Source organism: Vitis riparia, chromosome 10, assembly GCF_004353265.1.
Source record: "Vitis riparia cultivar Riparia Gloire de Montpellier isolate 1030 chromosome 10, EGFV_Vit.rip_1.0, whole genome shotgun sequence".
Lineage (NCBI taxonomy): Eukaryota > Viridiplantae > Streptophyta > Magnoliopsida > Vitales > Vitaceae > Vitis > Vitis riparia.
In genome coordinates this window covers 15,988,359-16,126,686 of record NC_048440.1, presented here as the reverse complement: position 1 = coordinate 16,126,686, position 138,328 = coordinate 15,988,359, and the positions used below count along the sequence as shown (strand labels likewise).

The window sequence follows — 138,328 nt, the reverse complement described above, 5'->3', positions numbered from 1 at the left end:
TCATTTGAGATTAGGTCTTAGGTGATGGGCACTAACTAGACGCCTTAAAATTGCCGCCCCCCTCCCTCTCTCTCTCTCTCTCTCTCTCATTTGAGTTTAGGTCTCTTTCTCGAATTTGAGATTAGGTCATAGGTGATGGGCATTAACTAGAGGCCTTAAAATCCCCCTCTCCCCCACCTATTTACATATGAAAAATAGAAATAGGTCATTTATAGAAGCAAATAGAATAATATGCAACAAAATTAGTCAACTTATGGCCAAGGTTAATGGGAATGCCTAACCCAATGAAGATGCTCAGAATATCACTGTTGGCATGAAATCCCAAATAATAACCTCCTCCTTGTTACCCATACCTTGTCTCTTCTCTTCTTGGCAGCCGAATTGTGAGCATCCCACCCACACCATAGCTCTAGGTAAACCAATCTTGAATACTTCCCACCAGCATTTGTTTGCTGCCATTTCTATCTTTGGGTCATGCTGAGTTGAAGGAGACTCGTCGCAGTCTTTGCCATAACGCCCACAAAGTCACCATCACTGGGCTAGGAGGGCCTCTTCTTAGTCACTTCCCTTTCTGGAATTTGTTTTCAGCACTTTCTTGTTGTTTTCTTACTTATAAGTTATAACCCTCCTTCAGTTTTTAATATTAAAAATTCTGCCTTCACCATTTCAGCTCATAAATTTGCTTCCACTACATACAATTTCAAAATAGGTGATCACGCAATCAAAATTATTGTATTCATCTCAAGAGAGCTTTCTATCTCATCAGATGATCAATTGTGAAAGTTGGTGAGGGGAAGGAATAACATTAATAGAGGAATTGATGTATCAGAAGCCCCCATTCCTAAAAAAATGAGAAAAAGAAAAAATATACAAAGATATTTAAAAACTTACTCCTTTTGAGGACCATCAAGGCCTTTTTCCCTATCACTTGTACGAAGAAACACTTGACCCAACTTAGAAGCTTTCTTGGGTATTTTCACAAACAATCTCCAAGGAAAACTCTTAACTATTTGTCGTTGAGATACATTTATTATGAGTCCAAGGACCACACCTTGATTCTAAGCCTACCCAATCGTTAGAGGGCATGCGAGTTGGAACAAGGCCATCAAATTCAACCAAATTAGCAGCCGTGTTCGACACTAACTAGACTTCGACTAAAAGAGAGGGTCACATTCTAACACCCAAATAAATAAAGCAAAAGCAAAAGAAGGGACTTATCTCATTTTATTTACAAAAGGAAAAAAAGACCCGAAAAGGGAGTACAAGGCCAAAGGTCCTCCCTAGAGGCCTACAGACCCAATACCCCATTCCAATTTCAAGCCTCGAAGCTATGTGAAATGACTGAATGAGTCAAATTTCCACAAAAAAGAAAAAAGAAAGAAAGAAAAGTGAAGTGGGACAGCGGCAAAGGGGACCACTTTGCTTGGGAGTCTCATAAACTAGGTTGTTACTGTGCCTAAAGGGGCTGTAGGGACCCCACTTGCAGCACCTCTTCAACACACTGCAAAGCAAGGAAAAACGAAAAGTGGGTAAAGTGGTCACAGGATCTAAGGGCGGGCCTTTCTTTTGAAAACAATGCCACAAGCCCAATATGAAACCCACGTTCCTATTAACAGCCTAACCGTCCCTCTAACTGCTACTTCCCCTCTACTATTCAATTCTCTTCTTATCACCTCTTCCCCTTTTATCTCCTATCTCTGCTTTCTTCAAACCTTAAACCAGATAATTCTTACCCAGAGAATTATCAAACGATGAAGTGGGGAAGAAAGAAACCTTCTTCTCCTTCCTCCTCGTCCCGGGCTTCTTCCATGTCTCGTGTCTTTCCTGTTTCCTGGTTTTCTAAGTTTAAGCTAATGGGGGGCAGTTCTAGGCCTCAACCCGAAAGAGCGAAGCCAAAAGGGAGGAAGAATTCGCCTTCTAGGAGTTCATGGCAGCATGCTAGTTGTGGAGACGGTAGATTCTATGGCGGAGGAGATGATGGCTTTTGGAGATTATCGTTTGGAGAGGAGGATGATGTCATGAAAAGGAGAGATAGATGTATTTTGAGGTCTGTTCTGTATGAGTCGGATGATGAGGTTGAACTTCCATTGTCAAGTTGCAGAAGCTGCAGATCCAGTTCTACAAAAGTGGGGGAAAGAGGGGAGTCCCAGAAGTTCAGTGACATGGTGTCCGATGAAAGAAAGATGAGAGAATTGCATGGAGACGTAGAGATTTCGCTGGGGAATGGTGCACGTAAAGGAGAAAAAGGAAGGCAGGAAACAAAATTCAAGACACCCAGGCAGGAAACTGTGAAAGAGCGGAGATCACGAAAAGCTAACGGAAGGGTTTTGAAAGAGAAGTGGTCAGAATTTGAGAATGAATTAGATGCAGCAAAGAAATCAACAAAATCAGTAGAAAAGCATAGCTTGAAACCAGAACCAGTAAGTAGAATTCAAACTAAAGGAGACCATAGCAAGTTAACAACCTCTCATCCAAGGAAACATCGCCATGCCACTTCCATGAATTTAAGAAGTTCGAATCTAGGAACAATTGAAGAAGATTGTACATTTGCTTCTCTTAATTTGGAAGAACCTGATGCACCTAGTAAAGAAGAAAAAAGAAAATTGAAAGAAATGGACATCAAGGAACTAATGTCAAAGAGTGAGAACCAGAGAAAATCCATTCATCTAAGCAGGGAATTGCAGAGCAGAACAAAACAGAGGAGCAAAATCAGAGTTCACTCACCAAGAACACCTTCCAAGGTGGAAATTTGCAAAATAAAAGCCCTGGAAGACATGAAGGCCAAAATGAAGATGAAGAAGAAGATTGAGGAGAGAATTCTTGGAGGAAGAACACAAATAGAAAGCTTTGCTGTTGTAAAAAGCTCCCTTGACCCACAGAAGGACTTCAGAGATTCGATGATTGAAATGATCATGGAGAAAGGGATTAGCCAGCCAGAAGAACTCGAGGAACTCTTGGCTTGTTATCTGACATTGAACTCAGATGAATACCATGACCTCATAATCAAGGTCTTCCGGCAGGTATGGTTTGGCTTGAACCGAGCTTATTTTGATCCTGAATTACAGAATGAACATTGCTATGAATGACCAACTTGTAAACATATTGCAAATCCTAACTCTCAATTTTCTTGTATTATGCCACTAATTTTCATTAATCTGAAGGACTTATTGCCAAAGAAGAATCAAAATAGGTTCTCTTATTTAAGAGAAGATTTCTGTTGTTCTAATTTCATGCAAAATAGAGTGTATGCTTAGATGATGATGTTCTACCAATGTACCGATTAAGCGATTCCTAAAACAATGAAGTCATAAAACCTATTTCACAAGGGCAGTTAATTTGATCATTTTGGAAATTGAAATATGAGTAATCCAGGTCAAGTTGAGGGCTTATCTATTGTATTTGAGAGAGGCAATGAGGAGGATTTTATTTGGTTTACCTTCGTGGAGGGAGAATTTTCAAGGTAGTTTGGGATGAGGCCCACAAACTCTCTTCTCCCTTTAATTTTCCTCTCACCTGTAGAAGGATTCCTTTTCACAATGCCTTTAAAGGTTAGTAAAAAATGCAAAAGGAAAAGTCACAAAATTGTTTATTCTTTTCCTGTTTTATGTTTTAAAGACTCCTAACTTCTGCAGAAATTATATTTATGGTTAATTGAAGCACCGGATTCCCATTGTTTTACTTTCCAAATAATTGGTTTTTTAAATACCACGCTTTTTTAACAAGCCTTCTTCCAAACTGCAACTCTCCAAGGAACATAAACAACAGTAAAGGGCTACCACCTACAGTCTCTGGTTATGACGATCATTTTCTACTTGGAAAGTGTAGCTCTTAGTGTAACTGATATCATGCAGCAGAAGTAACTTTTTTCTTGCTTCTCCTAAGCAAAACAGTTAGTACGCGCGCGACCCTCTAAAGTCTTGATCATCTCCTTGATTATACCACAATGAATCCTTCACGTAAAGTCCTTTCCAGAAACCAATCCTTCACCAGCTAAGAACTCATAGACAGTTCCATCCACTTCAATCATGCTACAACCTGGATCCTTTCTTACTCCTTGTGCCCTCATCTTCTGCCTCACCTCCATAACATCTTTCCATCTTCCCATAGACGCATACATATTTGACAACTGAACAAAACTAGAACTTTCTTGAGGACTCAACTCTAAGAGCTTCTGTGCAACTCGCTCTGCCAATTCCACATTACCATGGTTTCTGCAAGCTCCCAGAAGAGATTCCCATACTACAGAAGCTTCTTTTTGTGGCATTTTTTGTACAAGTTCTTCAGCCTCTTCTAACAGTCCAACCCGGCCAAGTAAATCCACCATACAGCCATAGTGCTCAATGGTTGGTTGGATTCCATGAACATGAACCATGAGGTTAAACATCTCACGCCCCTCATCCAGCAGGCCTGCACGACTGCAAGCAGATAGAACACATACAAAGGTAACCTCATTGGGTTTAAAACCCTCCACAAGCATCTCAGAGAAAATCTCTAAAGCATGTTGTCCAGATCCATGGATGCTTAATCCTGAAATTATTGAATTCCATGTACTAATATCCTTCCTCAAACAACTATTAAAAACTTCCAAAGCCTTCTCAATGCTCCCACATTTGGAATACATATCCACAAGAGCAGTAGCAACAAAACCATCAATACTGATCCCATTCTTGTCAATATATGCATGAACCCATTCCCCTTGGCTCAAAGCACCAACATGGGCACAAGCAGATAACACACTTACAAGCGTACAATTATCAGGCTTCACCCCTGCGTGTTGCATGTCTTCAAAAAGCACCAAAACTTCACTGAAACGACCGGCATGAGCATAACCAGTAATCATGGCATTCCAAGAAACCACATTCTTCACCGGCGTCTCAGCAAAAACCCTCCGCGCTTCTTCAAGCAATCCTACACCCACATACCCAGAAATCATAAAATTCCAAGACTCCACATTTCTTTCAGTCATTTCATCAAATAAATGACACGCCAACTCCATCAAACCCCTTTCTGCATAAGCACTCAACAAAGCGTTCCAAGAAACAACATCCCTTTCCAGCATTCTATCAAGCAACTGGCGCGCATCTTCAATACACCCACAACTCGCATACAAATGAATTAAAGTATTTTGAATAAATAAATCATCCCCAAGCCCAGTCTTGAGAACATGACCGTGAATCTGTCGCCCTTCCTCAACCCCAGAAAAACTTCCACACGACTTCAACGCAAACGTAAAGGTGTACTTATCAGGAAGAACAGAAGCATGGAGCATTTGATGAAAGATGGTGAGAGCAGCTTCTGGAGTGGGGCTATTGGCATAAGCTCGGATAATGGTATTCCACATGTAGGAGTTGGGATTGGGAATGCGAGAGAAAATGGAATGAGCGTAAGGAATGGCTTGAGCGTGGGAGTTGGTGGAGACGGAGGCAATGAGTCGACTTGCGGCGAAGGTGCTGTGGATGAGGCCGGACTTGAGAATGTGGGCATGGGCTTGGTGGAGTTCAGAGATGGAAGTGGCCATCTCTGCGAATGACAGTATCGGAGGGGGAGGGAAGCTACTAGACATTATAACTAAAGTGAACGGTCTCAATACAGCATCTACTTATTATTAGTTATTTAACTTATTTCCATAGGCTCAGGGTGTCAAACGGGCTGCGCGGCAAGGTTTCACATTTTGATGAATACTTTTATAATCCGTAACCATAACACAATGGCAAACAACATGATTATGCATATGCTTCTGATGAATGGAAATTGACTAGATTCTTTATCAGGATGGTATAAGGTAAAGTACGCTTATTTCCCAATCTGAACTCAAGACTTTGCAGTCCCAGTGAAGGCATATGTATATATAAAATAACCAGTAGGGTCCCCTGATAACTCAAGCTCATTTAAGATCTACCTCTGCCAAAACATATGCACGCAATTTTTCCTCAATCAAAAGGATTGAAAATGAAAGACTCTCTGAGCTGTAGCCAAGGCCCTATTGGAAAGAAGAAGACGAAGAACAACAACAAGCCCCAACCAAAACAATTTTCTCTTCTTTGTGCAGCTTCTACTAGTCTGAAATTGCATTTGCTTAGCTAGTTTCATACATCAGGAAAGCTTAAGCAACAGTTCTAGAAAAGTGAAAATTTTTTATGGCTTGAAGAGATCACCATGAACTAACAACACATTGAACAAACAGATACTACACCTGAGAACCTTCATCCATTTGTTGTATTAGGTAGAGCATTTTCTTAGGCTTGAAAGGAAACATTAGCAAAGAAGAAACGGATATTATTGCATGGAATGAAAGAGAAGATAGTATTACATGCACCTCGGAAGGAGGCAGCTTTGAAAGGGCCATGATCATATAGTAAAGGTGCTGGTCTGGAATGGTAGATGTGAGTCATGTGACCAGGATTTAGATGCACCAGTCATAACAAGATCAGAATGTCATCTCTATATTTTGTCCTCATTTAAGAGACAAAGAAAAGCACATAATCTTATCCAGATTATTTAAATTATGGTTTTCATTTGAGCTATTTGGATTGTCTGTGCATGTCCTAGTACCTTTTTGGGGTGCCAAAATGAACCACGAAAATTGAATGGATCCCTACACATTAGGCAATTAAATGAGCTTTCCAATGCTTATCTCCTAAGATTTCAAAGACAAGCTCATGTTCCTATTTATCATGATTATTGTACTAGCTCCATATTATACTTCAAAAATGAGTAGAAGTTCCATGCGAAACACAATACTTTAAATTTGTTCTCATTGAGCATCTGAAGAATAAATAGAAATAATTAATAGCTTGGAGTCAACAAGCCAACGTTGGCAACTGAGGTTCACTAGTGGAAGCAAAGCAAATAACGGAAATAGGATAAGTAAATAGAACTCCTTGAGAGAATAGCTGTTAGGGACAAGCATTCACAAAGCCTACAATGAAAAAAGTAACAAGAAATGCTGAGCAACAAATTTGTATAAAAGCTTAAGCTATTAGGATTTAGGCCCACAAGGTATATTATGCTTTCTAACACCCTCCCTCACTTGCAGAAGTAAATTATGATATCCTCCTTTAGGCTTGTATATGTGTTGAGGTTTGAACTCATGACCTCCTTCTAAACGAGGTTCTGATGTTGGACATCAATCATAGAAAATTTGTTGTTTAACATAATATAAGAGCTTTGGTTAACTGGAGGATCCTAAGTTCAAGTCCTCCTCCCATTATTTTTCTAACTATCTATGATCACAAAAAAATGTTAGGATTAAACTTTCAAAAACATAATATGTTGTAATAGATTTGATATTTGTTATTAATTTAATGATATTCCAGTTTCACTTTTATCTATCATTATTCTATGCATTATACTTTATGGACATTCTTACCTAACATCTCTTGCATTGTATATGACTTGAATGGATTACGAGTTATACGAAAGATCCAAGTTATAGACTTCTTACAATTAGATGATTTGTTCATAGTCAGTTTGTGAACTTAGGCAATCCATTTGAGGTCGTAATGTACCACCTCCTAATTTGAGGAATGACTGATCTAGGCTATTAAAATGAGGTTCCAATGGTGAGTGCACAAGTATGTACAGTTACACATCGAGCAAACCTACGATGAGTCATAATGTAAGACTATCAGATAGTCATGACTTCACCAAGTTCTTATACTGTATTGTTTCTTAACCTTGAGAAAATATTGAACTTATGCCTAAGTTTGTAGTGACTTTGACTTACAGATTAGATCCTAAAATGATCATATATTCCCTATGGATTAAGTCACTATTGATGGAAGTTGGTAGCAACGGGTATTCTTAATAAAGGCATTATGATATCTCATGGACTTTGAGACAATGTGTTCCTTTAGATGATCTTAAGAACATGTAATCATGAAATTTGTGGCGTCGCAGTAACTCATTTAGTGGAATTCAACATATGCTCTTAGTGAGTTAAAATATACCATTTGATCACATAATAGAAGGATTTGTAACTCAATAATAGTAGAGATAATTTTGAGAGGTTGATAGCTTTTATCTTGTTAGATTTTGGACACCAATTTATGAAAAGACCATATATAGTGGATAACATGTCACAAATCCAGACGCTTAGTATCTCATTACAATATACATAAGATATTGGAATGTAGTTGACTCTCTATAGTGGGATGTTGAATCGATTTCAGAATTGGATTCTGAGGGAGCCAATACTGTACTATGAGTCCCAATGGTCCTCACTTGAACTCATATACCTTGATGACATGGTTTATGAGGATTGAATTGGTTCTTGGCTCACTTATGTGCAAAAGGGTGTTTTGGTAAACACATAAGATTGCACAAGAGTTAGTGAATGATATCTCCGAACTAGGCTAATTGATTAATTGGAACCTTGTAGCATTAATTAATCAATTATGACCTTTATTGGGCTAGATTAAGTGACCGATGCCTAAGGTGGACTCAAGTCATTTAAGTTCAATGGGAAGCCTATAAATAACCCTTTAGGGGTTAGGACTTCATACTTTTGTTACTCTCTCCTTTAAGTCCAAAGAGATAGAACCCTAACCTCCACTTTAGAAATTTCCAACATCTCAATTCCTAAACCCATGGAGGAGTCATCAAAAGGAAGATTAGTGGTTTGCAAGATCTCTAGCGACTATCACAACATTCGATTATGCTCTTCACTATAAGGAATCGATATGAGAACATCTAGATCTCAAATATATCTCTAGATCTAAGTTCTAATATGGTTTTATAGTCATTGTTTTTTGCTATGTTAGATCTAAAGAATATAGGAATAGATAGCATGCACCCTACAAGATTCAAGGTAAGGGAACAGAGTAATCTAGGTTCCTTACAAAAGAAAAAAAAAAAAAAAAAAAGTGATTTATTTGCCACACGAGGATGTTAGAACACAACATGCATTGTGAGCTCAAATCCTAACAACTTAAGCTTTTAATAAATAGGTTGTCCAACAAGAAACAAAGACGGAACAAAGGAAACAAAGCTCAAAGATTAACTTATCAATAAAAATAGACACACAAAATAATAATAATAATAATAAATAAATAAATCATCCATCCAGAGCATACAGTAGGACTAGGACTGATTTCAACTTTAATGAAAAAAGAGAGGGCTCAATATAGACATAGGGAAAAGAAGTTCAAACACTTGCTACACATAAAAATGTAGAGTTACAAAAAAATTAAAATAAAATAAAAAGGCAATATGGGAAGAGAAAAATAGAATAATCAAGCGGCTGAACTCTTCTAATGCTCAGTTATTCCCCAATGGGATGTCATAGGTTTAATTTGTAAGCATCCAAACCATGTTAAAATATATTGCACAATTCATCATGGGGCTTCAAGGAGAAAAACAATTATGAATAACTTTTCAAAAGAAACTAAAACTTCCCCAAAAATAGCGTACTTACACAATGCAACTCTTATAATGGATATATTTAAACCTCAGAACCCTCTTCGCTGAAAGTTAATCCAATTTCTCCATCAATTCTATTTGTATCTACTAATTATCAATTTTCAAAGAAAAAAAGAAAAATAGTCCAAACTTCTCAAAATAAAAAACAAACCTCATGATATTGCCACCATTTCTTCTCTCAAAAAAGGGGAGCAGGACCCTCCAGACTCTAATAGCAAAGAGCAGCTGAGCCTCAAAAGCATTGGTTTCAGTAAGGCACTGCCTGGACAATATCCTAACATACCAAAAGCAAACAGCATGAAAGTTCTCCACAATTGCCTCTTGGAAACCAGTTTTCATTATTGCATCCAGGTTTGAGCACAATTCAGAGACAGGACATAAGCCAACAATACCCAAAATCTTTTCAGTAAAAAATACAATAAAATAAAAATAAAAATTCCAGTAATCATTTAACTCAACAAATGAAGAGAAAAATAGACACTTTAAAGTGCCATAATTAATTTATCACAGGGTTAAAAACTTAAAACTCAATGAATACCTTTACCAGTCTCAAGATACCTTAAAACTAACATTTCCCTCCCAGTATCTAAAAAGCCTCACACTCCTGAGCAAAAGCTGATGTCAATGTACAACTGATGCCATAATTAAAGCCCAAACTACATATGGTGCATAAAATAAGAAAATGTAATCAAGAAACTTAAAACAGCTAGCTTGATGCATTAGTAATTGCAAGGAACCTGTCAGTAATGAAGAGATGTCTGGGTAAGTTCATTTAGCAACTCTACAGTTTCAGTTCAACCGTATCAGTCTTTTTTTCTTTTCTTTTTTTCCTTTTTTTTTTTTTTTTTTAATTATGTTGAGGAAGGGGACATACATAGATTTATTTAGGGATTGAGTGGGGTGATGAGGAGACATTTTTGCAAGAGCAATGCCAGATAAGGGAGTAACTGTAAAATATAAGAGTGGAATTTTGGATTGAACACATTACAGGAAGGGAACAGGTGGGTGAAATTAAGGTTAGAACTCTGTATAGTGTGAGAATTAGTTGATGCTTCTAGTTTCACAATGCCAATGTTTTGTGTAGGCCTGCATGTGCTATATTATAGTGTGAACATGCTATGGAAATAGGAAAGAAGTCATGAAAAGAATTTGAGCATATATTAATGTTACAGTAAAATGCTACTGTTATGATATCTGATCAAGAATTCAATTGAAGGAGCCTGAAAAAGCCATATAAGATAGTTGAAATCATGAAAGAGCCAAAAAGTTGATAAATGATGGAGACACCATCCTACATAAGATCATGTGTACAGAAAAGATAACTCAAATAACATGTCTATTCACTGCCAGATCAAAAATCAAATGTGCCTAATTTATTACACCAAACTATTGATGCATCAAAACTTGAAAAAGAATTGACTAACATCAAGTTCTCTCTGCTGGGGTAAGCTGTCCCATTTGATCTGCAAGCTTATTTGCACTCCTTGCATTCCACCAAAACCTGCCATGATCACCAGGCTTCCCTTCATTCTTCCTGCTTTCATCATCCTTTCTTTCTAACTGAACTTCCTCTGCTGATGAACCAGGATTCTCAGTGAAGAACTGTTCCCAGAATACGTCGTTGACCCCAGTTGGAACAGGAGATGCAGCTCCAACTACTTGTTCTTTTAAGGTAGTAACCTCAGGAGCAGTAGCAGCGGGCTTGCAATTCATGTCAATCCCAGTAGATTTAGACCTAGTATCAATATTAAGTTGAATATAAGATATACCTGGACTTTCTGCACAACTCATAGATTCATCCAACTCCACGGATGAATTAACGTCCCTTGAACAATTAGAAGACAGATTTAACCTAGGTGATTGCTGTTGCAAATTTATGTCTGCATCCCCAGATGATGCATCAATTTCAGTAAGAACAACTGCAAAAGGCTGTGCAGGCACCCCAACACCATATATTACCTCTTCACCAGAAGTCGGACGAAATTCATCGAGAATATCCTCCCAAGAAGTTAGGGATGACTCCAAAAACTCCACCAGCTCCAAAACATAAGTAGCATCAAGCTTTTCTGTGTTCACTGTATGGGAAGTTGCTATGCGATTCTCTTCAACATCAGATTCATCATAGAAACAATTACTTGTCAGCAACCTTCTCTTTCTGTTATGGGTTTCCATTGACGGTAGGAAAGATAAGGCAAGCCCTGGTTTCTGCAACATTTGAGACAAGTAAGATATCACAGTTTGCTGACGTTGTTCCATATGTTGTAAGCGATCCTTTAGATGCTGCATTTGCAACTCAAGTCCTTGCCTGTCTTCTTTATGCCTCTGTAACTCCAAAAGAAGTGCCCCTTTATCATGTTTCAGCCTTTCAATGTCAGCCCGATAACCCTCTCTGTCAGATTCAGATAATGGACAAGAAGTTCCTTGTCCTTTTTGATTCTGTATGGAATGGCTATGAACTGGCTTGCGTCTATGGATGTTCCTCAGAAGGTGTGGCTGACCTCTGATAAAATCCTCATTTGCAAATGCCCACTGCTCAGAATCAATTTTTCTAAAGCCCTGGTTAAGGAAGCAGAAACAAATATATACAAATGTTAGAATTCAGCAGCAAAGACATACAGTGGGGTTCATTTGATTCAGTGGAAGACAAAATTGGGAAAGAAATGTCTCTATGCACTATAGATGATGGCTCATCATTGAGATAGTAAGATTAGTAAGCTATATTATTGAACAATTTTCACTACATGAGCTCAATCAAGCTGGATGTTTTACCCCCATTTCCTGGAAAATCACATCCCAAAATTGAAAAGGAAGCAATTTTCTATCACCACCAAGAACAGGAAATGGGGATTTCCCAATATAATTTCAGAATCTACTCTTCCGAAATGCAATATAGAGCCACAAAATAAACAATAACGTAAAATTCCCAATAAAAAATAATCTGTGGCCTTACATATGTATTGAGCTGCCTGATAAAGCTGGAGAAGTTATTGTGCTTGAAGAACCGCGGCAGCAAATCCCTTGAAAAATCTTCTGGATTCCACACGATGAAGCTTTTATTAGTCTGACTCCAAGAGACAATTGAATCTGTAGTAGGATCATCCACCATTTCATATGTTTTAGTAAGAAATGGAGGTGGTGAATTTGAACTGCCTGGAGATTCATCCATCTTTAATTTAAACCCGTAAAACAAAGCCCCCAAAATTCAAAACCCAGAACTTAACCATCAACCCAACAATGAAATCTGAAGCCCTCCCAGAGCACCAAAATCTCCAAGCTCCCTATATATTTAGAGTACACTGATTAATTACCAAACCCTTCAACCTGCACATCCGTCCTTCAAATCCAATTAACACATTGACTATCAGATTGCACCACAAGATTTCTCGTGAAGTTCCAAATTCCAGGCCTGAAACAAAATTGAACACTCTAGTTCCTTATATTTCAAAGTGCAAGACTATAACCCACCAGGAATCAAAATTTCAACTCCTCGAACTCCGTCTAGCATCAAAAATCAAAATATATACAGGGATCCGATAATAAAAAATTGTCTAAACCCGATAGAACTCAACCCCTCGTACGATCCCAGAAAACCCAAATTCCAAACTCCCTACAAGTTCAAAATAAACCACAAAAAAACAAAAAAAAAAAAATCCTATTAGATACCCGCAAATTCTCACCCTCAATTCTTCCAAATCCAAATAAAAGCAAACCCTTTTACCATCGGATCATAACCAATCACCTTACCTTATTCTATTAACTTGTTAACATTACCAAATTTCTCAGAAACCATTCCAAATCAAAATCCAGAACCTCGGGCACCTCCAATTTCACTCTAAACAAACAGAACCCACCTGAAAAAGGCAGTCCCAAACCCAATCAGTCAGCTCTGCCCCTCAACAATTCTTGCATTCAAAATCCAGAACCTCAGGAACCCCTCCAAATTTCACTCTAAACAAACAGAACCCACCTGAAAAAGGCAGTCCCAAACCCAATGAGTCAGCTCTGCTCCGCAACAATTCTTGCATTTATTCTAATTTCTAACACAAACACTTCAATTTTTCTATTCGATCAGTTGAAATTTCCAATCATTTTTTTAAAGACAACATCTCGGAAAAGTCGGCATAAAAGATACGGTGAAATGGTGTAATACTTGCAGCACAAGGAACGATGTGGTAAGAGAAGTTGAGCTTTTACCTCAGAGAGACAGTGAAGTTTCAGACAAGCGCGTATTGGTTTGTCTGGTTTTTCAATTTTCGGCAGTTAATTCTTGGATCGTGTGAAGGGTTTTCTTGGGTTTTATGCTGAGAGAAATCAGTATAATATTCTATGACCCTGCATCGTCATCCCATATGTTTATCATCGACTCAATGATTTAGCTCCCTCCATTGACCGCAACGGCACCGTTTTGCTGACTCTGTCTGAATTTTTGGCCAAGCAACTGCCCTTGTCCACAATTTCATGAATTTAATTATTCAAATTTCTCCAATTTTTTTTAAATATAATAATGACCGTCATTTAATTAGAAATTTTAAAAATAAATTATTTTTAATTTCTACGCATCATTGTGTTCCTTCTAAGTTAAATCTAACATAAAACTGAGTTGGAGATTTTTAACTTTGCATCAAACTCGTAAATAATTTTATTCTTATAAATTATAATAAGTTGTTATAAGTTATGAAACAAAATAATAATTTAACATACTATAAAAAAATCATCATATTAAAACACAATTTATTGATTTGGCATCGAATCTCTGCATTTATTGATGCGATAATAATAACATTAAATTGAAAAACTCATGTTTTCTCGCATTCATAAATCTTCTTTTTTCTTGCTTTCATAACTCTTCTTTTTTCTTACATTCGCAACTTTTCTTTTTAAGTATATTGATTCCGCACTTACATGTTTTTTAGTACACATTAAAATCCATCCTAAAATCGGAAGTACTAAATACACAATTTATTGATTTGACATCGAATCTTCGCATTGATTGATGCGATAATAATAACATTCAATTGAAAACTCATTTTTTTCTCGCATTCACAACTCTTCTTTTTTCTTGCTTTCACAACTCTTCTTTTTTCCGGCATGCACAACTTTTCTTTTTAAATACATTGATTCCGCACTTACATGTTTTTTAGTACACACTAAAATCCATCCTAAGATCGAAAGTACTAAATTCATATCATTTACTCATTATGAAGGAACAAACTTAAAGTGTACACACTAAAATTGAAAGTACTAAATTCATTTATCATCTACTCATTATGAAGGAATAAACTTAAAGTCAATTATACACTTAAAAGATTATGAATGTCTATTGGAACTTGACGATTCAAGTGTAAAATGGTTGAAGACTTTGATCTTTAAAGTCTTGGTGATAATAAAACTCTGTATGGGAACTTAAAGAAAGTGAACATAAACGGGTTTAAAGATAACAAAATAAGTTTGATACCCAACTCAAACAACAAATTAAATGGGGTTGGGTATAGAAAATTCTCATACTCGCCCCACTTTAAAATGATATTTAAAATGAATATAATATAAATTAATAAATATTATAAATATTTATAATTTCTTTTTATAAAAGGTAATATTTTATATATGTTAAAAAAAAGTTGAAAATGAAAAAAAAAATCAACTAAAACTATTTTTTTTATTTAATATTATATATAATAAAAAATGGGATGGGATAAATTCAAACCCAAATTAATTCCAGATTTAAAAAGAAATTATCAATCTTGTTATATTTTTCCTAAACTCATCCTATTAGGGATAAGAGATGGTAAGTTCTCCAAAATATCCCCTCTAATATCATCCCTAGGTGAATTGCCCAACCATAATAAAAGAGTTTGCATATTTTCTCTCTTTATTCTTTCCTTAATTGTTATTTGACTTATTATTTTTTGTTCTTTTTTTTTTTTTTTCGTTTATTGTTTTTAAAAAGGTTTTAAGATTCAACACCCCTGATTTACCTAATCTAGTTGGCCATTTTGGCAAGCCCTAATATTTTTTTAACTCAAGTTGATCCTACTTCTTTCAAACATTGCTCATACCAACACAAACACCCGTTTTGTGGATTCAATCTACCCAAGTTACAAACATACCTTAAACTTATTTTTTAACCAAATTTTATAAAACAATTTTGAGAAAAAATTATCAAAATGTTTTTAAAGCTAGAAAATTATTTTTCATTTTAAATAATAGATAAATATTTTCAAAAATAATATCTAAATAAACCATAAGTTTTAAACCCTAGAAAATTCACTATTTTTTTTCATATCATCATCTTTATGGAAAGAAAAAAACTACTAATTTTTTTTTTTATCATATTTGGTCTTACTAGAAAAAAAATATAATAATTAAAAACGTGTTGAAAACTTATGTTTTATTAAGGAAAAATTGGAACGATTTGAAAAACTATAATATTTAATTCTAAAATTTCACCAAACATAATAAACAATCCATTATCACAATATCTTTAAATTATATTCCATTTCAGAAAAACATTAAAAATAGAAAGAATCGTTTGAATAAAATAATTTTCTCATATTTAATTTTTGGGATTTTTATAACCAAATGTAATAAATAATAGTACGATTAATTGTCACAAGATGATGAATTTTTAATTGATTAAAAAGGGGGAATTGATATGATAATATAATATTAATAAAAGAAGAGGGAAAACATCAAGAATCCTTATCCACCATATTAAATAATAATAACTATCACTTTACTTGTTCATTGTGTGCGAATAAAAATAATAATAATAATAAAATAAAAGAGACAAATAAAATTAGAGGAAGAAATGTAGAAGTGGTGGTGGGTGACGTGTGCGCTTCGGTGGTATCTGGTTTGTGCTTCGGTGGTATCTGGCATGTCTAAAATTTGGTCTCTCCGCATGCTTGACTTTGCATTGCATGTCTTTATTCGCGGAGGGGACGGCTCCCCGCCTTAAATACGTTGCATCGCATCCGCGCAACCTACGCCCTACACGTGTTCTCATCCTGCTCTGCCACCTCCTCCACAACACATTTATAGTAAATGTTGATATTTTATTTTTCCAAGAAAGTAGATAATAAATAATTATTAATTAATAAAATTATTAAAGATGGATTCAAGGATTAAATTAAATTTAGGATTAGTAAAGTAGTCCAAGCCAAAATGTACGTAACAAAGGAATTTGGGCCTTCGGGACAATAAGCCCAGACAAAGGCCCATTTTCATGGTTTTGGAAATATTAGCGCTGTTAAGAATTAAAAAATAATAAAATAAAGAGGAATGATAAGTTCCTAAAAATCAATGGAAGCGAAGCGTGGGTGGCCGGCATATCGGGCATCACGTGACCCCACCAAGGTTTGAACGGATATTGGATTTCCATGGGGAGGTTTGAGGAGGATGGGGTCCACAACCGAGTAGAAGTCAAAAGTCACCGCAATTAGTGCCCAACTCCAAGATGGAAGCCACCCCATCAAACTCCAGAATCCACATTGTCTTGCAAGAATAAATTAATTACTTTATATTTTCATGCAACCCAAAATCGGACGCCACTCTTCCTTTTTCTAATTTCATTCATTTCCAGCCTGGCGTCCGCGTCGCACGGTCCATTCGTTTCGCTTCCACTTCTTCGGGCGTGGACGATCACGGGAACCTGCCCCACTCTTATCTCCTAGGATGGCAACAGGTGGATCAGGATCGAACTCTCTTCCTCGTTCTATTTGATCAAAATAATTCTTATTTTTGTTCATTTAATTTTATTAAAAAATACTTTATTATATCTATATATATATATATATATATATATATATATATTTAAAATAAAAAATAAATTATATTAATTTTTTATATAATAAAGGAAGAACGAAAAGGTAAAACTTAAACCATTTTCAAGTCTGTCAAATTCGTCATCAATTTATTTAAATTTCAAACTCGTTCGTTAAAGATGAGAGGATGAATACCCAAAAAATCTACATAAAAATTTATATTTCAAATATAATAAAATATATATATATATCCCATATTTTGAGCAGTCTGGGAAAATGTTAGAACACTATATGAAGACAGTTTCATCCACTTGTCGTAAAAAATTTTCTTTCCTATTGGAGAAGGGATCGTAGAGAGATGCTGGGCAACTAGGCGAGCAGGAGGAAATGTAATTGTGCAGCTTTAAGAGGGGCTTTTAAGTAATTCTATATTAGTTCTAAGGGCTTATAAAAATTACAGGTGGCAAAGAGGAAATGAGGAATCAAGGTGGTCCTTGGTGACGTATAGAAAGACGACTTTCATCACGGAGAAAGTGAGCTACTATGATTTGTTCATACCTTTTGGATTAAAAAACCATGGAAGTATGGTGTTAGTGTCTTGAATCTTGCTTCGCTCAAAACTACTTGAAAGGATCATGGATACATATATAGATGACACGTTAAAAGAACTAAAGAAGGCTCTCGCTGTGTGGACTTTGGGGAAAGTTTTGATGTAACGTTGAGGTATATGGGATGAAGTTGAATAGCGATATAAGTGCGTTTGGAGTTGAAAATGGAAAGCTCCTTGGGCTTATTGTAAACCAAATTCAGGTGACTTTGAAAGAGGTCCAAAGGCTTACTAGACAAATTGTAGCTTTGGGAAGGTTCATCTCTAAGAGTTCAAATTGTTTATGCTTATTTACGAGTTTTTGGTGGGGGAGACAAGTGGAGTGGACGAAAAAATGCGATTCCTTCTAACAACTAAAAAGTTACTTATCCTCTCCACCTATACTATTATTTTCTAAAGTAAGGGAAAAAATTATAGAGGAAATTATGTTAGAGTGGCATATGAATCTAATAATTATTGGTAAGAATATGAAATATGAGGAACATAAATATCCTTATTTGATGCCATGTGGATGACACTATCTCTTACTTATTCAACCCATGTTCTCTATAATTTCCTTTTTGAAACCCTTTCTCTCATCTTTCTTAATGACTTCCACTATCTCATACTTCAATCCTTACAAAATTCAAGCCTCCACCATCTCTGTCCCTTACAAGCTTGATTAGAATTACTGCAAATTATCTCAACCCACCTAGTGGTCTTTGATTTTGACTAGTCTTCAAATTTAGACTACATTAGTGCAAGAGCAAGAGAAGGAATTTTCTTATTTGTTCTATTCATTGTTTTTTGTTTTGTTTGGGTGTTGATAAACAAAGGAAAGGAATTTTAAAATCACAACAATCCATAGCATTAGATTTTTCTATCAATTGTATGATTTATTATCCTGATGATACTAGTCACCGTTGCAATCTCATCTTTGTCATCAACCCAATAGGAACTTGAATTTTGAACAATTGTGTACAAGACAATTGCATTAATTGTACAAGGCCATTGAGCTAATACTATAAGAGGTCCATGAGACAACCTATTTTGAAAGTATTTTAGTAATTTCTATCAACTTCCCTACTTCTTTCCCTTGCCTAATGGTTGCTCACTTCTAAGAAACACATAGACACCTCACACACTCCTCTCAGATTCTCATGCATGTTTGTCTACCCGCATATTCGAGTATTGAATCCCTACCCCCATTAAATGTACAAGGTTTCCTTTTCAAAAGCAACCATTCTATGAATTCCTTCTACCAAACCACTAAAAACATGATTAAATACTTGTCTTGATTTCCAAGAACACAAATGTGAATTTTAAACAATTGTTCAAGGCAATTGCATTAATGGTACAAAGCCAATGAACTAACTATATAAGAGGTGTACACAAATAACTCATTTAAAAAAATTGTGAAAGAATTGAATGTTTTTCTATAACTTACTTATTTTTCTCTCTAGAGCACTTGAAACATTTTAATAAATGACAATAAAAAATGAAAGTGTTAATTTTGTTTTCAATTTTTTTTTAAAATTAAATAAATATAAAAATAGTATATTGGTTTTGTTTTTAACATAAAGTTAAAAATGAAAAAAAATGAACATTTGAAATAAAATTGATTTTTTTTTTATCTTTAATGTGATTATTAAATATAAAAAAATTAAATTTTTTATTGAATTTTAAGATAAAACTTGAAAACAGAAAATAATAACTTTCATATATAGTACAAAAACTTTTAAAGATTACATGTAATGGTCTTAAAAAAACTATTTAAAAGCATTGCGGTGTAAAAAAATTTTGCTATCTCAAATTTTAAAAATCTTGAAAGTAAATTTTAAGCATATGCAACATGTCTATATTTTTTATATAAGAATTTTTATTTTTTAAGTTCTACAAATTATTATTTTCTATTTTTTTTAAATAATTAACAAGAAAATGTATTTAAAAGAAACCATAGATTCAAAAATTTTAAAATATATAGTAGTAAAAAAAATTTAATTTGAAGGTAATTTAAGATATTTGGAGATTTTAGGGATTTTGAGTTTTAAAATTATAGATCATATTTGAGAATTTGACATGTTTTGGACGGCTTCTCATTTTTAATATTGTCATCTCAACCATTCACACATCACACTAAAGTCTCTACATTTTATTTTTTAAAAAAACCATATTAAGGGTATGTTGCACATTTTTTGTGGACAAATTGTCCACATATCCTTGATAGTAATTTTAAAACCTTACTCTTTTAACACAATTATGCAAAATATATACCTTCAAGTCCTTATGAGATCGAGCTACCTCATAAACATAATTGTCTCAAAACTACATTTGTCTATGTTAGTATCACGATTTTCCATGATTTCAACTTGTGAGCAAGTCCCGATTCATAGTTTAGTTTCATTATGTAAGTAGGGTGTTCACAAAGTTTGAATCTAGTAAGTTGCCATCGAAGCAACTAATTGCAACATTGATTATGGTAGTTAGGAAGTTGAGGACTCACTTTTTGGTCAATGTTATTGTAGTGTTAATGGAATAACCAATTTGTTTGGTGCTTTAGAACTTGGATCTATCTAAGAAGACGGTTTGATGATTTGTTGAATTGATAAATTTTGATATTGAGGTTTAAAACATAAGTGCGCTTTGTAGATTTTGCACTCGAGATTGGTAAGGTAAACAATGTGAACCAAGATGACAAATTTTGGTAATTATTAGTTGACGTATCATCTATAAAGAGGGAAGTTGGAGTAAACATGGTTTTGATGAACTTAGAGGGAATCACTTTAGAACATACTAAAATTGATTACGTGATATCCATGTTGTGTAAGGAAGATAAGTAGATGCAGGAGTGACAATGAGTCATGTCATGTTATGTTGATGTAAGAAATATTTAGGGCATAGTTGACAACTATTTTCAAGAACAACTTTATGTTCTTTAGAACAAAAAAAAAAGAAAAAAAAGAAATACATTTACTAAACAACTGTTTTATGTTTTATGTTCTTAAAAATAAAAAATAGAGTGTTTTCGAAAAACATTTTTTAATTGTTTTTACTCATTTTTTTGAGAATTGTTTTAAAAAATAATTATACAAACATGTAAAATAATTAAAAACAAAACACTAAGTATAAAAATTATTTTTATAGCATATTAAAAAAATATTAAAAACAAGTTAAAAATATTACAGGTTCCCAAATAAATTTTTATTCTACAAAATATTAGAGAACATATTTCAAAAATTGTTTTAAAAAATAATTACCAAATAAGGTCTTAATATTTATTCAATCAAAACATGATCCATTTAATAATCATGTTAGAATAACTTAACACAAACACCACATGTTTATTACATGTATAAGTTTAACCCATTTAATAAATACATTAAACAAATTATGTACCAATTGATATGGACAACTTGTTAACACGATTTTAACCCATTAAACACGTTAATTTGATTATAACATTATTAACCCCTTTATGGTTGTAAATTTACAAGTACTTTTTTATTTGTTTTAAAGTTTTGATTTAATTTTTTCTAAATATTATTTTTTCATTTATTTAATTCTAATATATTTATAAGAGATAAGATAAATTAAACTTTTACTTTTACTGTTGTTTAAAATATTAGTTAATTTTTAAAGTTTTTGAAATTATAGAAATTTATTTTATTTGATAATTTATTTTTTAACTATATCATATTTATAATTTAAAAATAATTTTATTTTTAAAATTTTAAATATATAGAATTAATAAATCTGTTTAAGTTAAACTTTGGTCATAAGTAGATCATTTAAATGGGTTTGAAGAGTTGAGCAATTAAATTTGAATATAACTCATTTATTAAATGAGTTATATGGATAGACATGTTTATGACATGAGCATGATTATGTCTAACCCACATTTGCCAATGCTCATGTCCTCAAATTGTGTTGTTGGGTTGTGTCAAAATTGTCACCCCTAAGAATTTTATAGGCATATCATAGTCTAGTTAGGAAATCAATAGCGAAAACATCATTGACTTTGTCTTATGGGATGGAAGCTACCATACCAATAAATGCCTACTTCCTTACTTTGAGAACAGAGTTGGCAAATTAGATCTATTCAATACTCTCATGGGATCCAAATTTGAATGAGATAGAAGAAAGGAGGAAGAATGCTTATCTTACAATGATAGCTTACTGATAGATGATAATAAGGAAATATGACAAAAAAATTGAATAGAGGGTTTATCAATTGGGGATCTAGTTTTGAACCCAAAGCTCAATGATGGTAAATTAGACCCAAATTGGGAAGAACCATATCAAGTTTATGAAAAAAGTTGGATTAAGGGTATATAACTTGCAAACTTTGGTTGGCTTAAAGAGGCAATAGAACATCATGAATTTAAAGAAATATAATTTTTGATGGTTTATTTTTATTAACTTTATCCTTTATTAAAACATGTTCAAACTATTTTATTGAGAGAGTATCTTGATTTTTTATTCTCAGTGTGGCTAAGAAAGACACTTTATGGATGTGATGACAAGTTTGCTTACACTATTTAGGTATGCCCACTTGATGGAATCAAACATAGGCTAAAAAGAATTAAAAAAAAGGGGTATGGTATGATAGTAAAGGCCATCAACCTCTTAATGGTCTGAAAGTATAGGTTTGATGGGCATGCTACCAATAAGCTACAAGTAAAAAATTTTGAACTTTGTAGCATAGTTAATGGACAAGTTTATAATCAACAAATAAAGTTGCCTAGCATAGCAGCTCATGGCATTGAAAAGTTTTCAAAATAGTAATCAAATTATTGATAACATGTGCAACTTTAATTGTATCATATAACTTTTCAAAAAAACTTGGGACTACATAATGACAAAATTAAAGCACACAAGCAGCACGCTTATGAGAAAGATGTTTTGACTACTATAGTTACATCAATATAAAAAAGTTAATTCCACTTAGGGAAGACAAGTTTTCATATCTTTGCCTATCAATAGGTTCTTAATTTCATGGATAACCCTATTTCCCACAGTTAATTTTAGTGCTCTCCTCGACATCAACAATTGGTTCCTCACTTCTTTTTTACTCAAAGTCTGTGGATGGTGAAACGTCTCAATCTACATTCTTCATGGATTATATCATAATCTAATTCGTTAGATTTAGAAACTTATTTTTGAAGTTGTTGGATGACTAATCCATTATCTTTAGGATTTCTTCTTCTTTTTATTTTTCATACTCAATGGATAAATTTGCTAACTCCTATTTCAGTTTCTCATTCAACTTAGAGCACTTCTCTCTAGCCATGTTATCAATCCCCTACATCTTTGCAAAAAGACTTTTCCTTTCAAATTCAGATTTTATCCTTGTTGGATTGGGGCATAGTGGATCCTAATCCACCGAATTTTGAGACCATCGTGGCAAAGATGCCTAGGATCTACACATTAAAAAATTTAGCCAATCTTAACATTTTAGATATGTTAGTGGCTTCTTTTAGTCCAATTGTTTGTGTTTAGAGAGGGACCCTTCACCTTTCTCTTCGTTTATCAAGGATCAAAATATCTTAAAGTGTAAAAATATTGGTGGTTGAATTTTACGAAAGTATATATATATATATATATATATATTAATGAGATAGAAATTGATCAATTTTTTTTAAAAAAAAATGTTGAAAAAATTCTCCAAAAAAAAATAATAATAAAAAAAATAATATACATATTAAAATCATTTTATTGGAGAAAACAATATATATGATAAAATTTATGACATCATATAATAGTAAAACATGTGCTGATAAAAAAATGTTAATTTTGAAAGTACACATTTGATATTAATATAAAGCAAATATTTTATTTTACTAAATGTTAATAGTTTATATAATATTGGTACCAAAATTTACATAATATTGTAAGTATAAATATATTAGACATGATCTTTTAAGAAAAATAAAATATATATTATAATATCAGCAATATTAATCAGTAATAGAATATGAGTTGATAATAAATAAAATGAATATTGAATATTAATATAGAGACAAAATATTGTTTCATTGCATTTTAATATTTTTAAACACATTAAGTTGCATTTAATGCTAAAAAAAATTAAGTATGTTTTTTTTTCTTTTATGTAAAGTAGTCATTACAAAGTATATTGTCATTTTCCTCTGGAAAATGTCCAGAAATCCATGAAAAGCTGAATTTTTGCAAAATACCCAAAAATTGTCCAAAAACTAAAGAAAAAAATCATGGAAAATGGGTGTGCCTAATTTCCATATCAAATTTTGTATTGACATTTGACACCATCCAATATGCAAAATACCATATGTTATTTTACCAAAATATTTTGAAACTTACATTTATCTTGTGTATTCACTTAGGCTATGTTTGATTACCGAAAAGTTTGAGAGAAAATGTAGGAAAAAGAAATAGAAAAAAAAATAAAAATGGAAGGAAAATATAAAAGAAAATTTATTTAATTTTTTTTTAATTTTATTTTGACTTTCCTTTTTATTTTATAATCTTTATATTTTTCCTCAGAATTTTGAGGCAATCAAACTATAATACGAAAGGGGCTTTATTTATTGGATATAAAGCACATGTTAACACCACATTAAAGATTCAAAATTTTTTCCTCAATTTCTCTGGAACCAAATGAAGAATTAGTCTAAGTCAAATGAATTAAATAAGAGCTATTTCAGACACTTCAAAAAAAAAAAAAAAATCATATAAATAAAACAAGATCAGAGAATAGAAACTTACATTTTTCTCAAAATTTGACAAGAAAATTGCCCAAAATAACTGTAAAAATACACACAAAAAATGATTTTTTTTTTCCGAGAAAGTCTTCATTATAAGTCCAACAATGAAAAAGTTCAAAGTACAAATCATGGAAAATATTGAATACCCCACCCACAACAAAGGAAACAAAAACAAAACAACCTTAATATTTTCTCGGAAAATAAAAGATGGGGCGTGTGGATATCGATGCAAAGGAGAAGAGAAGAGAGGAAACCAAAACCTCCAAAGTCGGCAAATGTCACCTAAGATGGAGGAACATCGGCTTACACATGAGTAGAGTAATTAAAATGTCTATTTTACTCTCTAACTATTGATACCACATGAGTTGAAATGATTTTGCCATGAATGACTGGCTAACGACATTATCATTACAGGGGGGAGGGGGGAGGAGGAGGGGGTTAAGTGGGATAAAAACAAATTTAGGGGCCAAATTCGTAGTTCAAGCCTATTCATTGTATTTAGCCCCTATCATCGATCTACCGTCACTTTTGGTTCGTTATCATCTATATATGCTACGAGAGGGACCTAAAAAGCCTACATAATATTATTAAAAATTAAATAAAAAAACATTGACTAATAGACAAGCCAGGTCCATGACAAGCAATCAAGCATAACGTTGGAATTGGTCCTCCCTCCTTCCGAATCCATGTGTACAACAAAAACTAAAAAGACAAAACAAAAGCGAGAAGAGGGATGAGGCAGAGAAGGTGATGGGCGGTGGGCCCACCAGAGAAAACATACCTGGGAGGTGTTAGTACGATGCAGTCTCGTAAGAGTCACGCAAAGCGTGGGGCAGAGAGTGCCGTCACGTGAAGAGCCCCTGCGACAAAGGGTGCTTGCGCACCAACCACCCCACACCCACAGGCCCCCGCCGCATCCGTGCCCCACCCCCCTGCCCCCCCTCATCCTCTTCTTCTTTCCTGAAGATCAAAAGATTTATATCCTTTGCGCCCATGAAATGGAGGCTCGTGTTTGCTTTATGATTCTAGTGATTCGATTTTCGCTTGTTTAAAATTATTTCCAAGTATTTTCTCGGATTGCAAAAATTAAGAATATATGATTGGATGCACTTCACCTGAGACTTATGACTCCTGGATTCAGGCAACCCATGCAATTCTGAGGCCAGGTCCAAAACTGGACTTACAGCTTTAATCCAAGCTGTTACTGGAAATTTTTTTTTTTTTTTTTCTGGAGGATCCAACGTATCTGCAATAATGATAAAAGGTTAAAGGAAAGAAAAGTGTAAAAATTAGGGTAGTGAAAAGCACGATTTAGCTTTAGTAAAGGCATGATAATTGATTCCAGAATTTGACAAGGCAATGAATGGTTATTTTTATAATTTTACAATAAAGAATTTTCGCTTTTGTATTTCCACATTTTGGAGCTCATCATAGCTGCATACCTGTTGGTTGTTGAGTTAGTTTCCCATACTACCCCCAAACACGGTGCCACCCGGAATGGAAAACCATACGACGTCGTTTTTGTTGACTGAGTCTGCAACGCCCACCCTTCCCTTCTCCCGCCTTTTTCTTAATAAATAACTGAACACGTGTAAAGCCCAAAAATTCGGGAATAAAGATGAAGTGGCCTTGTCGTAATTTTTGTCCTCCAACACGGGCAATTATCACTCTTCACTGTATTTAGCTTCCCTCCCCACAGACCCTCGCTCCATTTATTTGATCGCTGGTTTATTTTTTTAAAACCCGGCCAATCCGGTTCACTGGCCGGTCTTCTTCGGCCTTGATTCTTTCTCCGACCGGTTCATACCACAAAATCTCGACTCCCTAGCCAAGCCCAGTTTTCTGCTCCCGGAATCGCTGTCAGATCTTATCATCCGAGAGAATTTTTTATTCCAGGGCTTGTGAAAAGCGTTTTTCGAATCGAACGACGTCGTACTGGTTCAATTTTTTTTGGGCGGTGGATTGTCTGCGAAGCATGACAGGAACGAGGCTCCCAACATGGAAGGAGAGGGAGAACAACAAGCGGAGAGAGAGGAGACGGCGGGCGATCGCCGCGAAGATCTACTCCGGTTTGCGTATGTACGGTAACTATAAACTGCCTAAGCACTGCGACAACAACGAGGTCTTGAAAGCTCTCTGCAACGAGGCCGGTTGGACGGTTGAAGAAGACGGCACCACTTACAGAAAGGTAACGGTCGTTTTTTCTCTGTTCCGTTCCCCTGTCTGTGTTAGCAATGTGCCCCGCCATTGGATATCCAATGCGCCCGTAATTTTTACACCGATTTTCAGATCCGAAACTCTGCTTCATTTTTCAATTTTCGATATAATTTTTTATTGATTAAAAGAATTTTCGGTTCTTGTTCTTGCTAACTTGCGCCGGATGCATTCTATCAAAAGGCCATTCACTGATTGTTCTCCATTCGCTGATGGACGGCTCAGATTGTTTTGATTGCTTGCATTTTGTACCGCGGCACCATAGATCACACCTCGACTGTTTTTTTATTTTTTTTATTTTCTTCTTCTTTCTCTCCGACGCACGAAACACAAGGTTTCAAAGATTCTCTGCTTTCACAGAGCACATAAGGTTGTTAAAAAGACTGAAATGGCCTTCTGTAGAGCCATAAAATCGGGGGTATTTTTGTCATTTCAGTAACTATCCATCTCCTTGATCGAAGCTTCACTTTGCGCTTTATCGCAACTGATGTTCTCTTTATGTCTTCCTTTTAGTACAGAAAAAACTGTGTTTTGTTCCTCTTATGGAGATTCCCATTTTCGAGCACTTGAATTTATTGCGAAAACCTTTTCCTTCGTTGAATTCCCTTCCCCAAACTGCTGCTGATAAATCACAATGCTTCGCGCATGAGGTCATTTTGGTAATTTTACTGTGCAAATTGTCTCGCGGACCAATGAGATGGGATTTCTTTTTCCGAGAATCTCGGGATGATAATAATACTTTTGGGTTCTGCATCGCTGCATTTTCTCCTGTTAATCATCTTTGAAGCATGACCGCTCATACTTTTTGAAATTTATAGCTATTAGGTAACTCTCATTGTGATTGGGTGTTTCTAGGAATTTTAATTAATCTTCATATTGTGAAGATGACCGAAGCAATTGTAAGTTTATTTAATTTAGCTGATTTAGCGTTGTAGAAATAGATTTGCTTAGTTGATAAATTTGGTTTTCTTTAATGATAACATGACTGAAATTAAAGGATCACCGAGGATTGCTTTAAAGGAGTGAGCTGGGGTTGTTTGTTATTTCTGTAATTGGAGAGAGAAAGATTAGATTAAATCATTAGAATAGGGAGGAAAAAGGGATTTCATATCCTTGGATTCCTTGGTTAATTGAATATTTTTAAGGCAGTGGAGCATGAGGCGATTTTGATTCAGGAACATGTTGGGAGATAGCGTGTCGTGGGGGCCATGATATAAAGCATAAGCATAGTTGACATTAATTACTATCCCTTTTAAAAGTTCTGGTCTGGGTACAGTTCCAATTTTGCCACCATGACTTTGATTGGTTTATTTGACGGGGGAAATTTCCGTAGATAAACTTTTCTTGGCAGCATGAATAGTTTGGGTTTGGAGTAACTAGTTCAAGAACAGCATCATGCTCTTTTGTTTTGACAGAAAGTGATTTAAGGGGATGTAGAACTGGGAATAGGGCAAGCATGAGCTTGAGGCGGACTAAGAATGGCTTTTGACTCATTTGGTTGGGGGCCTTTGGCGGCTTTTATGTGGACTGGCTATAGTTGGACATTTTGATGGGAAAAGTAGGAAACATAGGTTTGGTCTAATGAGTTTTTCCACTACTTGGATATTGGTGGGGACACCTCAAAAGTTGCCAGTAGGTTGGTCACTCATGATTTCACTCACAGGCTTCCTGTTGCCACATTGCTGACCATTCTGTGCCAATGGGGGAGAAAAACAAAAGAGGTCATTATTGATTATTGCTGAATTTTGCCTTTCTTGTTTGACTGGGTTCCAAATCAATGTTCTTGAAAAATGTCTTTTGTTTCAAAAAAAGTATAAACAGTGAGTTACTCTTAGGGATATCTTGCTCTTTGTTTTTTCATGTTTTGACATGGTAATGGAAATGGAAACAATTAAAGTATCTTCTTGCTGTTTGTAGAAAATGGACCACCTCTGTCTATTTGGCAAACCGGGTTTCCTGAAACATACTACAAAATTTGTTATCTATGTCTGTTTCGTTGTTATTTATTTTGGTTATATGACAATAACTTTGTTGTCGACTCAAAATTATCTCATTAGATTTTATACATATTTTACCTCACTCTTTTGATATAAGCAAGGTACAAATATCCTTATATGCCATTTAGCTAATTGGCAAGCAGTTGCATGAAATTTAACCCACTCACAGTATATTTACATCTCACTTCGGACTTAGCTCTATAGGACATGGGGATTAGTTATTGTATAGTTTAGGCTTGCACCCCAATCAAATGTGTGTGCAGCTGATCAAATCTTCTGTTTCATTTACTGTTTAGCATTTTGACTTTTTCTAGGGATGCAAACCTGTGGAACGCATGGATATTATGGGTGGCTCAGCATCAGCAAGTCCATGCTCATCATACCAGCCAAGCCCATGTGCCTCCTACAATCCAAGCCCATGTGCCTCCTATAATCCAAGCCCATGTGCCTCCTACAATCCAAGCCCTGCCTCTTCATCTTTCCCAAGCCCTGTCTCATCCCGTTATGCTGCCAATGCGAATGTTAGTGCTGATGCCAATGCCCTCATTCCATGGCTCAAAAACCTCTCATCTGGTTCATCATCAACTTCATCCAAGTTCCCCCACCATCTCTACATCCATGGAGGTTCTATAAGTGCTCCAGTTACCCCTCCATTGAGCTCTCCAACTGCCCGAACTCCACGACTCAAGAATGACTGGGATGATACAACTGGTGGGCCAGGCTGGGCCGGGCAGCGCTACTTCCTGCCTTCTTCCACCCCTCCAAGCCCTGGCCGTCAGGTTCATCCTGATTCAGGATGGTTTGCCGGTATGCAAATTCCCCAAGGTGGGCCAGCATCTCCCACATTCAGCCTTGTCTCAGCAAACCCATTTGGTTTTAAAGAGGAGGTTTTAGCAGGTGGAGGATCTCGAATGTGGACTCCTGGGCAAAGTGGGACATGCTCTCCTGCAGTTGCTGCGGGATCTGATCATACAGCTGATGTTCCAATGGCAGATGGGATTGCAGCTGAGTTTGCATTTGGCAGCAATACAACAGGGTTGGTGAAGCCATGGGAAGGAGAGAGGATCCATGAAGAATGTGGATCCGATGAACTTGAGCTCACCCTTGGGAGCTCTAGAACCAGGTAAATTAAGAGGAACTATTGGCTGCAGGGATGCATCTGTAATGAATTCCCTTTATGTTTTTGTTCATTAATTACATGTTCTTGATAATATGCAGATAAGAGGACAGAAGGAAAATTGACCTTGGGTCTCATGGTTTGGCTTTAAGCTTCTCGTTGTGCAAAATGCAACTAGTTCTTACCATGTTGATGATTTCAAATTTGCAATGTTTCAGTTGGGAAGGCAGATCGAGTTTGAAATACAGTGAGTAGGATCAGCTGTTCTTTAAAGAAAAATTTTTACTGAAATTAAATTATAAATAGTCAATGGTGGTGATTTTGCCCCTTCTCTTAAGGTCATTACTTTTTCCAACCTAGTAGTTTTCTTTACAGCATTCTACACCAATATTGATTGTTTGTGTGACTTGGGGTTTGTGATTGAAAAGGATTTTGGATGTGAAGATCAACCGATTGATTATGGAGTTCTCACCATACTGGCACATCTCTATTATTGTTCTCTAGATCTGGTGATGTGTTGCATTTTCTCCAACTGAATTATTTGCTTGGGATGGACATCTTCATTTGTCTCATTACAATCACCATTAATGCATATTATTAATTGAAGTTAAAGAAGGGCAATGAGGAAAAAGTTCAAGTATGTTCAGCATTAGAGTGGGATCCAATCATTCCTATGAATTATGGAATAGATATTGGAGTGGTCAAAAAGTTGTGATGGAGGTTTTCATTTAATCATATTTTAGGGCATCTTAAGAATTCAGGGAATATGGGACAAACTTGCTGCAGTGGATTCTGCGTAGACCAGCGACACACAGTTGTGTTTTGTCTTAAAAGGATGATGAAGAACTAGCATCATACTGTTGGATGAGGCCGCAAGCGATCGCAATAGCATTATCCATGGGAGAGTTGCATAACATGAAATGGGTTGTGAGAAACTTCCATGTAGGGGCTTGGCAAAACTAAGAATCCGTGATTTCAATAAATGTTTTTTTATCCTTTTAGCATTTGAAAATTTTTATTGAAAGAATTGTTTTGAAGTGTTAGCAAGATTAAAATTACTTCCTAAAATCCAGTCAAACAAGTTCTAAGTGATGTTGCTTCTGCAGTAAGGCGTTCCTCAGCTACTTCTGAGTTCAAGATCGAGCGGATGATAGCTCGAACAACTCACAATTTCTGAAGCTGGAGAAAATTACTGAGGTAAAGAATGATGAAAGAAAATGCATAAAAGCTCTCCAACTCAACATTAAGGTGGTGTTTTTTTTTTACTCATAAAAAGTTAAAATATTTGATTTTTTCTATTAAGATAAAAGTAACTTGTTAACAATTAAAGTGAACGTGTTATCGTTTAGTTATGTTGGATGATGATGACAATAGTTTAATTGTGTTGGATGATGTTAACAGTTTACTTTTAACTAAATAAATATTTAATTTTTTATTAAAAAAAACACCACCTTTAGTTTAGATGATTTTAACACAAAAGAGAAAGAGGAATTTATTAAAGGAGATACGTTGAAGATGTGACATGGTACACAAGGAATATATAGTCAGAAGCCTAATTTATAATTTTTGAAAACTATTTTATAATGTTTTATAAAATAAAAATTTACTTAAAAATTTAAAATACTTTTAATTTATTTATCATATTTTTAAATATGTTTTAAAAAATAATTTTTATATTTGTATAATTATTTATTAAAATAACCATTAAAAACAAATGAAAAAAAAAATTAAAATATGTTTTCTAAAACAATTAAAATAACCCTTAAGAACAAAAAATAGTTTTTGCTTTTCCTAACTTCCTATTTTGAAGAACAAAAAATTATTTTCGAAAATAGTTGTCACAAACTCTAAACCTCTATTATTATTAATATAACTCATTAACAAAATTTACCAGACATAGAAGCCGCCATTATATCATGCCTAACACATTACACCAAATTATACATATAAAACAAAAAAAATAAAAATAAAAAGGATTTGAGTGCTTGCTACCATAAGATCGTCATTCGCACTCTTCCACATAAAACCCATTTCAACTTGATAACATCGCCCGATTGAGATGTGCATCACTCACTCCATAACAAGCCTGAATAAGATCAATTGCCACAACAATCTTGTAAAGCTACAATATAAGAAAATGTGATCAAGAGACTTTCTTCTCTTTTATACCTGTAAAATCCATTCCCTAAAGACAACCACCTCTCACAACTAGTCCAAAATCAAAATCTTTCCTCGTGTAGCTTCCCATACAAAAACAAAAAAGCGAGTTCCATCAGAATCCATAGTTTCCAAATAGCTACAATTGGAAATGGGTTTTATTCCTCCTAACACCAAAAAGGAACAGAAAGATTGAACAGGGAACTTTCCACTCTTTGAATCCACCATACCATCCCATTCTCTACGTCCACCTGACTACTTGCTTTAGAATTTTGCACAAAGAGACCTCCACTGTCCCCAGCTCCCAATTATGAAACGGTATACAAAAGCATGGACTCTAGTATCCCCTTTCACCAAACTGCTCCAAACATCCACTCCCCAATTATCTTTCGAACTGGATATGACAAGTAAGATGAGGAAAGAGTCTCAAAAGTAAGTCTTCACGCCACCACTCTTCCATAAAATAACCCACTTCCACAAAATGAAATTACAATAATAGGCCCATTCTTTTTATTCTAAAAATCATCATTAGAAATTGCAATAATAACCCCATTCATTTTATCCTAAAAATCATCATTAGGTCTACAAAAAATCTAACTCAACGATAAGAGAGAACTCCAAAGATTTGAGGGGAAAAAAATTAGCGTTCTTAATTGACAAAAACATTAAAACAACTTGTTTCTTTTATTCCTTGGCAATGAATTTGCATCTGTTCATCTTACAAGTTTTTATATACAAATGAGAGGAATATGAGTTTAACCCGTGTGTTCATTGAATTTATACACAAACCACCAGCCTTGGGCAGATGGTCTAAATGGTGACATGCTGTACATCATTTGAGCATCCTTACCAAAGAGATGCTGCATGTGAATGCCCAAATCATATGGATCATCCATCAAGCTTTTGATATAGATCAGTCAACGCACGATAGAGGATGGCGGCCGCTGGTGGCTGAGGCAATGAACCCAGAAGAATGTCAGATGCACTGATTGACTGGCTACCATAAAATCGAGAATTCTCTTGTTTGCGGGTGGTGAAGATGCTTCCCTCAATCGAACATCCCAAGAATGCGCCTGCGTGGTCAACAGTCATCACATTACATGGTATGAAGGCAGAAATGTACAGTTTTGGAATTTGGGAATGCATGCAAAATAAACAAGCATGGAACTAATGGATTTAGAGGTTTCCGCGTGGTTTTTGAAGGCAGATCAGAGGCCCCTGATTAGCTTCAAGGGATTTCTGCAAAAACATTTCAACAAAGCTATTGGCAAAAACAACAAAATCACTTACAAGAACGAGTAAAATTCAATGGATAAGGATGCATGGAAAAAAAATGATTTTCTTTTTTTCAAAATTCAAATGCAAATAATTATGATACTACCAAAAGTTCAATTTGGGTAATCAATATTTAGGCAAAAAATTTCCATCTTGGGCAATAAATATTCAGGCAAAACTTTCCATCTGCACATACCAATACCATCAGTTCAATTTGGGGCACCAAAAGCCCAATCTGAGTGGCTTCAATGACTTCAGAGACAATTATAATAGAACCATCATATAAACCTTTAGTAGGGTGGGATGGGGGGGAGAAGATCATGGTTTGGGTTGTACACACTTGCAAGAGTGGCATTCACACTCATGAAATGCAAATGAAAATGGAAGGGGATCTTCAAAGGTCAAGCCATTCCACTGAACATCCTCGAATTGGATATTAGCTTAGGGCTTAGTATCAGACCCAATACAAGGATTTTAGAATTAACAAGGGAAGACAGGTTGATAAACTTCCAGTTATGCTGGTGGGTCACACCAAACACCAACCTACCCACCACCAGCCCTACCCAATACTCCACCTCCCACTGAAGGTCCATGGATTCCTCCACATTTTTCAATATCCTTAAAAATTTCAACCAGCATTATAGACACCAACCAGAAATAAAATGGAATAGCTTCTGATGTAGATGGCAATAGGTTATTCATGTCAAAAGATGATTAGCTATATTTTCCACCATCAGTTGTTACCTACACTCATTGTTTGTGGGATTACCACTAAACAGAAGCTTTTAGTTTATAGTATGGAATACAAATTTTTTGGCCTTTCGGGTATTCCTTGTTAGCAAAATTTTTTGCTTAGTTGATACTCGGTAATTGATATAGTGCTATATACTAACTGAAATAATCTCTATCTTCTTCCTAATGCAGTTGTTTCTTTGCACCATTCCTAAAGGGGTGTACCTGTTAATGGTTATTTCACTAAAAAGGCATGCAGTTCACACCAAACATATGAAAGAGAAAATTTGTACAGCAAACTATAAAAGGGAGAGGTGGAGGAGACCTGCCCCAAATTGAATCTTTCCCTAGTTGCTGGATTTGAAGGCTAGACTCTATATGATTTATTTATACAGTAGTTGGGATTTTCAGCCTTCTCACAACCAAGGTGATATATTTAAAAAAGAAAAAGAAAAAAGGAGGAACTGTTATCATTTAATTAAAGAATGATTAAACAAATGAATTCCTGAGGTGGCTCACTTTCTCCTGAAATGATGGTAGGATCCTTCAATATCATGATGTGGCTTGATGTGATTGGTGAAAGGTCAACAATGATCTAGGAACTGCACCACCTAACTTGACATATCAAATTATCACTTTAGTTACACATTACCTCCTTTGACTGGTGTAAATCGAAGAATCTGTCATAAGATGAACTTGGGAGTCAAATGCAGCCCTTTCAAGGCCACACAGATACACTTCCCTTGAAGTGATTGGTGAAAGATCAACAATGATCTAGGAACTGCACCACCTAACTTGACATATCAAATTATCACTTCAGTTACACATTACCTCTTTTGACTGGTGTAGATCGAAGAATCTTTCATAAGATGAACTTGGGAGTCAAATGCAGCCCTTTCAAGGCCACACAGATACACTTCCCCCTCCCCCAAATTTGATAGGTTTCTAGAACATGCAGAGTTTGAATAACATGATACAGAATTAACCGAGGAAGAAGTACCTTTACTACAGCTATATGTATAACAAGCAGCAAACCCGCCATCACCAGCTCGTACATCCGCTTCGACTGCTCGTCCAACAATGCCAACAGCTGCACTCAAGCCTCCTCCAACTGACAGATGTGCATTACCACTAAATGTCTTGACAGCATCATTTGTTCTCAAGACAATTATGAAGTCTGTCAATTCTCCTCCAACCTATAAACAAGTAAACCCAGATAAGGGAAACAACAGCTCGATTTGGAAATGCATGATTAGCTTTTAGAAACCTTTTACAAATACATTAGACCAAAAATTCTATGAATAAATAAATAAACAATGACTTTGTAAGTACAATCCATGGAGTAATGTGAAGATGGACACATACAATTGAAAATTTTAATACTACCAATTGGTTGGAAAATCGAGATCTTAAGAAACAATAAATTTTAGTTATATTTTAGCATTTAGTTATGTATTGCCTCTTTGGTTAGAATTTAGGGGTAGCATATCCTAGTAATTTCTTTTGGAGAGTGGCGGTACATTATCTTAATGCCATCGGAGACAAACTTCAGACAGAACAAACAAACAGAAGAAATTACTTCACCTGAGCTCCCCAACCAGCACCAAAAGAGGAAATGGCAGAAGGAGGGGACCATGAACCATCTTCTTTGCGAGCAACTACTAGTCCTGTTCCAATTTTGTAGGTAACCATCATGCCTACTTTTACTATGGTAAGTATTGCAAGGCCTTTCGCTTGCCGTAGAATGGCATCTGGAATTAACTTCTCTGGTTTCAGAGAACCTACCTGGCCAATGACATTCTGTTCAGTAATGCATAAGATGAAATTTCAGGAAACTTTAGCAAAACATTTTTACTAGAATATTTCTTGATATAAAAGACTGAATTGGTTTTATGATAATAGGATCTACAAATTTTCCTCCCTTGTATTGGTTAAAATCTGAGCAGGACACATTCCATGCACCCTTTTTCAAATGGGGCAAGAAGAATTTTCAAGTCCACTAACATAGTTACCAGGAAAGCAGTTATCCATGACTGAATTCCAATTCTAAACCTCAATTCCTTTGCCTATTTGGATTTCTCACTTTCATGGAAAGGGTTAAGCATCAACATAAATCATCAATAATATAACCATATTGTTACCTTATTATAACCCTGAATAGTGTTTGTTGCCTTATAAATCTCATACTCCATGGATTGTCCCCATGGAAAATTTACCCAGGATCTCAAAGTACTGAGGTCTGTCAGATCGTGGGTTGGCAACTGAGCAGCATGACTTACTTGGTCCATCAAGTATGATTGAACAGAATCAAGCCGCACGAAACATACATCACAGACTCTTTGAGGATCCCCAGTGCGGAACTTTGCAGGCAACAAGCTCCTTCCTTTAGAACACTCATTGCAGAATATTCCTCCACAAAACCTGCAATGATGCCTTGAGCACATTATTGGGTGAAACCGCACGCTGCAGAGCATGCAAGCAGCAGCAGAGCTGTCCGCCAACCATCTTGGTGGCTCTGCTTCCAGAATTTCCCTTGTTTTACCAAAATTGGCTGCTGTGAGAGTTTGAGCCATCTCATTCCAAGCTTGCTCAAGTAAATGGCTTGATACCCACGGAATTATACAACCATTAGTACCACCAGAAGCAAAAGCACTCACTTTTCCTTGGGCCAAAACTAGCATTTCAACTACTACATCCCACATGGTCAACTCCTTATCTTCCCTGATGAACTGACTCCACCCCATGTCTCCTTCAGGTAAGTGGCCCCCATTCGAACAAAAACCTTTGGTCCACTCTTCATGCTCGCTCTCTGACATTGGTGGGACTGAAACGGGTATCCAAACCCCAGATTCTTCATAGTGCGGTGATCCATAATAGAAGTATTTACCTTGCATGCTATGGTCAGCATTGGATTCAAGCTGCTCAGCATTCACCAGCCTGGACCCTCGGGGAAATTCTGTATCATAATCTCCAGGTTTAGACATGTTCTGAAAAACTGAATCAACAATGAGTGGAGAATTACTCTGTTCTCTTTGGTTATTGAGTTCTTCACAATCCTGTCATGAGTATCCAACAACAAATTTTGACATTCTCCAAATAATAAATCAAATACATGATACTAGAGAACAATGGACAACTAAAAGAACAAGAAAAACATGACTAATAGTTGTTATTGCTCAGAATTTGCTTCATATTCCTACTCCTGCCGACATTCATTTTTTTGGAGTTACTCTTTTAGAGCAAAACTTCACTTAGCTTATTTTGTTTCTATGATAGAACATGGGAATTTATTAAAAAGAAAGAGCGAAGAAAACAAAGGACCTATAATGCTTCATAAAAGAATTACAGGGGATTACAAGTGAAACATGAAGAACAAAGAAGCACCAAAAACAAAAAGAAAAGAAAGAAAGAAAGCCACACCTGATATTACTTTCTATTCATTTTTAAACTACTCTTTGGTTTAAAACTCCATAAGAAGGTAAGCATGAGTTTAAAGTCACTCCTGATATTACTTTCCATACCCTTTTCAACTGCTCTTTGGTTTAAAACTCCATAAGAAGGTATGCATGAGTTTGTTTCCTCCTTTTTAAGCTATGCTCAAAGTGAGGGCTGGAGTTTCTCTCCCTTCTAGGCAGCAAGTTTTAGAGAGAGTTGGAAGTATCTCCAGTGAGTGTGATCTTGAGAATACGGGAGTGAATCTTGATGCAAGTCTTGTTTTAGTGGGAACCTGAGAAATCAGGAGTGGCTCCTATTGGGTTTTACTTCGTCCATTTTTTCGTATTTACATTGATTCAGTGAAATTACGATCTGGATTGCTTTCGCTTCCAGTTGCTGACTGAACCATCTAAAATTCTTGTCTCAGAGTGCATTATTTTGCATTACTTGGTTTGCATGTACCAAAACCCAGAACAATGCCTCCAAATTATGAAATTCCACGAAAATTGGTATAAGAGCCGAAGGATTAAAGTGGGATATATTTGCTTTTATCCAGAATATTAGAGAAAAAATTTAGGTTCTCTAAGAATTTGGGGTGCTGTTCTTGGAGCAGAATCCAAGAAATTGAAGATTCTCTAAAAGGCAGGTCTTCTGAGTTTTATGACAATTCATGCTGTTAACGCAACTCTATTTCAAAAATCCACGGCAATTACTTACAAAAAGAATTAAACCAAAAAGAAAAAAAGAAAGAGAAAGTGCTAAAATTACCAAATGCGAACTAGAAACCCTAGACTTCAAAGGCTCAACTTCTGGATCTTGGATTTCAGAAAAGACCCTTTCCCCGTCCATTAAGGACCAAGTTTGTGCTTTGATCTTCAAATATTTGCAGAGAAATAGGTGGGTCAATCGTCGAGGAAATGATAGAGAAGAGAGCAAAGGCTGGGTATGAGGAAAGGCAATGTTGGAGTATATATGCGGACATTGAGGAGAATTAAGAGAAACGAACGGAAGATTACGTACTCCTCACGGCTGTCGTTCTATTAGTTTTCTCAGCAACCAAACAGAGATTTATTAATTTTGGAATAAAGTAAACATAATTACAGAAGAAAAAAAAAAAAAGAAACAAATATTTGGATTTTAATGATATCACCTCTCATCTGTACTCAAGACTTCAGTCTTCGTGGTAAAGAATTCCCTTCGACATTCGGTTACTTTCTCGATAGAAATTTTCCATGAAGTGATGGAAAGTGGGGAGAAAATGCAATAGTGGATGTCGAGGACGAATAAACGGTGTCGTTTTGGGTGCAGAGAAGATGAAACGGAGAGGGATGAGAGGTGTTGTGCGGCGGTTAGGAGAAACGGAGGATGTAGGCGTCCAACTCCAACGGAGAAACGAAGAGGGGAAGAGAGGGAGGAACTCAAACGGTGTCGTTTTATGCTGCAGCCAAAAATATTCAAACCTGTAATAATGGTTCCACCTGTAGGACCACGTTTTGAGCCTGTAAAGCGACACCATGAGAACTGGACCAAAAACGGCGCCGTTCAGGGGATAACGAACAGAAACCTTCATCTATGGCAACTAGGGTTAGGGTTTCGATCTTCGTCCCAGTTTTTATCGTCCTCCTCCTCGCAGCTCTCTACGAATCGTCCCATGGGGACGATCAAGTAATCTCCCACAGCGTTGGTGCGATTCGCAGTCTGTCAGGCGCGCGGAAAAACAGCCAGATCCCAGATTGCAACGAAATGGCTTCGAAATCGCAGTGCTCGCAGAACTCTAAGTGCCGGTGGTGCAGAAGCGATGCCCTTGACGACATGTGTTTTAGCAAGGCCGAAGCGTGGCGGCTTCCCCAACAGGTCTTCTCTTGCGATTCATAGTGAACAAGATGAGGATTTTTTTATTTTGGTGTTACTGAACCATATTCATGATTTGAATGTATGGGTTGTGATGAATTGCAATGATTTTGAATTCCACAGAATTAAGAGTTTCAAATCAAATCCAATTCTCCCCACCTAAACAGATCTTTGAAGTTAATGTTTTGGGTTGATGTGTGATGATGAAGAAAGATTAATTTCAGGAACAAATCTTTTTGCATCAGATGTTGTGTAAAATCTTATTGGGTGTATCCATTCACTTTGTTCGTCATTTAGCATTGATCTGCTTTATACATTTTTCTGGTCTGTCTTTTCTCTTTTAACCACAACAGAGAAACCATAATCCACCACACACTATTCACTTTCCCAGTCTTTCAGAAATGGAATGTTTTGATTTCCATTCTTTTGCTTGGTCAATGGCATCTTTGGAGACAGATAGTAGCCCTTGCACAGGAAACCTCAGGAATAAGCAGTGCCATCTTTTCTACTTGCGTTTCCAATCCAAAAGAGGAAGGCTCCGTTCACTTTAATGAAGCCCAAAATGAAAAATCACATTAGTGGCAGAGACTGTGATCAGAGATGGTTAATGCAGTATAATAACAGAACTCCATTCCCTCCCCATTCATCTAATGGCAAAGCCAGGCAAGTTTGGCAATGGCCACCAGAGGTTAAGAATAACTGTACCATCTTTAGGATGCTTTTCTATTTTTGGGCTGACTAAACACTTCTCTGCAACTGATCCCTTTTCACAAACTGTATGCTGTAATGATCTGCTCTAGCTAAAAGCTTTGTCAGCAAAGATTTCCCCTGCTGCTTTTACAGTTTACACCCAACCCAAATACACCAAACTCCACTTTAAAAAGTAAAGGACCCAGAAATTTATCCTAAACAAAGTTTCATTCTAGGTGCCCTACCAAGAGCTTAGGCCCATTTCTTCCAAATAACAGTAAACTTGCAAAACACAATCATTATTTTCTTTTGCTAGATTCAGGATACCATGAATTTATAAATTCCGATCATAGATTCCATGTAATTGTTTAATCATTGGTACACTTGAATCGGATTGGAAATAAGCAAATCGTACATTATTTCCTAACCTGTTCTTTCCCCTTTAGAATTGAACACTGATGTTCAATTCAATTAATTGCCAGGACAAGGAAATAAATTTTTAAAAAAGGAAAACAACTTCTTCATCTCATCAAATATCCGACTGCTTGTATGATCCCTTTGCTTGATAGTGCTTGACTGCATCCCTCATATCTTTAAAGGAATCACATCCTTCAAAAAACTCGATCAAATTTTCCAGCTCTCCATCAGCAAGATCATCGATAAAGGGAGGCATAGGAATGGCGTTTTCGGGTTGAAGAAAGTAGGCATTGGGGTTATCATCCACAATCACCACCCGCTTCAAATCCCTACCCAAATCAGACAAGTCCTTCACAAACTTCCCATCAATTTCCTTGCATGAATCACGGTACAATCGGTGAGAAATCATCCCCTTCTTGTCAAGCCTATCCAGCACAAGCGAAGCATACTCTCTCAATCCTGCGGTGAACACCACGATCTCGAACTTCTCTCCCAGTTTTTCCAACAACTCGTCGACCCCCGGCCGCTTCAAAACGTAAAAGTTCATTACTTCCCCGTCGATGGTCGGCCGTACAATGAAGTCGTACTTCTTGGGGGGCAAACCCGACTGGGAGTGCACCAGGGTCTCATCCAGATCGAGAAAGATCGTCCGCTTCTCTGGCAACTCCAGCGGCGGGAGGTGGTTGCCGAAGACGAGGGTCTTCCGGGGGCCGTCGCTGGCGTCTTCTTCTGCCTTCTTCTTCAAGATTTGGTATCCCTTTCTCCGGTTGGGGGTGTTGCTGATTCGGGTTAGTTTGGAGAAGATTTTGATAAGGCGTCGATGGCAGGTGAAGATCGATTTGTTTATGGACGCAATGACAAGAGAAGAGGCGGCGGCGACATTGTTCTTGAGGGGCGACCTCTTCCGGCGACGGCTCCGGCAGTCTTTGATAGATTTTGTTGGGGTTTTCTTGATGATTCTGGACACCATTTTTGTGTTTCTTCTTCTCCCTTCAGACGACAGAGGGGGGAGAGGAATGTCTAAAGAGAATGGGTTAGAATGGAAGGCGGAGATGGGTGGGAAGGGGGTTTGAACGGTAAGAAGAGGTTTGGGAATTTGAAATATGGTTCGGAGCAACGGTAAGAAGTGAGGTTCGGAGACGAAGCTAGAGGGAGTACTTATTTAAAAGGGAAAGGTGGGTAGTGGTTAGTTTTGTTATTGTACGGTTGGATTTTGGCTTAAAATAGAGTGGAAATGGATAGTGAAAGGCAACAGACTGTCACCCTTTGGATAAACTAAGGCTGTGTTTGGTTACAATTGATTTCAATTTTCTATTCTACAAAAACCAAAAATAAATAAATAAATAAAATTATAGATTATACTCTAAATACGGTTGGGATTGGCCATTAGATTACAAAAACTATTGTGGATAAAAAAAAATGAAATATAATTTGATTGGGCTAATTCTAGCTCAACTAAAAATATTAAGGCTATGTTAGATTCCTCGAAAATAAAAATATTAAAGAAAATAAATTTTTTAATATTTGATTTTATTGTGGAAAATAGAAAAGAAAATCTAAAATATTTATATATTTTTAAATCATTTAATTTTTAATAGTAAAGTTAAATAAATGAAATAAGTTTGGGTAGTATATAAAAATAATTTATTGATTTTAATTTATTTTCTATTTTATTCTTTTCTTCTTCTTCCTTTTTTTCTATTTTTTTTCTCTCGTGTTTTCCCAAATTTTTCAAAATCAAACATAGTTAATTTTTCGTCTTTTATTAAGATTAGTAAGAAAGTCTTATGTGCCTTCCCAAATAAGATAAGAATATAATGAAAAACTCTTAAATTAATTGTGTCCCCCATAATAGGACTTCATCAAATTTTTTTCTTTTTAGTTAGAGTTCAATCAGATACATTTTCTATTTTCTATTTCTATAATAAAAAATAATAATATATTTTTATATAAAATATAACAACTATTAAATAATTTTAATTTGATTTTATTTAATTTTATCTTTTAAATTAAATATAAATATGAAATTAGGCTTGTCCATTCACATTTTATCTAACATGTTTCAAGCATAAAGATATTTTATTTTTTGGGCTGCTAATAAAATTCCCGTATTTATAATAAAAATGAAAAAGGAAAAGACTTATAACCCCAATTAGAATAGGATTATCTCACAACCAGCAATGGCGGGCTATACTGGATTGGGCCTACATGGGCTGTCCAACATACGCATCAAAACCCAAGTTCCAGCCCATTGCCCAAGAGATTACCCACAGATCCTACAAGTTCTTATCTATCTCTCTCTCTCTCTCTCTCTCTTAGAGTTATTTAAACAAATAGTTTATTTAGACAAAGTATAATAACACCCAGAGAGAGTAAATGAATATGTTTAAAAAGATTATGATAAAAAGATAAGTTATTTTAATTCAATTTAATTTCAAGAGATATTAGAGATAAGCAAAATAATCAAATTCAAATAAATAAGCAAATGACATAAAATAAAATAAAATTATGTGAAAAACTGTAGAGATAAAAAATTACATAATTTAAGACCTCTAATCTATAATCCATTACCTGAGATCAAAATACACATCAAAGCACACAAATTTACATGGCTACAACACCTTCAATATTCCAATAGATTTTCTATGTCCTCAAAAAAATTATTTCTTAAAAGAGATTAAAAATGTTGGGCAAATTGGTTGATTATCTCAAAATGTCCCCAAAAAAACATATTTAGGTAGAGTAGGGAAAAACTAGTGGAATAGTAATCAAACTAGAAATTATATTTATTAAAAAAAATTAAAAACTTGTTTTTAAAAAAAAAAATAAAAATGGAAAGATTTCATATTTTAAATTACAAAATATTTAAAAAAAAAAACTCTTTTTAAAATTCCTAATTTTAAATCCTCAATTTAAAATTTATTTTCAAATTATTTTTATTATTTAAAAAAAACTTTTAAATTTTCAATGTAAAATTCTTTTTAAACTAACTAAAATATTTTAACTCAATTAAAACTTTTAATCCAACCTTGCACTAACTTTCATTCACTCAACCATTTTCAAACTTTACCTGTAACAGTTTAATTGACTAACGGGTCCAACATAAAGAAATTAGCTTTTTCAAAATTATTTATTAAAACTCTCATTTCATTTAAAACTTGAGAAATTTGGTCATTGTTTTTAATTAGATTAGCTTGGATGTCTTTTTGTTGAACATAAATTCCTTAAAAACATCCTTTATTTTTATGTTGATTCTTATGAACCAATTTAATTTCATCAAATGAATGTGTTTCAACCTAGGAGGACTTCCGATTTTCCTATTGTAAAAATATGCAGTAATCTCCTAAATTTTCATATTAGAGGGCGATTTTTCATTAAGTCATCTGTATCTCTCTCAGCATTTGTCAAAACAAGCAAAAAGTCAATAGTAAACTAGGGTGGTGTTTGTTTTTTTGGCTTTTTGCTTAAAACAATTTAGTTTTAGAATTTAGATTGTTTATTTTTCTACTTTTTCATGACTTATTATAAACTTTTTACTAAATAGAAAAAACCAAAATATGTAGCTTTTTCTAAATAGAAAAAATAACATATTGGTTTTTTTTTTTTTACTTTTTAATGCTTAAAAGAAATAAAATATTACAAAAACAAATAACTTAATATTTAACACTATTAAGCATTAAGGTTCTATTTAGAATTAAGTAAAAAAACAAACACCACCCTAGGTTAGGGATGACAACGGGGCGGGTTTTTTCGGGTACCCGTCCCGCCCTGCCCCTAATGGGACGGGGTTAAAATTTATTAAACGGGTTTGGGACGAGTATGAGATTTTTTTTTTAAACCCAGGGTAGGTTCGGGTATTGCCCCATCCCGCCCTGCCCTGCCCCGTTTACATATAAAATTAATTTTAAAATTTAATTTAATTTAATTTTAAATTTTAATTTAATTTAATTTTAAATTTTAATTTAATTTAAAATTTAATTTTACTATTTTTAATATATAGATAATAATAAATTTTTTTAATAAAATAAGTTATAAAAAATATAATAATTTTATTATTTATAAAATATATTTATTTCAATGTAATTAAAATTTTTTAAAGTATTTTTTAAAAAAAAAACCACCCTGTTTAATTTTTTAAACGGGACGGGCATGGGAATTGGTTTGCCTAAACGGGGCGGGGTTGGGATGGGGGCGACCCGTCCCGAACCCACCCCGTTGCCATTCCTACCCTAGGTTATTATCATAGGGAAATGGTATGAGCGTAGTTTTGATGGTTTCATTGTTTATGTGATTACTTCTTGTTGATTGAAAATAAATTTTAATATAGCAATAAAAGATTATGATGCAAAAATAATAAATTAATTGATTGAAATTATGAACAAAAACTAAACAAGTAAGATAAAACTATAGAGAAGATCATAAGTTAGACAAAAAAGAATCCCAAAAAGGGGCTAGATTTCACATTTCAACTTTAATTAGATCATAGTCTATTTGTGACTAATTTCATCAAGCGATAGATTTCAATTTGGCTATAAGATTTAACATTCAAATTCAAATCTACAAGTCTTATCAAATTATTCTAGTGCTCCATTTCTTAATTCAATCATTTATGTACTGCTTCATCTTTTAAGATTCTTTATTAATGTGTGCGATCAATTAAATGAGTTATCCATCAATCAGAATATCAACCATTGGAGAAACTAAGTAAACATTGATTATCCCTTAATTAAGAGAGAACTACTCAAGATAAACCTAATCAAACAAAATAAAACTTGAAATCAAAGGTAATTAAGTAATACCATCAATCTAAGCCACCTCTAGTGACATCTTCTTCCTCGCTCATTTCTCTAGAAAAAAACAAAAAATTAACCACACTTCTTAGAAGATCTCTCCACATAAAAGCATGTTTGGTTGATGGGAAAATGAAAGAAAATAAAGTAAAGGGAAAAATAAAAAAGAAATTCAAATTTAAAATGATAGCAGTTTAGAATAACCCCTCTTTTCAAAATAGAATGAAACTATCCGAATGTTAAAAAAATAAGTTTTGGTTGTTACAAAATGGTATTAGAGTTGATCATTGATGTCAATGTGGACTCTGAATTAGTGACCTTGTAATAAATTAATACACAATAAATATGTGTTTTGAGATGAGATAATTGTAATGTCCCACATTGAATGGAGAAAAAAGTTGTTAACGTTATATATGTATGAATTCCTCTTAATTATGTAAATATGTTTTAAAATAATGAGAGTCTATTTGGTCTAAAATGGATATTATCTACACAGTTAGGTGCGGTCGTTGTTATCGTGAGAACACATTCAGCCGAAACAAATAATATCTATAAAAGAATGATTCCATTCATAACTAAGCAAATCCAAGACAAATCTTTTTACCTTTTCTTTTCTTTTCTTTTCTCCTTCTCCACAAACATCCAAACGCAAGAGCAACATCAAAGCAACTTCCCAATAATCTAAACCAATCAAACTAGCCAACACGGAGGCATTAATCTAAGTACCAAAAGAGAGAGAAGTGCAGCGATACTCAAGTAGCTGAAGACTTTGACCAAGGACAAAAACACACATTTTCCACACAAAAGAAAAAGACCGCCACCATCGTGGGTCTTTTTGCTTGCCACTTCCCAAAAAAGGAGGAAAAAAGGAAAAACAGATAAAGCTTTGCTTTTGAGTATCTAAGAATCATGCATGGAACAGGTGCAAGAAAGTCGTTGCTTAACTATATTAATCCCCATTCCTTGGCGCACAAAAGACGTCTGGATAACGTAGGATTGCATGAAAAACGGTAGGCATCTATATATATATTAACATGGTGGAAGCATGGCATGCGATATTGGGGCGGTAAATGAGCAAAGACGGAAGAAAAAAAATGGTAGAGAGTTTGACTCCAGTTTCTGCTATTGAAATGGTGAATAGTGGGAGGTTGGTTGAAATTGGCTTTGCCCACTTTGCTTGCTTGGACTTTGTAGTTGATTTGGTCTGGATTTGAACTCTCTTTCACACTTCTTTTTATGTCGATTGTGGGGTGATCGATGCTTTTGTTAAAAGCATTTTCTTTACTAAAAGTTTTCTTCTTCTTTTGTTTGTTTTTTTTTTTATAAGAACAAGTTGCTATTAAAGCTATGGCAGCTCCTGAGTTCTGAAGGGTCTACTGCAATCTCAAAAAGATTTGACTGATGGGAAAAGTGAAATTTCTTAAAAATTACTTGACAGTACATTAGTTGCTTTTAACATGCCTTTTGGTTTAATTTTTCATGTCTGTTAATAAACTCATACCTTTTTTAAAAAATAAAAAATTATAAATCAAGATTGCTTTCAAAAATATTTTTTAAAGGAGTTTTCAGTCCCATCAACATCCACTTTATTATTTTTTTATAAAAAAAAATCATAATAAAATTATAATTAACTTTTAAATCAGAACGGCACTCGTGCGTTTTAATAGGAAAAAAAATAAAATAATAATATATGAATACCGATATGGAAAAGACACATTAATTTGATAAATATTTTGGCATAAAATAAAGGAATATCAAGTTCATGAGGTTTTGTTGCATTTGAATTAGGGATGAGAATGGAGCTAATTCGGGACGAGTCATTCTCATCTCAACTCGTTCTGTTTATTTAAAATAATTTTCATCTTTGCCTCATTAAAAAAAATTGAATTGGGTGGGACAAGATAAGACAATACTCAAAACCTGTCTCGAACTCGTTTTGAACTCGTCCTGAGTTTTTTAAAAAAATTCAAATTTGTTCTAAACCTATTTATTTAATTTTTAAACTTATTACATTAGGTGTGAAATAGAACGGGTTTCTGAAAAAACTTCTCATTGTCATTCATAATGTGAAGGGATTTCATATTTAATAAGATTAAAAAAATTTAAGAATGCATTTAACAATAACTTCAAAGAGTTTTTAATCTTTTTAACACTTAAAAAATAAAAATTTTCAAGTGCTAAAATGATTAAAAATACTTTCTCTACTATCATAATAAAAGGAACAATAAGTCATGTGCATTCAAAGATAATAATCTTATGTCTGGATTAGCTTCCCCTAACAAATGTATTAATTTAGCAAAAGGAAAATGTTAACAAAAAATTTTACTAATAAAAATCAACAAATAAAGACAACTATAGAATCATTTTGGGATCACCACTTCTAGTAGACCAATGATTGAGCTCCATGGATGAATGCCATATCCCATGCAATCAATGACCAAACATGAGATCACCTTTGTGGGCCCTTGGTGGGCCTGTCCAGAACTATAGTGGAGAGTTGGATCTCACCCTCTTCCACTCTACTGAGACATTTTGAAATTTCTAATTTGCCATGGACCCCATTAGAGTAATCCTCGAATGAGAAAATTCAGACAAGAAAAAGCCTCGGATCCAAAGTCCACACATCATTCATTATATTCTAACCCATAAGCTTGGCCCACTGAACCCTTTCTTCAACCGTGGGCCACCTAATGTCCGTTGGGCCTCAGAGAAAACTGGCCTTTGACCGTCGGTGTACTTGTGTGGAAATATGACTCAACTGCCCACAACGGTTTTTCAAATTTGACCCAGTCTAACTACACTTGTCACATTCTGATTGGACAACTTTAAAAAAAAGTCATATTTATGAAATTAATTACTAGATTAGGGACTTTTTTAAAACTTTAATACCATACACTGATTTAATCTTGATATTACCATTAATCTGATGAGGAATTGAATCAAGTTTTGGGCGTTGACTAGGTAATTTGGATAGTGGGAGAAGCGAAACACCTGATTTTATCTCATTTTCCAAGTAACGACGGTTGTTGGCCTACCGTAAAGAGATGGCCAGGGTTAATAAATAGTGAATAATTATTAATAAAAATAATAATAAAATCTCTTAAACGTTTGTTTGACTTTGACATTGTGTTACATAATTAAAACCATTCAAGAAAAATCTTTTGATCATGTTTGGTTTCTAGAGGATCCCGAGGAAAGGAAAAAAAAAAAAAGCCCAAAAATAGTCTCTTTTGTTTTTTTTTTTTCCTTATGTTTCATTCAAAAATTGTTAAAAGAAAAAAAAAAAGGAAAAATAGGAGAAAAAAACGTGAATTTCCTGAAAGGTAAGGAAATGTTAAAAAGTATAAAATGGTAATAACATAGAATTTAAAAAAATTGATTAAATAACATATAAGAAAAAATAACATTTATGGACATTTTAATAAGACATAGTTATTTTTTCTTAAATAGATCAAAATTGAATATTTAGTCTGATATCATATATCATAAGAGGAATGACGGGACAAGATAGGATAGTATGTAATTAAATTAAATTAAAAATTTTATAAGTTTCCTTATTTTTTTCTTATTTATAATTGAAGTGATCGAAATTTCCTTCAAAATATTATTTTCCTTGTTTTCAACTTTCCAAAATTTTAATTTATTTTGCCATTTTGATCCTGCAGTAAATTTTATAACCGCCGTCTTTTATGACCGGAAGCCGAGGCCAAACAAGTAATTCGCAATTATTAAATTATTTATTAAATTATTTTAATTACACATAGAAATATTCTATATGTGATGCCTATGATTAATGGTATATTGTGACGTCCCATATGGAAGTGATGTTTTGATAATGTATATGGTAGATATAAATTATATGATAAAAAAATTAGGAGACCAAATTGGATGTTTGTACACAAAAGGAATGAGGTCACTATCTATTACCCAATCATTCAACAAGTAATTGTATTTGAGAATAAAAATATTTTTTGGTTATAAAATATGACATTCTATATCACTACGATGTTCTGGATGATCATCCCTTATGTAACTCTTTTTTTTCGTGTATTCTATTATCCTTTTCTTATTTTTTTCTTTGCTCATTTTGTTTTACAATTTATTTTTTTATTATTTTAAGATTTTAATATAGTATTCATTTCTAAGATAATTTTATCTCAATAATAATTTAGAAAATTTTGGGTTTGTTTGGTATAATGTTATGTTCTTCAAAACAAAATAGGAAACATGTTTGATAATTAAAAAATATTTTTTATTTTTTTTGCCATTAAAAATAGAAAATAGTGTGTTTGTAAATAATATTTTTTAGATGTTTTCTTATTATTTTTATTTATTTTGTTGAAACTGTTTGAAAAAATAAATATATAAATATATAAAATAATTTTAAAATAAAATATTAGATATAAATTTTATTTTAAAAAATATTAAAAAATTTTAGATTTTTAAATAGATTTTTATTTTACAAAAATTAAATAATAATTTTTTAAAACTATTTTAAAAATCATATATGAAACACAACTTTACTTTTTGCATATATATATATATATATATATATATATATATATTTTAAAGTTGGTAAGGAATGAATAAAAAATTATGCAAATTTGTATAAAATAAGGAAAGTAATGATTAGAGCATGTAAAGGGGTGAGTCATTAATCCTTGATAATCATAAATTATTTCAAATTTTATCCAACCTCCCAAAGGGAATGGCGTTGATGGCTCCCATCAGATTGGACGGTCAAACTGAATCAAGGTTACGTTTTCAGTCCACTATTAATGAATTTCACATCTTCCCTTCTGGTAGCAGTCCAAATTTGAAAGGTATACAGCTTTTTCAAAGAGAAGGGTTCCTTTCTGGAAAACAAATCCCGGATCTTCATTCCTTTCATCAATTGTTTTCACATTGTCCTTTGTCCCACCGGATTTTTTTATTAATAATTTAAAATGGGGCTAAGATCAACAGTTGCCAATCCATCACCGTCATCGACGGTGACGAGGATGACAATGGGATGGATATCAGACATGTGATCTCTTAGTTATTCCAACAAGAAAATATTTAAATAATCTTCTAAAATCCATTTTTAAATGAAAAAAAAAGAAAAAAATCTTCAAAATTTACAGGCTTGCTATTTGAAACACATTCTACTAAAAATAGGGTTGTGCCAAATATTTAAAAAAACTCGTCCCATTATGATTCCTTTTCAACATCCTTTGCCCTTGTATTTTCGAAGGAAAGGGTGTAGGAAGAGTATCAACAAAATTTCAAACCCCGTGTGGGCATTGTGGTGGTTTTGAACTTTCAAGTCCCTCATGCAAAGGAGCAGCTCCTTCGCTTTCCTTTCACACCCACCATGTCATGATTCATGAAATAAGAAAAGTAGGACAGTGTCTTTACAAAAGACACACGAGGTTGGCTGCGGGTGTTCAAAATGCTTTTACAAAATTGGCTTTAAATGATTAAGTAATTAAGGGGTTCCATGAGCTAAACATGGAATCCACTGAACACAACTTTTTTCTAGGGAATTCCAAAGCCATTCAAAGCAAAATTTCTCTAAAAGCAGAACTTAAAACTTCTCACACTTGGGTTTATTGCCATACTTGAAGTCACTATAATATTTTACTAACAATTTCAATTAAAATATATTTTGGGCTTAAGGGGATGAGTGACAATAAGAGGGTTAATTTTCCAAGGGAGGTACCCACATAGATGGGATTAATGAAGTGTGATGTCAATGAGAATTGAGAAATATTGAAAAGGCATTCATGTCTTTCTGTATTTCCGGTGGGTAGTTGAAGCAGTCTTCAATGCTTTCTGCTCGCATTGGCAAAGTCACGCCTCTCGACGATATCTCCAAAGAAAATAAATTCTAATATAAGAAACTAAAAAACGTTTGATGCTTGGAAAAAATTGAGGATGTTATCATGTATGGGTCAACCCTTCCATCTTTCTGAATGAGTCCAAACCCTCCTTCTCTCCTCTTCTATTTCTATATCTCTCCTCCGTTTTCACTTTTTGTGCTTCTGGGTTCCATAAATAGGGACGTGCCCCGGGTATTTGCTCACTCCATCCCCATAACCCAAAGCTCTCTGTCCTTTGCTCTTCTGGGTGGTTCTCATCTTCTTTGTTGTATAGCTAGAACTGATGGCCGAGCTATCAGGAGCCAATGGAAACCATGAGGTTTCCCTGAACATAAAAGACAGTGATGCCAATCATAATCCTCCACCCCCCTCCTCCGCAACAAAACAAGGATCCACCTCCTCTTTCTCTTTTCCTTTCGTACAAAAGGTGATTGATTTTCCCTATCCTATTCGTTTCTTCTTGATCAGTTATTTATTTTATCCTGCCACCAGGAATATTCATAGGGTTCTGAATCAAGGAACTGTATATGAGAGAGAACTCAAATTTTGAGTCTAATGTGATGTTAAATTGTGTGTTGTTTGATATAGTTAATCGCAGAGGTGCTGGGCACGTACTTCTTGATATTCGCTGGCTGTGCTGCGGTGGTGGTGAATTCTGACAAGAATAGCGTAGTGACTTTGCCCGGAATATCCATAGTGTGGGGACTGGTTGTGATGGTAATGGTCTACTCCGTCGGCCACATCTCCGGTGCCCACTTCAACCCTGCTGTCACCATTGCTTTCGCTACTTGCAAGAGATTCCCATGGAAACAGGTAAGTCCCACTGCAGTTTAACCAACCATCAAAACTGGTAAACCACACCAACCAACCCAGTCCCGTAAGGTTTGGTCCTTAACCTTCTAATAAAAAGGGTTTTGTTGGTCAATACGCCATATAAAAATCCTCAGAAAAAGAACAATGAAAACTCTTTATACCTCCCTCCCTGTGGTCCCTGCAAGTATTAATCAATACCTGGCTTCAGAGATGAGGTTTTGGGTAATGGGTCTCAACCATGGATGTTCCAGGCTACTGCAAAAGTCATACATTCATAAAATTATAAGAAATTTCTTTCAATCCCCTCTTTTGTTTAAATAAATTCTCTCTTTCCCTTGCAGGTTCCGGCCTATGTAGTGGCTCAAGTGATCGGATCAACGCTAGCAAGTGGAACCCTTCGACTGATTTTCAACGGGAAGCAAGACCACTTTCCTGGAACTCTTCCGGCAGGCTCGGACTTGCAGTCCTTTGTCATCGAGTTCATAATCACATTCTACCTCATGTTTGTCATCTCCGGCGTTGCCACCGACAATAGAGCTGTATGATTGTAGTACTTAACCTCTTCATTCATGAATTCCAAAAGTTTTTATCCTACTTCACCTCTTTCATTCATTAATTCCAAAAGTTTTATCCTACTTAACCTCTTCATTCATTACTTGCTTAGCCACCTCCCGTTCTTGTTGGCCTTTAGTGCCATTAGAATTATTGTTATTATATCCTATCGTATGCCTAATATCTCCAAACTCTTAGCCTTTTAGTCTTTGTCTGCAATGGACTATGATATGGACTTGATGCCATGGTTTTGTTTTGTTTGTAATGCAGATTGGGGAACTTGCTGGGCTTGCCGTCGGAGCTACTGTGTTACTTAATGTGATGTTTGCAGGGTATTGATCTACCTTTTGGATATTTCTTTACGGATTATAGTATGGTTTTGAGATGTGTATACTGAAGGTTTTGGATCTTGTCTGACAGGCCAATTTCGGGTGCTTCGATGAATCCAGCAAGGAGTTTGGGGCCTGCAATTGTATCGAACACTTACAGGGGGATATGGATATATTTACTGGCACCGACTTGTGGAGCCATATCAGGAGCTTGGGTCTACAACATCATCAGGTTCACCGACAAGCCCCTTCGTGAGATCACCAAGAGTGGCTCCTTCCTGAAAAGCAAATCGTCCCGTAATGGGTCTTAATTGATAATCTACTAATCCAAGGGGACTAGAGTTGTAATAGAATTACAGAGGATTTCTTAGCTTCCACACCCTTTTTTTCGCAATTGGAACATGTAGTCATGTACCAAGTGAAAGGTAGAGAGAGGAAGTCACATGTTTGCCCAACACCAGATTATCTGTTGTATGGATAGGAATATATGACTTTGCATGAAAGATAGCAGTAAAAAGATTTCAAATTTGCTGAATTTGGTTGTAATTTCACATGAATCGTGTTCTATCATAAATGGCTATACTATACAACATCTTCCTTGTGTCCTGTTTGTTCCGAATAAAAAATAAAAAATTACTTTTAGCAATAGAAGTTTGAACCGGAATGCATTCTCTTCAAATACAAATCGGTATTTGCAATGATTAAAAGCCATAGCCAAAATGAGATTGGGAGTCTTGAATACCATACGTCACTGATATAGGCTCATTTCAGGAAAAGGGGTCGTGGAATTGGTGGCGGATCATCAGTATTTGAGGAAGATAAGAGATCACATGCTGTTTGTAGATGGTCTCATAGACTATTCTGCTGCCATCATTCACAAGAGGATGCCTTATGTCATAAAAGATTAGCGTATAAAGTGAAGAAATTGGATAAGAACAAGGGTGGACGATGATCCAATGGGCATGAAACACGACCCATTATGAAAAGGAGAAGTTAGGGACGAAACTAAGAATCTGACTACGCCGGAGTTATCAAGATATTCAGTTTGAATAACCTAGAATTCATGTAGAAATGAAAGGGAAATTGAACTTCCCTAGGCAGTTTTACTCTTCAACCTAAGTATGTAAGCATGGGTATTTGTTTTTCTATCGAAAACTTGGTTTAGTACGCATGCTTTTGGCCGTGTTTGTTTTGAAGTATTATTTTTAGGCAGTTTATTTGAATGCAAAAGGTCAAACATCAGACCAAACACAAAAATCCATCAAATTAGTATTTATTTTAAAGGATGTGCATAAATTATTTTTGGGGAATCCCATGAACATTTTTTAAGTCCCGATCAACCTCCCAAATTCAAATCATGGTGATGATCACTAGACTAAAATGGATTGGTCTTAAAATTCTAAGGCCATGTTTATTGGTGGGATATATCTATGCCCGGTTGATGGGTTAAATTATTTTGTTACTTACTTATTGTATATTCAACTAAACATGAGTAGAATAATGGGTAGAACATATTATTTATTTATTTATATATTTCTTCTAGAATATCTATTATTTTATCCATTATAAATTTATTTTTTTTTTTATCAATTCTTATTTTATATCTCTTATTTTGTAAAATAAAATTTTTTAACTAAGCATCAAATTTATTTTTAATAAAAAACTAAAAAAAATATATTTTTAACTAAGATTAATTTCATTTACCTCTCCTATGATTTTGATTAAATACACCTAATTCCATTAATTTGAAATTTCCCAAAATAACTCTCATATTTTGAATTAGAAGGGTAAATGATAAATAATAAATAAAAATGGTAAAATAGTAAAAGAGATATTTCAAATCAATGAGGGTTAAAGTGTATTTAGTCACAACATTAGGAAAGGTAAACCAAATTAACCCAATAATATTAAATAGAAGAAAACTTTTTTTAAATAGCAAATATTATAATACAATATAATTTTCATTTTTAGAAAATATTAAACATTAAAAAATAATATATATTTTATTTCATTTTTTATTTATTTTACATATTAAATATAAACAATACATAACACATCTCCTTAAATATAATATCTCAGTATATCATATCTGAGTGGACTATTTCAGACATACTTCATATGTGCATAGATAAATATTTGATTAGCTATATATAGTAAGAGATATTTTCAAATATGTTAGACAAATGTTTGATTGGCCAAATATAATAAGATATACAATAAGATAAAAAAAAAAAAGAAGATAATATATCCTTTCCATGTTAGAGTGGTAGTGAGATAAGATAAAATTAATGAGGATTAATTATATTTAGTCAAAACTTTATGAAATATAAACAAAATTAACTCAATAATACTAAATAAAAAAGAATTTTTTTAAATATTAAACATTGAAAAATAATGTATATTTCATTTATTTATTTTTATTCATTTTGCAAACTAATTATAAACGTAACATAGCGTATTTCATAGCATATAGTGTCTTAGAATATCATGTTTATATATATATAAACATGATATAATATTCAAGAAAAAACATATATATATATATATATATATTATTCATCCTATTTCATATTTGATTTAACATAGAATATAATAAGTGATAAGATAATTTATCATACTATCAATCAAACATAGTATAAAATATGTTATATTACTTTTTATCCCGTCATACCCTTTATCATATCTAACTAATTAAATATGTGCATAGACACATGTTTAATTAGGTAGATATAATAAGGGATACGATAAGATAAAAAATAAGAAAACATATATATATTTTTTTAATGTTTGGTGGGTAATGAAATAAAATAAGTTATCTTATCATTTATCATATTTTATGTTGAAATAGGATAAATGGTGAGATACATTATCTACCCTTTTATTTTTTATCTCTCCTATTTGATATATGTCAATCTTAAGTTAAAATATTTTTATTTTAAACAATTATCAAATATTAAAAAATAATACATGTTTAATTATTTCATTTCATTTTTTAATTAATTTTAAAACTTGAATGTAAATAACTTAATATAATCATGTTATAATATTTCTTGTTGGATATAATACCTCAAAATATTATGTTCATTATATATAATATCCAAAGATGTCATATTTAATTGAAAATGATATCTTAAGTGTGTATATTTTATGTGATGGGAAATGATATCTTAAGATATTAATATCTTATCACATTTTATATCATCGGTCAAACGAAAATTTAGTGAATGTTTAGTAAATCAATTTAATGGCTTAATTTAAATCAGTAAGTAAATTAAGTATGTTCGATAAAATAAATTAATATCATAACTTAAAGTCAAAAATAACTTTAAGTATTAAGTCAAACTAGTTAACTTTTAATCTCAAATCTTTTTTACCCTATTTAATCATATTTGATGCAAACATGATTTATAATTATAATTTTACATTCACAACTTTCTTTCTTTTTTCATAATAAATATTTTTATAGTTATCTCTTATTTCCATGATACTTCAAATATAAATTCTTAATACATAAATTTATTACTTAAAATTAATGAAGGTAAATATATCAATTTCATGATTTAGAATAAAATTTAAGTTTATTTTATCAAATAATCTTAATAGTTAAAATAAAAAAAAAAAAATAAGTTTTTAAGTTAATAACTTAAAAATAATTTATCTTAGAGTGAACTTAAGTTACTAAGTAAAAAGTATTATATATATATATTAATGATTTAAGTTAGTTTGAGATTAAACCATTTTTAAGTTGTTAACTTAAAATTTATTTTTTAATTTTTATTTCAACTATTAAGATTATTTGATAAAGTTAATCTAAAATTCATTCCAAATAATCAAATTAATATATTTACCATTATTAATATACAAATGAGGTAAAAATGATTGGAGATCGAAAATAAGAGAATATTTGATAAGTCAATATAATGACTTAATAACTTAATTTAATGATTTAGTATATATAAGTATTAATTCAAAATAGTTAACTTATTTTTAATTCAAAATCATTTTTAACTTATTTGTCTACACTATTGAAAATATATTTTAAAATTATGATTTCACCTCCATAAATCATTTTTTATAATAAATATTTTAGGATTATTTTAAATATATATGTTTCATAAAATTTATTTTTCCATTATTTGCCCACATAGTGAGAATATATTTTAGAATTATAATTTAAGTTCCATGATATATTTTTTATAATAAATATTTTATAGTTATTTTATATATCTATAATACTTTAAATATAGATGTTTTATAAATTAACTTATTACTTAAAATTAATAAAAATAAATAATGAAGATAAATATTAATTAAAATTAACGTGGATAAATATATTAATTTGATTATTTATAATAAATTTTTAGTTAATTATATAAAACAACCTTAATACTTAAAGTTAAAATTAGTAAGTTTTAAATTAATAATTTAAAATCAATTTAAATGATTAAGTAATGAGCATTAAGTTCTAATGAACAAATTATTTTAACCTAATACTTATTAAAGTTATTTTTTTTACCTTTTAACATATTAAGTTATTTTACTAAATATGATTAATCTATTTAATAACTTAAATTAAATTATTAAATCATTAAATTGATTTACTAAACATAATTAAATTGATATTTATTTTTTATTGGTAAAATCTAAGATTAATTATGTTTAGTCTATTTAATAAAGCATATTAAGATTAATTAAAAAGTAATTTTTTTCATATATTATTTGTTATTATTTAATATTACTTGATGATAATATATTTAATAAAAATTAATTAGGATTAATTAAATTTTGCAATTAAATTTTTTAATCAAATTAAACAAATGAAGGTCAGTGGAGATGAAGCTCGAAGGTATTTTAGGTATTCCATTTTAAAAATTAAGTTATGATGGCAGCAGATAAGATCGGTAGGAGAAGAGTTCAAAGCCCATTAAAGAGAATGTAGCGTAATGTCAGATGAGATAATCATTACTTATGAAATGGGTGGAGCGCTAATAAAAAGGAAAAAGTTGAAGAGAGAAAAGAAAAGGGGAATAAAAATAAAATAAAATAAATTTAAAATTAATAAATTATATTTATTTGTTATTTTAAAATTTAATTTAATTATTTTTTATAAGTTAAATAATTTAAAAATATATAAATTTTAATTAATTTTAATTATATTTTCTTTTCTTTTCCATTTTTGGGATGATTTGTACATTTTACCAATTTGTTACCTGCCGATTCTAACCCATGCAACATCTCACACTTGCAGCAGTACAACAAAACCAATTCAATGAAGTCGAACCATGAAAATATCACTGCTATAAAAGATATTCATAAGTTAACTTCGAAATCCCACACAACAGTTTTGAAGCAACCAAAAAAATTTTCAACAGTTATGTAGTTTAAAATATAAAATTAATAAATTAATAAATTATTTTTATATACTATTTTTAAAATGTTTTTAACCAATTCTAATTATATTTGATTTTTTTATATATATTTTTTATAATTCAATAAGATATTAAAAAATACAAGGATAATGAAGTAATATATGAACAAAGTACAACATTTTGTACTTAATTTCATTCATTATGTGGCATTACAAACTAAAATTGATTCAATTGCATGTAAATTGAAAATCGAACGGTTATATGAACATGTATACAAATGATATGTTCTTTTCCCAATAATATAACATTGACTAAATTTACATAGCAGCCAAAGAACTCAAAAAAATTGACAAAAAATTGAAGTTAGTAAGCCATACCTCTTTGTTGGCAGATGGGGTGCCACACAGAATACGACTGAAAGTGTTAGAAATTGTTGAGTAAAGCTCTGAGATTCTTCCTTAATTCCATCATCACGAAATCTGTAGAAGATAGGATCTCAGCTAGCTTTGAATTAGCACATTGTCTTGAGTAGCAGAACCACTAGCAGAGCCGTCCCTTGGCTTCACTCTTGGCAAAATAACAGGTCTACAGCAGATCAATGTAAACATCAATTCCATCAGGAACACTGTCATGCTGATCCATATAAACACTGTTTTCTTCCAATACCATAAAATCCTTTTAACCAGAGGAAGTTCTGACTCAAGGATTAGAGATGAAGCATAAATTTCAGGGATGCCAGCACCAGGTCGGTATTCTGCTCTTTGCTCAATTGTCACCTTTAAGCAGGCAGTAGGCTCATCTTCTTCAGTCAAACCGCTAAAATGTACATTCAAAGTTTGGGATTCTGATAAATAGCCAGCAACAAGAGGGGCCATCTTAAAGAAAGTCAACAGAAGCCGGATAGGCATGCTTTTGAACTGCAACATGCATGTCCGACTTGCACTGGCAAGGCGTCTGTATTCAGCACTCAAAAAGTCTACCCTGACCTTCCAACATGTAAAAGAAAGAGACTGATGAGTCATACAAGTCTTCAGTACATGAAAATGATATAATAAACAAATTAAAAATAAAAACTATATATGTAAAAGAAAAAAGGAAATTCAAATCATTTCATTCTAGTTGCTCTGCAGGTCTTTAGTAACCAAAGTAGAATCAAGAAATATATATATATATATATACATACCCACACAATTGGGGAGGCTTGGCCCAGAAAGAAATTGATCCTATGCAATGGGGAAGAATGGCTCAAAAAGAAACCTATGCGATAGGGAAGAATGGTGTGTGTAGAAATTGTATCGTTCCCTCCTCATATCAAATTTGTGGAACCTTGTTATTTCAAGGTCTTCACTCCAGTGGTTCCGAGACTGACAGTCCTAGCCCTAAATCATGTTGTCATTGTTATTAGTTTGGTCCATTTTTACCATTTTTTATAACAATGACACCAAGTTTTAAGTTCAAATTTTCCAACTGCAAATGCCACCATATGGGCCTGATAGACTTTCTAGTATGATCTTATTCAACCTTCTTTAGATATTTGCAGGATGCTAACTCTCTTCACTTCACAAGTTCCAGGTGATCTGATTAATTGCAGAAACTCTTTCTGCTGAATTAAGAATGATTCTATCTTTGCTGGGGTGCTCGCTCTAGCAATAATAATTATCAATTGCGACCACTTAACTCTTTTTGGGCTGGTTAGAACATAATTACGTGCAACCTGATATTGTTGCGAAACTTTTCATAATAACACATGACTGCATCTCATATTTAAGGACTTGGAACTAACTCCCTATTCATGTGAACATCCTTGTTTTAGGCAAATTGTTTCTCTTAATGGACACAAGGTGCCATTCTTACTAGGAAAGACAGAATATTCCAAGAAGGATGTAAAGTTGTTTCATGTCGTACTTTAGCACACAGTGCAGTAGATACCTTATGTGTGTCTGAAGGAAGTTTAAGAACCAGAAGCCAATTATTCTTCATGAACAAAGCAAGCAATTGGATTTCAAACATGGAAAGATTTCAATCACAAAACCAGTCTTAATTAGCATACAGAAATAACTTTCTATTAGTTCTTAATTTCTCTATGCATGAATTTTAATAATAACATTGCATGCATTAAAATTGATAAAAATATAGCACAAAACCAAGGTAATTTCAAGAACAAGTTCTATATTTTCCATACAAAGACAAGACATTGGAACCAAACTGAAAACACCAGCTTACGTGTAACCGATTTCACAATACAATTCTGATATTAATCTTTTATAAATCAAAGACATACCTGGAAAATTCCAAGATTTCTATTGTACTCTGACTCAGGCAATGTCAACATAACGGTAACCTGCAATTTGTGATTAGGCGGAATAACATGCAAACCCCTTTTTTTCCCAACTTCAATCTTTTCATAACAATTCACACAGGCAGAGCTAGGACAGGACTTAATTGGCACAAATGCAACCGGACTATTTTTGGTGTAATCAAAATTCAAGGCCTCTTCCATCCGAATTGGCTTCTCAACCAAATATCTCATCACAAAACCACTAGCTACAAATGCTGCAACCAAAAGCCCACACAAAATGGAAGCAACATAAACTGACAACAACAAACTCCATCCGAATCTGCTCAACAACTTCCACATTGATTTATGTTCCTTCAACCATTCAGAAATGAATGGATTCACACTCCCGTAAGCAACATTCCATAATCTTAACACCTTCCCCATCAAATAATCTCTGCCATGCCTCATTCCTTGAAAAGGATCAATAGCGAACACACAAAACTTATACAGTAACCATGCAGGAAATGTGAACACGCTGATAAACAAATTTATCTGAAACCCAATTGCCTTAATCACCAATTCAGCCAAAAACACAAGCGGATTCGACGAACTCGAGTCATCGACTTGTACATTCTTCCCAGTACTACTCGCGGCATGGCTATCCTCAGTATTCTGCACTGGGCTTGCTCGAACCCGACTTGACTCGGTCTTCTCGCAATCTTTTTCATTTTCCTCAAAATTACGGTGAAGATTGTACTTTCTCTCCCGAGAAATCGTCGTCTTCCCATCCTGAATCTGGGTGATTTCGGAAGTCGACAAGGTAGCCTTGGAATTGGTCCAGGACATTCTGCGGCCGAGGAGAGCCGAAGATCTGCGCCGGAGAGAGGGGGTAGTTTGAGAAATGTTGGATTCCAGCTGAGAGATCGTTGACTGTGAAACGGATGGTTCAGGTTCGAAGGCGTCTGAGGAATCGTAGAAGAGGAATTCATCGAAAGCGTCAAAGAAATGGTCGTGGTCATCTTCGTTTGGGCCTGGGTCTTCCATTGATGACTGTGACAGAGAATTCAATCTAGGGTTAGGGCAAGGAAGCTGAAACCGTGGGGAAGGAGGAAGGAAGAGTGTCTGCGGACAGTTGTCTCCACACAGTTCGTTAGTTTTCTTTGAAAATGGACAACGTGGGCCTATTCCCTCAACGGGCCAGTCCAGTTTCAAAAGGCCAGGATGATCCAGCCCAAATCTACTGGGGTCTCAACCCAATTTTGGGTTGGAAGATTTAAATGTCAACATTTCTTTTAATCAAATAACCCTAAATTATAACTTTTTTTTTTTACCCCTTTGAATGGATTAAGTCATTCGAGTTGCAGTCATGATTTAACATTTCCATTTCAGAAATTAGTTTATCAATCTTTACTTTGAAACACCAAAATTTATGAAGAAGTCTATGTAAGTATGATAAAGTGTTCTAGTATTTCATCGTAGGGGACCAAACGATCTTCTTTTGATACATTACTTTTGCAATTTGATGAATTTGAAAAGAAAATAACAAATAACATGACCATTATACATAAGTGGAATATGTAATCTCGCAAGTTCATCTTGATTTAAAGTCTTTTTAGATTTTTGAAAATACTTGAACGTGAAAAAAATTTAAAGATTACTAAAAGACATTTGTAGAATCTGACAAATCTTTTTTTTTTTTATTTTCTTCTTATCTTTTTTAGAGAAGAATTTCTCCATTAGTAAAAAATTATGGATAATTGGATAAATCTTGAATTTAAAATTCAATATTCTTCTATTGTAACAAGCGACACAAGGAATGTTTCATGTAAAGGTGCAATTGGGATGGATTAAGTGGGTCACAAATGTCATCCTAAAAATAAGTCATATCTGCCTAATACCTAATCCAACCTGATTTGTAACTTGAGAATGCTCAATCAAACCTTCTTTTTTCTCAACCTTGAGTTGAAATTGGGTTAGGCTTGAATTACAGAAAAATATATGGTTCAAATTTTGATTTGACAGGTTATCTGGGTTGGTCAAGTTAAAACTCGGGTTAGGTTGCACTAAGGAAAAAAACAAATAAAAAAAATTGTATGATATCTTAGTAAGTCAAAAGAAAACTTGTTCATGAAAGTTTATATTTCATTATGTCTAATAATAAATCATATATGTTAGCCTCATCAATATCAAATCCATTAATCTAATGCAACACCTTAGTACAAGATGAAGCCTTTATTATTAATAGATAGGAAGTGAATATATCTATTTTCATGTAAGATAATGATTTGAGTATTAATTAAATTCTTAAAGTTAATTAAAATTTAAATATAATATAAAATTTAATCATTTATGATACATAAAATATAATATAATTATCTAATTCAAATGATTTAATACTCATTTCAAATTCAAGTTGGACTCAAATTGTCTAACATTTAGACTTAAACCTAACCCAAATTGCAAAAAGGGTTACCCAAGTCCAACACAAATCTAATTAAACCCCAATTGTAAAAAGGGCTACCAAGTCTATCACAAATCAAATTGAGTTGAAGTGGGTTCGATTAAACTCATCCAAGTTGCACTACTAATTTTATAACATGATTTGGCACCTAAAAAAAGTGATGCTTACAAAAAATGTCCTCGGTTCATGGTCTAATGCAAGAGTCTCTTATGGCAAGACCTTTCAAATTTTTCAAGAGGTGATGTCTATTGAGATTTTAATGGATATGACTTCAAAATTAATCAAATGATGGATTATTTCATCCCTCATCCGGTAACTCCTAGGGCATCATTGATTAAAAATGTTTTCATCATGAGATTCTTTTCATGTGAAAATGCTAATAATCACATGTGTAGCTTATTTTGACATACGAGGGTGTGGTTTGTGTTTCACTTGATATAAAGACTTCACTTTAACAAATGGATTTCATACCAAGGAAAATAATCTAGGGAGCTATCAGTAAAGCACATCAACTATGAGATATATAAAAAACTTAGGATGGAGGAAATGTCTTCAACCAATTACCTCATCCATTTGAAATTGCCTCCTTACTCTTGTTGTTGCCACATGTCCAAGTTTAATAGTACCACCATGCATTTAGGGACTTAGTTGCTCCACATACCCATCTGGTTGAGAAGAATGCTAAGCTCAAGCTAAGTGTCTTACCTTATGCCTCAGTTCATGTTTAAGCCCAATAAGCACTAGGCTTATGGTGCAACAGGCCTTGCTTGGGTCTTGCCCTAATGCTAAGATGTTCCTCTTATATTCTACCTCAAGTCAGTTCGCTCATGCCTCAAGTTAGCCTAGTCATATTCTTGAATTACCCTACTGATTTATCCTGAATCAGCCGGCTCAAATGCTTCAAGTTAGCCTATGCATTTGATCCATTCAAGTCATGCATTTGATCAGCTTGTCGCATACGTCTCTAGGCAGACTGTGTGCCTACCTCACCCCTTCTTAGCCTATACACCTAGCAACATGCCTTGGTGCCTAACCTTCTTTTGGCTCATGGCCTATGTTGCTCCATGTTGGCATTCAGGCGTGCCAACCATGCTTATATGCATTCTCACATCTAGATCAAGTCCAAGCTACGGCAACAATCTCATGTCTATTTTATATCCATACCCATGTCGTTGTATCCACGGGCTGCACCACATATCTGGCCCAAATGCCCATGGGCGTGGACTTGGCAAGGGTCGTCACCACCTCTTGCCCATGTTTGAAGCTCTCGCATGTGCCCTTAGTTGGGCATGGCTCATGCCACATACTACTGATGTATGCTAGCAATGTGAGTTTGTGTTGCTCATGTGCGTTAGTAGTATGTGATCATCTTCAAGCCACCAAAAGATTTACACAAAGCCTTTTTTTTGCATCAATCGTTCACCTTGGCTTAGCCACAGGCCACTCATGAAGTTAAGATGTCATCCCATAAAGCTTTGGTGTTGCATACTTGAATCAAATTACTTACAAGGGTCCTCTTTGCAGTGTTTAAGCTTATATTTATTATTACATATACATTGGGTGGGACCCACTCTTGAAAATCCCTGTCAAGGGAAGATGCTCATAGTGCTTGTATTGTAACCTCAACTACTAAGTTTAAACTTACAAATGAAACCTATATTATATATATATGAAAACATTTTTTAAATTTAAAAATAATATCTCTCTCTTATTCCCCATTCCTCAATATGTTTTAAAAACATTTGAAAATAATATCTCGTCAAGACGAGCTGAGAACATCCTATTGAAAATACTATTTCAAATCAAATAAAAATTCTTTCTCATTAATATTATAACTGATGTATACGACATTTCAAACAAAAGGTTACTATCAAAAATACTATTGCAAGTCAAATAAAATATCTCTCATTAATATTATAACTTACAAATCACTGAGGGCTCTGGTCTTGAAAATTCTTCTTGAAAGATTTTTCATCAACAAAAAGACAAAATAATAATAATAATAATAAAGTTGCAACTTGGATTTCTTTCTACCTTAGGCAATATTTTTTCTTTGTACCCACCTGCCATTTCTCGGTATTGAGATCTCATTTCCATGTGGTTGTTTCATTTGTTGGTACCTAAAGTCCCGCTGGATCTGGTATGAATCAGATTTCCATTAGCGTACAAACATGTACTTTCTTAGTTAGGATGATGAGCTGTGAACGTTGACTTCATCATATGGAACCAAAAAAAAAAATGGGGACTTCTTTATTAGAAAACGATTTGCAGGACTTCGTTATGTGGGTGTGAAAATGTCTTTAAGGCAGAAGTTTATTTGTCAACTTTATTGGAATTATTCAAATTTCCAGACTTTCAGTGCCCGGGTCATACCGCCGAACCCAATTGGACCCAGAAAAGTTCAGTTCAAAGCATGCACCTGTCAACTAGTTGCCCCAGAATACAAGAAGTTTAGGATCGCATGTACTTATTATATTGTGTATTTCCCAAAAATATCATGTGATTCCATATGGGGTTAAGCCAATGGGGAGTGAATGACAATGGGTCATCTAAGCTTTAGTTGGGAGTCCTTTTCAAGTACGTTGGCTGAATGTTTGCACTTCCTGTTAAATATTTATCCGCGTTTGAAATATAAAAACCAAGACCAAAGAGCAGAGATTCTGAGTTCTGATTATTGGAACAGTTTTAGAGAGAAGGGTTGGGTGTTGAAACTCTGTTTGGTTCCTCAAGTAGAGGCTTCAGGTCTTGAAGATGATTGTCCTCAAACATGTACTCCTCCTATCAGCCTTAGTGTTGGTTTGCTCTGGGATATGGACATGTGTTGTGGAAAGCTCTGGGGTGCCTCAAGAAGAAGGTAAGAAGAGGGTCAGTTGTGGGTTTATGTTGAATTTTCTTCTACGGTTTGGTCAAATGCCTCTCTGCAATATCCTTGTTTTTGGCTTATGTTGATGACCGTGACGCAGTGGATGCCCTCAAGCAAATAGCTAAAACCATGGGGATTATTGCCTGGGAGTTTAAATTGTTTAATGCTAGTGATTGTGTTGTGGGAACTGTTGAAATAGCACCACCAGCTCAGCCTGATCAGGAAGCTGTAAGCACGGTTACTTGTGATTGCAGTTTTAGCGATGCTACCTGCCATATTGTGAGCATGTATGTATTTCACTTTTCCCTCTATTTTTCGGAATGATATCTTATCTATATGAAATGAGTAAGCAAAAAAGGAAAGGAAAATAGGTGCCTTTATGTCTTGAAAACAATTTATATTTCGAAACATTGTTCGGGGATTTTGGGATTTGGGAGAGAATGGAAAAAAAATTACTTTTAGATTTTGAGTTCCTTGTTTGGTACCATCAAAGTGGGCCTTAATTTCTGTCTTGTAAAGTTTTGGAAAAGCAACTACTTATGGGGTTGTATTGTATTGCAGAATCTTGAAACGATTGAATCTTCCAGGAACACTTCCTCCTGAACTGGCCAACCTTACTTATCTCCAAAACATGTGAGTCTTCCTTCATACTTATCATAATTTGTTGTTAGGTATTGGCATTTTCAGACTCACTGCTCTAACATTCTTTTAGTTTGTGAGAAAATGTAAGAAGGGAAATCATTTGGTAACCAAGGAAACAAGATAAAAGAACAATTGGAAGCATAAGCATTAGAAATCTATGTTTTTCTTTGCCCCCGGTTTTTATCAGTAGCCAAATAGAAGGTCCAGGTTTGTAAAGCAGAACATAATAATCTTTTACCCATGTTGCTCTAATTTGCAGTGATTTTGCCTACAACTACTTGAATGGTTCAATACCGACCCAATGGGCTTCGATGCCATTGATAAATATGTAAGCTTTGTTACTCGCTTTATGATCAAGTTTGGCAAAATAGAAAGTTAAATTTCTTATTGAATTAACTAAACAAAATATTTGATGCAGCTCTCTTCTTGCAAACCGCCTATCAGGGGAAATTCCTAAGGAAATAGGAAACTTTGCCAATCTTTCATACTTGTAGGTTTTGACCTTTGGTTTGCCTAATTTTGCTTTTGATCACTAGTATGTTGATTAATATTCCAAGAAATTGAGGTTAGTATATCAGATTGTATGATGCATGTAACATGAGGAATGAACAACCAGCCCCGCGACACCTTTAGGCATTTTCAATTCAATATTTGGGGTTTGAAAAAGCATCCTTAAAAATGGCATGGATTTTTGCAAGCATGGTGGTTTTGTTCCTTTCTGTTTTTCTTTCAAAAGGTTCCACACCTATTTGGCTAATTTTGTTCAAAGAGCTTATGGCTAAAAAAGAACTTAATATGGAAGTCAAGAAAATGTTACTTCCTGTAGAAGCTCTGTTTTCGATTATGTAAAAAATCCTTTCATGTTTAACAAAACTTTTATAATACCAACATTGCCCTTTAAAAATTGTGACTTTGGATTCAGCTTCAACTTCCAACTTAAGCAAAAAGCAGGAAGCTATCCCAAACAAGACCTAAAAGTGCTTTTCCAAATGTGTTGTCAACTAAATTTTTCCACTTGCTGGAAACAGTAAAATGTTTTCTCACAACAGAATAGAGGCACACTTAATTTTTTTTCAATCTAATTGTTTGTAGCTATCTGAAATTGAACTCACAAGTTGTCAATTTTTCCATTGCAATGCCTTATTGGACTCGAGAAGATTAAAATTCTTATGCTTACATTGTTCATTAAAACAACATGACTATATATGATGCATACATGCATGCACCTAAATAAGAATTCTTTACATGAATTTGTGGGAGATTGTATTATAGTGATTATGATCTGCCTAACAACAATTTCAATGGGCAATTTTTATTAGGAATCTTGAAGCAAATCAATTTTCAGGACCAGTCCCTTCAGAGATTGGGAAGTTAGTTAACCTGCACACATTGTATGATCTAGTGTAGCTTTTCTCTATTTGGGTTTTTCGACTTCTTCATTTTTCCTTTTAATTTGGAATTTTGTAAAAGATGAAGTAGTTTTTATCTTGCTAACTTATTCTTGGTTGCAGGATTCTGTCCTCGAATCAGTTGAGTGAAACTTTGCCTAAAGAACTTGGTGGGCTTGACTTGAGAGATTTGTAAGCTTTTCACAATATTATTTATGCTTGATACTCACATTTCAATCATACAGAAAGGTGATATATTTTTTTATGGCAAAATGCAGTAGGATCAATGACAACAACTTCAACGGAACAATACCGGATTTTATTCAGAATTGGATACAACTCACCAGACTGTAAGAACTTCATCTTTCTGAAATTTTAAATGTCTTCTTGATTTTGAGACCCAGATGACACTCTAGCTACAGGTTTCTTGATTTTTCATGATACTTTTCTTTCCATTGAACTATGCAGAGAAATGCATGCAAGTGGATTGCAGGGTCCCATTCCGTCTAACATTTCTGTTTTGAAAAATTTAAATCAGTTGTAAGTAAAAAGCTTTTCTGAATGATCTAGAGAATTTTTTATCTTGTTTATACATTATATTAATTGGTCTCAAAGGGAGATGTTCATAATGGAAACTTTATATGCAGGAGGATTAGTGACATAAATGGGACAAATCAGCCTTTTCCAGTGCTGGATAATATAAAAAGCCTTAGACGATTGTATGTGGGATGCTTATCTCTGTTCTGTTTATGAAGGCATAAAAACATTTACCTTTTTGATTGGCATTTGACTTGATCATTTTTGGATTATCAGAGTTCTGAGGAACTGTAATATTTCTGGAGAAATCCCTTCAATCATCTGGAGAATGACTAATTTGCGAGTTCTGTAAGTAAATGGCATGAGATTGTGGTAAATGAATACTACATTTGCTTCTCAATTTCCTTTTTCCCTTTGGAATATTGCATACTTGAGAAAGAAACAACTAAAATTTTTAACTGTCCCATCTGTTAATCTTAAAACTTAGTTTACTGCAAGCTTGTAGCCCTGATGCAAACAGTTAAAATGCTGGTAAAGTCACAGAGTTGAACTGCTATACGTACAAACATGTAGCCAAATATATGCTGTACTTGTAGAAGAGAGGAATCAAAATCCTAGTTAGAGTGGGATTTGGCTTCCATAATAACGAATTTTTTATTCCCATTCCCATTCTAAAAAACAATCCAAACACATTAATGAATGGGAATGGAATCTAGTGTTCCAAACCTGAGCTAACAGTTTTAACCTCCTCCTGGAATTTAGGAACATTGCTAACCAATCTTCTTCTTGACATAGCTTAGCATTGTCTTTTAAAATTTATGTTTCAAACTAACCTTTACCTTCAACACAAAGTTTATAAGAACTTATACATTCATGACTGCTGCATACACCTTATATGTCTAAAGCCTTCATATGCTTGCAGTCCTTATACTAAGTTTTGATGGAGTTCAAGTATCTTCAGGGGGGAAGTCCTCTCAATCAACAATAACCATGAATTGCTTCAGCAAAACTCTAGGACCACTTTCAGATTGAATTCTCACAAATTCACAAGATTTGAAATTGATGAACCTCAACACAGATAACAGAACTCTAGACATCCCTCAAAGCAAGCGCTCTCTCTAATCCTTTCTCTAAATTTGCCTCTTTATTCATAAATGAGATAGGTTACCTAGTCAAAACTGACTCAAAGGGATTCAATAGTGGGAAAAAAACACCACCTTCAATCTTTTTAAAATTAGGACACCAAAATAGAGCTTAAACTGCTCTTTTAGATTTGCTGTTAGTGAACTGCCAAATTCAATAGTAGCAAACTGAGAATGAGAAAGACAACTCAGAAACACCATAGTAAACATAAGTTTGCTAGTAGGAAACTGGAGTTGACATTGGTAAATATGCATTGGACAACACCCTTTCTGCCCTTAAGTTTGCCTGTTATGTGCTTTTCTCCAGAACCTACAATATACCAGCTTTAAGTTTGCTGATAGCAAACCATGCCGTGGCTAGTAGGAAACATGACATAAAGAACCTATCTTTTGAGAATTTTCCAACACATTTGACCTATAACATGGACACAAACATGAATGACAGTGCTTGAGCTACCTTGGGACACTTTAAACACACTCTCTAAGGTCTCTAAAGGTCAAACTATAGCAACGCGATACTAAGTCTTGAGACAAAATGATCTCGTATTTACCTTAGGTATCAATTAATGAGCTTGACTTCAACTGATCTTCACTGAGCTTGGTCTCCATGTGATGATATGAACATGGTTGATCTTGATGACTCATAATGGTGAAGTCCTATGCTAAAATCTTACACCAGAAATGAACATTACTGATTGTTGTCATGAAATTGCCAGGATATGATTTTTCCATTTACAGATTATGTTAAAATTCATTGGTAGAGAAGTTGAACAATTGTTTTCCAACATATTTGGTTAAGTTTTATTGGCTCGTCTAATTGATGTCCCTGATTTATTGATAATATTCTTTTCTTCACTTCATTTTTTGAGTACTGTTTGGTTCACAACTATTTTATAAGCAATAGATGGCAAGATTAACTCCTCTATAGCTGAACAAAGATTCAGTCTCTTAAACTCAAATAGTAGACAGATCTAAGGCTTGAAATATGGGCATGCCTGTTTACCTTATGATTTTGGACAGGGATCTCAGTTTCAACAAGTTAACTGGAGAACTTCCCACTGCCATAAGCTCAGACAGTTTGAAATTCATGTAAGCAATTAAATTAATGTTCTAGATGTACAATGCAACTTTCATAATGTTATATTATCCTGGAACTAATGGAGAAGCTTGTTGCTGATATGGCTTTCATTAGCTTTTTAACTGGCAACTTGCTCAGTGGAAATATATCGGGGTCATTCTTGAAGGATGGAGTTACCATGTATGTTTCTCATCTTGGATACTTAGTTTTTCTTCCATTTATTTGGAAATAGAGTACTTTCCCTTGTATTATTCAGTCCTTGGTTATCATGATCTCTAAGAATACCTGAATGTGTCAATTGACTTTAATGGTTTATTTAATTAGATTTTAAAGTGTACAAATGCTCATTACTTTTGGTATAAATAGTGATGTTGTAAAAATAGGGTTAAGGTTTTAGTTGAACCATTGCTTGAATTGGCAAAGATGTAAATTCTGTCAGGTTTCTAAAATTTCAAAAGAAAATTTGTCATACTATCAGGACAGCAAAGTCATACACAAGATTATCAAAGAATACAGAGTGAAATAAAGGATAGATAAGATGGACAATTGTAGGAGTTTCACTTGGTTCATGTTGGATGAATAAAAATGCTAGTTTTGGGGGAAGCCTTGGTGCTTGCTCTCCTCCCTTGTAAATCATCTCATCTATATGGAATGAACATTACATTGTAATAGTTTCTTAATAAGCTAGAGCAAATACAAGCTGCTCCTAATTAGTATATATGGAAATTATTCCCTTTTTGAATTTGGTTTTTGTGTCTCTTTCTTCCAAAGAAGAACAGTGGTGTTCCCTGGTCATGAGTAGTACCTTTTCTACTAAGTCTTTCTTTTTTTCTTTTTTCTTTTTTATTTTTTTATTTCTTTATTTATTTTTTATTTTTCAAAATACTCTCCGGAGGAGACAGCTGTATCACTTGCCTCTGGCTAAGACCATTTGGAAACCTAGAACTTCTTCCAAGATCAAAGCTTCAGCTTGGCTAGTTCTGCAAAAGAAGATTAAACACTAATGATATCAGTTTGGGAGGCTCTAAGAAGTATTTTCTCTGTAAATATGTGTGCAATGTGCAGGGCTATGGTTACCTCTCCATGCATTGCCCTGTTGTGTATATTTGCAGAAGAGTTTCTTCTCTTTGGCTTAAATTTGGTAGGTGGTCCCAAGGAAATAGGGTGTGGCAGGGGGGGATTTTGGTAGGAGGAAAAGGAAGTTTTGAGAAATTCTCTCATGGGCTCTTTTGTGGCTGATTTAGGTGGAAAGAATTGTTAGGGTCTTTAAACAGAGGTATAATTTTTGTTATAAGCCAATTTTGAGGTGGAGTGGTTTTCCTGGGGTTTCCTTTAGGTGCTGTTATGGGTAACTAGGCTACAGCTTGTAGGGTAGTAGCAGGAGAGAGACCATATTCTTGGATTGATTCCTTTCCCAGTTTTCAGCTGAACTTTGAATGATGCACTTTGGGCATATGGGCAAATCGGAGATTGGATGCATTCTTAGGAATCATACTGAGGCAGTACTATGTCATAAGAGTCATAACTAAGTGAAAATGGTTGAGTTATTGAGGCTGTGAACCAGCAGTTGCTTGAGGGTTTTGGAAGAAGCCTTGATATGTGGTATTATCAAATTTTATTGATTGGGATGAAATTTGATGGCGAAGTTATGTGTTTATTCTGGTTCTGTGGGATCATGGTGCTATGCTTACCTTATATGCGAAATTGATCTGTCTTTACTGGTTTAGGCTTCAGGGGTGTGCTATAGATGCATCAACAGGTTGTCCAATCAAGAAATCAAAGCTAAGAGGGGGCTGAAATCCTTACAGAGTTCTATAGGAGAATTTTAGCCACCAGAATGCTGGGTTTTGGTTTAAATTGTGGTTTTAGTTCATATTTTTCTGTTTCTTTTTTAGTTTTCCTTTCATTTTGAAGGGCCTCTTATTTTTCCTTGTAATGGTTCAGTAAAGTATGTTTCTCATATACACACAAACTGACCTTTTCTAAGAACGTTAGGTAATTATCTTTGGTTTTTATAAAATGACTAGAAAGTCTATTACTGTTGTCACGGTTTATAGTGCAAGTTTGCTTCTCCCCTTGAATCAAGATTCAAGAGTTCATAATAAGGTGAATATGTCCTCTTTCCTTTATGTTCCTTTCATGTGTTTAGGAAAGACATGTGCAATCATTCTTTGACCTCCATGTCAGGAAATGCTGCCATGCATTCTTTTTATTTGTCCCTGTTCCCATCAATGTATGTCACATACCGTTTCTTACTGTTTCTCTTTTTATTAATTGAATTACTTCATAAGGAATTTAAGTGTCACATTCTATCATTCTAATGGACTATTTTGGGACATAAGTAAGGAGGAAGAATCAAGAAAGATGGTGTGTATTTTTCAGATGCAAACTTGTCATCATACTCCTTAGGATAAGTTCTTCAATGTAGTAGCAGGAGTATGACAGTGTGGTTGATGGGATGGTGTCTATCATGTGGTCTCATTCAATATAAATGAAACCACCATCATTATTGAGAAGTTACCACTTTCAATTTCTGCATGCAGTGATCTTTCTTACAATAACTTTACATGGCAAAGCCCTGAGCAACCTGCTTGTGACAATTACAAGTATGTGTATTTCTTTCTTGGATATAACTTCCGTTTACTTTCCTGTTTTATAGCTTCAGATTGTGATTTTTTTGTAATGATAATTTAACGTTTTTGCTATTTCACTAGTGGTGCAAAGTTAAATTTGTTTCAAGCCTTCTCAAAGGATAACAGCTTGTAAGTTGTTTTTATTGCTTTCTTTAGTGTAGTTATTGGGCAATCTTTACCCTAGAGATAATCTTTTTTGCTTTGATTAATATTGACCTTAATCATTGAAATGAAAAATAAAAGACCAGTGATGGCTGAGAACTTAACTCTTTTATCAATCATGTATATGTGAAACTAACTTGTCCATGTCCTTGACCTCAATTAGAAAAGGAGTTCTTCCATGCAGAACAGATCTCGAATGTAAAAATTGTAAGTATGTTATTTTCCTGTGAATATGATCCATTACATTGACATTCATACTTTGGCTTTTAATTTTTCTTCTTTAGCATATGGAAACTCTTGGAATCATAAAACATTTGTGATCATATTACTAATTATCCTATTAATTCAATCAAAAGGCAATTTTTGTAGTCTAATTGACTGGTGGACATGTCATTGAAATAGTAAAATCTTGCAGATTATAGAGAAATGACTTTAACCAAGACTCCTTTCGTTGTAGTGAATACTACAGAAATTGGCTCAAGAATTTGTTTCCTCTATCTTAAATGATTTAAAGTGAGCTATTTATGCCAATTGCATATCTACTCTCTAATATGAAAAATGCATCTTCTTTTTTAATAATTTTACTTTACAAATAGCTAGCATTTTTAATTTCTATATTGTCTTTGTATCATGGGTAAATTGAAAATCTCTGTAATGGTTTCTGACATCAGCAAACCTTTATTTCTGACTTATCACTGACCTGCCTTGCATGGCCGCTTTGTTTGTCGTTGTGGTGCTTGTTAGTGAAGTTGAGGGGAGGTCAGTGATGGGTCAGAAGCCTTGGAGAGAGGTCTTATCAACTTAGTCTTAAATTTCCTGATCATAAATTTATTTTTTGGCAGATGGGCATTCTTTATATGTTAATTGTGGTGGAGAAAAGGTGAAAGTTAATGAAAACAAAAGAAGCATCACCTATGAAGGAGATACAGCAAGGGACAACAGTGATGCAAACTACTATTTAAGTGCTGATAACAACAACTGGGGATTTAGTAGCTCTGGAGACTTCATGGATGACAATAATGAACTAAATAAAGATTATATTATAACTTCAAAATCACAAATCTCTGAGACATTATACAACACAGCACGAATTTCTCCTCTCTCTCTCACTTATTTCAGATATTGTCTACAAAATGGGAGTTATAGTGTGCGTCTCCACTTTGCCGAGATAGAATTCACAAATGATAGTACATACGGAAGCCTTGGGAAACGCATGTTTGATATTTATGCCCAGGTAAATTGATCATGGTTCTATTATGAAAAATTTTTCCTCAGTAATCAGATATCTACCTATTCACAATGCACTTGGATTGAGTTGGTTAACATCTTCAAAAAAATAAAAGAAAACAATGAAAAAAACAGTAATCATTCATATTTCATAGTATAGCTCTTGGTATTAACAGTCGCCTAGTTGGGGAATTCCTAGAATGTAGCATGTATGGCTAAACATTTGCTACCTGTCCAGTTTGGGTGCCTGAGAGGCCATATTTTGGGTCTGAGGCTCATATCCAGGTAATCTTTCCATCAGCTTACATTAACATTCAATTACTATGCTGCAGGATGAATTGGTAAAGAAGGATTTCAATATTGAAGATCATGCCAAAGGGGCTCTTAAGCCATATGCTTTACCATTTAATGCAACTGTGACAAATAATGTGCTAGAGATCCGCTTCTATTTTGCTGGCAGAGGAACAACTAGAATTCCTCAAAGAGGAGTCTATGGCCCCCTCATATCAGCTATCTCTGTGGATCCCAGTGAGTTATTTTTTTGAACCTTCCTCTTCTCACTGCTCTACTACTGTTACTAATGCAGTGGCTATTATGATGACTACCTGTAAGCTACAATAATTATCACAATAAACAATGAGAATGATTGCAATTTAGAATGTCAAGAGTGATCATAACAAAGGATTCAGTTAATTGTCTAGTTGAATGAATTAAACAGGTAACTTGAGAGTAAAGGCTTCAAGATGGAGAAATTTTGGCCACTTAAAGTCTTATGGTACAAGGAGGACAAAGAGGACATGGATACAGTCAGTTTATGTTTAAAGGGTAGAACAGGATTTGTGTTGCCCTGCCAAATCCTTGGTAGATAGTATTGCTAATACTGTGAAGTATTAATTTCCTGAGAGCAGTAACAATGTCCATATGCATACATATATGCATATGTTGTGCTTAGTCCTAATTCTGAGTTTACAAGCTTAAAACTCTTTAATTGCTCCTGCTTTCAAAACTCATGTGCTTATCTCAAAAGCTCTCCCTTTCTTATCTCTATGAACCATGTGCCTTTTTAACATTTTGTGGGAAATTCTCTCCCTTTCCCATTTGGCCCTGACGAACCCCTTGTAGACCCTTCAACCTGCACTAACTTTCCTCCACTTCTACCAATAGCATGGCAATTTTTATAAATCATTGCAATCAATATAACATACCTACTAAAGCTTCTTTTATTTTTAATTTTTTCTTTTTGGTGGATAGAATAGAATAATAGATTCTCCATTTTAAATTAGAAAACTAAAGGATCTTTTCCTGTATTATGGTAGACATCAAGGAAAAGAAAATCTGGCTTCAAAAGAGAACCCGTTTTGAGGCCATTTATTCACATTGAAGGGACCCTTTATGTACTTTATTGTAGGCCAACTTTTTTCAGAATTTGTCTTGACAATGAGTTAGTAAACTATCGTAAATTTAAAATTAGCTTATAATTTTATTTGTTATCCTCTAATTACCTAGGAACTCTGCCTAATCAAGTTAAAATCATCCGAGCCATTTAGTTTTTCTAGGATGCTACTTAGGAAACTGCAAAATCTAGCGATCCACTTGAGGTTCAGTTATGAAAGAATTGCTGATATCATGCCAATGGATGCAAATCCTATATGTTTCCCTCTTTTGCCCTTGCCCTCCAATCGCCAGGCCGTCATCTCGCACCAACCCACTACAAACCTGATTGAGAAGCAGCAGCCCATATTAGATATTTGTACAAGAGACACAATGTGTTGTTTCTTTTTTCTTTTTTTTCTTTTTTTAATTTCTTTACCTTATTTTTTCCCCTTAAGGTCATCTAGTAAATGCATACACAAATGGACAAACAAAACAAGTTCTCAAAATTTTTGGGATCATACGCTTGGTTTAGACAAACTAGCTCACCCCCAACCCAAAAAATTAGGATAAAATCAAATAAGGGTAATTTTTTGGTCACATAAAATTAGGGTAAAGGGTAAACTAGATAGGCCCTTTTGAATATTTATGAAGGTATCTTTACTGGCCTCATGTAGTATATTAAGCTTGCTAAAATATCATACACACCTTCAGCTTACTCTGCAATATCTACTAGCTTTCTTTTGACAGTAAACGTATGAGCTTACCTAAAATGTTAGTTTAACCATATTGATGACATGACATCCTTCCTGCAAACAACAAAAATGTTAATTTTTGAACTTGGATATCGAATTGTACTTCTACCAGGTTTTGCCCATCACTAAGTTGCTAGAGGACCAAATTTTGTAGTGGAATAGCACCCTTCATCATTTAAATACTGGTACTGGTTCATTCCTGATAAAACTTGATCAGAATAATTTGTACTTGATACTATGACCACTAAGTGTATGATAGTATCTACAGGCATGTCCTCTCCAGATATAAAAGCTTAGGGATGAAAAACCTTACTGGTGCAAAGTGCAAAGAGCTGTTGGTACATTTTCTATTTCTATGTTACATGGGGTCAGAGTACTGAATTTTATTTGGTAGATTTTATTTAGATGGTGCATATGCTGTAAAGGAAAGTGCTAGTCTAGGGTATAAAATCTGAATATAAACTGGGTGATGGTAATGGTGAAATTTTGAGTCTGCAAGTCTCTATGCTTTTAGCAACTTCTTTATTTCCTTGCTCAACTGATATTATCTTTCTGTTTCAGTTGTATAACATGTCTTTACTAATCTACATTGAGTGGGGAAAATTTTTTCAGCACTGTAATTTGATGCCTCTTTGTTTCTCTCATTAATTTATCAACTTCTATTATTTCAGCACTGAGTTTTTGGTTTTAAGGCTAGACTGTTTAATGAATCCATGTGTGGTTAAAATGTCTAGCTTCATTCACCAAAAGAACTTCTGTTTTTTGTTCCTTCTTGGTTGAATTCCCGGACAGATTTCACACCCCCATCTGAAGGTGGAAAGACAAAGACTGCACCTATCATTATTGGAGTTGTAGCGGCATGTCTCATTTGCTTGGCACTGGGAATTTTTTGGTGGAGAGGCAACTTGAGAACCAAAAATGGGAGAGAAAAAGGTTTGGGATATCTCAGTCATCTACTATCATTACTTCCCAAAAAAGTTGTCATCTATTGGTTAATATTGATATAATGCACTCATTATTTATTGACACCACCTGTTGCAACTTGCATTTATACTCAACCTTTTGCCAACAGAATACAGATATTCAATTTAAGACAGACTTATAGTGAGAAAGGATATATATCCACATCGGAGATTGTTTAAATCATTGTAGTTATTCTTTAACTATTCAAATTACAATGATTCAAAGTAGAGTTTTGGGTTAGCTTGTATATAGAAAAAGGTCCAACACCCTTAATTGGTTTTGTAGATGGGGTAGGGGTTAAGGGAGGGAGCGGTTCTTTTGTGTTCTCTCTCTATGGAATAGCCTTTTTGATATCCATAGTATATATCCTGTGTACCTTAGTGTATAGTTTTTTTGCTGTTTTATCCATAAAATTTCTTGCTCACTCACCAAAAAATAAATAAGTAAAACCCTTTTAAAAATTGGTTTCAGGCTTTTATTGGTAGTTTTGTTTCAGCCAATTATGAAATAAAAATTTATTTTCTCAGTTTTTCTAGAGTATGCCTGAGAAATTGTTACGACTTCCAAGTATGAAAGATAATGCATTGAAAATACATGATTAGTTCAGATGTTTTGGCATTTTGCACCACAACCCTGAGAGTGCATGTTTAATTTATTCTCATTCACATGTTTATATGTAAAATGTGATTTTTCTGGTTTTCTAAAGCATGTTTGAAGAATTGTGATAAGTGGGGGATATAGATCATTGCAGATTCAAGGTTGAGGACTTTTCATGAGTCTAAGATCTCAGGTTTCCCATAATGAAAATTACTCGTTATGTAGCAAAGTTCCAAAATCTCAAGGTACTTCCCTTTCTTCTTGAACAGATTTTGGAGGATTAGATGTCCACATAGGATCCTTTACCTTAAAACAAATAAAAGCTGCCACCAACAATTTTGATTCTCTAAACCAGATTGGGGAAGGTGGATTTGGTCCTGTGTACAAGGTATTTAAGATAAATCTTTGTTACTTTAGTTCTTCCCATCAGAAGATGGATTTTCCTTTCCAGAATTCATCTTAAAAATTTTCACTACTGTGATGCAGGGGCTATTACCTGATGGTACTGCGATTGCCGTGAAGCAGCTTTCATCTAAATCAACTCAGGGGAATCGTGAATTTTTGAATGAGATAGGCATGATTTCTTGTTTGCAGCACCCAAATCTTGTGAAACTTCATGGATGTTGTATCGAAGGGAACCAACTCTTGCTCGTATATGAATACATGGAAAATAATAGCCTTGCCCGTGCCTTGTTAGGCAAGTACTTGGTCATTACTTGATCATGGTGTATTGACTACAAAAATTGGAAATGAAGCCTAGAATTTGCATACAAGTAGTTTGTAAGCTATTGTGCCTTAGCAGTTTTTCCTCCAATGACAATTTGCAGGCCCAGAAAACTGTCAACTGAAACTGGATTGGCCAACAAGGCAGAAGATTTGTGTTGGGATCGCCAGAGGTTTAGCTTTTCTCCATGAAGAATCAAGACTCAAGATTGTTCACAGAGATATCAAAGGTACAAATGTACTGCTTGATGGGGACCTAAATCCCAAAATTTCCGACTTTGGGCTGGCTAAACTTCATGAAGAGGAGAAAACCCACATCAGCACCCGAGTTGCTGGAACAATGTGAGTCACTATGTTTTTTTTTAGTTCAACTGACATGGATCTTGGTTGATATTCTATTTTTTCATGCTTCAATCTAAAATATATCATGATTTTGATGTGCAGAGGGTACATGGCTCCAGAATATGCACTTTGGGGTTACCTAACCTATAAAGCAGATGTTTACAGTTTCGGAGTTGTGGCTTTGGAAATTGTTAGTGGGAAGCACAATATGAGTTATCGGCCCAAGAATGATTGTGCTTGTCTTCTAGATTGGGTAGTTCACTCATTTATATCTTGAGTTTCGTGCTACTCATTCCAGTCAACACTTATTAATCTGATTCTCTTCAACTGTGCCCCTGCCTAAGATCAATCTTTTCCATAAGTACATTTTTATTAGGGTTCTTGGTCTTTAATTTTCTTAGTACTAGGACAGTTAGATAAGAGCAATAACAAAGTACCTGGGTGAAGGTGCAGGTGATGAGAATCATACCAATTTAAGTTGATTGAAAGTACAGAAGCAAATTGATCACATACTAGTTTAATTTTATGGTGATAATTGATAACCAGTTCTGGCACTGGCTGGAACTATTGTATGATCAAATTAAAATCTCTTCTTTCTTTTTATCCAGGCCTGTTTTTTGCAGCAAAGTGGAGACATAATGGAGCTAGTGGATCAAAAGCTGGGATCTGAATTCAACAAGAAAGAAGCAGAAAGGATGATCAAAGTAGCTCTCTTATGCACTAATGCTTCCCCATCACTAAGGCCAAACATGTCTGAAGCGGTTAGCATGCTGGAAGGAATAACTACCATCTCGGATGCAATACCAGAAGCAGGTAGCTACAGTGAAGATTTGAGGTTTAAGGCCATAAGAGAATATCACAATCATACAAGATCTCAGGTTTTGGAAAATAAGTAAGGTCCAAGCTGACTCAACATCAGGCAGCCAGGCATGGATTCAATCTACCTCTGCATCTGCCCATGATCTCTACGATATTAACATGGAGTCGTATTTGAGGTCTAGATCCACAAGGCAACATAATACAGAGATAGAAAGCCATCTTTCAGAAGGAACCCAGACTGAGATAACATCAAAACATCCATGGATTAGCTCTTCCTCTACATCTGGCCAGGATCTTTACAGTTTTAACCTGGAATCCCACTAGTGTTCACAGGTATATGAGAATTCTCTCCAGTCCCTCGAAAAACCTTTCAAAACCATTACTTCTTTCTTTTGCTTTAATACCTTTAAGGATGCATATAGTAACACAGGGATACTTCAAAATTCCCAGAAGATTGAGTTTCGATTTCCATAATAATGGTTTCTTATTCATATCCATATTTCTTATAAGTAATCCAAACACAATAATGGATGAAAGATTGAATGAATTTCTCATTCTTTATGCTCCATCATGGCAAAGGCACTCTTATAGTTCTTCTATTCTTTACCATCTACGTCTCACATTGTATTTATATACACTTGAATAGTTCATACTTAGTCCCACTACATAAAATACTCTTTGTAGTTTTCCATCTTTAAGGTGCAGATCTCAAAGACCGCTCCAAATGAGTAGCGGTTGGGAATCTATTGTCATCAAATCACCCCCATGATGGCTTCAGAGCTGACGGAGAAAAGGAAAATATTAACTTCAGTGTTCAACATACATTCCATTCTAGTGAATACTGGGCCATTTTTCTCTATTTACATTTTTGGTATATGTTTTGGAAAAATCATAAGATTCTACCCTATCCCTCCCAAAGCAAGGCCATCATATGACATATATCAATGGCAAAGAAGAGTTTACATTTTTAGTTCAACTGACATGGATCTTGGTTGATATTCTATTTTATCACATATATTCTATTTTCTCACTTAATTTGTAATCAATTTGCCTAGGAAAAAAATTTGGAAAAATATTATTTTTTATTTTTAAAGATAAAAAAAACACAAAACACGGATAGAGATTGAAGGGGAGGTAATGTTTTATTGATAATTTGTCCATAGCTTGTTTAGCCAAAGACCCAGCAACCACAAATTGCAACGTACATATCATCTAATTACAGAGAAAAGTGTCATTAAAAATATAATAAGGACCAGCTTCTATACTTCTATATGCCCTAAATCTTGGGAAGAAAAAAATCAAAGGAATGTAGTAGTATCGTAGTGACGTGTGATCACCAGAAACGGGGCTCATCGAAACCGAACCCAAAATCGAAACCCTGAGGAACAGCTTGGCTATGACTATGAGCAGCCAAATCACGGGCATGGAGAACAGCAGAAGAATTATACTCCTGGGGTGGCGCTGCATATTCAACCATGGTAGTGGACGAAGGACCGGCACCGCTCTCGCTTTCCATCACCATCATCAAGGTCATCTCCTCCACTCGATCCGCCACCTTCTTCCGCAGCTTCTCAAGGGAACCCTTGAACTGCTCCAGTTCATTCAACCCCATGTTCTCAATGGGCGCGTCCCACCAAAACCCATCCTCCTCCTTCTTCACTTCCGCCCTCCCCACAGGCTCCAAGTATTGCCTCTGAACCTGCCCATGCACCACTTGTTCCGCTGGAACAACCGCACGTGAGATGGTGCCGGTGTCGCTCCCGAGGAAACGATCGATGACAGCGTCCGCGGTGGGGTGACCGAAGACGAAGGCCCTCCCGCCCGGAGAGAAGACGATGACGGCGGCCTCAACACCGCACAGAACGCAGAGCTCGCCGGCCTTCTTGAAGAGACCAGTTCGACGCTTGGAGAAGGTGACCAACAAGGAGTTTTTCTTCTCAATTTTTCTTATTTCGATCTTCTGTCTCCCCATGTTCTTCCGAGAGTTTACGTTTGCAACTTCCATTATTGAACTCTACTTCCGTCCTTGATGATGAATTTATAGCTGGCATTTGTTACCATATCTTCCAAAAAAGATTTTGTAAAAACTAGTTACTATTTCTAAATATAGAAAGTTGTCAAAATCTAATTTTAAAATTTTAGAATTTTAAAATAATTAGGTTCATAATTTTTAAATAAAAGTTACTATATTTTTTTATCCAATATAGAAGTCAAAATTATTTTTTATAAAAATAAAAAATAAAATATGTATCTAAACCAACACTAATAAGTTAATTTTAGCAATAGTTTAAAAAGAAAAAACTTATTTAGATAAATAATTTCAATTGTTTTTAAAAATGATTTTTATTTTCTTTTTCTTTTTTTTTAAAAGTGTGCATTTAATTTATATTAATAATCAAAACAAATTTAATTTAAATTTTATTAAAAAAAAATAGCTTTGCAATTACAGATGAATTAAAAATAAATAATTCATTTGCATAAAGTTATTTCAAGTTTTCTTTTGTTTGTTTACCAAAAAAATTATTTTTATTTAATTTTATGAAAAAAATAACTTTTTTAAAGAATATTTTTATCTTATTGTTCAACAAAAGGTTTTTTTTATTATTATTATTAAAAAGTACTTTGCAAGTTATTTTAATTTTATAAAAAAATGATTTCAAACTTATTTAAAACTATTAGAAAAAAATCTTTGTTTAGTTTTAAAAAGGTTTTCAAATTTATAAAAGATATGATTTATATATATATTTTTTATTATTATTAAAAAGGATTTTTCAAATTTATTAAAAAAATGTTTTCCAGTTTTATTTTAAAAAGGGTTTCATGTTTTTATTAATTTTTTTTCAAAAAAATGTTTCAAATTTATTTTAAAGAAAAAAAAGGTTTCAACTTTATTTTAGAGAAAAAAGGGTTTCGGGTTTGCCCTTATTTCTCCCACCAAAAGCTTCTTCTCTTATAGGTAGAGGCTTAAGTGGTGTTTGTTTTTTTGGCTTTTTGCTAAAAGCAATTTGTTTTCAAAATTTAGATTGTTTGTTTTTCTACTTTTTTATGACTTATTATAAACTTTTTACTAAATAGAAAAAATAATATATTAATTTTTCTTTACTTTTTAATACTTAATAGAAATAAAATACTATAAAAACAAACAATCTAATATTTCACTATTATGCATTAAGGTTCTATTTAGAATTTAGTAAAAATACAAACACCACCTTAGCCTTCAAGCAAACAAATCTAGGCCTCCACGTGTGCTCCTCTCAGCAATCATACTCATACAAAATAAAGTTCTACAAGTCATGTAGTTTAATCAAATGACTAAGCCCACAGCAACATCCAAAGAAGCCCAAATCAATAGTCTATAAGGCTGAAATCACACAAATCAACAACCTAAAACGTAAACACAAAAAAAAAACAAAAACAAATAAACAAATAAACAAAATAAAAGTTGAAGCTAAACTAAAGGCCCAATAAATAAATAAATATCAAATAAACTTCAATATTTAAGTCCATTTATAAATCAAACTAAGTTAAAAAAAAAAAAAAAAAAAAAAAAAGACAAACCCATAAACATGAACTATATAGATTAAGTACATTATTACCTAGACTTTGAATATCTAAGGATGGGGAAGAACGACAACATGGTGATTTGATGGTGGTGATGGAGTGTAGCATGGAAATTGGTTTGGCAACAATAGTCATGTCTTGGAAATGGTTGAAAAGAAGAGAAAGAGAGAGAGAGAGAAAAGATAGAGAATGAAAGAAAGAGGAATAATGATAGCATGTGTGGGATCCTCCCTAAAAAATGTCACGTGGCTCTCTCCTCCTTAAGACGCGCGGCATAGCTCATTCCACCCGGATAAGAATTCTGTCCGGCCGATGTTCCACCTCATCCGGATATCTCACATCCTAATCCGGCCGACGTTCCACCTTCTCCGGATATTTCACATTCGGCGCCTGCTGTCGGATGAGAGAAAAGGGCGATTCAACTTCTCCGGTCAGGCATGTCCGGATACTCTGATAGCGCGTACCCGGAGAACATCAACAGCCGCCATTTCAGATTCCCCGGACAACTTAGCTCGTCACATACTCATGATTCGTCGGATCCATTTCCGCCCACAATCAAAAAGCAAACTCAGATAATATTGACGACCAAGTCTCCTGAACTGTCACTCATCTTCAATGCAAGATAAGCTCGACAGGATATTCCCAAATCTTATCAGAGTGCCTGACACATTCCCGATATTTAAAGAGGCAAGATATTCCTAAATCTTATCAAAGTGCCTAACATATCCCTGATATTTAATGTCATAATTGAAGTGGCAACCGCCACCTGGCACCAGAAATGTCATGATTGCTTTGCCAACTTATGAACCACAATCATGATGATGGGACCCGCTAGCACAGCGAGGCCATACTTTCTGACACTATATAAAAGGGTCTTCACACAAGGAGGAAGGTAGGTTAACTATCCCTGAAAAAGCTTGATAGCTTGATCTCTTGAGCCATGGCTAACAAAACCATCGGAGAGTGTGTCCGAACATCCTGTCAGGACATCTTTTTGCAGGAGGAATGAGGAATTACTACTATGCGTTGATCGAGATTCCGTTACTGGTGACGACTACTGTAGTAGGGGAATTTTGCCATCAATAGCATGGTGTATGGGTAGTTGTGAATGGCAACCAGTAAGAGTGGTGGCAATCAGTGTCACAATCGGGACAATAATGTAGGTAAGCAGATTGGTGATAAAGAAGAAGGAAACAAAAAAGAAGAAAGAAAGAAAAAAAGAAAAGAAGGATGAAAGGGAAAAAATATAAAAGAAAATGGAGAAAAAAAAAAGAAAAAAAAAACGAAGGGTAAGAGAGAGGTCATTAAGTGTGTGTGTGTGAGAGAAAGAGAGAGAGAGATAAAGGAAAGGAAAAATGAGGTCTTTAAGAATTTTGTTTGAAGATTTAGGATGTAGTCTTCTTAATGGGTATGAAGATGAGCTTAAAAAAAATTGAGCCAAAGTTTAAATGGAATGAGCCTGAAAAATAAGAATAAATAAAAGTGGACTTGAAATTTTAACAAAAATAGGCCTTAAGACTAATTTTAGAGTCTATAAATATATCATTTTTCGATAAAGTCCATGAGTGAAAAGAATGTAAATGCTAAAATAAGATGGAAGTGTGAGTAATGAGTGAGGTGAAATAGCCTCGTTGAAGCAAAAAAAAAAAAAACCACCAAAATTGCCCTGGTATAGCACGAACTCTTTTGGATTATGAAATATGCTCAAGGGTCACCAAAGAGAAAGATGAAATATCTGTATACTCCACTAGGTGCTAATAAAGAGGATAATGACAATGTCTATGTGAAGCACTATCATGCTATCTAAAGGGGTGAATGAGTACATAAGAAAATGAATAAGGAAAGAAATGAAACTAGTGGTTGAGAAAACAACCTAAGGCCACTAAAATAAAAGTATAAAAAGGTCAAACATTTAGGATGCTACTCTAAAAGAAACATAGAAGGAAGGTCGAACAGCTAGGACATGGCTTTAAAGAAACATAAAAAAAGTAACATAGTCAGGGCATGACACTAAAGGAAACATAAAAATGGTTGAACAATCAGGGGCAACATGAAAAAGTGTAAAAAGGCTAGACAGTTAGGGTGTGGCACTAATAGAAACATAAAAAAAGGTCGAACAAACTTAGGAACATAAAGATGTGACTCAAAGTTGAACATACTTAAAAAGATAAAGACATGGCTTGAAGTCGAACAAACTCAAAACTAAAAATAAGATACAACATGATCGATAGCATAGGTGTAGTTCAAAGAAAAAAATAATAAGACAAGATATGACATGATTGATCATATAAGTACGGTCTAAAATGAAACAAGACAAAATAAGATATAACATAACAGATTGTATAGGTGCGGCCTAAACTAAGGACAAGATATGATCGATCGTATAAGTGTGATCTGAAGAAAAAATAAGACATGACATAATTGCATAGGTGTGGTATGGACTAAAAATGAGACATGATGTGATTGATGATATAGGTGTGGTCTAAACTAAAAACTAGATGTAATGTGACTGATCATATAAGTGTGGTTTAATATTGAAGAATAGACATGATGTGGCTCATTGTATAAGTGCGATTTGAAATTAAGGACTCGACATGGCGTGAAAAATCATATGGGTGCGGTCTAAATTGAAGATAAGACACAACATGATTAGTCGTATAAGTGTGATTTAAACTCAAGACAAAACATGATGTGACCGATCATATAGGTGTGGTCTGAGATGAAACAAGATATGATGTGACCAATTGTATAGGTGTGATTTGAAATTGAAATAAGACATGATGTAATCAATCATATAGGTGTAGTTTAAAACTAAAAGAAGACATGACTGATCTAGTATGGTCTAAACTCAAAATTGGACATGATGTGATCGATCGTATAGATATGGTTTAAGATGAAATAAGACAAATCATGATTGATCATATAGGTACAATCTAAAATTGAAAACTAGACATCATGTGACCAATCGTATAGGTGCACTCTCCATTGATGTCTGTGTTGAATACCACAACCTATTATGAAAAGAGGAGTTAGAGGAAAAACAAAGCTTTGTAGAAAATATTCTATTTATTAATTTGCAAACGGAAATGACAAAAACGTCTTATAGTGACTGGAAACAATATGTTGTAAGAACCTTCTAGCTCACCAAAATAGCAAAACAACAAAAAAAGGAGAATAACACATTCTATAACAAACTCTTAATATTATTACAAAATTAAAATAACCTACTATTCTAATAAAACTATGAGGCATGGACCATGCTAGAGGAAGCCTCTTTACACAATTTTTTAATGATGTTAAATTGATGCTTGAACATTTACAAGATTCTTTTTTTATTGTTTGTTCAAGAGGAGATGTTTTTCCTTCTTTCAATTCGAAGTTAGGAAATAAGAACATGTATTGAGTTACTCCTCAATTAATACGACTATAATTAATTTACTATTAAACCACCATTGACAAGATAGAAGAGTGTCATGACTATTGATAAAAATATAATTGTATTGTGTTAATGTAATGTCCACATGTTTGTTTTAGGGTATAAGTAAAGTCAAGTTGATTCGACTGGTTTTTTTTTTTTTTGACAAAAAACCAATTATATTGATAAAGCTGATTTATATATAGTAAAAACTAAATCAACCAAAAATTCAATAGAAAAGTGAGTCAAATTGTACCATTTAAGGTTGGTTTGGTATTAGCCCAAAACAAAACTTAGTTTGGTCTTAGGCCTAATTGAAATTTAAAGTAAAATTGTTTTATTTTGAGTCCAAATATCAATTTATTCCTTTTTCCCACTTTTTCTAAGCGACTAAAGAGAGAAAAATCGGTCAATGAAACATCCATTGTTTCTTTCCTTTTGTGTTGTGTGTCAAGACCCAAGATTTTGAACTTCTTGCAAGTTTTCCCACCACTGCTCAAGACCAAAAGAGGAAAATTAGTCAGGTTCCATCATTTTATTAACAATATCTACATGAAAAAAAAAATCAAACTTTTCAAACCTTTTTAATTATAACTCATTTTTATTGGCAACCAACCTTCATGTATTTTAGAAACAAAAACTAAAGAAAGAATTAAGACACAAAAAACTTTAGGCCTATTTGGGAAGTGTTTTTACAAATGATTCTGAAAAATAGTTTTTAGTATTTTTAAAAACAAAATTGCATTTAAGAATTGAATTCTAAAAAATAGTTTTTATTCGCAGGAAAAAAAATTTTTTAAGTTAATAAAAACGGTTTTTAAAACAAGTAAAACAAAAATCTTGTTTGAAAGTTGTTGTTGTTGTTGTTGTTTTTAAATTGAGTATTTTCTTCAATTAACTTGATATTGTAAATATATAAATAATTTTTAGATTCATACTTCATTAAAATTAAAAAAATAAATTTTGAAATTTATTTGCATAAGTTTTAATTTTTTAAACAAATGATTATTTTGTAAACATGTCTAACTATATTTGATTTTAACACTTTTATTTGTACATATGGTAAACCCTTCAATCATTTTTGAAAATTTTTTTTAATCATAAATGCATTATATATACTAATACATATTTTCATTAGAAAAAATATATATAAATATTATATGTATACTAACACAATTAATATTAATACAAATAAATACTCTAAATATTATGACATCAATATCATATTTTAATATAATATATACAAGTTCAAGAGTTTATAGATGATAATTTTTTTGGATAATATATACATTCATTTAGCAATAATTAAAATAAGAAGAAAAAAGATGATAAATAATAAAAATAAATAAACAATGATGCTACACCTATAATAACCAATAAATAGAAGACTACTTTGAGGATTTGTTATAAGTATTGGACGTTGTAATCTGGTAACTATTTGTTGAGGATCATACTAATCAACCAGTACGAATCTTTCTATAATAGAAAAATGGTTAAAAATAATGAAATATGTTGTGTGTGTTTCTTTAGTATTAATTTATTTTCATTAGTTAATTAGATATGCTTATATAATATAATAGGCAATGATAAAACTAGCAATCATTATTCTTCTTGTTTTCGATATGAAAAGACGCACATGTCCAAACCCATAGTATATGAGTCTTTTGTTCATCCCACTTTTATAATTATAAATCCAATTTATAAGTAATATTTAATCATTATCAATTACAATATACATCATATAAACACTCGTGACAACCGGTTAACAAATATATATATAAATTCTAATATATAATTGATGAGCCTAGATCTACATAAAACATATACCACTAGCAAATTTGCTACTTCAAATTATTAAAAAAAAATCATAAAATTGACATGTAGCCAACATGATTCTTTCCACACACTTTGTTTGGATCTAACAATTTTTTTTTTTTTTTGTAAAAAAATCCACTTGATATGGCAAAACATCCTCATTTTACTGGATCTAATTAAAAGAACTTCAAAATATTTAAAAATAACGAAAATACATACCAAGGTGTGTCAACAAAGTTCTTTTGGAGATGTGTTAATGAAGAGAGAGCTAACCATGGAGCTAGTGGAGATACTCATAGTGCAAACCGCAAAGAAGAGGTGAGAATGCAAAGAACACTCTAGGTTGAAAATACTGAGAACATCCTATTTTTTTGTTCTCGAAATAGTGGCAAAAACAAAAAGAACATCCTTTTTTTGTTCTCTTAAAACAAAGCCTCTAAAAACACGAAGAATAAAAAATACTTCATTGTTCAACGTATTTTTTAGTATTTTTTATTCTAAAGAATTGAAAATAATTTTTAAAAATACCAACCATACGAGGCCTTTATCTTCCATTATTGCTTTAGTAGGTCAAAGAAGTGCCATGGAGAAAGAAGGAAATATGGAGAAATTGGATTTGACTGTTGGTAATTTGGACCAAACCTGCAAAATAATTCAGAACCTTATTTGTGATCATGATGGCTATATTTATATTGGTGAATATGAAATCTATAAGCAGTAAACCATGACTTACACATTCGAAGCACAAGAACTCCACGGAAACCCAGAAAGCGAAACCAAAGTACAAGCACCATGGATCCAAGACATAAGATCTCCATAAATACCTAAAATAAACTGAACCTAGAAAACAAATATACATGTGTATACATATATATTAATTTTTTTTTCTTTTTTAACACGTATGATAAATAAAATTATTTGTTATTAAAATAAATTATAAGATTCATAAATTATATTATTTTTAATGTAATTAAAATAATAATAATAAATGGGGCCGGAGTCCGGACGGGGTGGGTATCCTCCATGCCATCGACATTGCCCGCCTCGTTTAATTTTAAACGCTCCATCCCCGTCCTACCCAGGTTGTTTTTACCAAAATTTTCACTTAACCCTCGTTTCTCTACCTTAACCCCATTCTAAGGTTCTCACACGCCTTGCCATGTCACTATCAATTATCAATCATCTAAGTCCCCACATGTCGTTCTCTTGCTTCCTCTATTGGCTCAAGAAAATGTTGATGTCAACCGTCAAACTTGTTGGTGTAGGAGCCAACTGGAATTAGATTTGTTTAAGTTAATAGAGGTTAGATAGTCTTCTTTCTTACGTTGTACCTCTTAGAACTTTTGTCCAATGGTGATGAGACTGAGTGAGTTTCTTACCTACATAAAAGGATGTTCGGATATGTGATCCGAGCACGCCCCTTTGAAACTTAAGTTAGACAAAGATAGTTTCAGCTCCTCAATCAAGAGAGCAAATATGCTAGTCTATGCGCCCCCATACTTTGTTTGTACTTCAAGAAGGTTTTTATAGTACTGAAGAGAATGTCACTATAGTGTTGACTACTTTGACCTTCCTTATAATGATGATTGTCTTGCAGAGGGCAATTAGTTTTGGGCGGTTGACATGTGTCATCAGATGATGTGTCATGATGTTTAAGATCGTGCCCTCGTCTGTCCCTTCAACCTATTGATGATATGGGGTTATATGTAGTAATTAATTGACATAAACTTAAGGATTAGAAGAGATCCCATCAACCATTCTCATGTCAGACGTGAATAATTACATATGTCAGCAGGTCTTGAAATCTTGATTGTGCGATGCTATTAGTTTAGGGAGTTCGATCTCCTTATGTTGCCCAACCCTGTTGGACAAGAGCTTCTCTATGCCTGATACCGAGTGGAACTGACAATGGTCCGGATGGAATGATCGGGGTGGTTGTCATGCCCCCGATTGGAAAAGTGGGACATGAGGTGGGAGTCCTCACAAAACTTGTGTTTATGAACGTTGAATTTTCAACATACGCAAGTGGTAGGCTTTTTCCGCTTTCGGATTGAACCTGGAATGGAAGAACCCAATCACAAATCATGGATTGCCAAAGATTCTCCGAAACTACTAGTCTAATCTTGTCTTCTTTGTGACTGAATGTTAGAGAGCTGACTGGACTAGGAGTGTTTGATACGCAAGTGGTAGGCTTTTTCCGCTTTCGGATTGAACCTGGAATGGAAGAACCCAATCACAAATCATGGATTGCCAAAGATTCTCCGAAACTACTAGTCTAATCTTGTCTTCTTTGTGACTGAATGTTAGAGAGCTGACTGGACTAGGAGTGTTTGACGGCCATCTTTCAAGACCATAAGCAAATTCACTGCCCTGAGCTTGTACAAAAGTTGAATGGGTCATATTAATTTGAGCACGTGGTATCAAGAATGATTGTCTCTAAGTTACAACCAAGGTTTTATCCGGGTTCCTTGAAAAACTAATCACACCTGTAGCTCCACGACTGCATGGACGCATCACTGGTCAAAAAATATGATTCTCACGAGAAAAGAAGAGAAAGTGAATAAAAAAAAAAATAGATATAATTTCAATCAATTTTTTACATGTCATTTTAAATTTATTTTTAATTTTTTAATGTAAAAATTAAATAATTTGAAATGAATAAATTTTTAATTGTTTGAATTTTGTGATCCAAATTCTATTTAGTCTAACCTGAAAAGGCCGTGATGTGATGCAATATATGTGATGAAGAAAAAATTATGAGATTTTTTGAAGGGTTGTATGTAATAGCTGCTCGATTTTTCCTTTTTGTACAAATTTTTGATATAGTGAATTTTTCTTCTTTTATATTCGTGATTTTTCCCATTTAAGTTTTTTCAAGTAAATAGTATTCTTATTTTCTTATTATTTTTAGCATTTTTGGTTTTTTATTACCTAGAATTAAACTTAATGTTAAAATTTAAATAAAAATTAAACAATATGACTCCCCCCTCTTAATAGCAGATCATGGATTTTGAGTAATAAGTTAAAAATATTATAAAAATATCTTAGGTTTGTTTAATAGTTTTAAAAAGTAGTTTTTAACTTTTTATAATAGGTTTTAAAAACTACGAATTGAGTTTTATATATTTAAAAAATAATTTTTAATATAATATTTTATATTTAATTATTTTTTATATTTATATAATTATTTTAAAAAGAATCTCATAAAATAAATAAAAATAATTCAAAAATGTTCTATAAAAATATCATTTTTTTTTGCTATTAAGAGTAAAAAAAATAGATTTTCTGTTGTCTAGTTGTTATTATTTTTTAATTCTTTTATTTTAAAAAATAAAAAATTATTCTAAAAAATAATTACCAAAAGGTTAATTACTTTTGTCAAATTTTGTTTTATTTGAACACGTCACCCAGCTGCTTGAAGGCTGAGATTTTTAGGCGAAGGACGCTGGCTAGGAAATTGGAACCAAACTCGTAATTTCCGTTGGAAGAACTGTGCATATCAACTCAACCAATGGATTGACATTACTTTTCATTCTGTCGGCTGCGGGCTGAAGGCTGACCATTCTGCACTAACCAATTAAAGTATTCCTTGGATTATGAACTGAACTACTCCTTGGATACTTCACGCTCCAACGATAGTCTGCAGTATCAAAACATCATGGTTGGATTCCACGTTGTTCTTTACTTGATTATTCTTGCACTCACTTCCTGCTGCGGTTTTGTTCACTCCAAGCTGCCCCAAAGCGAAGGTACGCTCATTTCTGGCTTTGTTTGGTTGCCTTGAAAATGGGGCAATTGGAACAAGGAATTGTGTGTTTTGGGTGTTGTTGTGCTTTCATTGTTTGTGTTGGTTGAGGAAGCTTTTGGATTTTTTCTACTTTTGTTGCTGAGGGAACAGGGGAGGGGAAGGGGAAAGAGAAAGGGAAAGGTACTACGACTGTTGTTTTTTGTTTTCAGAAAAAGGAAAGGGAATGGTTCATTGGAAACCAAACCACGTGAAGCGATGAGAACAATTTTTTTTTCTTTTTTAAAAATTTGAATTTTCCTATCTTTTCTAGGCAACCAAACAGAGGATTAGGGCATTTTCACCTTTTAGGGGTGTCATGTTCTACCTCACACCTCATGGTTTCTTGGATTCATCTATGGTTACGGAGCAGCAGAAACTAAATTACTAGAATGCCCTCGGTCCTTGCTTTTGTGGTGGATTGAGAAGAGAACCGTGGAATCTGGAGCAAGGAGGATTGTTAGGTGGAGGAAAGTGTAGTACAAATAGTGAACTGCCTAGTGCCTACTAATCAAATAGTTTTATCTGTTGGAGTTTAAGGGTATGGAAACAAAATATTAGCCCAAAAGACACAAACAAATAACAGAATGAATAAAAAGAAAAACTTATTGGGTAAAGTGTGACAAACATTGCCCTTGAAATAGACCCACCATCCTCGAAGACGAACTCGGTGCACTAGGGTACTAGTGGTCTACCTCCAGGATTCAACAGTCAGATCTCGCCTTAGGTGCACTCTGAAAGCGAGATGTGTACAACTCAGGTTTTTGAATAAATTCTTCCAAATAGATGTATGAAAATACTCTCTGAAAAATTCCCTGAAAAACTCAAGGGACTTTTATCCACATTGGTTTTCTCAACTACATTACGAGCTGTACAAAACAGGTTGGCACAAATAGGTCATGCGCCCTGCCTGGATATTCATGAGAGCTTTAGAGAACCTGCCTAAGTTCTCATAGGAAGCGGCCCCACCTCTACTCTCATATAGGTGAATCCATCAATTATGTTCTGCATTTAAACATACCATCCATAAGGACTATGGTATTCATTAAGAGTAAACACTCAACTTTAGTCAATGTAGAATACGTTCTATCTATACCATAGGGATGGACTCTCATACAATTAGAGTTGATAAAGCACCTCAAGTCAACAAGTGATTTGTTATTACCCATATGAACCTACTTCATGGAATTTCCATTCTAATAGGTTCGGTTACCATCACTCTTGACTCTGTAATAGGCACAAGCCCCATCCCCCTCGATGTTTCTCCTACTAGTTTCTTATTTAGTGGTTTGGTCAAAGGATCGGCCAAATTCAACTCTGACCTCATAAATTTTGGGGATATAACCCTTGTTTCAAGGGGTTGCCGCACAATATTGTGCCTTAGGCGTATATGTCTGTTCTTCCCATTAAATATTTTACTCTTAGCCTTAGCAATTGCAACTTGGCTATCACAACGCATAGACACAAACGGGGTTGGTCTCGTCCATAAAGGGATATCTGCTAAGAGGTTTCGAAGTCACTTAGCCTCAGAACTTGCCTTTTCTAAGGCAATAAACTCAGCCTCCATAGTAGACCGAGTAATGCAAGTTTGCTTGACAGACTTCCAAGAAGCTGCACTCCCACCAAGGATGAAAGCATATCCACTAGTGGATTTCATCTCATCTGAACTCGAGATCCAATTTGCATCACTAAATCCTTAAAGGACACTTGAAAATCCACTAAAGCACAAACCATAGTTAATGGTGCCCCTCAAATACTTAAGAACTCTACGAAGAGCAGTCCAATGGTCCTAATTAGGACTTTGGGTGTATCGACTCAATCTACCTACTGCATAAGCAATGTTAAGTCTGGTACAATTCATTAAGTACATTAGGCTCCCTATGATCTGAGCATACTCTATTTGGGCAACACTATGTTCTCTATTTTTCTTTGGCTGTGAGCTGGGATCATAAGGAGTTGATATTGGTTTACAATCTAAGTGTTCAAACTTTCTTAGGATCTTTTCAACATAGTGCTCTTGAGAAAGTTTAAGCCCATTAGGTGTTCTAGTTATTTTAATTCCTAGAATCACCTTTGCCTCTCCTAGGTCTTTCATATCAAACTTAGAACCTAGAATTTCTCGGTCTCACACACAACCTCTTGGTTAGTTTCAAAGATTAGCATGTCATCAACATAAAGGCAGATGACTACACATGTGTTATCCTCATATTTGCTGTAGATACACTTATCAACATCATTAATGAAATATCCATTAGTTACTAACATATGATCAAACTTGTTGTGCCATTGTTTGGGAGCTTGTTTTAACCCATATAGTGATTTAACCAACTTACACACCTTTTTCTCGTAAGGTATTCTATTTTGAATATGACATGTGGATAGAATAACTTCCCCCCACAAGTTCAAGAGTGCTCCTGAACTTACTAACATTGCATCAAAGGTTTTAGGTCAGTCAAAATGTGTCCCAAGTTCACTACATCAATTGTAGAGAAAACCCTTTCCTGCCATTTCTTAAAGAATGTCCCATTGAAGGAATCAATTTTAGAGGTGTCAGGACGAGTGTAAATTAGGGAAGCTTCCATTTGGAAATATTTCAAGATTGTTGGAGTTTAAGGGTATGGAAACAAAAGACTAGCCCAAAAGACACAAACAAAGAACAAAATGAATAAAAAGAAAAACTTATCGGCTAAGGCGTGACAAACATTGTCCTTGAAATAAATCCACCCTCCTCGAAGACGAACTCGGTGCACTCTGGTACCAATGGTCTATCTCTAGGATTCAACAGCCAGATCTTGCATTGGGTGCACTCTGTAAGTGAGATGTGTACAACTCAGGTTTTTTTTAATAAATTCCTCCAAATAGATGTATGAAAATACTCCCTGAAAAACTCCTTGAAAAAACTCTCTGAAAAATTGGTATTTTAGTATAGAGAGGGGTGACCTGCTTTTATAGGTCATTAAGTCCCAATGGGAATCTATTTGTAATTAGGAGATGACACAAAGTGGAAGGGGAATCTACTTATAAAAGGAATGAGACTCCACTAGCACAATCCCAATAAGACTCTTCCCAAAAATATAACACTAATGGAATAAAATAAAATAAAATAAAAATAATAAATAATTCTCAATAGAACACTTCCCAAAAATATAACTCATAGAATAAAATAAATTAAAATTAAAAATAATTCCCAAAAATAAAAATAGAAATTATTTACACTCTTCCTACATTATCATCCTATCTTATGCAAAGATTTGCTGGTTCTACCTCATTTATCAAAAATTTCATATTTTGGTAACTGTTGTTTTCTTTCTGGTCGAGGAGTGCTTTCCACACAAGAAAGTATGGGCTTAATGAGTTATTTATCATCAGTCAATAGCAACTAACATTGCTGCTTGGTTTGTGGTATTTATTAGCATGTGATAGCCGTCTCACCAACTTAAAAAGAAAGGGATTTGAGTTTCAGTTTGGGAATGTTTTACTGTTTCAATGTGTTCTATACTTTAATTTGCTTGACAGTATTTTCTTGTCTATTTTCTTTTTTCCATGTAAGAGAAACTCTTTGAATTTGTTCCCCTTGAATACATTTTTTGAGTAAATGTGCCGAAAAATTTTCTTCGACACCAATCAAATGGCTACTTTTTGCAATGTCCATGATTTGGTTAGATGTGGATGACACAATTGGGTAGATGTAAAAATCCTAAAGAATGTTTCTAAACTACTATGGAAACAATAGGACTTAAGGGAATTAGTATAATGGTTCCAAAATTAAAAGAAAACTCATTAAAAAATTTGATTACTCTTACATTCCTTGTGGAGTATTAACATAAGTCTACACAAATTTGGGAGATTCATATATATCACCGACTATTTGTAAGTTCAAAAACTCCCTAAGTTTTCTTAATCCACATCTAAGCTATTTCTAGGATTAACATTAGGGTCATTACTTACGGTTGGTGGGCAGGGCTAAGGTTTTATGATGATCCATCCTTGTATGCTTTAAACTTCAATCAACCCTTAATTATCTTAAAACCTTTTTTTTCTTCTCTTTTTTTGATGTTAAATTTTTGTCCTTGTTAGGACTTGAACCTCAAACCTCCACCTTTTATCACTTAAGTTAGGCCTCAAGGGCAACAATTGCCCTAAAACTAGCCATCTAAGATTCACTCCAACAGTATCACTTCCATACCCACTACTCATGGCCTTGACATGCGAGAAGCCTTCCAAAAATGCTAAAATCTCTACTTCATCAACCAAATTATTTCCCATTGATTTTGAAAAGGCTCTAAATAATGGTTAAAGCTTAATTTTTTCTTACCCGTATAAGGGTTTGAAATAATTTTTATGTCTTGACATGAAATTACTTGGAGGAAGGGAGGAAGGTAGTCCAAGTGATTATCCCCTACGTTAAATTTTTTATTTCAATAGTTCAATTATGATTAATAAGTTAATAATCTCATGCACAAGATTTCCAATCATACAATAAGACACATCATTTTAATGTTGAAAAACCCCCTAGAAAACATTGAGGTGTAAAAAAACCATAGTTTGTTTCTCAACCCTTAAATAATCCACTAAATATGAGAAAATTGTCTATAGTTTTACCTAAGACCTTCTCCTAGGGTCTTATATTGTCAACACCTATACTCCTCTTCCTCGTCCTTGATGCAACACTCCCTCATGCTCCTTAGTTTATGGTTAATAGACACTTTCAAGAGCGATTTTGAAAGTTTTGAGAGATGGAGACTCAAGCTTAATGAATGACTATATTCTCTAGTGTCACAAATTTCAACAAAATAATCCTTTTTATTCTTGGAAAAAACCTAGAGCTAGTTTTGGTAACAATCAAACCTTTAATTTTACCAAATTTCCCCCAAAAACATGAAGTCATAATGAAACTACACATAAAATGAATTGACATTTTTTTTTTTTTTTTGATTGGAAACGACACAGAGATATATTGATAGATAAAAAGAAGTACAATAAGAAGGATGATAAATCCTCCCGCCAAAGAAAACTAAATTACAAGAAATTACATTGTAAAACAAGCGAACTCTCTATAATGGACCATTCCTTATGGAGTACACACCGCTAACCAATCAAGTTGTAACACATTAAGGGGAGTCCCCTTAAAAACCTTGGAATAGAAAGCCCAAAGAGAAGCAAGGAAAACAATAGAGTTCCAAAGATACTCTGAATTCCTTGCTTTATCCTCAAAAATCCTTGCGTTGCTTTCCCACTACACAACCCGAATTAGAGTGATGTTCGCAGCTTACCACAAAACTATCCCCCTCTTAGATTAACCAAAACCATTAAATTTGATGGACATCATGTCAAAAATGCTCCTCGAGGGGACCCAATCCGTCTTAGCTAATTGAAATAATCCATGCTACAACCCAATTGTCAAGGAACAATGAAGGAAAAAGCGATCTACTGATTCCCCATGCTTCATGCACAGAATACAAATGAATTGACATTCTCCTTAATCCTTTTTTGGCGCATATGGTATACATTGTGTATATTCTTATGCGGCCTTTTTCAAACACTTGTGAAGGAAGAAAAAAAAAGAACCAATATTCGAATGCCCTGTAGGGAGTGTTTGAACATTTGATGTCAATTGTCTTGTTGGACGTTTGATGTTTGACTGTCATGCTAGACATTTGAATGCTCCTTATTACCTATATAAGAAAAAACATTTGAATGCTCCTTATTGGGCATTTAAACGTTCCCACTAAAAACCAATCCAAACATTGTTTCTCATGCATTTCCTCCAAAATTTCCGCCATAATTTCTTGTTTTAGTCATTCCATAAGTTTTACCTATCTTAAATACGTAGCTATCTTGAAGGTGACGACGTTAACGTAGTCTGAAATCAAGCTAGATGAAATTCAAAGTTGTTTTGTAAGAGCTCGTTTGGCAATGCTTCTGGTCGAAGTGTTTTTACTAGAAGTGTTTTCTTCTATAACACTTTTGTGAAAAACGCTTTTTTCAAAATCTAGAAAAATGATTCTAATAGTGTTTTTAATAATATGTCGTATAAGTACAAAAACACTTTTAATAATAATAAATTACTAAAAAGGACATTTATTACAAAAAGAAAAATATTATAATAAATCAAAAACTTTTATTATAAAAAAAATATATAAACATTTATATTGTTAAAAAACTCAAAAAATTATTTTTATGATTATAAGAAAATTTTTAAAAATATTCACAAAAAATTGGATTAATAAATGAACATCAATCATCATATAACAATTTTTTTAGAATAAAACAAATTATGATTAAGGTGTTCGACAAAGTCATTTTTGACTCAATGGAGGTGTTTGGCACAAAACATTAGGAACTGAATGGATCTATTTAGATGATTTTAATTTTTCAGACCCATATTTTTTCATATCTTGTTCTCCTTTTGTTCAACGCTTGGAAAATGGAGGATAGCGAGAAAGGGTATTTTAGGAATATTTGAAATTTTTTGAAGTGTTTTTTCAAAGAAACACCTCCTAAGTGCTTCTCTAAAAAACACTTGGAAGTGTTTTTTTAAAGTTTCAAAAGTGTTTTTCAAAATATTGCCAAACACCTAATTTTTACCTTAAAAACTCTTTTAAGTGTTTTTAGGACTAGAAACACTTTTAAAAAGCATTGTCAAACAGGCTTTAACTAATAAGACACAAGGAAGTATGTCACATCCTAATCAATAAGAAAGAAAACAAAATTGTTCACCTAAACTAGTATATCAATAGGGGCTAAGCGCCTTCAAGCGTTGGGTGGCTACACCATTGGTTATGCAATGGTGGTCCTTATGAGCTAATTGTTCTACACTTTTTACTTGGTGTAGCTTGTTACATGGGATGTGAGTGGGAACTTGGTTTCCAGTTCGGTATGCGCCCTTGGATTGTTGTTGCATATTCATCTCTTGTTGTAGTTGCTACTGCTGTTTTTTTATCTTCCTAATTAATCAAGGAAGCATGGCATGCTCCTAGGAATCTATGGTACTTTCCACATTGAGCCCAACATCCTAATGCACCCATGCCACATGTTAGGTGTAGTTGGTGTGAATGCTAGTCCATATTTAGTACTATGGATGGTTCCTTGGTAACCTCTAGTTTGATTAGGGAAACCACATAGAATGAATTTGCTAATGAAGGTTACAGATTCACTAAAAGAGGAAGGAACTTAGAATGGTGTAGTTGCCTAAAAATCCTTTGTCCTTTCACTTACTCAACCAAAAAGTTCTCAAAAGAATAGAATAAATCATACTTTCATAGCTATCTTAATTGAATCATATGTAGTATAAATGCAATTTAATTCTATGTCTACACATATCAAAATCCTAGCAACAATGTAATCTATTCCATAGATATCTGGATTGGAATTGCCAACAACTAATAACAACATTAGTGTTGAATAAATATCTAAATGTGCTGTGTCCAAGTGGTAAGGCAACAGGCTTTGGTCCCACTATTCGGATGTTTCCTATAATTATATGACCATGTCATTATCCATTCATTTGTCATCATTTATATGATTAGCTTTGTCAACACGAAAATGGCTCATCTTCTTATTATATAGTTGGTGATTTTGTTTTTTAAATAGTCCTATTATTGGAAGATTTGACAAATTTTGTCCATAATTTGTTTGTAAATATTGTAATTGATTTGTATGATTGTATTTCTTTCCTTATTTCTTCCTTAGAAATCTGCTTGTAATTAGGTTCCCATATTTAGTCCTAAATTAGCTATAGTTGACTCAACCTTTTATCTATATTTTTTTGATAAGTGAAAGTAATTGTATTAAAAAAAAAAAGTATACATGATGTATACAAGGAAACAAAAAACAAAAAGGCGCAGAGACACAAAAACAACCGCACCTTACGGAGCTCCTAACCAATTTACAAAATCAAACATTGACAAGGAGCCCTCCCCAATGTACAATCTTACCCAATCCTAAAATAGATACAAAAAAAAGAAAACTTTTTAAAGAATGATCTGAACATTCACAAATTTCAAAAGCTTTCCTATTTCTTTCCCTCCAAATAGACCAAAAAAGGCATAATGGAGCAACCTTCCAAGCCTTTTTCCTTTTTCTACCAATAGGAAAGCCTTCCCAACTCAAGAGTAAACCTCTCACTGAAGAGTTCATTACCTATTGAACACCGAACAAAGCAAAAATAAGCTGCCACAATATACGAGCTTTCGGGCAATGAAGAAGAATATAAACGCTTGTTTCTTCTTCCTCTTTGCTCATGTAGCATCTATTAGGCATCTTCCACCTCCTCTTTTTGAGCTGATTTAGAGTCAATATGTTAGCCCCAGTTGCCTCCCAAGCAAATAAGCTGACTCTAACAAGACCTAGGAGTTCTAGATTATACTATGAGGGAAATGATCCACTCCCTTACTAGCCAAGGAGGAATAGAAGGACTTAACAGAAAAAATACTACTCTTTGTGTCAACCCATTCCATTGAATCATCAATATCCATAGAAATAGCATGATCATATAACCTCTCAAAGAAGATGTCTACCTCCTCCAGCTCCCAATCATTCGATTGTCTAATAAACCTAGGATTCCAACTACCACCATCCCAAGCATCAGTCACCCGAGCATCTTTAGAGAAAGCTATAGAAAAAAGGTCCGGGAAAGCATCCCTGAACGACACATCTCCACACCATCTATCCTTCCAGAACTTCACCCTGTTTCTAGAACCAACCTTGAAACGCATTCTAACTTTGAGGTCCTCCCAACCATTTCTGATTGCTTTCCAAACCCCTACTCCATACCTCTCTCTCTCCTCATTCGTGCACCAACCCTCATCTTCTTGCCCATACTTGCCAACAATTACTTGTTTCCAAAGAGGGTTTCTTTTAGTTGCAAATCTCCAAGACCACTTCCCCAAAAGGGCCTTATTAAAGGTTCCAAGACTTCTAAATCCCAACCCTCCTTTCACTTTTTCCAAACAAACAACTGACCAACTCAATAGATGGGGTTTGTTAACCAGAGCCCCCCCACCCCAAAGGAAATCCTTTTGAATCTTTTCCAATCTAGCTACGACCCTCTTAGGAATGACAAAAAGGGACATATAATAAATCGGTAAGCTAGATAAGGTGCTCTTAATCAAGGTTTGTCTTTCGCCTTTTGAGAGGTACTATCGCTTCCACCAAGCTAGCCTTTTCTGAAACCTTTCCTCCATCCCTTCCCAAACCTTAGAAAACTTAATAGGGAGCTCCAAGAGGGAGGCCAAGATAGGTGGATGGGAGGGCTCCCACTTTGCCTCCCTTGCATCCTAAAACCTCTGTAAGCTCCTCCAAATTTAGGACATTCCCTATTGGAATCATCTCACTTTTCCCCAAATTGACCTTCAACCATGAACAAGCCTCAAACCACATAAAAACCCAACTTAGATACTCAAGGTTTTCCTTACTAGCATCACACAAGATTAGAGTGTCGTTTGCGAACAACAAGTGTGACACCTCCACTCCCACACCGTTCTTCCCTCTGACTAAAAAGCCATTAATGAAACTATCTTCATTTGCCTTAGAGAGCAAACAGGAAAGAGTCTCCATTGCCAAGATGAACAAGTAAGGAGACAAGGGATCTCCTTGTCTCAACCCTCTAGAGTTATGGAAAAAACCTAAAGGGGAGCCATTTACCAAAATAGAGAAGCACGTTGTTGAAATACACCATCTGATCCATCCTATCTACATGGAGCCAAACCCCATTTTCTCCGTTATTGCCAAGATAAAATTCCAATTAACATGGTCATAAACCTTTTCGATGTCCCACTTGCATAAGACACCTCTCAAATTATTCTTAATTCTAGAGTCAATGGCCTTATTTGCAATCAACACAACATCTAGAATTTGTCTCCCTGCCATAAAGGCATGCTGAAAATCTGAAACTAAGAAACCCACCACCTTTTTAAGCCTATTTGCTAGAACCTTAGCCAAAAGCTTGTAGAGTTCTCCAACCAAACTGATAGGTCTAAAGTCCTTTAGGTCGTCTACCCTCCTTTCTTAGGCGCCAAGACTAAGAGCATAGCATTCAAATTCCTCTCAAAAGACCCCAAACCATATAATTTAGCAAAAAAAGCCCATTACCTCAGGTTTCACAAAGTCCCAATAGTGCCGCCAAAACATCAAGGTAAAACCATCCAGACTCGGGGCCTTATCACTGCCCAAATTGGATAAAGCTTCAAGGACCTCTTTTTCAAAGAAAGTAGCCTCCAAACCTTCAGAATTTGCACGCTGCAGACAGTCAAAGGCTAGACCATCTAAGCTCGGTCTCCACTCCCTTGTTTTTGCCATAATTCTTTGAAAGGCATTTGTGACTGCTTCTTTGATACTATCCTCCCCATCTAACAAAACACCATCTACCCTTAGCTTGGCCATAAAGTTCCTTCTTCTATGAGCATTGGCCATTTTGTGGAAGAAACTAGCGTTTTTATCCCCTTGTTTTAGCCATAACTCTCTAGACTTTTGCCTCCACGACATTTCCTCCATCTCTGCCCATTTCTTTAACTCTTCCACCACACCCCTTCTAACCTCAGTTTTCTCCACAATGGGGGCTCTTTCCCTTTCCTTCGCATCCCAGAACCCTAACTGAGCCAAGGCCTCCAGTTTCTTGGTGGTCACATTTCCGAGAACCTCCTTATTCCAAATTTTCAGTCCTAATAGGTTATTAGAGTCTGGATAGACTTTGAATTTCTTAGAGAAACCTATAAATATGTTAATCAATGTAAATCAAATGGATGAATTGATATGAATAATATTATATTTTCTTTCATTGCAAGGTTGCAACTCTCAATGGTGAGACTCCATTGATTTTCTTCTAGGTTAAACTCCTAGAAGGCTTTAGTGAGACTCTAAGGTTTTCCATCTTTTCTTCATTGTTTCTTTTTTCTCTCTATTTCTTATCTTATAATTTTCTCCACCATATAATTTATTCTTTGTTCCTCTCCTTATACCCCAAAAAATAAAACCCTAGTCCACCTACCTTTGAGTGTAGGCAACCATCCTAGGGTTGTCCTACATGAAAATAACCCCTCTCTACATTTTTTTAGACAATTTGGTAGGAACACAATCAACGAGTTTTTGAAGATAAGGAATAGAATGATCAAAAGATAAAGACTCTCGTTTTGTAATCTTTCAGCTTGGGTTAGTATGTACATTAGTGAAGGTTCAATGCCTTAGTTTGATTTTGTAGGGTGGGTGGGGTCTTATCGAATATCAAGGTGTTTTTTGTGTTCTATTTTCAAGGCCTTGCTTAATGTTCTCCTTGTATACATCTTGTGTACTCTAGTGTACCTTTTTCTTTTACTAATTTATACATACCTATCAAAAAATTTCTAAGAGGAAATTTAGTTCTTTAGAGAAGCAGAAAATAACATGTTATGGCTAGATCTAGTGCAAAAACTAAGTTTAGATATGATTTAGGGTATTTGTGAGCTATTATGGCTCAAAATTATATTCATAGATCTTAAGATTAAGAATGAAGAGCCAAAGATGTTATATTGTGACAACAAGGTGGTTATACATATAGCTCATAACCCAATCTATCATGATTGCACCAAACATGTTGAAGTGGATTGACACTCCATCAAAGAGAAAGTGGATTCCGAACAAATTTGTACACCATGTCTCCTCATTGTAATTAATTTGTATGGTTGTATTTCTTTCCTAATTTCTTCCTTAGAAATCTGCCTATAATTATGTTTCCTGATTTAGTCTTAAATTAGCTATATCTTAGTCAACCTTGTATCTATATAAGTTGTACTCATCCTTTTTAGAAGCAAGAGTAAAAAATTATTCATTCCTTCACATGTTATTTTTTATTAGAAACTACAATTCATTAATATAAATTTGAAAAAGTACAAGAATGAAGAACCATCCTAAAAAAAATTATATACCAAAATAAGTGGACAAAGCAAAAACTAAATATTCATATTCACACCATTATTTTTTGTGAGTTCTCATCTTACAACATTTATTTATCTTCTGATGCTTACTAATTAATGAATGTCATGTAGTGGATGCTCTTGCACGAATAGTTCGAACAATGGGAGCAACATATTGGAAGTTTGATGGAGATTCTTGCCAAATTGAAACAGTTGGGTTAACACCACAGCCACCGAGGGGATCTGAGCAAAACATTATTTGTAAAAATTTCCTTGAGAAGAACAACACTGTCCTTCATGTTGTAAGCATGTATGTCCCTCACCTTACTACATATTTTGAATCAACTTTGTAACAATCATATTAAATGTGATGCAATATACCTAGATCATGGGGATTGTTATATGAAGTCTTTATTATCGTACAAAAGGTATTGCTGTTGTGGAGCATGTTTTATATTCATTATTTTTTCTATTATGAAAATAAATATAATGAAGATATGAAAGGGGCTCCTTTCATGTTACAAGCCTATCAATTAGCTTTGTACTAGTAAAAGAGAGAAATGTTGCACTATTTCATTTTTGGAGGTCAAGGGAGCTTTTAGTTTGAGTTTTTCAGGTTGAGAGTGGATAGTAATAGTTTAAACTAGTTTCTAGTTTATATCTCTTTACAAATAGATTATTCAACCTTGTAAAAATCAGTTAAAAACTCAAACATGTGGGCAGATTATTAATCCTTGATCATATAACTGGGAGAGATCTGGAGGCATTACATGCAGGAAAACTATTCAAGCAGTCTTGATAGAAAGCAAAAGATTTCCCTACAAGAAGGACAAAGACTTTGTTTCAAGAAGCACCCAAGATTTTTGTTTAAGAAGCCTTTCATGAGTAGATTTATTTGCCTGCAGACAGATCAAGAAGAAAGTGAGTTGGATAACATGCACCCAAATTCACCATGAGGTTTGTCCAGGCCCCTAGAGCTGTATGCAAGTTCCTCCAATCTAGAGTAGACCAGATGTCCAAACTTTTCATTTTTTAAGAATGTCTCATACTTCTATTTTTTAATATTTTCATTTGTTTTTCAATCAGAAACATTTATTTCATTTCAATAATAAGAAAGAAACATGGAGGATGAAACATCCTTCCACAATTTACAATATAACTATAAAAGAAGAAAAACCCCCAGTACGATAATCAAAACAATCTGCAAACTGGACAATACAAAAAACAAATTAAAGAACCACTAAGAATAGCTCAGGCAAGCCAATCCCCTACATTTTCTTAGACTTACATTAAACAAGCTAGCGCACAACAGCTTTTCAGCCATTGGTGCTTGCTGTTTGCAGTCTCAAAAATCTCTCTTTCGCCTCTCCTTCCTGTCTCCATTCTGATTGATTCGCTTCTTCCTTTGTCCAAGCAGTTGGTTCGCCCCCAACTGTTTGATGATTTCGTTTTAAGGATTAATTCACAAACCCAATATATGCTTGATATAATAATGTAGAAGATTGTTTTTATTAATCTCATTTTTCTAGTAGCAGCTGCCTGGGTATAACATCCAAAATTTGATTTCTTATGTCTTATAGTATGCTAAAGGGGTATAATCTTCCTGGTGTGCTTCCACCTGAGCTAGTCGAGCTGCAATACCTTCAAGAGATGTAAGAGCCTTCCACACCATATTTTCATTTGATCTTTTTAAGTTTCCCTAATACTAATTTCTGACATGGTGCATGAGCATTGAATCAAATTCTGAATACTGAAGTTACTTCCATTTTTATCTTATTTGTAGCGATTTTGCTTATAATTATCTTGGTGGTACAATACCACCTGAATGGGCTTCAGCACAATTGAGTTCAATGTGAGCTTTCTATCCCCTACTTTTCCAGTAGGTTTAGCAATTAGAACTCCCTTCTTTATAACATTAACCAAGGAATTGTTGATGCAGCTCTGTACTTGCCAACCGATTATCAGGTGAAATTCCGAAGGAATTGGGAAACATTACCAGTCTCACATACCTGTAGGTCTTTAATTTTGGTTTCTCTTTTTCTTATTTTCCTTTTCCCCTTGAATAGTTTTGTGACAATCAATTCCATGTAATTGAGGTCTAGTTATGGAAAGTAACAATAGAATGGACAATTGGATCAACAGAAACTGTTATGCCATTTTATGTGTTTTAATTTGTTAACCTGAAACTGAAGTAGCTGGGGTGTGTGGTTTGCCATCCATTGTGGAATCTCTATTTGTTTTTTCCCCTTCATTCCTGATGTATCTCTTAAAGAGTGTGATTGGATATTTCTATTCTTCTCTTTTAGTAATCTCAATGAGATTTTTAATCAGGAGCCTTGAAGCAAACCAATTTTCTGGCATTGTCCCTCCTGTGCTTGGGGACTTAATCAATTTGAAAACTTTGTAAGGCATCTTATTTCTTCTTCACTTTAATTTTTTACTTCCTGAACATTTTTTCCAAATTTAGCATATATGTGAATGATAGAATATCTAATTTGTTTGTTCTTCACTGTGTTGTTGCAGGATCCTGTCTTCCAATCAGTTTTTTGGAAATTTGCCAACAACACTAGCTGGGCTAAGAAGCTTAACAGACTTGTAAGATCTATAATATTATACAAGCACAAACAACAAGTTTGTATGGTATTTTCCTTTACTTGGTACATGAGTTTCAATGCTAGCATCAGTTAAACACCATTTTTGTTGCACAATGCAGTAGGATAAATGATAACAACCTTAGTGGACCTATACCCGATTTTATTCAAAACTGGAAACAACTGACAAGAATGTAAGCTTCCCGTCTTTTCCAAAACATTTTAAGTTCCTTTGATCTCCTAGAATAGAGAAATGTAAATCTTTTCCAATAATTCTTCAAAAATTTGTGTCAATGAAGAGAAATGCATGCAAGTGGACTGGAGGGACCCATTCCATCAAACATTTCCCTTTTGGATAAGTTAATTCAGTTGTGAGTATAGTGCCCCTTCAATTCCTTAAAGTTTCCTTTTAACTTCTTATTTGTTTTTGTTTTCTTAGTATCAGTTTACTTTCAGTGGGTTTTTCTTATAGTGTCATCTTTTTATGCAGGAGGATTAGTGATATAAATGGGACAACTCAAGCTTTTCCTATGCTGATCAAAATGACGGGCATAGTAAGATTGTATGTTTAATACTTATAGCATTGGATATTTGAAGGCACACACATATATCTTCTGTCTTATTTATTTTTTATGACACAATCATGGATTCAGGATTTTGAGGAACTGCAAGATTTCTGGAGAAATCCCTGCATACATCTGGAAAATGAAGAATCTGGAAATGTTGTAAGGAATGCGTTTAAAGCTGTAGAAGATGGATTTTCTTGGTTTTCATTGTTGCATTATTGCAATGTTTACTGGGCATCCTGAATGTAGAATTATGAGGAAACACACCTATATGAGCACGCACACAAACAATATTTTCCCCTAAGGCTTGGTGGCTGACTTTCTATACCTTGAACTTACTTCAAAGATACTTAAATGTTGCATTCATAATCATGTTATTGACATTATTTTTGAGGAAAAAAAATCTGATGTGGTCTACAAGGTAGGCAAATTTATCTAGCAGAAGGCATGAACATCAATAGGGTGCCCTGCTAATTCCATCACTTTACCTATCAAGTTCAAGAAACAAAACATTAACTCTTAACATATTTTTGGTTAATTTTTTGTTGTTTTAATGCACCTATTTTTGGAGAAACTCACATAAATGCATATATTTTATGTATCTATATACTTTCATATTTATATGCATGTTTATGGTTCTGTGTATCCATATGCGAATGTATATCATGTGTGTATATTTATTCTAGTTTTCATTCTTGTTCCCAATTTTTTGTATGAATAAAAACATTGCTAGAAATTTTATGGTTAAGAGAAAATTTTATTTTTCTTTTTGAGGCTAAGAAGATGCCTAGGGGGTAATAACCCAAGTATATAGCCTGGTATAGAAATATACAACCAGGAAAGAACAGAGAAAGAAGGAAAAACCCAAAAAGAAGACAAAAAGTTCAGGAGAACAATAGGAAGACACAATCCCAGATTTGCAATCCATAGAAACATCCAAGCTGCTGATTGAGAGAGAGAGAGAGAGAGGAATGCCTGGGGTGGGTGCAAAATAACCTAAGTATTTGGCCTGGTATATGAATCTTACAATCAGGAGAAGGAAGGGAGGGGAGGAAAGAGGAAGATGGAGGGAGAGAGAGAAATGCCTGGGGGGGTGGGAAATAACCCAAGTACATGGTCTGGGTATATGAAGCTACAACCAGGAAAGAATAGGGAAAGAAGGGAAAACCAAAAAAGAAGGGAAGGGAAAAAAGTTTGGGAGAACAATCAAAGAAGCTGCAAACCAAGATTCTTAAATCCTAGAAACTTTCAAACTTCTGATTCACAGAGAGAGAGAGAGAGAGAGAGAGAGAGAGAGAGAGAGAGAGAGAGAGAGAGAGAGAGAGATGAGAGATCCAAGCTGTTAATAAAGTCAATATAGGAGCATCTAGTTCCAAAGTAGAGATGAACTTCACCATCCATACATACAAAGACAAAAAATAACACTCTTCATCTTCAATAGTACATGCTTAACCACCAAAAAAATTCTCTCGTGCTAAGAGGAGCTACCCTCTGCACCTTCTTCCTACATTTCCTTATAAATTTTGTAAACTAGCTCAACAACTTCCTAACCAAGTTGAGCAGATCCAAATGAGTCCAAAAGAGAGTAAACTCAGTGACAGAAATTATGGATCACTGAACATAGATAAACATATATGAGAATAAATGGACAGAAAAACTTAAACTTGAGACCTCTAATTGACTAGATTTCTAATACCATGTTAAACAACCAATTTGACCCAAAATCTTAAGCTTAAGTAATGGATCGACAATGTGTATTAGACCCATGGTTCAAAGTCGCGGTATCGGTCATTGACTCGGAGGGTCATGAGGCATATTGGTCTCGGTATCTCGGTTCGGTATCGGATGATACGCAAAATAAGATAATTAGAAATTTCAAAAAATTATAAAAATATTATAAAAATTTAAAAAATGAAAAATTTAAGAAAACAATTTTTTTTTTTTTTTTTCACATTTAGCTCAAAATTATTTGTGATAATATTAAAAATTGAGGATTTAATTCTCACCTTGCCATATAAACACTTTAATTTATCATTAAACCTCATCCATACCTTTCATATCATTTTACTTTAGCAAATCGGGACCCAATTCTCCTAATATGTTGCTATTAAATCATATCTCATAAATCCATAGAAAAGGCATTTTTTACTTTACTAATTTGAGCTTCTCCCACCCTTGCACGCCACCATTGCTGTCAAGAGTCAAGACCCACAACACCACCTGCAATTGCAAATTTGCAACCGTGCAAGACCCAACACGAGAAGGGGAGCAATCTGGCTGTGAGGGGTTTGTCTTGTTGATGTCGCCGGTGAAAGATTCAGTCCACTTGATGAGTCACCACCGTCGACACCAAAGCTCCACCCTCCAGTAATGCTCGATTTTGAGGAAAATTAGGTAAGGAAATCCTAAATCATGCCCTCATCCTTCGGTGGTTTCTCCGCTTATTTCCGAACGGGTCACGAGCTGGGTTTTTTCTTCTTCGTCTTCTTTGATCTTCTCATTGATGGTTTAAAATTTCAGAATAGGTGTTTGCTTTTGAATGGGTAATCTCTGGATTTTTTTTTTTTTTTTCTCTGTAACCTAACCTAGTCAACTGAGTTAACTCGGAAACTCAGACGAGTCAGTTGAGTCAGCCGAGTTTTTCTAATTCCCAGCCGAGTTCGTGCATAATACCGTAACTGGTATCGGTCTTGTCGCGGCAGGTGTCAAGGCAGATACGACTTAGCCGAGTTGTACCGGACTCGACCAATACTTTAAACCTTGATCAGACCAACATCACATCTATAGACCATGTTCTTTTTTTTCTTTAGAAGTTGCCTTTCCCCCGATTTTATGTTTTCTCTTTTCAATAAATTTCTTTATTTCGTATAGAAACAATAAGTAAATGCACTTGATTGATAAATAACCTTTAGTCTATAAGATATTTATTTTTGAAGTTTTTATATATGTCTTGTTATGATTTGGACAGGGATGTCAGTTTCAACAATTTGGTAGGTGAGATTCCAAATGACATAAGTTCAGCAAAGGCATTGAACTTCATGTGAGTATAAAATCTGAAATTTGTTTTGCATCTTTCATTGGAGATAATGGCTCATCACATGATTCTAAAAATTGAATAAAATAACCAAATATTTTTACAATAAATTTGTGAAGTCCATTAATAGCAAATCTACAGTAATCACTCAAGAGGGAAGGTGAAATGGGTAATGGTCAGTTTTTGAAATTTTTTGGTAAATTACAGGATTATCTACAATAAGGAGATCAAGCAATAAACACCAATAGTCAGAAAATAATAATAATAATAATAAAAAAACTAGGGAAAGATAATGAAAACAATTATTTTAACATCATTCGGCACAATCCCGCCTATGTCCATGGCTTCAAGCTCCAACTCAAGCCTTAAGGTGTCCAATTATACCAAGGATCCTTCAAATGTAAGAATCCTTCTATATACACTTGTTTTTTAGGTACCAAGGGACCTTACAACTCAACAAGTGTTCTTTCAACACTTAGAATCACTCTCTCATAGAGTATGATGAATTTGGAATCAAAAGAAAATAAAAATTAGCTTTGCAAGTATGAGCACAATAAAAAAGATAGTTAGTCTCAAGATGCAGTGAGTGGGGTTGCAAAATTTAGTGTAATTGCAATTAATGCATATTACAGACTTAAGGTTTGGACAATAGGATGACTTTGATATGGTGGCCTATTCATAAATGAAGTTCAAGTAGAAGAAAAAGTCTCTTATGAAATTTTACACGATATAATTGTTAGACACATTTTCCCTATGAATCGATGGACTGCCCAATTGACTACCTAACTAGCCATTGTATATTAATTGCATTGTAGATGATTGTTGAGACTTAGATTGCTCAACCGGTTGATCATCCACTAGGCACTACTAAAAATTCACTATTTGGGCAACCAACCCAAGTGAACTTGTTGACCGCTTGGTGAACCAATTGATCAACTGCTCAGCCACTTGATCAATGACTAAAGTTGGAAACATGAAAAGTACTACAAATAGTTTGGTTTGGTTCAATTTGAAAGCACAATATTGAAAAATCCCTTTTTAATGATGAAAAAACATTTCAAGTATGAGTTTTAAATCTTGTATGAATCAAACTCATTTTTTCATAAAATTAATCAATAATGCATAAATTGGTTCTTTAAAAACCTTTGTAAAAATATGATTCTTTTTCATTTAAAACAGTTTAGCTTTTAAAGGTCAATGTTAAGGCATATTTATCCTCATTGATTAACACCTTGTCCTAACCTTACAAGAGAACCTATATATATATATATATATGTATGTATGTATGTATGTATGTATGTATGTATGTATGTATATATGTATATACATAATCATGAAAAACTTATCAAAAAAAAAATTTACACAGTCATGAAAAAATTGTTCTCTTGATTTCCTCTTTAGCTCTATAGCATTAAGTTGTGTAACTTCCTTGTTAATTGATCCAATTTAATCTTCTTGCCTATCACACTTAAAACTAAACTTCAACTCCAAAAATTTATTTTTTTATCACTAAAACTTATATTTGACCAACCTTGGGCTAGCAAAATTTAATTTGAATTTGTTGTGAGCAACATTAGTTTTTCATGAGTATTGCTGTTTGTCCTTACATTGTTTCACTAGGATGCAAATAAATGCAAAATTAATAGATATAGTTCCACTGCTATGGCTTTTCCAGTATTGACCATATCTTACTAATTACACTATGTTGCTTTGATTAGCTATTTAAGCAGCAACTTGCTAAGTGGAAATGTGCCAGACTTATTCTTGAAGAAAGGAAGTAGTATGTATGTTTCTTATCTGGAATGCCCTTTGTTTTATTTTTGTTTTAGTTTATCATACAATTAGTTTTGCCTATGTTGTTTGAGTGTGTTTGATGCATGCTTACATTTGGGGGTAATTTTTCTTTTTCTTTTTTTCATTTCTATTTCTATATTATTTTTTCACTCGTTTTGTTTCAAGAATGCTTCTTGTCATATTATCCTTAAAATTTATAATGACATATGAACCCATCACATAGGGCTGACTCATGTGATGGGCTACATCTCAGTTTAAATCTACTGTTAACACCATTATTGCACATGTTTCTGCTTCCACTGACGTTATTCATCCTTTTCTTTCTTCAAATTAAATATTTTTTTTAGATTGGATTTCTTCAAATTTAAATATAATTCTATAACATCCAATATTATTGTTTGTATGCCCTGTGCAGTGATCTTTCCTACAATAACCTTTCATGGCAAGGCCCTGGGCAACCTACTTGTCAAGAGAACATGTCAGAATATTTAATTTTTTATTTTTTTATTTTATTTTCACCTTTATGCTTCCAGTTTTACATAGTGTTTTTTAAATACCGATAAATATTCTTCTTCTTCTTGTTTTCTTAGGAATCTAAACCTTAACTTGTATCGGAGCTCTTCAATGGAGAACAACCTGTAAGATGCTTTTTCTTCTCTTCTAAAGTTAGCTATTAACTGTGAAGGGAGAAGGAAGTTTCAATTTAGTAATGATTTTTTTATTTACTTATTTTGTTAATGGAATATGATGCTAATTTATTCCTATACTAATTGTGTAATAGAAGGGCAGTTCTTCCATGCTCAAGGAATGTCAATTGTCCACGATGTAAGTATCTTTTGAAGTTTGAATATTATGAAATATGTTGCAATTCAATTTATCAATGTGTGTGTTTGTGTATATATATATATATATATATATATATATATATATATATATACTTTTGTACAAAATTTTAGAACGCATTAATCTTTACTCGAATGTTAAATTTTCCAGTCTGCTAAGTAAAAGTCACTTTTAAGCGATCTCAGACTGGTATTGTAAAGAAAAAACAAGTGGATTTCACTCTAACCTTATATTAGTTTCAGTTTAGCTTAAAATGACAGAAATTATGCTATGAACTGTTAAAAGAAGCTTCTCATGCTTTTAAAGTTCTAATTTCAACCTAAGTATTGTGTCTGTTAGAGCATGATATACATTGTGCACTCATGTCCTACGGCTTAAGTTTTTCAAAATTTGAAATCAAACTGTTGTTTAAAGCATCTCGCTAAAGAACATGATAAGTACCACAATAATGAGTTGTCACATTCTATAAGATGTTTTAAATTAGTGTGAAGTTGTTATGATGTTACTTACTGCATCAATGGAAAGGTTATGAAATTTAACAAATAAAATAGAAGCAGTATCAAATAATTAGATATTAGATGAACTTGCAAAATGTCAATTTTATTTTTGTTTCTTTTATGGCAGATGCGTGTTCTTTCCATATTAATTGTGGTGGAAATGATTTAACCATCAAAGAAAGTAGAGGAAAGGTTGTATATGAAGGAGATGCAAAAATTGAAGGTGGTGCTGCAAACTATTATACTAGTAACAGTTACTGGGGATTGAGTAGCTCTGGGGACTTCATGGATGATAACAATTTCCAAAACACACGTTACATTGAAACTCTGTCATCAGGGAACATCTCTGGAGTGTATACTACAGCTCGCCTTTCCCCTCTTTCACTTACTTATTTTGGTTATTGCTTAGAAAATGGGATTTACACCCTACAGCTGCACTTCACTGAGATATATTTCACAGATGACAAGACATATAATAGCCTTGGGAAACGCCTGTTTGACATTTATATTCAGGTATATAGTCACCTTAATCAAAATATGTTGCCTTGTTAGGAGCCATGTTTTAATGATCTATTTTGTTGCAGGAAAAATTGGTTCATAAGAATTTCAACATTGAAGATGAGGCCCATGGAGCTCAAAAGCCGGTTATGAAACAATTTAATGCCAGTGTGATAAATAATATCTTAGAGATTCGATTTTATTGGGCTGGCAAAGGGACAACAAGAATTCCTTACAGAGGAGTTTATGGCCCTCTCATATCAGCTATTTCTGTGTATCCCAGTAAGTGATTAAGTTGTTTTTTATTCTTTGTTTTGTAGTTATATCCACATTATCAGAATGTAGGTGGCATGTGCATGACCCAAAGACACAGTTGCCCATTTTTGGGAATATATCTGATCCTGTGTTTTTGGAACAAGGTGGCACCATACTCCCACACAAAAGATCAAGGCTCAAGGTGCATTGGAACCTCTGTTAAGGGTGTTTAGTTCTCACGTCATTGTCACTCATTTCACATTTGCTTACCCAGTTCAAATATTAATGAAGTCTAGATGCTTGGATTAAAGATGAGGATACTCCAACAGACCTGCGTTCCATAATCCATATCCATACTACAAATGCTGCTCTTGCTGTTGCTTGAAGTAGCTTGTTTCACTATCATTATGATGAGAACAAAGTGACTTAACTTTTTTCCTTTCTCTAATGTAACCAGCATGGTGATGAGAAGATTCCTAATTTTTACTGCCTAGGAAAGGAAAGGGATAAAGACCAATGCATCCAAATTAAAACTATACAAAATAACTTTTAATTGCTAAGTAGAACATAGCTTGATCCTGAAATCAGACTTAGTGTATGCATCTGTGTCTTTGCGTGCGTTTAAATTTCATAATTTGGTTTTGTCTTATAAATATGCTTTGTTTATCTATTTATTTATTTTTATCAAAAACAATATGAATTTGTAAATACCACAGAGGATGAGAGATCTTTCTGGAATGCAAAAGCTGATCAAGAAGAAAAAGAAAGAGAAGTTCTTGAAAAAAAAGACCAAAAGAGCTAATACAATTCAAAGAGTATAACAAGAACATGTATAAGAGAACCTTTATACAACTCAAAGGAAGTAAAAATCCCCTTTGAAAGAAACCCACTCCTTGGCTCATAGCTTGCTAATTGACTTGCAACATGGTTAGCTAAACCATAACCTAATAGAAAGAGATTAACCTATGTTTCTAAGTCCCTCATTCTAATTTAGACACACAAGAAAGACTTATATCTCCTTCAATCATAGGCTCATGACCCTAGCCTACGGCAAGAGATTTGAAAGTGCCAAAATCTCTTCCTTGATGGCCAAATCCTCTCCTACCATTTTAAACAATGCTCTCAACATTGTATCATAATAATATTAGATTATACCTCCATCCTTAGCTAATACCAATCCATTTAGGTGGAGTCCTTTTGGGTTTGAAAATATGTGGGTGAGGCAAAGTTCAAAGAGAGTATAAGTCTATGGTGAAGTGTCAGGATGAGAAACTTATAAGTTCGTGCAAAAGTTGCAAGGCATTAAAAGATTGAAAATATATTATAAGTCTACTTTTGGGGATATAAAAGAGAGGAAGGATAATGAGAGATCTTTTCATTGTAGTCTTGGTAGATTCTTTTGAGGTAGAGGGACCTCTAACTAATGATTAGCATCCATAATGGCTACCAGGAAAATGTAGTTGGAATAATTGTTGTTAAGGTAAGTGGTTCATTGGAGTGGGCTAAGGAGGGTACTGCAATTCCAAGTTCTTCCACAAAATAGCTAATGAGAGGACGAAGAAGTTCATTAAATCTCTACAAGATGAGAATACAACATTGTGTGGTGATCAAGCTAGGATTTTAAAGATCTTAAGATTTTTTAGCAAATGTAGATCAAGTGAGGACTCATGAATAATAGAAGGTTTAGAGTGGACCCTTATCTGAGAGGAGAGTGCTAGTGGTTTGGATTGCTCTTTTTCAAAAGAGGAAATTTGAGAAGTAGTTTTTCTCATGGACAAGGAAAAAGCCTCAAATTCAAATGGATTCACATTAGCTTTGTATTAGGAGTGCTAGATAGAATAAAGGACTTGTTGAAAGTATTTGCTTGAATTTCATGAGAGTAGAGTCATAAATAAGAGTACTAATGCCACTTTTATTGCTTTAGTGCATAAAAGTAATCAAGTATTGATTATTTGATTTTGGATCTATTGGTTTGGTGACTAGCTTTTACAAGATCATAGTTAAAGTCTAGTCTCGACAATTGCGTGGGTGTTGCATGAGTTCATCCATCTTTCACAAGGTATCTTGAGTGAGGGTAAACAAATTTTGGATGTTGTATTAGTAGCTAATAAAGTTTTAGATGAGAAAAGATGTGTGGGAGAAATGAGGTTGGTTTAAAAAAAGCTTATACTCGCATAGATGGGAGTCTTTAAGTCATGTTTTAGAAAGAACATGCTTCAGATAGAGATGGAGATCTTTGAATTTGGTTGTTTGTTACTTGTAAGTTTTGTAATGTTAATAAATGGGTGTACTAAAGGATAGGTTAAGACTTTAAGGGGTTTAAGGTAGAGAGATATGCTTTCTCCATTGCCCTTTACTATTATGACATACATGTTAAGTAAATTGATGTTGAAAGCAAAGTAGTGTGCTATCTTTGAGGGATTCTTAGTGGGTAGAAGTAGAATGAGGGTGACTCATTGCAGTTTGGTGATGATACCATATTCTTCTTAAAAGCTTGTTCAAATGAGTTACAAAGTCTTAAGATCATTTTGTTAGTGTCTCGGTACATTTTAGGATTGAAGATAAATCTAGATCAAAATTAGGCATTGATATAAGTCAAGGCCTAATTCTTGATTTATCTACCACTTTAGAATGTAAGGCTTTTGATTAGCCTCTATCTTATCTAGGTCTTCCTTGGGATGAGGGCCTTAGAATTTGTCTTTTTCCGGGATTTAGTTATGAAAAGAATTTCTCGGTGGTTAGGTGATTAGAAGAAGGCTCATTTGTCCTTAGGTAGTAGAATAAATCTAGTCCAATCATTCTTGTCCCATATTCCCTCTTATTTTTTTGTCTCTTTTAAGCCTCTAACCAACTTGACTTATAGAATAAAGAGATTACAAAAACAATTTTGTGGTTAGATTATCTTGTGGGTTAGAATCAAGTGTGTAAGCCAAAGAGTAAAAGGGGTTTGGGTATAAGGAAGATAACTTTAAGGAATAGAGCTATCTTATGTAAGCGATCGTGGAGGTTCCCTAGGGAAAGCAATGATTTACGGCGCAAGATTATTTTGAGTATCTAATTATCTATTTTCTATACTCTAATGGATGAAATGACAATGTTGTTGTTAGATAGTCAAGTTGGTGTCCTTAGAAGGCCATTTCACAAGTTTTCCTTGTTTTCTCTTATTTCACTTGTTATTTTATGGATGATGGTTACTAAAATTCAGTCCTAGGAAGATATTTGGTGGATGACCCACTTTTTTTTGTTTAATTTCCAAATATTTATAGAGCAATGAGGTTGAGAGATTTTTGTGTTTCTTTAGTTTTGATCTCATCCCCTTTATTTTTGTCTCAGATTTTCAATTTCTTGTGTAATTTTTCCACCATGAAATTGAGGAACTTACTCTCCTTTATATCGGCTTGAGCTCATATGTATTTATCATCCACTTTCTCGGTTATCAAGTTTTAGTCTTTGACACCCTCTAGTTTATTTTCAATCAATTCATTCCTTAAAATCATCTTTGTTTCTTATAATTAATTTTACTAGGAAATCTAAAGCTCTACTCAAAGTCAACACCTTTGCATGGCTGGTGACAAATATGGAGGTTAATACTAATAACTTGCTATATAAAAGGAGACCTTACCAAGGCCATAAGCCAAAATGGTGTGTCATGTCTTAAACTAGAGATTTAAGACAAAGAGATTCTCTTTTCCTATTCCTTTTCACTATAGCATCTAATGTATTAGGTAGGATGATGTTAGGAGTAGAGGAAAACGTCTTTTAGAGGGATTCCTAGTAAGTAGGGATAGGATTAGAGTGTCTCATTTACAATTTGTAGATGATACCATCTTTTTATTTGAATCTTCCATAGAAGATCTACAAAACCTTAAACTAATCCTATTGGTTTTTGGGAATATGTTAGGGTTAAAGATCAATTTAGATAAGAGCACTCTATTTGGAACTAACACAAGTCGGGATTTGGTTATCGGGTTAGCATTGATGCTTGAATGCAAGTCTTAGGTTGGCCTTTAACTTACTTGGGTCTTCCATTAGGAGGGAATCCAATGGTAGTTGCATTTTGGGATCCAATGATTAGCAGGGTCTTGAGGAGACTAGATGGATAGGAAAAAGCCTTTTTGTCTCTAAGGAGTAGAATAACTTTAATTCAGTCATGCTTGCCCCACTTCGCGAACTATTTCTTATCTTTTTTCAAGATTCCAGTGTCATTAGTGTCTAAGATTAAGAAATTACAAAGAGATTTTTCCAGTTAGGAGTTAGGGAGGGTTAACAAAGATGATCTCATTAGTTGGGACCTCATGTGTAAGCCCAAGGAGTTTGTAAGTCTGGGATTTGGGTTGATTTCTTTGAAGAATCGTGCTCTCTTAGGGAAATGATTTTAGAGGTTCCCTAAAAAAAGTTTTGGCCTTTGGCATCATGTTATTTTGAGCATTTATGGGACACATCCTGATGGATGGGATGCCAAGATTATAGTTAGATGTTCACATTGATGTCCTTGGAAGGCCATTGCACAAGTGTTCCGGGTTTTTTCAAGTTACATTGGTTTGTGGTTTTGTGGTGGGTGATGGGGTGAGAATTCGTTTTTGGGAGGATTTGTGGTGGAGGGATCGACCTTGTGTTCACAATTTTCAAGTTTTTATAAAGTTGTCAAAATTAAAAATCTAATCATTTCAATTATTTATTTATTTTTTGATAAGACTAATCATTTCAATTATTCTTGGTTACTCATCTTATTTTTCTTGAAATTTTAATTTCCATCGCAACCTTACAGATTTGGAGATTGAGGACCTTGAAAGACTCATATTCTCTTACTCGTGGGCACTTGTCTCCATCTGCCTTAAATACGATAGCATGCCATTGACGTCTTTAGGATTATTCTCAGTTAAATCATTTTTCATGACTTTGTCTAATACGACAAATATTATTCTTTCTTCCCATGCCAAGTTCATATGGAAATCTAAAGTCTCATCTATGGTCAAGACCTTTACTTGGTTAATGATACACAAGAAGGTAAATACCAACATGTTACAATTGAGAAGACCTTTTCAAATCCCTTAAGCACGATTAGTGCATTTTATGAAAAGTGAGTGGAGAATCTATTGACCATCTCTTTCTACATTATCCGATAACTTTGGGGTTTTGGCAGTATCTATTTAGACAAGTTAGGATTGATTGGGTTTCACCTAGGACTATAAGCGATATGATGATATTTTCATATAGGGTTTTGGGGAGCTCCATAGAGGTAAGACCTTTTAGAAAATTGCTTGTCTTACTTTGCTTTAGATTGTATGGTGCGATAAAAATGCGAGAATTTTTTCAGGATAAGTGGAGGATAGCAAATGGGTTGTGGGATTTCCTTTATTTCTATTCCTCTTTCCAGGCCTCATGCACCAAGGCTTTCTCTTAGTATTATTCGACTCAATTGACATTTGGTGTGTAAATTAAATGGGTTTAGGCATCATTGAGAGGAGCTTAGTCAGAACTTAAGGAGATGGCATATTTGTATATTGTGTTGTAGTCTAAACCTTTTGTATAGAATTCTTGTATGGTGGAGGAGTTCAATCATATTATGATGTTTTTTGTAATTGTGGGGAGGACTCCTTATCTTTCTCATGTTTCGTTTAACATTAAAATATACATCTCTTGTTTCTCATAAAAAAAATAAAAAAATAAAAAAATTTGCCTAGTAGCACTGACATTATGGCATAAGTTGTATGGACTTGTGAGGATTAACTAGGTTCTAGCTAGAAGAATGGTGGAAATGTTGGCAATTGCTTATCCAAGGTTTTGGAGGTCTTCTTAGAGGAAAGTCTCTATGGGATATGGTTGCTTTTACATTAATTTGGACTATATGGAGGGAGACAAATGTAAGGATTTTTTAAAAAATAAAAATAAATAAATGGCGTATTTTAGAGGCAATATGAAATTTTATTTATTTCTCTTCCTCTCCAAGCAGCAACTAGTGCTCCATTTGTGGGCACCCTTTTAAGTATTGTACTGCTAGATTAGAATCTAGTGAGCAAATCTATAAGGTAAGTTGAGGAGATACTCCCTCCATTGAAGTCTCCTCAAATGGGCAATGTCAAGTTGAATTTTAATAGGTGCTCTTTAGTAACATAAGATAGTTGAGAATTAGAGAAACGTTTTTGGATCATCATGGAACAGTAATGAGAGCATTTTCTAAGAATGTTGGAACAAGTCTAGCCATCAAAGCAGAAATATTAGTCTTGTTGGAAGTCTTACAAATTGTAAAAGTTGAGTGTTTATTGAACCTTCTAGTATACAGTGGTTTTGTAATGGTCTTACCTTGAGTGAATGAGGAGAGAAGCTCATGGAAGTTTGATAGATGGTCACATCAGATTTTTTGTATTACTCTAGAGTTGAGGTATACATCTTGTGGGATTCCTTGGGCAACTAAGCTTTTAAGGTCATAGTGCATTTCCATTGATATCTAGAGTGGATAGTTTTTTCTCAATTTTGATATAATTTTTTTTTAATAGGAAACGATAAAGAGATATATTGATAGAAAAAAGTACAAGAGAAGGATGAGGAATCCTCCCACCAAAGAAAATCTAAACTATAAGAATACAAAATCAAGAAAATACAATGTAAAAACAAACTCTCTAGGTTAGACCAACCCATTGGAGCTACACATTGCTAGCCAATCAAGTTGTAACACATTAAGGAGAATCCCCTTAAAAACCTTGGAACAAAAAGCCCAAAGAGAAGTAAGGAAATGAATAGAATCCCAAAGATTCTTTGAATTCCTTGCTTTATCCTAAAAAATCTTCACATTTCTTTCCCGCCACACAACCCAAATTAAAGCAATGCACGCATTTTGCCACAAAACTATCCTTCTCTTAGATAAACCAAAACTCTTATAATTGATGGACATCATGTCGAAGATGCTCCTCTGGGGAACCCAATCCATCTTGGCTAACTGAAATAATCTATGCCACAACCCCATCGTCAAAGAGCAATGTAGAAAAAGATGATCTGCTGATTCTCTATACTTCATGCACAGCTTACAAATGTTAGGACTAAGAGCTTTGTAGGGTCTTCTCAATTGTAGCAAGTCATTAGTATTTACCTTCTTGTGTGCCACTAACCAGACAAAGGACTTGACTTTAAAAGGGACTTGAGAATTCCAAACAAACTTAATAGGGAAAACTAGAGAAGAACCAGAAAATTGGGACAAGGTTAGAAAGAAAGATTTGACTGTAAAAAGCCCTGAAGAAGATAAAGACCAGGATCTTGCATTTGAAACCGATGGTGATAAATGCCAACAATCAAGTGACCGCATGAGACATTCTAAATCTTCTATCTCAGAATCGGAAAAGTTACGACGGAAATTAAAGTTCCAAGAAAAGGGACGAGTAGAACCGAGAATTGAAGATATATTAGGAATATTTTTATCCATGACTACTTTAAATAGTCTTAGATATTGGGATCCTAAAGGTTGGTCTCCCCACCAATAGTCTTCCCATAATCGAATTATTTCCCCTTTCCTACCACAAACCGAGTAAACTTGGAAAAATCCTGAAAGACTTGTGCAATAGCCTTCCAAGGACAACGATGTGACTATCTGACTACAATGTTGGCATCCCAACCATTGGAATGTGTCCCATAAATGCTTAAAATAACCTGATGCCACAGAGCTGAACCCTCCCTAGGGTACCTCCCCAACCATTTCCCTAAGAAAGCGAGATTCCTTAAAGAAATCTTCCCAAATCCCAATCTCCCTTTTGCTTTCGGATTACACACTACTATCCCAACTAACAAGATGATCTCTTTTTTTAATTCTGGTATTGATCCCTAAGAAAAGTGAGACTGAGGATCTTGGAGATTTTAGACCTATCAATCTCTTGGGGGGGGCTCTATAAACTTTTGGCTAAAGTTCTAGCTAACAGGCTCAAAAAAGTGATTGGTAAGGTGGTCTCCACTACCCAGAATGCCTTTGTAATGAGAAGACAAATTCTTGATGCGTCCTTAATTGCTAATGAGGTGATAGATTCGTGGCAGAAGAGAAAAGAGAAGGGTCTTATATGCAAATTGGATATAGAAAAAGCTTATGACAGCATCAATTGGAAATTTTTAATGAAGGTCTTACAAAAAATGGGCTTTGGGGCTAAGTGGGTGGGGTGGATATAGAGTTGCTTGTCCTCAGCCAAATTCTCAGTTCTTTTTAATGGAGTGCCAGCTGGTTTTTTCCCTAGTACTAAAAGGCTTAGACAAGGAGATCCTCTATCCCCTTATCTCTTTGTTATGGGAATGGAAGTGTTGGACGTCCTCATTAGGAGAGCTGTGGAGGGGGGATACTTATCAGGATGCATCATTTGGGGTGGTAGTAGACCCTCTTTAAACATCTCCCATCTATTTTTTGTTGATGACACAATAGTGTTCTGTGAGGCAAGCAAGGAGCAATTATCTCACTTAAGCTGGATTCTTCTTTGGTTTGAAGTGGCCTCAGGCCTTAGAATTAATCTAGCCAAAAGCGAAATCATCCCAGTTGGAGAAGTGGAGGAGATTCAAGAGCTGACCGTTGAGTTAGGGTGCAGGGTGGGATCTTTGCCCTCTCAATATTTGGGACTCCCTCTAGGGGCTCCTAATAGGGCTATTTCTATGTGGGATGGAGTGGAAGAGAGAGTTAGGAGGAGACTTGCGCTTTGGAAAAGGCAATACATTTCCAAATGGGGAAGAATCACTCTTATAAAAAGCACCTTGGCTAGCATGCCAATATACTAAATGTCTATTTTTCGAATGCCCAAGTCTGTTGCTAAAAGAATAGAGAAAGTTCAAAAAGACTTTCTATGGGGGGGAGGAAACTTGGAGGGGAAAATTTATCTAGTTAAATGGGATGTGGTTTGCACAGAAAAGAACAAGGGTGGGCTAGGCTTAAGGAAAATAGCCATGCTGAACAGAGCCTTGCTTGGTAAGTGGATTTGGAGGTTTGCTTGTGAAAAAGATAATCTTTGGAAGCAAGTGATCACAACGAAGTATGGGCAAGAGGATCATGGATGGAGGTCAAAGAAGGCTAGTGGGGTGGTTGGAGTAGGGGTTTGGAAGGATATTTTGAAAGAATCTGATTGGTGCTGGGATAATCTGGTGTTCCTAGTTGGGAAGGGCACCAAAATCAAATTTTGGAAAGATACTTGGTGTACTGACACACCGCTGTCCCATTATTTCACTCACCTCTTTGTTATGGCTGTGCATAGGGACACAACAATTGAGGAGATGTGGGACCAAAATTCTGGTCAAGGAGGCTGGAACCTAATCTTTTTGAGAGACTTTAATGATTGGGAGTTGGATATGGTTGGGGATTTGCTTCATATCTTAAGGGGTCATAGGCCTTCTTTGGAGGAAGATTCAGTTATGTGAAGGCGAGGAAGAAATGATCTCTTCAGGGTCAAGGAAGCTTATAGGCTATTGGCCAATTTTTGGACGGTTTGGGAGGAGAGAAATAGGCTAACTTTTAGGAGAGAGGGAGGGGGAGGGCGTGTTGAATATCTAGAAATTAAAGAATTTTTTTGTTTGTAACTTATGGAGTTGGGCCAAAGTGTATTTAGGCGAGGAGTCTCTCTCCCTTATAGGCTTTTTGGAGTGGGTAACATCCACTTAAGGGGAGGTATTTCTTTTCTGGTCTTGTAGCTCCTTTTTGAGGCTTTAGCCGCCTTGTATACTCCTTGTATGCTCTGTGGCTTTTAGCCTTTTTCTAATGCATATCTTGTTTACTTATCAAAAAAAAAAAAGAACTGCATCCAATATTTGTTTCCCTTGAACAAAAGCTCCTTGAGTATAATGGATAGTTTCATGTAGTACTCTTAGACTCCCTGATAGCACTTTGACTATTATCTTGTAGAGACTAGTGATCAAGTTAATAGGTCTAAAGTCTGAGATTTTCTTTGTCAAGCTTTTTTTGGGCAACAGAACTATGAAACAGGCATTAGTGCTTTGATTGATAATCCCATTTCTGTGAAACTCTGCAAACACCCTCACTAACTTCTCCTTGATCATTTCCGAATAATCTTAAAACACTGCAATGGTAAAGCCATCATGCCCCGACGCCTTATCCCTATCCAATTGAAAAATGGCCTTATAAATCTCTTCTTCAGTAAAAGGGGAGTCCAACCTAGACGCACTCTCTTCAGATATAGGGGACCAATCTAAGCCTTCAACTCTTCAAGACTCTTGAGGGGGACTCGAGTAGAGCTTTTCAAAGTAAAGTAAAATCTCCTCTGTGATGCTCTCGGGCTTATTCAACACTATATCTTTTTCATTCTCCAACACCTTGATAAATTTCCTATTTCTCCTACCATTAGCCACTTTATGAAAAAACTTTGAATTGCAATCCCCTTCTTTAACCCATTTCACCATAGCTTTTTGTATCCAATGAATTTCTTCCCTCAAAATTAATTCCTCTAGCTCCCCTTTTCTTAAAGCTCTTTGAACTAAAAGTTCAGAAGTAAGAACCCCTTCTTGCTCAATGACATCAAAGTTAGCTATTTCATTTAGGATACTTCTTTTCCTTTCGTTTAGTTTTCCAAAAGAAACCTTATTCCACTCTTTCAATTTGGCCTTAAAAAACTGTAACTTCCTCATGAACTTGTGACCTTCCCACCCATTTCCTTGAAAACCTCTCCACCAACTACTAAAACACTCTTTGAAACTAGGATGTTGCAACCACATAATCTCAAACCTAAAAGGTGTTGGGCCCCACTTGAAAAGATTGGTATCCAAAACTATCGGTCAATGATTCGATGTCCATCTAAGAAGAACTTTTTGAAGGCTTTGAGGGAAAAAATGCTCCCACTTATTTGAGTAAAGAAACTGATCCAATCTCTTACATACGAGAGACTCTTGCATGTTTGACCAAGTGAATGGTGCGTTCCGTAAAGGTGGGTTAAGCAATTCACAGTCTCTTATAAAACCATCAAAGTGCTTCATGCTTGAAGTTAAACTAGAGCCTCCCAATTTTTCTGAACTTCTCCTTATGACATTAAAATCACCGCTCACACACCATAAAGGATAAGAGAGGCAAAAAATGTTTAAAAGCTCCACCCAAAAATCATTCCTAAGTAAGGGACTGTTTGGACCATAAACTGCGAATAGCCACAGAGGTCTGCATCCATCCAACACAAACTTGACTGAGACAGTAAAGGAGCCTATTACCACCTCCTTGCTGCACAGTTTTTTAGAGTCCCAAATAATCAAAATCCCACCTGAAGCCCTGCACGTCGGAAGAGCAGCCCATTCCTTATTTTTGACCGTCCAAACACTACCAACAAACCTTTTTTCACACACCACCTTTTTTGTTTCCTAAATCATTACAACATCCGAATTCTCTAGCCTCAGAAAATCTTTAACCAACCTTCGCTTTTTTCTTGACCCCAAACCATTGGTATTTCAACTAATAATTTTCATGGAAAAACCTCACAGACCCTAAACTTCCAAACCAGTTCCACCAGGTCTCAAATACCTGTGGAGCATATGCTCTTTCGCCTGGAATACACCTTAATATCCAGAGAGCTTAAAACCTCATGCACTTTAGCCATTTTCCTGGGGGACAGGCCTTCTATTTGGAACTCGCCCATTGGGGAGACCACAGCAACACCCTAGCTAATTGTAACCAAATTGGAAACCTGATTAGGCAAAATGGGTTTAGACTTAATGGGGTTAAAACCCTCGGGCATCTGGTTTAGATAAGCAAACTATGACTCCACAACATCAAGGTTAGAATTGCCAACAGACTTTTGACATGAAGTGTTTGTTTCTAATTAAAGAAAAAAAAGTTAGGTAAAGCACACCTATAATTGTCTAAGTAAACTGAACCCATTAAAGGTAGTAGAATACACATTGGATTCAACTCCTTATCTACCTTTATTTTTCTTATAAAACCACGTTCAAATCAAGTTGTAGAGCATTAAGAGGAGGACATATTAGATCTACAAAGATGGAAGTGCAAAGAGAGGAGTAGAAATAAATCAAGTCCTAAATAGTCTTTAAAAACCTCCATTTATCCTCAAGTCTTGACACTACTCTCACCAAATCATTCGGACCAAAGTTAGGCAAACCACACACCACAATATCATGCCTCTAAGATAACCCTCAAAAACCCTAATGGAGATTATCAATGTATTAGTCACACTTTTAGGAGGAATTTAATCTATTTCAGGAAGTTTGAATAATCTATATCAAAGCATCAAAGCCACCAAGCAAAAGGTTAATCAATCAATTCCCCCATCCCCATGCGCATGATACAACTTTTGGACTAAGAGCTTTGTAGGACCTCAATTGTAGCAAATCATTAGTATTGGCCACAAGCCATCTGTTGTGTCAACAAAAGCTTTTGTGTCACCTATTAATGCACTAACATATAGATAAGGTATATGAGATCTTTATGTGGTTTGGATGATCCTTTTATATAAAAAAAGAACTAGTATGCTATATAATACAAAACCCGCAAAGGGGAAAAAAAAAACACAAATACAACTCTTGAGCCTCTATTTCCCAACTCCTAGTATCTACACCCTCACTTAAGCCCTATTTCATGAGCATAGTAAATCCTCTATATAATGTGCCTTATCAATAGGAACATCTACTAAATAGGAATTTGAAACACTTTCTACCAACTTTCTAATCATGTCCATGCTCTTATAGTTTGCTAATGAGCTTCACCTTTTTATATTTTCTTTATGCAGATTTCAAATCTTGTTCAAGTAGTAGGAAAGAGGAAACAAATGCATATATTATTGGAGGAGTGGTAGGATTATTCATTATTTTCTTAATATTGGGTCTTCTTGCGTGGAAAGGTTGTTTGAGAGGCAAAAAAAAGGAAGAAAAAGGTATGGGCTATATTGATTGCAAATGCTGCTTAGTATTGATTCATTGCATTTTCTATCAAATATCTTTTATTGGCATAAGCGCATTATATTTAAGGTGGTTTCAAATTTGACCTTTTATTTATAGTTAATTGTTACAATGATTTGTTCATTCACTACGACTATGTTTGATTACTAGAAAGTTTGAAGGAAATAAAGTAGAAAGGAAGAAGAGAAGGATAAAAGTGGGTAAGGAAAAATTATAAAATTTCTCTTGGTTTTCCGTGGAAAAGTGGAGGGAAATAATTTTTTTTTTTTTTGATAAAAAAAACCCAATAGATCTTTTTTATTAGTTAAAAAGATCAAACGGGACAAAACATCCTTCCACAAAGTACAAATTTAAATCAAATCAAGGAAATGGATATTCATTTACATGGATCCATATAGTTGAACAAATGAGAGATATCATAAAAAGAAAAACAACAATTGAAACATTCAAAACAAACATTAGATAGACTCAACAAGGCATATAATCTGTAACAAAAAGATACCACTTGCTTTGCTACTCTTTTAGCTAATCCATCTACCACTTGATTAAGTGAGGAACCCATTGAATGGAGCATCCCAACTCTATAAAGAAATTAGGAATTTGGCACAACTACCTTTCAAGTTTCCATGAACCTCTTTCATTTTTAGCCATCCATAAGATAACAATAACAGAACCCCTTCTACCACAATTGGACATGCTTAAAGCTTTTGCTTGTACAATCTAGAAGTAGTACAACCTCAGTCTCAATAGCAAAACCATCCCTTGTAGGTTTGGAATATGCTTTGATTACTGAACCTCAATGATCTCTAATCACACCACCAATCCCAATTTGCCCTGGGTGCCTAAGACACATCCATCAAAATTCAATCTAACTACTCCTTCAATTGGCGCTGATCATGCATGTGGTCTTTCTAACCAACCTCCTTGACTTGCATATAAACTCTCAATCTAACAATTTAAGGCTCAAGGGGGTGCCTCTGAAGACCTTGCTAGTATAGGCAAACTGAGAGCAAAAATAGTAAAATGAATCCTAAACTACATCCATTGTCCTCTTAGTTTATTAAGAAATTCCCTCCTTCATTTCTTGCTAAATTGACCAAATCATACTAGGGCTTGCAACGCCCCATAGAACTTTTCCTTTTGCATGATGCCCAAACCTTTGAAGGAAATAGTCATCATCTCTACCACCAAACATGGTGTTACCCAATCTATTCCCTTAAGCCGAATTGTTTATGCCATAAGCCCAAAGCTATTGAACAGTGACGAAAAAGATGATTGATTAATTCTTTGCTCTCCTTGTTGAAGAAAGTGAGAATCACTCAACTATTCATTCAATTGTATATGTTTACATAATCGAGTCCCTATTTAACATATACACAGAGAGCAAAATATGGAAAAAATATAAATATGGAAAAAAATAAAATCACACAAATCACCACAATATTTGCCACAATTGGGGCCTCAATCTTTCCCACAATATCCTACAAATCATCATTCAAATCATACCAAATTTCCACACTCCCTCTCAAGTTGGATCATAGATATTAATCATGTTCAACTTGCAAATAAAATCTTCAAAACTTGATTTTTGTAACCCCTTGGTGAATATATCTACCAATTGTTCCCTTGTAGGGATATAAGTCATGCAAATAGTCCCCTTCTCAAATTTTTCCTTTATAAAGTGTCTGTCCACTTCTATATGTTTGGTCTTGTCGTGCTGAACAGGATTATGAGAAACACTAATGGCAACTTTGTTGTCACAATAAAGTTTGATGGGGAGCTCTACTGTAATGTGTAGTTCTTCCAAAAGTTTCTGCAACCATAGTCCTTCACACATACCTTGTGCAATTGCTATGAATTCAGCCTCGACATTGCTTTTGGCTACTACACTCTGCTTCTTACTTCTCCATGTTACTAGATTCTTCCAAACATATGTACAATAGCTTGTAGTAGACCTTCTGTCATCTACTGATCCTGCCCAATTTGCATCTGTATAGATCTCTACCTTCTTACTGTCACTCTTTTTAAAAAATAGTCCTCTCCCTGGAGAACCCTTTAGGTATCTGAGGATCTTATACACTGCTTCAAGATGACTTTCCTTTGGTGAATGCATGTACTGGCTAACCACGCTTACAGCGAAAGTAGTGTCTGGTCTAGTGTGAGAAAAGTAGATTAGTCTATCTACTAGTCGTTGATATCTCTCTCTATCCACGAGTTTTCTGTCGCTTTCCGTCTTTTTTCTTGCCTTGATGGGGGTATTGCTTGGCTTGCAACCAAGCATGCCAGTCTCAATCAACAAGTCAAGTACATACTTTCTTTAGGAAATACTAATTCCCTTCCTTGATTTGGCGACCTCCATTCCTAGGAAATACCGTATTTGACCCAAATCTTTTACCTCAAACTCTGTGGCTAAGACCTTCTTCAACCTCTCCACTTCTCCTGTGTTATCTTCAGTGAGAATGATGTCATCGACATACACGATTAGGATGGTCATCCTTCCATCTTTGGACTGTTCGAAGAACATAGTATGATCCAACTCTCCTTGTTGGTATCCTTGGTTCTTAATCACCTTTGCAAATCTATCAAACCATGCTCTCGGTGATTGCTTGTGACCATACAAAGATTTCTTCAATTTGCATACCCTGGTTTCTTCTTCTTCCTCCTTACAGAACCCTGGTGGTAGCATCATAAAAACTTCTTCTTCCAACTCACCATTCAAAAAGGCATTCTTGATATCAAACTGATGGAGTGGCCAGTCGAGGTTTGTTGTCAAGGATAAAAGAACTCATATAGTGTTAAGCTTTGCCACTGGTGCAAATGTCTCGGTATAGTCGATGTTGTAGGTCTGAGTGAACCCTTTTGCAACTAGGCGGGCTTTGTATCGTTCTACTATGCCATCCGTCTTATAATTCACTGTGAATACCCATTTATAGCCCACTGGTTTCTTCTCTCTTGGCAAAGTCATCACTTCCCAATTCCCATTTTTGTACAATGCCCTTATTTCTTCCATCACCGCCTCTTTCCATTCTGGAATCTCCAAGGGTTCTTGAATGTTTTTAGGAATCTGGATTCTATCAAGGTTAGTTGTAAAAACATGACACTTTGCAGAAATAGCATTATAAGACACAAATTTCGAGATAGGATGGAGAGTACATGAACGAGGTTGTTTCCTAAAAGCAATGGGTAAGTCATCTGTTACTTGATTAGGATTGGAGTCAAACTCCCGAGGGGTTGGAACTATCACTGGTTCTGACTCTTTTAGTGCTTCGGAGATGAGTGTCTCACTGGACTTCAATTTTGGCCTCCTTGAGTAGACGAGTGTTTCCCTATTTGTCTGTAATTCCGTATCTCCTCCTGAGTTCAAGTGTCCTTCTGTATTAGGCAAAGGGGTAGATATAAGGTACAGAGTGGATTCGAACACAACAACTTCGAGGTAGTCTAAGGTTAAGGGAGGTCTAGCTTCACTCACAAACTCCCCCTGAAGTGAGTAGTAGGGAGTATGCTCAAAGAATGTGATATCTAGGCTAATATATAGCTTTTGTGAAATTGGGTCATAGCATTTGTAGCCCTTTTGTGTGGAAGAATAGCCAAGAAATACACATTTAAGTGCTCTAAGATCCAATTTGTTCCGCTTAGATCCGTGAGTGTGGACAAACACAGTGGACCCAAAGACACGAAGTGGAAGATGTGCACCAATTCTAGAATGAGGAAAAAACTCTTGGAATTTCTGAAAGGGTATGACAAAAGATAGGACCCAACTAGGCATTCGGTTAATAAGGTATGTGGTTGTCAAAATGGAGCCACCCCAAAAATTTGAGGGCATGTGAGAGGTAAACAGTAAGGCACGAGCAACTTCAAGAATATGTCTATTTTTCCGTTCTACAACCCCATTTTGCTGAGGGGTGTCAACGCAAGAACTTTGATGGATAATACCATTTTCTTGTAGATTAGTGCTCAAGGAGTGATTGAAATACTTAGTACCATTATCAATACAAAGAATTTGAATTTTGGTGTGAAACTGAGTTTGTATCATAGAGCGAAAGTTCATGAAAGACTGATCGAACCTCAGTTTTATCAGTCAACAAATATACCCAATATAGGCGAGTGTGATCATCAATAAAAGTAATAAACCATTTTTTATAGGTCCTATTGGGGGTACGTGAGGGTCCCCATAGATCACTATGAATTAGAGTAAATGGTATGGATGGTCTATACTTAGATTTAGGAAAAACGCCCGATGGTGTTTGGCAAGTTCACACACTTCACACTGAAAATCCCATGAAGCTTTATTTGAACATAGTGAAGGAAATAAATGTTTTAAGTACTGAAAACTAGGATGACCCATCCTTTTGTGCCATAATAAAAGTTCACTGTCCCTAAGACGAGATGCAGAATTACAAACAGTAGGAGGACACTGTCCATGCACATTAGTTTCGTCTAAGTAATATAGACCCTCACTTTCCTTAGCATTGCCAATCATCTTCCTTGATGATAGGTCTTGAAAAACACAATGAAAGGGTAGGAATTTAGCTGAGCAATTAGATTGTTTGGTTAACTGGCTAATAGACAGCAAATTGCAAGATAAATTAGGTACATGTAAGACAAGGTTGAGAGTAATAGACTCAAAAATACGAATGCTCCATTTGCCAGCAATTGGGGATAAAGTACCATACACAATTTTTACTTTTAAATTACCGGCACAAGGAGAGTATGTAGAAAATAAATGATGAGCATCAGTCATATGATCAGATGCACCATAGTCAATAATCCAAGGAGTAATATGAGACAGGGTGCTAAGTGTTGTCAGAAAGGTACCTTTGTGGGCCAAAGAACCAGATGAAAGAGTAGTAGAAGATTGACCAAAGGCTTGGAAATTAGAAAAAAGCTCATATCATTTCGCAAGCTGGTCGGAATTAAACCCCACATTAGAAGTTGACTGACGAATTTCTGTGGGTGTTTTGTCTGTCTGGGTTTCGATGGAGGCCTAATGACTATGGGCTGTCTGGGCTTCCAATCCGCGGGTTTGCCATGTAAAGTCCAACAAGTGTCTTTAGTGTGGCCTAATTTCTTACAATGCTCACAATAAGTCCTCTTGGACTATCTTGGGCCTGATCCAAAGTGAGGCCCACCAGATCCAGCATGAGGCCACACGAGAGATGTTCCCTCAACATCACTCTCCTTCTGCTTTCCTCTTGTCGCACCTCAGAGAAAACATCTCTGATGGAGGGCAACGGCCGACGACTGAGAACTCTACTCTTGACGTCATCAAGCTCGTGGTTCAGCCCCGCTAGAAACTCGAAGGCCCTCTCGTTCTCTATCTTCTTCTTGAAGCGCACACTGTCACCCGTGCACTCCCATTCCTCTTCGCAGTTGAGATCGAGATCTTACCACAAACCCAACATCTCGATGTGGTATTCCGTGACTTCCCGATCTCCTTGCTTCATTTGCCAGAGTCGTGTCTTGAGTTCAAAGATTTGGGAAGCATTCTCGGCATCGGATTATGTTTCCCGTATCGCATCCCACACATCCTTTGCCGTCGAGAGGAACATATAAGTTTTGCTAATGGCTGGCTTCATGGAGTTAATCAAGCATGAGGTGATGAAGGAATTTTCGGACCGCCATTTCTGGGATGCTGCTACATCGGTCGGAGGTGGTCGTCGAGTCTCGCCAGTAAGAAACCATAACTTTCCCTTTCCGTCAATAACAAGCTTGATTGCCTGCGCCCACTCTCTATAATTCTTACTGTTCAATTTTTCAATGGTAAGATGGAGTGGGGAGTTGTCGAATGCACCGTCCGAGCCCATTGAGGAGTTTATCTCCGACTCTCTTTCATGGGTTGCCGATTGACTAGACTGATGGTTGTCTCCTTTTTGGTCAGCCATGGATTGGTTAGGGTTTTAGAACAAACTGTGCTCTAATATCATGAAGAAATTGAAAATCACTCAAATATTCATTCAATTGTATGTGTTTACATAATCGGGTCCCTATTTAACATATACACCGAAAACAAAATATGGAAAAAAATACAAATATGGAAAAAAAAAAAAAAAAATCACACAAATCACCACAATATTTGCCACAATTGGGGCCTCAATCTTTTCCTCAATATCCTACAAATCACCATTCAAATCATACCGGATTTCCACACTTGCACATAATACACCACTTTAGATTAAGCTCCTTGTGAGGCCTCCATTTCTAGAGCATGCTATTGTTATTAACCCTCTTACTAGCCACAAACCATGGAAACATCTTTACTTTGGAGGGGGCTTTATATTTTCAAAGAAATTTAAATTTTGAGGATGCACTTTTTCCACCTTTTTTAAAGCAAAATGGGAAGAAAAATCTTTTAGCATTTTCTTTCATCTTCCCCTCAACTTTTATTCCTTATCATTTTTCATGGTATCTTGTATCTGAATATAAGAAGTCATTTTCCTTAACAATTTTTTTTCTTTTCTTAGTACTTTATAGGAACCAAACATAGCCTATGTCTTATAATTGCATTATTGTGGGACCAAATAATGATATTTGGAATACGACAAAATCTGGCTTTCTTTAATTGTCTTGAAAGGTTATTTTTTCATCAATTAAGAAATATAATTTTTTTAAAATTTTTATTTCATGTGGAAAAATTATTATAGAAGTGATTCTGTATTTTTCCTAAGAAGGCGATATCTAATCAATCAACAATTAAAAGGTGTTTTTTTATTTTCTAATAACTGAAGGAAGGTTCTACAAGTGAAAGCAATATTGTAACCCAATTTATCTCAATTAGTTACACATCAGTTTATGAGATTGCGGTCTCATGATATAGAGGTTATCATTTAAATATATTTAGAATAGGTTAGGTTTACCACGATGCATGCTCTTTATGCATGGGATTAACTGGTATGGGTTCTCTATCTTAATCTGCAACACTCAAATCAATTTGGTGGATGCATTTTTTTTCCTTTTTGGGAAGGAGTTGAGAACTACCAAATAAATTTGTTGTTATCTTACAGCTTATGTTTCTATGTTTCCTTCCTGGATAGATCTCGAAGGACTAGATATGCAAACAGGTTCTTTTACCTTAAAACAAATAAAAGCTGCCACCAAAAATTTTGATTTTGCAAACAAGATTGGAGAAGGAGGTTTTGGTCCAGTTTATAAGGTATTCTAGCTAAACCATGACATTGTAATCTTCCTTTATAGATTCTACCTAGAATTCTAAAGAAAAATTGGGTGCAGGGTCTGTTATCCGATGGTACCATAGTTGCAGTGAAACAGCTTTCCTCTATATCAAGGCAAGGAAATCGTGAATTTTTGAATGAGATAGCCATGATTTCTTGTTTGCAACACCCAAATCTGGTGAAACTTCATGGATTTTGTGTTGAAGGAGATCAACTGCTACTGGTATATGAGTACATGGAAAACAATAGCCTAGCCGGCGCTCTGTTTGGTAAGTATCATTTACTTAATTTGAATACACTTTCTGTTAAGACAAGTAAAATATAGATAATATCAAATATTAAGTTTTGTAAGGGAATTTTTCTCAGGTCCAGAAAATGGTCAGCCGAACCTGGACTGGCCAACTAGGCTTAAAATCTGTATTGGTATTGCCAAGGGATTAGCTTTTCTCCACGAAGAATCAAGGATTAAGATTGTCCACAGAGATATTAAAGCTACTAATGTGCTTCTTGATAGGGACCTAAACCCTAAAATATCTGACTTTGGACTGGCTAGGCTTGATGAAGGGGAGAAGAGCCATATTAGCACCAGGGTTGCTGGAACCATGTGAGTTACTGTGTCCTTATCAAATTGACAGATTATTCCACATTTCATACATAGTCAAATGCTCATAATTGTTGAGAATTTTTTACTGTTGATTATTGAGTGACAAGACATCACACTATTCACTTGCAGAGGATATATGGCACCAGAATATGCACTGTGGGGTTATCTGACATACAAGGCAGATGTTTACAGTTTTGGGATTGTGGCTTTGGAAATTGTTAGTGGAAAACACAACAACAATTATATACCCAGCAATGGCTGCCTTTGTCTTTTAGATTGGGTACTCACTAACTTTCTATATATCGGTGTTAATAATCAATCAGGTTGTGTTTTTCAGTTGAAAGGATATAATGAGCATCTGCATGATGGAAGTTAAGATTGGTGATATGTTTAAATTGCAGGCCTGTCTGTTGCAGCAAAGCAGAAAGTTTCTGGAGCTGGTTGATGAGAAGTTGGGGTCTAAAGTCAATGAAGAAGAGGCAGAAAGGATGATTAAAGTGGCTCTCTTGTGCACAAATGCATCCCAATCACTTAGGCCTACCATGTCTGAAGTGGTAAGCATGCTTGAAGCCCGAATGCCTATTCCTGATGTGATCCCAGGACCAAGTACCTACACCGAAGATTTGAGGTTTAAGGCAATGAGAGACTTTCGTCAAGACGAGAGAAACCAGAGTCTGAGTGAAGGTCGTCAATCCCTAAATTTAACAGGTCATACAGAGCTAGAGCTTTGCTCTACCTCTACATCTGGCCCTGAGTTCAATGAAATCAACCCACATTCGGAATCCTGTTAATGATGAAGTGTTTTTCTTTTAAAGAATGCTGATCCTACTCCTGAAGGCTCTGAATGGATTTACTGATCTGCATGCATCTCCATCTCAATGAGCATCCTAAAGTTTTGGTTATTTAATCAAACTTCTATTCAATGGGGCTACACCCGCATCTTGTACATCAATTTTTTTATTTATTTTTATTTGGTCTATAGCTCTCTTTAAAAGTGAGAGTTTGTTGTATAAAATTTCAAGAAATTTTGTAGTACAATTAGACTTTCATATTTTAATAAATGTGCTCCTGGCAAAAGATTGATGTAAATATGTAATGCAGAAACTGACTTGGGTGTGCATGACCTGTGATCTGGTAGCTGTTTACTGAAGTAACCCACTTTTCTCATGTGAAGAAAATCACATATTTAACAGCATTCTATGGAGTGAAATTCCAGCAAACATATTCAATGTCACAAATTTAACCTCACAAGGGTTGGAGTTCAATTTTGATTCAGATTGAAGTCCATTCTGGCCTTATAAGGATACATCATGTAGCCTATACAAATTATAATCAAAATCTAAAGAAATTGCCTTATCACATGGGATCAATGAGAAACAAATCTAAAGGATAAATTTACTCTTTAATATAAGAATATATCTTTTTCTTGGATAGGGTTGCTGTCATGGATGGTGCTATGTGCATACTACTTTCACCATATAAAAAATGCTTTTCTTTCTTTGTTTTTTGTTTTAGATTCAATTATCATGTAAAACAGATGATAAATAACAGAAGGGCTTTCTTCCGTTACTTGATATCTCATGTAATGTATATCGGATGAAAACTGTCGACATCTTGACTTACATGGTAACTAGGAACTCTCATGTAAAAATAATTATGAAATAAAAATTTTCTAAAAAGTATTTAAGTTTTATACATTTACCTATCAAAGGTAGTTTCTAAATGATAAATGATAATACCTATATCATTAAAAGGTAATACCTAAAAAGTTAAAGGTAGTATCTTCGATCATAAGTGTATAAAATGTTAATTATTTTTAGTTATCTATTTAATTTTAATTTTTTATAAATTGAGTTCTTATTTTATGATTTTTTTTTTCATATGAATACATGGAAGCATACTTTTCTTTTCTTTAATACGAAAAAAAAGAAGATATAACGTGTGAGACAATTACCCCATTTTTTTCATCATAATGGTACACGTGATTGCTTTTATTATGGGAAAATGTCTCACTTTATTGTTAGAAAATATAATAACCATATAATAATTACTTTATTTTCTCTTTGATGATGACATTTATCAAAATCACTCTCATATCAAATTTGTTATGTCAAGCTCATCAGGACAAAATTTTCAAAGATCATTATGACCAAAGTTTCAAAACTCATGACAAAATTTACAAACACAAATGAAACTTTATACATGCACTCTTCCAAACAACACTTACATACGACTCCTCTTTTTCACCTTCAATTGTTGACTTTTTATATTGCATGATGTCGGTTCCCTATTCATTTCTTTTGAATTCTAGTTTGATAAACCAGTGGGCAAATATGGCACGGCACTAAAGCCATACTACAAGACTTTTGACCTTCAAGATATTCTAAGATGCATCTTACCATTTTGACAACCTATGCATTCCATAACTGGGAACCAATTTTCGTGTTGAAAAATGTATAAATAATTGAAATCAGGAGGTTTGTTAGGAATTGGATGACAGTGGCCAAGGTTGGTTCGTCCTCATGGATAACGACATTTATAATTGGCTTTGATTCCACCTGATTTTTATAATTTACGTATTTTTCCATGCTGAAAAGCTGGGTGCATGGGGAGTGGTTTCCTCGTAAATATACTTGAATATTTTAGATATTCCATGTGATGGAGAGAGTAGGTAAAGGGAACAAATGCCACCATTCAAAGTAAAATATTTTTTGAATTTTAAAACTATTTATCTTTCGTTTTTATCCCTTCTCTTTTGGTACGTATAAATCTTATAGCCTTGAAGTTAATCGTCGGATAAATCTTCTAATGGCTCTGAGGGGATTCAAACTGGTGACTATTGGAAAGTAAATCCAAGGACGAACCAACTGAGCTGCCCTTTAGAGTTTAAATCTCATAAATATTATGTACTCTGAAACCTAAAAAGATCTTCACAATTTTAAAACGAGTTTATAAGATTAAGAAGAGTTCATACATATATGCCATCAATAATTTTCTCTTCTATCCGATACGAATCATCATAATATATAAATCAAGTATAGTATTAATATGAAAATAA

General features: G+C 34.5%; 11 protein-coding genes across 20 annotated transcripts; 5 read left to right on the top strand and 6 right to left on the bottom strand.

Annotated features, from left to right (window-relative positions):
• Positions 1-1,667: 1,667 nt before the first annotated feature.
• LOC117924089 (transcription repressor OFP5) lies at positions 1,668-3,288 on the top strand. Its single transcript, XM_034842644.1, has one exon. The coding sequence runs from the start codon at positions 1,752-1,754 to the stop codon at positions 3,084-3,086; it is 1,335 nt and encodes a 444-aa protein (XP_034698535.1). The 5' UTR covers positions 1,668-1,751; the 3' UTR covers positions 3,087-3,288.
• Positions 3,289-3,627: 339 nt separating this feature from the next.
• LOC117923792 (pentatricopeptide repeat-containing protein At4g18840) lies at positions 3,628-5,999 on the bottom strand. The gene has a single exon (XM_034842242.1). It carries the CDS (start codon positions 5,561-5,563, stop codon positions 3,953-3,955), a length of 1,611 nt encoding a protein of 536 aa, XP_034698133.1. The 5' UTR covers positions 5,564-5,999; the 3' UTR covers positions 3,628-3,952.
• Positions 6,000-10,625: 4,626 nt separating this feature from the next.
• Positions 10,626-13,750, bottom strand: LOC117923794 (heat stress transcription factor A-4a). 5 transcript variants are annotated; one of them, XM_034842245.1, is made up of 3 exons: positions 13,165-13,750; positions 12,371-13,027; positions 10,626-11,976 (listed from the first exon to the last, which is right to left on the bottom strand). In XM_034842245.1, the coding sequence occupies exons 2-3, from the start codon at positions 12,584-12,586 to the stop codon at positions 10,846-10,848; spliced, it is 1,347 nt and encodes a 448-aa protein (XP_034698136.1). In that variant the 5' UTR covers positions 12,587-13,027; positions 13,165-13,750; the 3' UTR covers positions 10,626-10,845. The 5 variants fall into 5 exon arrangements, with proteins under 5 accessions (XP_034698136.1, XP_034698137.1, XP_034698139.1 ...); XM_034842246.1 differs by having other exon boundaries at positions 13,272-13,750; XM_034842248.1 differs by having other exon boundaries at positions 12,371-12,826; positions 13,272-13,750.
• Positions 13,751-26,220: 12,470 nt separating this feature from the next.
• Positions 26,221-30,838, top strand: LOC117924019 (BES1/BZR1 homolog protein 4-like). Of its 3 annotated transcripts, XR_004652707.1 has the most exons (4): positions 26,221-26,700; positions 29,038-29,846; positions 29,942-30,087; positions 30,269-30,838. XR_004652707.1 is itself a non-coding variant. In XM_034842563.1 (3 exons), exons 1-3 carry the CDS (start codon positions 26,488-26,490, stop codon positions 29,943-29,945), a joined length of 1,026 nt encoding a protein of 341 aa, XP_034698454.1. In that variant the 5' UTR covers positions 26,221-26,487; the 3' UTR covers positions 29,946-30,320. The 3 variants fall into 3 exon arrangements, 2 of the variants coding, with proteins under 2 accessions (XP_034698454.1, XP_034698455.1); XM_034842563.1 differs by having other exon boundaries at positions 29,942-30,320; XM_034842564.1 differs by lacking the exons at positions 29,942-30,087; positions 30,269-30,838 and having other exon boundaries at positions 29,038-29,850.
• A 1,823-nt stretch (positions 30,839-32,661) lies between these two features.
• Positions 32,662-39,584, bottom strand: LOC117923634. 3 transcript variants are annotated; one of them, XM_034842022.1, is made up of 6 exons: positions 38,590-39,579; positions 38,208-38,476; positions 36,146-37,060; positions 35,589-35,789; positions 35,005-35,200; positions 32,662-33,070 (listed from the first exon to the last, which is right to left on the bottom strand). In XM_034842022.1, exons 2-6 carry the CDS (start codon positions 38,286-38,288, stop codon positions 32,886-32,888), a joined length of 1,578 nt encoding a protein of 525 aa, XP_034697913.1. In that variant the 5' UTR covers positions 38,289-38,476; positions 38,590-39,579; the 3' UTR covers positions 32,662-32,885. The 3 variants fall into 3 exon arrangements, with proteins under 3 accessions (XP_034697913.1, XP_034697914.1, XP_034697915.1); XM_034842024.1 differs by having other exon boundaries at positions 32,978-33,236; positions 38,590-39,584; XM_034842023.1 differs by lacking the exon at positions 38,208-38,476 and having other exon boundaries at positions 38,590-39,578.
• A 722-nt stretch (positions 39,585-40,306) lies between these two features.
• On the bottom strand, positions 40,307-41,547 carry LOC117923636 (carboxy-terminal domain RNA polymerase II polypeptide A small phosphatase 1-like). The gene has a single exon (XM_034842025.1). The coding sequence runs from the start codon at positions 41,365-41,367 to the stop codon at positions 40,510-40,512; it is 858 nt and encodes a 285-aa protein (XP_034697916.1). The 5' UTR covers positions 41,368-41,547; the 3' UTR covers positions 40,307-40,509.
• A 9,567-nt stretch (positions 41,548-51,114) lies between these two features.
• On the top strand, positions 51,115-53,348 carry LOC117923284 (aquaporin NIP1-1). Its single transcript, XM_034841509.1, has 5 exons — positions 51,115-51,475; positions 51,637-51,861; positions 52,203-52,400; positions 52,684-52,745; positions 52,834-53,348. The coding sequence occupies exons 1-5, from the start codon at positions 51,332-51,334 to the stop codon at positions 53,051-53,053; spliced, it is 849 nt and encodes a 282-aa protein (XP_034697400.1). The 5' UTR covers positions 51,115-51,331; the 3' UTR covers positions 53,054-53,348.
• Positions 53,349-58,320: 4,972 nt separating this feature from the next.
• LOC117922895 (seipin-2) lies at positions 58,321-61,508 on the bottom strand. The gene is made up of 2 exons (XM_034841103.1): positions 60,393-61,508; positions 58,321-59,097 (listed from the first exon to the last, which is right to left on the bottom strand). Exons 1-2 carry the CDS (start codon positions 61,431-61,433, stop codon positions 58,612-58,614), a joined length of 1,527 nt encoding a protein of 508 aa, XP_034696994.1. The 5' UTR covers positions 61,434-61,508; the 3' UTR covers positions 58,321-58,611.
• Positions 61,509-65,250: 3,742 nt separating this feature from the next.
• LOC117924401 (probable LRR receptor-like serine/threonine-protein kinase RFK1) lies at positions 65,251-80,660 on the top strand. Its single transcript, XM_034843041.1, has 24 exons — positions 65,251-65,704; positions 65,814-66,000; positions 66,275-66,346; positions 66,615-66,683; positions 66,774-66,845; positions 67,675-67,746; positions 67,867-67,935; positions 68,022-68,093; positions 68,212-68,283; positions 68,391-68,462; positions 68,557-68,628; positions 70,443-70,511; positions 70,615-70,680; positions 73,044-73,106; positions 73,215-73,262; positions 73,459-73,502; positions 74,138-74,529; positions 74,855-75,050; positions 77,441-77,581; positions 78,478-78,596; positions 78,695-78,905; positions 79,036-79,273; positions 79,376-79,526; positions 79,882-80,660. Exons 1-24 carry the CDS (start codon positions 65,602-65,604, stop codon positions 80,167-80,169), a joined length of 2,958 nt encoding a protein of 985 aa, XP_034698932.1. The 5' UTR covers positions 65,251-65,601; the 3' UTR covers positions 80,170-80,660.
• A 765-nt stretch (positions 80,661-81,425) lies between these two features.
• On the bottom strand, positions 81,426-82,097 carry LOC117923147 (agamous-like MADS-box protein AGL62). Its single transcript, XM_034841388.1, has one exon. The coding sequence runs from the start codon at positions 82,095-82,097 to the stop codon at positions 81,426-81,428; it is 672 nt and encodes a 223-aa protein (XP_034697279.1).
• A 10,269-nt stretch (positions 82,098-92,366) lies between these two features.
• On the top strand, positions 92,367-136,390 carry LOC117924400 (probable LRR receptor-like serine/threonine-protein kinase RFK1). Of its 2 annotated transcripts, XM_034843039.1 has the most exons (24): positions 92,368-92,632; positions 104,688-104,865; positions 106,136-106,207; positions 106,339-106,407; positions 106,495-106,566; positions 106,887-106,958; positions 107,079-107,150; positions 107,269-107,340; positions 107,446-107,517; positions 107,637-107,708; positions 107,800-107,871; positions 110,681-110,752; positions 112,465-112,530; positions 112,956-113,018; positions 113,131-113,178; positions 113,322-113,365; positions 114,008-114,393; positions 114,465-114,660; positions 127,329-127,472; positions 134,529-134,647; positions 134,725-134,935; positions 135,033-135,270; positions 135,400-135,550; positions 135,672-136,390. In XM_034843039.1, exons 1-24 carry the CDS (start codon positions 92,542-92,544, stop codon positions 136,059-136,061), a joined length of 3,042 nt encoding a protein of 1,013 aa, XP_034698930.1. In that variant the 5' UTR covers positions 92,368-92,541; the 3' UTR covers positions 136,062-136,390. The 2 variants fall into 2 exon arrangements, with proteins under 2 accessions (XP_034698931.1, XP_034698930.1); XM_034843040.1 differs by lacking the exon at positions 112,956-113,018 and having other exon boundaries at positions 92,367-92,632.
• Positions 136,391-138,328: the final 1,938 nt, after the last annotated feature.

Bases quoted from the DNA above. Each gene is read 5' to 3' on its own strand.
- LOC117923636 (XM_034842025.1), bottom strand. From the start codon at position 41,367: ATGGTGTCCAGAATCATCAAGAAAACCCCAACAAAATCTATCAAAGAC.
- LOC117922895 (XM_034841103.1), bottom strand. From the start codon at position 61,433: ATGGAAGACCCAGGCCCAAACGAAGATGACCACGACCATTTCTTTGAC. The intron at 59,098-60,392 runs GTATGTCTTTGA...ACATGTTGGAAG, and splicing joins GAAATCTTGGAATTTTCCAG to GTCAGGGTAGACTTTTTGAG.
- LOC117924401 (XM_034843041.1), top strand. From the start codon at position 65,602: ATGATTGTCCTCAAACATGTACTCCTCCTATCAGCCTTAGTGTTGGTT. The intron at 73,263-73,458 runs GTAAGTTGTTTT...GACCTCAATTAG, and splicing joins TTCTCAAAGGATAACAGCTT to AAAAGGAGTTCTTCCATGCA. The intron at 79,527-79,881 runs GTAGTTCACTCA...CTTTTTATCCAG, and splicing joins GTGCTTGTCTTCTAGATTGG to GCCTGTTTTTTGCAGCAAAG.
- LOC117923794 (XM_034842243.1), bottom strand. From the start codon at position 12,586: ATGGATGAATCTCCAGGCAGTTCAAATTCACCACCTCCATTTCTTACT. The intron at 11,977-12,370 runs GTAAGGCCACAG...TTCCTTAACCAG, and splicing joins TCAGGCAGCTCAATACATAT to GGCTTTAGAAAAATTGATTC.
- LOC117924089 (XM_034842644.1), top strand. From the start codon at position 1,752: ATGAAGTGGGGAAGAAAGAAACCTTCTTCTCCTTCCTCCTCGTCCCGG.
- LOC117923284 (XM_034841509.1), top strand. From the start codon at position 51,332: ATGGCCGAGCTATCAGGAGCCAATGGAAACCATGAGGTTTCCCTGAAC. The intron at 51,862-52,202 runs GTAAGTCCCACT...TTTCCCTTGCAG, and splicing joins AGAGATTCCCATGGAAACAG to GTTCCGGCCTATGTAGTGGC. The intron at 52,401-52,683 runs GTATGATTGTAG...TTTGTAATGCAG, and splicing joins TTGCCACCGACAATAGAGCT to ATTGGGGAACTTGCTGGGCT.
- LOC117924400 (XM_034843039.1), top strand. From the start codon at position 92,542: ATGGTTGGATTCCACGTTGTTCTTTACTTGATTATTCTTGCACTCACT. The intron at 106,959-107,078 runs GTAAGGCATCTT...GTGTTGTTGCAG, and splicing joins TTAATCAATTTGAAAACTTT to GATCCTGTCTTCCAATCAGT. The intron at 134,936-135,032 runs GTAAGTATCATT...AATTTTTCTCAG, and splicing joins CCTAGCCGGCGCTCTGTTTG to GTCCAGAAAATGGTCAGCCG.
- LOC117923634 (XM_034842022.1), bottom strand. From the start codon at position 38,288: ATGGACGGGGAAAGGGTCTTTTCTGAAATCCAAGATCCAGAAGTTGAG. The intron at 35,790-36,145 runs GTAACAATATGG...GTCATTGGCCAG, and splicing joins CTATTCAGGGTTATAATAAG to GTAGGTTCTCTGAAACCAGA. The intron at 35,201-35,588 runs GTGAAGTAATTT...ACTTGTTTATAG, and splicing joins GTGCTGGTTGGGGAGCTCAG to GTTGGAGGAGAATTGACAGA.
- LOC117923792 (XM_034842242.1), bottom strand. From the start codon at position 5,563: ATGTCTAGTAGCTTCCCTCCCCCTCCGATACTGTCATTCGCAGAGATG.
- LOC117923147 (XM_034841388.1), bottom strand. From the start codon at position 82,097: ATGGAAGTTGCAAACGTAAACTCTCGGAAGAACATGGGGAGACAGAAG.
- LOC117924019 (XM_034842563.1), top strand. From the start codon at position 26,488: ATGACAGGAACGAGGCTCCCAACATGGAAGGAGAGGGAGAACAACAAG. The intron at 26,701-29,037 runs GTAACGGTCGTT...GACTTTTTCTAG, and splicing joins ACGGCACCACTTACAGAAAG to GGATGCAAACCTGTGGAACG.